We start from the raw sequence: 144179 nt of genomic DNA on the forward strand, positions 1-144179 counted from the left end.
AGATTAGGAATACATTCTAGAAAGTGCTAGTTGGCATCTACCGACCAAATATAAGGCTCTAGAAGCTACATTAGAAGTCAACACAAATCTAGAAGAATCCAGAAATGGTAACCGAACTTTCGGGAGGCATAACTTTTGAACCGTAGCTCTGATTGACGAATCATTTACACTTTTGAAAAGCTCTCAAAGCACTCTATAGCCTTGTGAACTAGCTTCACTCATCCTCCATTTTTTGGCCCTTTTTGAGGTCATTTAATGCCCCTATCCTAACTTCAAAGCATTCTTAGGATGTCTCCTGAAATTGAAAAACTCTAATAACTTTCAAACCGTGGGGCCTTTTGACCTAATTCTTTTTATGCAATGCTCTAAATTACAAAGATAATCATCTGGCCAATTTACACCTTCTAGTTCACCAAAATGATGTCTCAATTACATACTCCTATTTTTTTGGCATTTACACGTATCCCAAAGTGTTTGAATACTCTATCCTAGAACACTAATAGTGGAGCTGTGAGAGTTGAAACCTTTATTTGACCCAAATGAGTATCCAAAAATGAAAACACATGAAACAAGAACTAAGTCTAAGTACTTTTTTTTTTTGGTTGACATAGGATTGCCCTTATACCTCTGGATGCTCCTACATCACATACATGCATTTATTTATGCATGCTTGCATACATACATACATTGCATACATATCTATGCATTTATGCATTCATGCATGCATTTATGTATGATGTATGCATACATACATACATCACATCCATGCATAGATATATCTATGCATGCATGCATGCATACATACATACATTGCATACATATCTATGCATCCATGCATGTATGCACAGATACATGTATGTATGGATGTATGCATGCATGCATACATCCATCCATGCATGTATCTATGTATGTATGCATGTATACATAAATGCATGCATGTAAATATGTATTTATATGTATGTATGCATGCATCCATCCATACATACATGTATCCATCCATCCATATATGTATCTATGTATATGCATGCATCCATTCATACATACATGTATCCATGTATATGCATCCATCCATACATACATGTATTCATGTATATGCATGCATGCATACATGCATGGATCTATCTATGTATGTATGCATGTACATGCATCCATCCATACATATATGTATCCATGTATATGCATGCATGCATATATACATGTATCTACCTATGTATGTATTCATGTGTATGCATGCATGCATACATACATGTATCCATATATGCATGTATCTATGTATGTACGCATGTATACATAGATGCATGCATGTATGTATGCATGTATATGTATGTATGCATGCATCCATGCATGCATACATACATGGATCTATCTATGTATGTATGCATGTACATGCATCCATCCATACATACATGTATCTATGTATAAGCATGTATGTATGCATGCATCCATCCATACATACATGTATCTATGTATATGCATGCATGTATGCATACATACATATAACCATATGCATGCATCCATTCATACATACATGTATCTATGGATGTATGCATACATGTATCTATGTATGTATGCATGTACATGCATCCATGTATATGCATGCATGCATACATGCAGATGCATACATACAAGATACATGCATATACATAGATACATTAATGTATGGATGAATGCATGCATATACATAGATACATGTATGTATGGATGGATGGATGCATGTATATGCATCCATCCATACATACATGTATCTATGGATATGCATGCATGCATATATACATGTATCTATCTATGTATGTATGCATTTACATGCATCCATGCATACATACATGTATCTATGTATATGCATGCATGCATGCATACATGCATGCATGCATACATGCATGTATCTATCTATGTATGTATGCATGTACATGCATCCATCCATACATACATACATGTATCTATGTATATGCATGCATCCATCCATACATACATCTATCTATGTATATGCATGTATCTTGTATGTATGCATGCATGCATACATACATATATATGCATGCATGCATACATACATATATATGCATGTATGCATGTATATATATATATACATGCATACATGCATAGAGATATCTATGTATGTATGCAATGTATGTATGTATGCATGTATATGTAGATGCATGCATGTATACATACATCCATGTATCTATGTATGTATGTATGTATATATAATGCATGCATGCATACATAGATATATATGTATGTATATGTATGCATGCATACATATATATGTATGTATGCATGCATGGAAACATAAATATAAATATCTATGTATGCATGCATGCATAGATATATCTATGTATGTATGCAATGTATACATAGATATATGTATGTATGCATGCATTCCTATGTATGTATAAATGCATGCATACATAGATATATGTATTTATATATCTATGGATGCATGCATGCATGCATCCATCCATACATACATATATCTTGCATGTATGTATGCATGTATGGATGAATTGATACATACATACGTGTAAACATGTATGTATGCATGCATGCATGCATTCATCGATGCATACATGTATCTATGTATACATACATATATCTATGTCTATGTATGTATACATGTAAGCATGCATCCATGCATACATACATCTATCTTACATGTATGTATGCACATATGCATGCATCCATCCATACATACATGTATGTATGTATACATACATATATCCATCTATGTATGGATGCAATGCATGTATGTATGCATGCATGCATACATCCATACATAGATGCATGTATGTATGTATCGATCCATGCATACATAGATGCATGCATGTATGTGTACACGTATGGATGCATACATACATACATACATACATACATGTATACATGTATGTATGCATATATATGCATGCATACATATATATGTATGTATCCATGCATGCATATGTATGTATGTACATATATATATATATCTATGTATACATGATTGCATGCATAGATATATCTATGTACATGCATGCATATATATGTATATGCATGCATCCATCCATACATACATATATCTATGCATGTATGGATAGATACATGAATGTATGGATGGATGCATGCATACATACAAGATATATACATGTATACATGTATGTATGCATGCATGCATGCATGCATCCATGCATGCATGCATCCATCAATGCATGTATGCATAGATGCATGCATGGATGCAATGCATACATACATGCATGCATCCATGCATGGATGGATGTATGCATCTATGCATGCATACATGCATAGATGCATGCATGGATGTATGCATCCATACATGCATCTATGCATGAATGCATCCATGTATGTATGCATGCATACATACATCCATGCATCGATGCATGTATGCATAGATGCATTCATGCATACATGCATATGCATATATAAAAGATATATACATGTATACATGTATGTATGTATGTATACATCCATGGATACATGCATGAATCTATGCATGCATGGATAGATACATGTATGTGTGGATGGATGCATGCATATGCATCCATCCATACATACATGTATGTATGTATGCATGTATGGATGTATGCAATGTATGAATGTATGTATGCATGCATGCATACATCCATACATACATGTATCTATGTATGCATGCATGCATACATCCATACATACATGTATCTATGTATGCATGCATGGATAAATAAATGCATCCATGCATGTATGTATGCATACATAGATGCATTTATATATGTATGCATACATGCATACATACATATATACATATATATATATTGCATGCATGCATACATATATCTATGTATGCATGCATGCATGCATCCATCCATACATACATGTATCTATGTATGCATGCATGGATGGATGCAATGCATGCATAAATAAATGCATGCATGCATGTCTGTATGCATACATAGATGCATGTATATATTTATGCATACATTAATATATACATCTATACATATATATATTTTGTATGTATGCATATGCATGTATGAATGCATCCATACATGCATCCATGTATGGATGCATACATACATGCATGCATCTATGCATTTATGCATCAATAGATGCATGCATGTATGTATGCATACATCCACACATACATACATGTATGTATGTATGCATGCATGCATGCATCCATACATACCTCCACACATACATACATGTATGTATGTATGCATGCATGCATGCATCCATACATACATGTATCTATGTATACATGTATGGATGTATGCAGTGTATGTATGTATGTATCCATCCAACCATACATACATAGATATATCTATGTCATACATAGATGCATGTATGTATGTATAGATGGATGCATGTATGTATGCATCCATGCATGCATAGATGCAAGCATGTATATACATAGATGCATGCATGTATTTATGCATGTATACATACATGTATCTATGTCATACATAGATGCATGCATGTATGTATGCATGGATACATATATGGATGTATGTATGCATACATACATACATACATCTATACATGTATATATCTGGTATGTATGCATGCATTTGTGGATGCATACATGGATGCATGCATCTATGCTTTTATGCATCAATAGATGCATGCATGTATACATAGATCCATGTATGTATGCATCTATGTATGTATGTATGCATACATACATACATCTATACATGTATATATCTTGTATGTATGCATGCATGCATGTATGGATTGCATACATGCATGGATGCATCCATGGATGCATAGATGCATCCATGCATGCATAGATGCATACAAGTATCTATGTATGTATGCATAAATGTATCCATGTATGTATGCATGCATGTATCCATGCATGCATCCATGTATACATGCATAGATACATGTATGCATGCATGTAGTGCCTCTCCCGTTTGACTTCTATAAGTCATCCTGATGGATGCAACTTTGCTAATTTTTTGTTGTGATGGGATCATGATTGTGACCTTGAGTGGTCTACACTGTTGAGGTGTTTTGATTTATGTTTCTTTATCAGTTGCTTTGATTATGCTTTTGACTAATCATTGAGATTATGATGTGATTTATGGTTCACTGAGGTTTGTGCCAGTGGTTACTAGGATCGATGTGGTATCATGAGGTTGTTTCGAGATTACCTTGAGATGTGTGCAAAGATTGTACTATGTTCTATTACCATGCTACACTGGACTAGGTTCCTGTAGCAGTGGTTAGTCATGTTTATGACTGTGTTTGCTTATGTGTTTTAAGTACCTTTTTAATGTAGAGTAATCAATCATTATTAAATGCATAAGTAACTGAATAGATTGTTCATGTGGGATTATTTCGTTATGTGCTGGAGACATTTACCTTGTTATATTTCTGATTAGAGAGATATTTGTTACTCATGTATGTTGCATTTGAGATGACCCGAGGGTCAGATAGTATACCTGGTTTTTCAGTATCATAGGTGTTATACTACTATGCTATTTAGTTAATCATATTTCATGATGATGCCATTTTGAGATGACAGTGTGTTTTATGATGATATCTGGTATTTGGACATATCTCTGATTATGTTATGTGATGGATTTAATGCTATGGTTATTTACTTCATTCCTGCGTTGTTATGCTTTATGCGAACGTGAGTGATGTAAATAGATTGTTTTAATATAATTAAATAAATGGTTAAAATTAGGTGATTTAATGCATTTATTGCTTTGGTTATGTTATTATATGCAATTGCACTTGATCATGTTCTTTAGTGTGCAGGATTTATATCCCTGGTAGTGGCACATGGAGTTAGTGATTTAGCCTTTCATATTTTACCAATGTCATCCTTATATGGTCGACGTATCCTTTATTAAAATATTTAAATTAAACCTTTTAGTGATTATTAAATCTGAACTCATTTGCATTATGTAATTAGACCAGTAAGTGTGTCTGTGTATTTAGAGGTTTGCATTGTTGCAAAAGTTATTAAGAAGATTTTTGTTTTTTTGGATTTTTGGGCTTTTTAATTGATTTGTTTTAATTTCTAGCAGCTTTGCCATAGATGAATTCCTATTTATAGGAATAGCCTATTTTCATTTGGGTCGATTCGAGGTTTAACTAGGTTGGCTGGTTATTTTACCTAATCGATTATTCACTCAATAAGTGAATAAGTATCTAAAGAGGAATTTAATTCTTCACTTCTCACTTTCAAATTGGAATGTTGGAGAGTAAAACCCAAAATCCTCTTCATGAGGATTTACTATTTTGTTCGTTGTGGGAGCTACGGGCATGGGATCATCGCGAGGTTGGGCTCGTTGGATCCAACTCAGAAAAACCTTGGATTGTCGCGATTTTTAGCTACTTCTGTGAGATATTTATTTTATGGTTCAGATTTCCATTTTGCCCTTTTGGTTGTGAGGTAGGGCTTTCCTGTTTTATTGTTTCTGCTCTGTTGCTGCTTCTATTTTTGATAGCTGTTTTTATGGAGGCTGAGAACTAGTGTTCCCCTCTATTTTTGTAAGCTAGCTCTACTGGGTTGGGCAAGTATGAACATTTTCCTATTTTTTGGGATGAGGGTTTGGGATTTTACACCATTATGCTAGCCATTTTTGCATATGGTGTCAGATTCTATTTATTTTTGGATTTTTAGGGTTTTTGAACCCAAAGGTCAAATGGATTTTAATTTTTAAATTTTTCTAAAATTTGGAGTTTTTACCTCGTTTCACGTGCTACCCTATTTTCTTAGGTTTTCTTGGCATAATGTGGGTCATGGACTTCGATGATCCATTTGGATATTAGTCGGACCACTTTTGCACCTTTTGTTGCATTGGGATGTGTGTCACACCTGTACTCTCAACTTTTTGTTTGGTTGAGTGATTTGTTACCTATTATGTTTTCTTTTGGACCTTTGCTTTTGTTTCGTGAACACTACGATTCGTGTAGAATCCATACTCTCGGATTGAGGCCGGTTGAGTGAGTTCATGATGTTTGGTCTTGTTGCATCATTGGGATTCATGTAGAATCCATACTCTCGAATTGAGGCCGATTGAGTGATTTAATGATGTATGGTTTTATTGGCTTTGGGATTCGTGTAGAATCCATCCTTCCTATGTTGCTTTCGGTTGGGTGTTTTCTTAGCATTGTGTTCTCATTCTTGTCCTTGGGTTATGATCTTTGTGATGGTGGTACGCCACACACCAGGTGCACGTACATTTGTTGGATGACTTGCAAGGCTAGATCTTCTGTGGATTTGTCGAAAGTTATGATCATTGGGGTTGGGATGGGAGTATGCATGCCCATGGGCACTTGTCATAGGATGAGGATGGGTAGGGTAGGGTAGCATAAAGAGGGGGCTTCTATCTTGCAACCTGACGATCATGACGCCATGGGTATGGCTAAGAGGAGCTTGAATAAGTGATAATTAAAGAAAATGTGTGACTAGTCATAAAACTTAAGATAATAAAAATTCCTGTGATGGTTCTAAGGGAGTACCTCGAGAGGGAAGTACCTTGCAAGTGTTTCCACATGTGATCCAAGCTTGGGCTTGTCCATGCCAAGCGACTCTCCATGATGTTAGCCCCTACTTAGTATCCTTTTGAGTGTTTGACCAGGACCTTTACTCCTTGCATTGTCTTAGGTTCTTGGTTGCAGCCATCATACTGTTAGGCATTAGTGTTAGCCTTGGATGTTGTGCTTTATGTGTGTTTGTTTTTGGATCATTATCTCCATCAGCACGGCGAGTGTGGACCTACGGGTGCTACGTGGTTGGGAGGCATAGCTACCTTCACCACTGCTAGGGACCAGTGTACAGAGATGGTCTTTTGTCCTAGTGTGACTGTTGCTGGATGTTTTCACTTGGTACTTCAAGTTTTGGAGTATGCTTTCTTGTGATTTATGCTTTCATTTGGATGCTTGTATATCATGTTTAGATGATGTTATTTTATTTGACACATTCCTTTATTATGATGTTTAGCATATGATCAGATGCTGTGAATTGTTGTATTAGCACATCTGTTGCTTATTGCTGTTTAGCATGTGATAGGTGATGTTATCTACTATAGGATTATCTTATGATTTACTACTAGCATGTTAAATTTTCTTATGCTTATATTGTTTCATGTTTTTAGTCAGTGGCTTGGGATGTTACGTGCGGGGGATGGCTAGGACCCATGATGGTAATATGATGCTATTGATGGTTGGGAGGAACCACACACTTAGTTTGGTTGTTCAGTTCATTGCGATATTTATTTCAGTGTGTTCTTTTCTACTGTAGTTTAGATGGATAGGTGTTCTTCCTTCTGTGTTGTTCTTGCACTCGACTATTCATTCCTCGAGCTTTTGTGGATCTGGTACTCCCTGTTGTGGAGGTTCTTTGCTCTTTTTTTGGTCTTTTTTGCTTTTGGGAGTGTTTTCGTGTTTCTATGGGTGACATTTTGTCAGCATTGTGTGACAAAAATTTATCGCATGCCCATGCAAACTATTTCGTACGACACTGTAAAGTATCGCACGCCTTGAGAAATGTTGTATGACACTAGAAGAGTTTCGCATGCCTTCTTGAGAAATGTCATACGATGCTGAAAAGTGTCGCATGCCTTCTTTAGAAATGTCGTATGACACTAGAAGAGTGTCGCATGCCTTATAGAGAAGTGTCGCCCTCCCTTAGTAAAAAGTGTCACAAGGTTTTTGTAAAAAACCTGCGCGTGCAATCAGTGGGCACTTTTCTTCATGATCCAAACTTTCTGAGAGTTGTTTTGGATGCCCTTTTGGGCATTCTTTGACCCTATGTTGTTGCATTTTGAATTCTGTTGGTTTCTCTTGAATCCATTTTTCATGTTTCTATTTTAGTCTCTTGGGGGTTTAAAACATATCGTTTAAGTATAAGAAAATTTCTTATACTTAAGATATATTTTAATATATGCGACGAATCTTTTGAGATAGGTTTCAGACCTCTCGAAGATAAGTTATGGATTCTAAGAAATTTCAAGGCTTTAGAAATTCAGACTCAACCAATTTTTCAGGGCTTCAAGATTTCAAGCTTAGTCAAATTTCAAGATTCTTCATTTACCCTAACTTGGTGTTTTGTTGATGAGTGGTCATTTCTTGAGCCCTCATCATGTGCATTGTCATTATTGGCTTTGTTTGTGTGTGTCAGTGATGTAGGAGCATCCAGAGGTATAAGGGAAATCTTGTGTCACCCAAAAAAATGTACTTAGACTTAGTTTCTATTTAATGTGTTTTCATTTTTGGATACCTATTTGGGTCAAATAAAGGTTCCAACTCTCACAGTTCCACTATCAGTGTTCTAGGATAGAGTATTTGAACACCTTGGGATACATGTAAATGCAAAAAAAATAGGTGTATGTAATTGGGCCATCATTTTGGTAAACTAGAAGGTGTAAATTGTAATTTAGAGCATTCCAAAAAAAGAATCAGGTCAAAAGGCCCCACGGTTTGAAAGTGATTGCAGTTTTTCGAGTTTTGGAGGCCTCCTAAGAATGCTTTAAAGTCAGGTTAGGGGCATTAAATGACCTCAAAAAGGGCCAAAAAATGGGATATGATTGAAGTTCATCCATAGGGCTATAGAGTGCTTCAAGATCTTTCTAAAAATGTAAACGGTTCGTCAATCGAAGCTACGGTTCAAAAGTTATGCCTCCCAAAAGTTTGGTTACCATTTTTGGATTCTTCTAGATTTGCATTGACTTCTAACACAACTTCTGGAGCCTTCTATTTGGTTGGTGGATGCCTACTACAACTTTCTAGAATGTATTCCTAGTCCTAGTCCATTCTGTGCGTGGGTCATGTCCCCATCAAGTGGTATCAGAGCGAATTTTCCTTAGTGTGTAGACAGAGCATTGACTGTGAGGTATTTGCACTAGGACTGTGTGGTTGTGGGTTCAAGTTAGAAGATGCCTCCATGAAGAGAGCATGGCGGAAGGGCTAGAGCTATTAATCCTTAGGAGGTTAGAGCCCTCCAAAGGCAGGTACAGGCATTGCAAGAGGAGCTCCATAGAGGAGCAAATGTTGCCGCAGGTGACGATAGTGAGGATGACAATGAAGAAGAAGAAATGGGACTACAAAGGGAATTTGATGGAAAAGTTCTGAATCAGGTAGAGGAAAGGATTTTTGGGGTCATTACTAAGTTTGGGAAAAGACCTACAATTGAAGTGGGTGTGTTTTTAGGAAATCTGAAACCAGATGAGTTGATCGATTGGATCAATGAACTGGAAGAATACTTTGTGTATAAGGATATTAGGGACCCAGATAGGGTTAATTTTAGAAAGGCCAAACTGAAAGGCCATGCCAAAATTTGGTGGCAAGAGGTCCAATTGGAAAGAAATAGAAGAGGAAAGGAGAATATCACAAGGTGGGATCACATGGTGGACAAATTGAAGAAGCAAGTGTGAGGATAAATGTTGTGATGTGATCATTGATGTTGGTAGCACTGATAACTTGGTATCAGAAGAGATGGTCTCTAAGCTGAAGCTTAAGAGAGAGAGAGAGATATCCCTAGCCTTATTAGATTGCCTAGGTAAAAGATGATCATAAGGTCTTGGTAAGTGAACAATGTTTAGTGAAATTCAAAATTGGGAGTTACCATGATGAAGTTCTTTGTGATATTATTTCGATGGATGTTTGCCATTTATTGTTGGGTAGACCATGGCAGTTTGATAGACATGCAGTTAATGATAGTCATGCAAACACATACTCTCTAACAAAGGATGGAGTTCACCACAAACTGAAGCCCATGAAAAAGGAAGGTGAAAAGGTATGTAGCAGTGCGAGAATTTGTCTTGTTGATGGAAGAAAGTTTTTAGATGGCATGAAACATCAGCGTATGTGCTATGCTTTGAGAGAGAGCCTAAGTCCATGTGTAGTACCTGCAATACTAGCACCAAAGAAGGATGGAGAGTGGAGGATGTGTACATACTCTCAAGCTATAAATAGGATAACCATCAAGTACCAGTTTCCTTTTCCAAGGATGGATGATCTCATGGACTACTTGAGTGGAGCTCAGTACTTCACAAAGATAGATATCAAGAGTGGCTATCATTAGATATGGATACCAGAAGGAGATGAGTGGAAAATAGCCTTCAAGACCAAGGCGAGTCTTTATGAGTGGTTAGTCATGCCCTTTGGATTAATGAACACCCCAAGCACCTTCATGCGGCTCATGAATGAGGTACTTAAGAAGTTCTTGGGAAAATTTGTTATTGTTTATTTGGATGATATTTTAATTTTCAGCAAGACTTTGAAAGAACATTTATTGCATATTCATAGTGTTTTTGAGAGGTTGATAGAAGAGAAACTGTTAATTAATTTGAAGAAGTGTATCTTTTCTAAAAGAGAGTTAGTCTACTTGGGGTTTGTTATATCACCTGAAGGTCTTAAAATGGATCCACAAAAGGTAAAAGACATCTTGGAAAGGCCTACTCCAAGGTCTGCATTGAGGTAAGATCATTTCATGGTTTGGTTAGTTTCTACAGGAAGTTCATAAAGAATTTCAGTGGCATATGTGCACCCCTAACTATCACAATAAGAGGGGATAGAAAAGAGTTCAAATGGACTGCAGCAGTTGCAAGAAGTTTTGAATTGCTGAAGAAGAAGGTAGTAGAACAACCTATGTTGGCACTTCCAGATTTTAGAAAGGTGTTCTAGGTGGATTGTGATGCTAGTGGTAGTGCTATTGGGGCTGTATTAAGCCAAGAAGGTAAGCCCAAGTGGGTAGATTTCTTGCAGAGCTATACATTTGTGTTGAAGTATAGAATATGAAAATCTAATAGGGTTGCAGATGCACTAAGTAGGAGATAGTTGTTTCTTATAGTAATGCAGGTTGAAGTAGTTGGGTTTGATGAACTCAAGAATTTGTAACTCGAGGATCCTGATTTTGCTGAAGAATGGAAAGCTTGTAAAGAGCTTGTTGTTGTAGATAGAACCAAGTGGTTAGACTATTTGATTCAGGATGGCATGTTGTTCAAGGGTAGTCAATTGTGCATTCCAAGGAGCTCCATGAGGGAAAATCTAATTAAGGAGAAACACAGTGGAGGGATGGCAGGACATTTTGGTCGATATAAGACCATTTCCATTCTTAGAGAACATTATTTTTGGCCTCAAATTTCACAGGATGTGAAGAAGTTTGTATAGAGTTGCCAGGTTTGTCAAGTTGCCAGGGGATTTAGCCACAATACTGGACTATATCAACCATTTCCTGTTCCATCAAAGCCATTAGAGGACATAAGTATGGATTTTGTTCTTGGATTGCCAAGGACACAAAGGGGTAATGACTCAGTATTTGTGGTGGTTGATAGGTTCTCCAAAATGGCACATTTCATTCCATGCCACAAAACTCATGATGCTATCCATATTGTAGACTTGTTTTTCAGAGAGGTGGTGAGACTACATGGTCTCCCAAGGAGTATAGTTTCTAACAAAGATACTAAATTTGTGGGGTATTTCTGGAGAACATTGTGGAAGAAGTTGAGAATAGACTTGAAATTCAGTTCCACACATCACCCACAGACTGACAGCTAAACAGAAGTGGTAAACAGAAGTCTGGGCAATTTGTTGAGATGTTTAGTTGGGGATAAGCCCAAGGGATGGGATTTGATTCTACCAAAAGCAGAGTTTTCTTACAATAACTCTATAAATAGGAGTACTAGAAAATCACCATTCCAAATTGTATATGGAAGTAGCCCAAGGACTGCACCAGAACTGAGGAAGATAGAACAAGGGGAGAGGACAAGTGTTGAAGCTAAAGAATTTGTTGAACATATCAAGCGTCTACATGAGGAGGTTCAGGCACACATTACCAAGATGAATCAAGAGTATAAAGCTAGGGCTGATCAAAGGAGAAGGCATAAGGAATTAAAAGTAGGGGATCTAGTCATGGTGCACTTACGAAAAGAAAGATTTCTAGCTGATACTTACAACAGGCTGAAAATGATAAAATTTGGCCCTTGCAAAATTTTGAAGAAGCATGACTCAGGAAATGCATATGAAGTGGAGCTGCTAGATGGTGTTCACATTTTCCTATTTTCAACATTGGAGACTTAATAGAGTATCATGATGATGGTGTAGATGAGGAGTTGGTGTTAGAGCAATGTCCAATTTCTGCTTCTAAGAAGGAGGAGATAGAAGACATTCTAGATCATTGTGTGGGTAGAAGTACCAGAAATAGGCAGTATGAAGAATATTTGGTCAAGTGGAAAGGATGGCCAATCGAGGACTCAACTTGGATTTCAGCAGCTGAGGTTTCCCATTTAGGATTTCCTCTACCATTCATAAAGTGACAGGGTCACTTTTCAATCTACCCTGGGTGTCTGATGCAGGAGCATCCAGAAGTATAAGGGCAATCTTGTGTCACCCAAAAAAAAGTACTTAGACTTAGTTTCTGTTTCTTGCATTTTTATTTCTTGATATCCATTTGGGTCAAATAAAGGTTCCAACTCTCATAGTTTCACTATCAGTGTTCTAGGATAGAATAGTTGAACACCTTGGGATACGTGTAAATGCTAAAAAATAGGAGTATGTAATTGGGCCATCATTTTGGTAAAATAGAAGGTGTAAATTGGCCAGATGAATGTAATTGTAATTTAGAGCATTCCAAAAAAAAATTAGGTCAAAAGGCCCTACGGTTTGAAAGTTATTGCAATTTTTTGGGTTTTTGAGACCTCCTAAGAATTCTTCAAAGTCAGGTTAGGGGAATTAAATGACATCAAAAAGGGCCAAAAAATGGAGGAAAAGTGAAGCTGGTCCATAGGGCTATAGAGCACTTCGAGAGATTTTTGAAAATGTCAACGGTTCGTCAATCAGAGCTATGGTTCAAAAGTTATGCCTCCCAAAAGTTTGATTACCATTTTTGGATTCTTCTAGATTTGCATCGACTTCTAACACAGCTTCTTGAGCCTTCTATTTGGTTGGTGGATGCCTACCAGCACTTTCTAGAATGTATTCCTAGTCCTTAACCCTCTAGGGTCTATTTAAGGACATTTCTGGCATTGTAAAAGGCAGTTTGGAGTGGAGCTTGAGAGTAGGTATTGAAAGGAGAAATTATCTGCAAATTTATGTTATTGTAAGCCCATAGGGCATGTTATGCAGTCTATTTTCTCTGTACTGGATGTATTAGCTTATTTACAAAGTTAATAAAATTTCCCTTTCTTGTTGTGTCCATTCTGTTCGTGGGTCATGTCCCCATCAGTTAGTTTGGTAGTGGTATTTGGAGATTTGTTAGTTGCTGATATTGTGATGAAGTCTTCTGTTTTGATCATTGTGATCCCTGTATGATGTTGTCATGTGCATTCATACTTGTAAAAAATAAAAATCTTGGCTTGTATTTCATCCTTATTTCCAAAGATCTCTAGGAAGGGCATTACATCTAGTATCAGAGCCCATGTTCAAACATTGGGATCTCTGTGTGTATGTTGCCCTTTTAGTTATTGCTGCGTTGGTTGAGTGCAAGTGTCTTGGTGAGAACTTGTGATCTATATTGCTTTGGTATCTACTTGTGATGGATTTGCTTGTCTAGTAGATGTGACTAGAGTAGTATGTGGAGAAGGAAGTGAGTCTTCCTGATTTTGTGAGCGAAATTGTTGTGCCTTGTTAGATTGGTTGCTTGTGTGACTCTTTTTAGATGAAACCACTAATTGGTGTCCATGTGTTGGCTTTGAGTGCTTCTTTTTGTTTCTCCTTGTAGAGTAAGGTGCATTGTTTCCCTATTGTTCTCCTTATTGCAAGTATATAGATGAATCTTATTTGTGATTCTATCTTTTATCTTTAGGGTGATAAAATGATTCCTTTCATTGAAAATGAGTGTTTATTGTGAATCATTGCAAAGAGTAGGTTTGCATTATATCCTTGGGTTAATGACTTAAGTCCCCAATTTGATTGCTTCTTAAGCTTATGTAAAACTGTATTAATTTGATGGATATTTAAATGTTGCATTGCATGGAAATTATTGTTTTCTGCATATGCATGAGGTTACTAATGTTATACTGCCTGATGTGTGTGAGTGTGTTCTCTAACATTGCTAGGATGATGTATTCCTTAGCATTGTGCGGTGACTTATCCCTCTTGTGTGACTGTACTCAGTCATCACCTGTAATGTGATTTTTTTGGTGCCTTATTTTATTTGGCTGGAGGTATTTTCCTCATGTTGTTGGGCTAGCAGTGGTTTTCAGTATTTTCCTCTCTTGGAGCAGTCATCAAATTTTATCTATCGCTCTTTTTGTGACAGTTGTCACATTTGACTTATTTTTGAAATGAGATCTTTTTGGTACTTACTTTTGGAATTGATAATTTCCCCCATTTGGGCTTTTGATTTTGTTCATGATGACTATTCTAGATGTGTTTTATTTTTTCCCAGTTGTGTGTTGTGACTCTATCATGTTCATCTCAAACCTCTGGTAGTACGTTCAAGGGATAATATCATGGAGAACATGCTAGTGTGTCTTTGTTAGATTTAAAGTTGTTATTGTTATTGAATGGTTTAAAAGATGAGTAAATGTAGTGTATTCTTAAAGAAATTAAAAGGTATGTGCTTGTTTTATGGTGACTCTTGGACCCTTGCTTGAAAATCTTTCAGTTTCATCATGGATTAGTGCTTATATTATGTTTAATTAATGAAATTATGAAAGAAGAGTAATGATGGTTTCAATGTTTGAACTACCTTTCATTCCATGTCTTATGTTGTTTTGGGCATGTGTGCTCTTGTGTTGATTTGGATGTTTTTTCTGTCACTTGTCTTGGTTGCCAAGACTGTAGTTTTGGCTTTGTGGTTTTGTTTTGAGTGGTGACTCAGATCTTGGGTCTTAGGACTCTCGAAGCTCCATCTTGTTGTAGTTTTTGTCGTTGTCTTTCTGGCACTTTTTTGATGGAGCCAATCTAAGTCCAGACATGAAGCTATGGCTTCTGGAGTTGTTGGTCATTGTTTCGAGTACCTTCTCGAGTAGAGGCCAATTCAATCATGATATATCATATTTATGGCCATTGGAGAAGTTTAACTCTTCATGTTATTCATAATGGAAGAGTTATCTTGTCTTCATAATCTACTAGGTATTTGTTGGGGTTCGTGCTTGGGTTTTTGTGTTTCTTATTGCACTGAACTGCCCTTGTGAGGTGTAGTGTGGTTTGTGAGTGTTCCTTGCTTAGGGTTGATGTTGCCTTGTCTTTTGGGAGTGACTCAATTCTTTGATGAGTTTAGATTCTCCTTCTTGGATGTTGTCTTGGGAACACCTTTGTATCCTTTTCTCTCTTGTGAGAGTAGGCTAGTGTGGCTATGCCACTAGCTCAGTTAGTGTTTTCAGGTGAGTATGTTGATGGCTGGTGAAATTGTGAGTTTCCTAATGCATCATGGACTGGTTAGTGTAGAGGTTGAGAGAGAGACTCCCTCTTAGTCCTAATACTCTGTAGTATCCTTCTCCCTAAGCTTATATCTTCAGGTGGATTGTCTTAGTCAAGTTTTCTCATTAACTATTGACTTGAGGCTAGAGATTGAGTTTAGTGGTAGATTGGGTATAGTTTTCCTAGCATGGTGCTAGAGGGACATGGTATTGTTTGACACATGTTACCATCTTGTGAGTTGGTATGCAGACATTTGATGATTGTGTCCACTGAAAAAATTTTGTGCAACCTTGTGGAAAGGTGATATCTTGTCTAGTTGGGTTATGTTACCCTAGTTTCTAGTGGTAGTTGAGCTTTTGTGCCTTGGTGAGGTGTTGTGCTCCTACGCTTGGTGGTGAGCAGTCTTTTGGAGTGTTTCCTTTTGTTGGTAAAATTGCATCCTCTTTGTTCTAAGGGTGAGTTTATGTGGATTCCAGAATGATCATGTGTGACATGATAGTATTCTTGGGAATTTTGGGATGGATTTTCCCCGAGATTCCAACTCTTGTTGGAAGTGTGTCTTGTTTTGACCTTGTTTGTGGTTTGGTAGTTGGTGCATGTTGTAGTTGGGCACCTGTTGATGAGGTAGAGAGGCTTTTTCCTTACCTTGTATTGTTGACTCTATGGCTAGATGGGTTCTTCGTAGCGCATAGAAGGGTCCTTGTTGGAGGACCTTGTATCTGTGTGACACCCATTCTCTCATGGTTAACCTATTTGGGGGTTAACGTGATGGTTTGAGAATGTTGGAGTGATTTGGGTTTCACTTGTAGAGAGTTGTTGAGTCATTCCTATTGCTCACTTTGGATTTTTTTTCTTGGTGTGTTTGGTTTCTATTCATGGATTGCAAGCTTCTAGGAGTAAGCCTAGTCTTTGTGGGAGATGATGTAGTGCCTCTCCCGTTTGACTTCTATAAGTCATCCTAATGGATGCAACCTTGCTGATCATTTGTTGTGATGGGATCATGATTGTGACCCTGAGTGGTCTACACTGTTGAGCTGTTTGGATTTATGTTTCTTTATTAGTTGCTTTGATTATGCTTTTGACTGATCTTTGAGATTATGATGTGATTTATGGTTCACTAAGGCTTGTGCCAGTGGTTACCAGGATTGATGTGGTATCATGAGGTTGTTCCATGATTACCCTAAGATGTGTGCGGAGATTACACTATGTTCTATTACCATGCTACACTGGACTAGGTTCCTATAGTAGTGGTTAGTCATGTTTATGATTGTGTTTGCTTATGTGTTTTAAGTGCCATTTTAATGTAGAGTAATCAATCATTATTAAATGCGTAAGTAACTGAATAGATTGTTCATGTGGGATTATTTTAATATAATTAAATAAATAGTTAAAATTAGGTGATTTAATGCATTTATTGCTTGGGTTATGTTATTATATGCAATTGCACTTGATCGTGTTGTTTAGTGTGCAAGATTTATATCCCTGGCAGTGGCACATGGAGTTAGTGATTCAGCCTTTCATATTTTACCAATGTCGTCCTTATATGGTTGACATATCCTTTATTAAAATGTTTAAATTAAACCTTTCAGTGATTATTAAATCTAGACTCATTTGCATTATGTGATTAGACCAATAAGCGTGTCTGTGCATTTAGAGGTTCGCATTGTCGCGAAAGTTATTAAGGAGATTTTTGTGTTTTTGGATTTTCGGGCTTTTTAATTGATTTGTTTTAATTTCTAGTAGCTTTTCCATAGATGAATTTCTATTTATAGGAATAGCCTATTTTCGTTTGGGTAGATTCGGGGTTTAACTAGGTTGGCTAGTTATTTTCCCTAATCAATTATTCACTCAAAAAGTGAATAAGTATCCAAAGAGGAATTTAATTCCTCACTTGTCACTTTCAAATTGGAATGTTGGAGAGTAAAACCCAAAATCCTCTTCATGAGGATTTACCATTTTGTTCATTGTGGGAGCTATGAGTGTGGGATCGTCATGAGGTTGGGCTCATTGGATCTAGCTCGGGAAAATCTTGGATTGCCTCAATTTTCAGCTACTTCTGCAAGATATTTATTTTATGATTTAGATTCCCATTTTTCCCTTTTGGCTGTGAGGTAGGGCTTTCCTATTTTATTGTTTCTGCTCTGTTTTTGCTTCTATTTTTGGTAGCTGTTTGTTTGGAGGCTAAGAACTAGTGTTCCCCTCCGTTTCTATATGCTAGTTCTACCCGGTTGGGTGGGTATGAATATTTCCCTATTTTTTGGGATGAGGGTTTGGGATTTTACACTGTTATGCTAGCCATTTTTGCATACGATATTCGACTCAATTTATTTTTGGATTTTTAGGGTTTTTGAACCCAAAGGTCAAATGGGTTTTAAATTTGAAATTTTTCTAAAATTTGGAGTTTTTACCTCGTTTCGCATGCCGCCTTGTTTTCTCGAGTTTTCTTGGCACAATGTGGGTCATGGACTTGGATGATCCATTTGGATATCAGTCAGACCACTTTTGCACCTTTTGTTGTATTGGGATGCATGTTGCACCCGTACTCTCGACTTTGTGTTCAGTTGAGTGATTTGTTACCTATTATGTTTTCATTTGGACCTTTGCTTTTGTTTCATGAATGCTAGGATTCATGTAGAATCCATACTCTCAGATTGAGGCTGGTTGAGTGAGTTCATTATGTTTGGTCTTGTTTCATCATTGGGATTCATGTAGAATCCATACTCTCAGATTGAGGCCGATTGAGTGATTTAATGATGTATGGTTTTATTGGCCTTGGGTAGGGTAGGGTAGCATATGGAGGAGGCTTCTATCTCGCAGTCCGGTGATCATGATGCCATGGGTATGGGTAAGAGGAGCTTGAATATGAGATAATTAAAAAAAATGTGTGATTGGTAATAAAACTTAAGATAATAAAACTTCGTGTGATGGTTCCAAGGGAGTACCTCAAGATGGAAGTACCTTGTGAGTGTTTCCACACATGATTTGAGCTTGGGCTTGTGGATGCCAAATGACTCTCCATGATGTCAGCCCCTACTTTCTAGCCTTTTGAGTGTCTGACCATGACCTTTACTCCTTGCATTGTCTTAGGTTCTTGGTTGCATCCATCATACTGTTTGGCATGAGTGTTAGCCTCGGATGTTGTGCTTTATGTGTGTTTGTGGTTGGATCATTATCTCCATTAGCACGATGGGTGTGGACCTATGGGTGCCACATGGTTGGGAGGCGTAGCTACCTTTACCACTGCTAGGGACCGGTGTACAGAGATAGTCTTTTGTCCTAGTGCGACCGTTGCTGGATGTTTTCACTTGGTACTTCAAGTTCTGGAGTATGCTTTCTTGTGATTTATGCTTTCATTGGGATGCTTGTATATCACATTTAGATAATGTTATTTTATTTGACGCATTCCCTTATTATGATGTTTAGCATATGATTAGATGCTATGAATTGTTGTATTAGCATATCTATTGCTTATTGCTATTTAGCATGTGATAGGTGATGCTATCTACTATAGGATTATCTTATGCTTTACTACTAGCATGTTAGATTTCCTTATGCTTATGTTGTTGCATGTTTTTAGTAGTGATATCCCTATTATGATAGTACCGATGATCTATTCGATGTCTTGGGATGTTATGTGCGGGCGATGGCTAGGACCCACGATGGTCTTATGATGCTATTGACAGTTGGGAGGAACTGCGCACTTAGTTTGGTTGTTCAGTTCACTGTGATGTTTATTTCAGTGTGTTCTTTGCTATTGTAGTTTAGATGGATAAGTGTTCTTCTTTCTGTGTTGTTCTTGCACTTGAGTGTTCATTCTTCGAGCCTTTGTGGATCTGGTACTCCCTAATGTGGAGGTTCTTTGCTCTTTTTTTGGTCCTTTTTGCTTCTGGGAGTGTTTTCGTGTTTCTATGGGTTACATTTTGTAAGCATTGTGTGACATAAAAATGTATCGCACGCCCATGCAAACTATGTCATACAACACTATAAAGTATCACACGCCTTCTTGAGAAATGTCGTACGACACAGGAAGAGTTTTGTACACCTTCTTGAGAAATGTTGTACAATGCTGAAAAGTCTCGCATGCCTTCTTGAGAAATATCGTATGACACTGGAAGAGTGTCGCACGCCTTAAGGAGAAGTGTCACTCTCCCTTAGTAAAAAGTGTCACACAATTTTTGTACAAAACCTACGCATTTCGTCAACGGGCACTTTTCTTCATGATCCAAACTTTCTAAGAGTTGTTTTGGATACCCTTTTGGGTGTTCTTCGACCCTATGTTGTTGCATTTTGAATTCTATTGATTTCTCTTGAATCCATTTTTCATGTTTCTATTTTAATTTCTTGTACTTAAGATATATTTTAATATATGCGACGAATCTTTTGAGATGGGTTTCAAACCTATTGGAGATAAGTTATGGATTCTAGGAAATTTCAGGGCTTCAGAAATCCAGACTTAGCCAATTTTTCAGGGCTTCAAAATTTCAGGCTTAGTCAAATTTCAGGATTCTACATTTACCCTAACTTGGTGTTTTGTTGATGAGTGGTCATTTCTTGAGCCCTCATCATGTGCATTGTTGTTGTTGGCTTTGTTTGTGTGTGTCAATTTTCTAGTGGCGTTTGGAGATTCATTGGTTGCCGGGATTGTGGTGAAGTCTTCTATTGCGATCATTCTGATCCCTGTATGATGTTGTCATGTGCATTCATACTTGTAAAATAAAATAAAATCTTGACTTGTATTTCATCCTTGTCTCCAATGATCTCCAGGTGGGGCATTACAATGCATGAATACATACATACATACATGTATCTATTTCATACATAGATGCATAAATAGATGTATGCATGCTTACATGCATGGATGCATGGATGCATCTATCATCTATGCATGCATGTATGTATGTATATAGATGCATACATATATATGTATGTATACATGCATGCATCCATACATAAATATATCTATGTATACATTGCATACATACAAAGATATGGATGCATGCATACATACATATATACATACATACATAAATACATGTATATGCATGCATCTATGGATGCATACATACATGCATGGATGCATCGATACATACATACATGGGTAAGTGCACCAAGTTGTGGTGCCAAAAGGGGGGTATAAGTGGACACCTTTTTCTTGAAATCAGCAATTTTTGGACTCCAACAAGAATTTGAAGATAGTTACGCTCAAAATTTTAAGATATGACAAAAATAAAAGTCATAGTCCTCTGAATCTAATTTCTAAACTACTAATTTCTTTTCAAAATGGTTTAGTTTTAGGTCCTCAAAAAAGGGGGCCACAAAAAGTGGTACAGTTTATTCCAGAAAAATATAACATAGTACAAAGTGTGGCCCCCCTAAAATTTTAACTTTTTTTTTGAAAATCTTTAATCACTCTAGTCAAAAGTTACCTAACACTATGTAGTTTATCCCAAATTTTTTGGGTAATTTTATAATGTGTATTTTTTTTTAAAATGAATTTTTTAATCAGACACATCCCAAAAATGTGAAATATCTGTGTGCTCTCCCTAGAAATAATTGAAAACTAATCTAAAATCAAAACTTCTTTTTTACAAAGTGTGTAGAATGGAGTCTAGTTTATAAAAAATTAAGTTGTTGCAAAATTCGATGAACGAGCTAAAATCTACAGCCTAATTAGTACATGTTGGTTTTTGACAAAAAATGGACATACATTCAAAAGAAATTATAGATGAAAGGCTTGAAATAGTTCAAATAAAAAATAAATTATATGGTTGTGTAGCTAACACAGAGACCTACAATGTCATGTAACCCAATTTTATCGATGCTCAAACACGAGGAAACTATAAGGAGAGCACACAAGAAAAATTAATCATTTTTTATATGTTTGCAGCAAAACACTTCTTAGACCAGTTTATAGACTCCAAAGCTTTGGGTTGGATCCCCAAAGCAAAGCCAAACATTAGGCTTGGTAGAATGTAAAGCTTTAAATAATGCGTGCGCCCTGTAGTGTGTGCATGCTATAGTGCACACACACTATTTAAAACCTTTTAAATTTACTTTTAAATAGCACATACGTGCTTTGTAATTTTTTTTAAAAAAAAAAGTGTGAACGTGCTTTAATGCATACACACTATAGCACATATGCACTATGACTTGGCACACCCAAGCCATAGTGCATGTGCACTATAGTGCGTACGCACTATAGCGTGTGCGCGCTTTGCAAAACTGGAATGAGAAAAAGAGGTGTCATCTTTTCGGCACCACAACTTGGTGCACTTACTCACATGTATACATGTATATATCTTGTATGTATGCATGCATACATACATGCATGCATATATGGATGCATACATCCATGCATGCATCTATATATACATGCATACATACATGCATGCATCTATGCATGGATGCATACATCAATGCATGCATCTATGTATACATGTATACATACATGTATGTATGTATATACATTTTGCATACATAGATATATGTATGTATGCATGCATGCATGCATGCATACATAGATATAAGTATGTATGGATACATAGATATATGTATGGATGCATGCATCCATACATCCATCCATACATGTAGCTATGTATACATACATGTATCTATGTATGTATACATGTATGCATACATATATATGTATGTATGCATACATATATATGTATGTATGCATGCATACATCCATAGATATAAGTATGTATGGATAAATAGATATATCTATGTATGGATGCATGCATCCATACATCCATCCATTAATGTATCTATGTATACATACATGTATCTATGTATGTATACATATATTTGTCATTTAATGTTCTATGTATATGTATGTTGATGAAATCAATAAATGTAGGATTTATACTTTGATTTAAGAAATTTTAATGGTTAAGAAATGAGAGAAAATTTTGACTAATTTATTGATGTATGTTTTAATCTATGTGAATTTATGATACGTAAATACATATGTACATGTGATTTTATGAGACTACTAATGTGTGCAATTAGTGTGGAAGATATTTTAGATGAGAAACCTGATGGAGGAACAGAACTGATCCCTATATGCTAACTGTCGAAACCTTGTTGTTCGTAATCAAATTTATTGTGAGATGTATGTATGTATCTTTCTATGATCATTAAATGTTAATGTTCATAACTATGTTCTTTTAGTGTCGCTTGACACTCGTGAATTTTTTGTGATCTTTAGCATGCCTATTAGGGTTAGTTGTGTAACCTTTGGACCTAAGTCGGATTAAGTTAGTGTCTTTTTGCTAATTTGGTTCTTAATTGAGTTTAGTCATCCCTAATCCTGATTAGTGCTTAATCTGCATTGTTAGAGTTGTTAGATGGTCCTAAATTATTTCCTAACTTTTTTTTGGTTCCAAACCTATTCCTAAGGCTTTAAACCATGAAATATTTATACCCAAGGGGTATGGGTATGGGTTGGGGGTCTTTTCCAACCCCTAAGCCCCTTTTATTGACTTCTGAGATCACTCAAAAAGTCTCTTTTTACCTTTGTGCGAAAATTGACTATGGCTACCAGAAGTTGCATCACCTCACCTCCACCTAGTGATTAACCATAGTGTGGGTTGAGTTAGGAACTTCTAGATTTGTAGGTGGGTGTGAGAAGTTATTGCTCCTTTTGGTGGGTGAGTTTGAGGCTTATTTAGAAGCCCTTCTTGTAGTAGTTTAGGTTGTTACCCAATCTCTACTTTTATAGAGGAGTTTTGAAAGGTTGTTACCCAAACTTGGAACTAGGCCTTACAAGTGGGTCCAAATGTACAATCACTATTCCTAACCTATCCTAAAGGTTTTAGGACCTTGAAGAATTCCTTGAAGTGTATTAAGAAACTTCATTTTTTGAGGGTGCTCCTATACCAGCCAAGTTACTTGATAAAGAAGTGCATAATGACTCTAAAGTTGACATATCCATTGTAGAAAGAAGAGCATGACCAAGATTGTAAAAGTATGTCAGAAGACATCACCCTACTGGACAAATTATTAGACACAAAGAAGCCAGATCAATGACAAGGAATAGGCTAAGAAGTGATACATTTTTTTAAAGCATGGATAAGCCTAAGTGAGTGAAGGATGCATTAGAGAAAGAAGACTTGAGTAAAGCCATGAAAGAAGAGATTGATTAGATTGAGAAGAAAAAAAAATGGAATCTAGTACCTAGACTAGAGAATAAGAATGTTATTGGAATCAAGTGGGTGTACGTAAAATAATTGGATGAGAATGGTGAAGTCACAAGGAATAAAGTGAGATTAGTTTGCGAGGGGTATGCATAAGAATATTAAATTGACTATGGAGAGACATTTACCTCAGTTGTAAGATTGGAAGGAGTAAGAAATTTTCTTGCTTACTTTGCATAAAAAGGATTTAAAGTTTATCAAATGGATGTGAAATCATAATTTCTAAATGATATACTAGAAGATGAGGTTTACATTGAAAAACCAAAAGGATTTTTTGATCCAAACAACAAGAACATGGTATGTAGATTGTACAAAGATTTATATGGTTTGAAGCAAGCTCTAAGAGCATGGTATGAGAGGCTTCACAACTATCTTGTAAAGATTGGGTTTGAGAAAACCTATGATAACAACAATCTATACTTGAAGATAGAAGAAGGTGAAGGGATTTTACTAGCTGAAATATTTGTTGATGATATCATATTTGGAGGACAAAATGCATTGTGTAAGACATTTGAAAATGAAATAAAGAAAGAGTTTGAAATGTCTATGTTTGGAGTGATAAAGTTCTTTGTTGGATTGCAAGTATATTAGATGAAACATGGTATTTACACCACTCAGTCCAAGTATGTGAAGGAAATATTGAAATTCTTTAGTATGGAGGACTCAAAACTAGTTAGTACTCCTATGGTGATAGGACACAAAATATTGAAAATAGATGATTCTATTGAAGTAAATAAAACATTGTATAGGTCTATGATTGGTAAATTACAATATGTAGTTCATAGAAGACCTGACATTGCATTAGCTATTGAAATTGTTTCAAGATTCTCTGCAAATCTTGAGGAGAACAATTTGATGGCTATAAAAAGGATAATGAGATACCTAAAAGGAACAAAAGACTATGGTCTATACTACAAAAAGAATGATAAGTTTGAATTAAGAGCCTATACAGATACTAATTGGGCTAGAAATATTGATGACAAAAGAAGTATAAGTGGTGAAGCATTTTTCTTAGGAAAAATATTAGTCTCATGTACCAATAAGAAACAAAGTTGTATATCACAATCTACTACTAAAGCTGAATATGTGGTTATCGCAATGAATTGTACAAATGTGGTATGGATCAAACTATTACTCAAAGAAATGAAGGAGGAAATTACTGAACCTATGATACTCTATTGTAACAATACAAGTGCTATAAACATATCTAAGAAACTTGTGATGCATACAAAGTTAAAGAACATTGTAATTAAGTATAATTACTTGAGAGAGTTGGTTCAAGACAAAGACATGAGAGTGGAATATGTGAGTATAAAGGAAAAAATAGCTAATATATTCACAAAAGCTTCACCTAAGGATGCACATGAATATCTTAGAGGTAAATTAGGGTGATACCCCTATCCAAAGCACTGAAGAAGAAAGAATAGTACCCTACATCAACTAAGTTGAATGTCAGATTTAAAAATTTGATCTAGTGGATCTAACTTTAGGAGCTAACTATAGTAATGGAGGAGTTGAAATAGAAGATTTACACTCACAAACAAGGTGATAGAGGGAGAACCTGAATTGATTATATTTGCACATTGAGATGACAAGTCTTTTTCATTGTTGTCAAAGAGGGAGATACAACATAGAAGTCAAAGGGACAAGATACATTGAAGGAGATTGACAAATATTACATTTCCCTATATAGAGGAAGGACAAATATTGATAGAGGGAGAGTTTCAAATGTATTAAGTCTCTTTTTGGTGTTGTTTTTGGGATTGGCTTGCCATCAACACCAAATAGGGAGATTGTTGATAAGAGATGATTTGAGGGATGGAACCTATCATGAAAAAATCATTATTTTGTCAATGATATCAAACTTGCTACTTCATGGTAAGATAATTACATTTAGTTTTAATGCTATCATTTGTTTGATTGATGAAGAGGATTTGAAAAGATAAGATTAACAAGAGTACCTAGAGAAAGGTTGAGTTATTTGGTGTATAAAAGGAGCACTAAGACCAAATAAGACATGGATGATATGATGTATTATTGATCAACTTAAGGCTAAAGTAAATGGTTACTTTTGCTAAGCCAAGAAGAAGAGTTTTCGTAAAAAGTGTCTACCAATCCTGACTAGAAAATAGTGTAAGCTAAGAAAACTTAGTTCAGGCCAAGCATAATTTAGTAAGTGTTGAGTGTCAAAAAATACAACAGGTGTTGAGCATTAGTTAAATTTAGTATGTGTCGAGTGTTATGGAAATAAAATTGATGACCAAGTGACGAAGACTTAGTAGATCTTGAGAAACCTAGTGTTGGTTGAGCATCAGAAGACTGTTATTGCTGAGTGAACAATGTGGATGCAGAGTGATAACGAAACAAGTTAAATCAAAGATTTGAAAAATTTGAGTTGACTAATTTGATTTCTTGAATTGTGTGAAGTGTGTGGAAGATAAGTATGATGAGTTGGTGGTACAAAATTCAAGATAAATAATTTTGAGGTGAATTCAAAGAGGATTGTAGAAATTTTTTTAGAAGGGACTAAAATGGAAAGGTGGGTAGATTCATTAAATCTTATCTAACCCTAAAATGGACAATTGTGGTTAAGAAACAAAAGACCTAAATTCTCTTTATAAGAGGATACAGGGCCAGAAGCAACTATTTTCATGTGTGAGAAACTAAGCAAGACAAGGAGTCTAGGGTTTTGCTTCATATGGTGGCCAAGTAGAAGAGTCTACAATTGGCATACAATGAAAGAAGGCTTAAGAGGATGAATGTTGAAGGGTAAACAAGCTTTCAGAGATGAAGAGTATGTATGCTAAGTAGAATGGAGGATTGAACCAAAAATCTATAATTTGCAAGTGAGTTATGTTTTATTATTAGATCAATTCCTACTATTACTTTCTAATAACTATATCAGTCTAGATAAATCCTTTGGATTAATGTTGACCTAGTAGTCATTTGTAAATCCTTGAACAAGGTGACATTATAATAGAATGTTCTAAAATACTCTAACAAGGATCACTCCTAATAGGATGATTGAAATCATTTAACTAGGTCACATTTAATAATGTGCTTTGTAATCTTTAATATGGTTAGCCTTCAATAGGGCATCACTTTAGAAGAGTGAAAATTGGTAGCATATTACTAGTGGTTTTTCCCAAATTAGGTTTCCATGTAAAATCCTTGTGTCAAATTGTGTGAATGAGTTTGTGGTATTTTGTGCTTACATTACTGCAAAGTTATTTTGACCTAGGATAGTGACCTACTAAGTTAAGGTACTGGATGTTCTAATGGATGTATACATGATATGGTTTTATGGAAATGAATATTTGATGTACTAAAAAGTTTTATTTGTATATTTGGACCTTGGATAACTGATTAATACCCACTAGTTATTCTAAAGAATTCCAAAAATTGTGTGTATATTCCTTCTCTAGATCTAGAGTTTTCCTTTATTGGATATAGTGGACTCATCCATCAAGGAGAGATGTATTCATGTTAGATAACTAAGAGGGGGGGTTAATCACTTATGTTCAATTATCCTATAGTCCCTTCAAACATTTTCAATACCATAAAATATCATAAACATTATTAGCAATCACCTGCTATTGTTAGCATGAATATTGATGATATTCCTTTGGGGAAGTATCCTAAGCATTTATGGAACATTTGGAATATTGACATGTTGCATTTATGGCTATATTTTTCATTGATGTCAACATCATATTATATCTATTAAGACCCTGATAGTAACAAACAAGGAATGAGGTCGTACAAATAGAGTATTGGTGATCAGGTCAATCAGAGTTGATGATATGTTCTATAGTGTATATGGATGATGTGGATTAGTGCACATTTAGGAATTCAAAAGTATGTGAAATTTATTTGTGCTTTACATAAGGTAGTGTGTAGATAGAGTACCCGAGAAGTGTTTTCCAATGTTTGGATTATATTTCTTAATAGAGATAGAATCATGATGGGAAATGTTAGACAATGACAATAGATAACCTAATGATGATGTCAGCAAGTGTGTGAGGTCCAAGGTCACACATGTAAATAGTTGTGAAGATAGTGAGCCAACGATACTTTGTAATTGTGAAAAGATGCAATGAGTTATGTTATCTTAATAAGGTCCTATTATAATTAATTAGGAAAGCCTCAAGGCCAACTCAATTAATTAATTTGAGGATATGGTTTAAATTAAAGCTATTTTCCTTGTGATGAAGTATATATTGAAGTCAATTTATGAATATAATTCTAGCAAGTGATCAAAGGGATTATTGAGATGTAAAGTTAAAGATCTAGTATTGAGATTTGAAAGGTATTTGGTATGGTATTGGCATAGTAAGAGGAAATAGAAAGAGTTTGAGTTGCTAGGGATAAATTGCATTTCTATTATTCTAAAATGAATAATAAGAAGACTAGTTGGATGGTGAGTTTGGTAGTCTTTCCCTTGAAACTGTTTTGATAATGGGTTCATCTATCTTCTACAACTCCTAACAAGGTTGGCACAACTCCTAACAGGGTTGGAATCTACTAACATTGATTCAAAGTCTTCTAATAGGGATTGATATGTACCGAATGTATCTCATTGGCTCCTAATAGAGTCCATCCTCTTACAAGGAACTTTTATATTAGTACAATATTTTTTGGGTACCATCCCCACTAGGATTTTCCCTCTGATTAAGGGTTCTCTAGTCAACATATTTGGTGTTATTGTGGATGTGTATGTGTATCTTCTTATAGTTTCTAATTTTATTGATCACATGTTTAAGGTTTAATAAGGTTGATAAAATTTGTATTGATGAGATAACTAATTCACCTCTCTCACCCTCCCCTGCCGCTCTTAGTTATCTTGATGGACTTTACTCTATAACAATTGGTATTAGATCTTCAAGTCCTTGAAGAAAAATCTTGACAACTTAAGGAGATCAATGTTATGTCATTTCAACAAAAGAAATTCCTAAGTTTGATGAAGTTAACTATGACAGATGAAAAGAGAATATGAAGACACATTTTCTGTGCATGGGTCCAAGATATTGGTTGATGACAAAGAATAGAAAGAAAATTGTGGAAGAAAGAAAACTTGAAGAATATAGTGAAGCTAAAAGATATCAATTCATGTGTAACATTCTTGCTAGATAAACACTTTGATCAGCTCTACCTAAAAATGAATACAATCAAGTAAAATCCTTAGAAACATCTCATGGAATTTGGAAAGAATTGGAATCTACTTTTGAAGGTGGTAAGCTTGCAAAGAGAATCAGATCGCAAAATTGGATTTTTTTCAATAGGCTAAAATGACGGAAGATGAATATGTAAGAAGTTATATTGCTAGAATATTATTAAATTTTGCAGGAATCAAGTCCTATAATGGAACTAAAGATGAAGATGAGATTATATGGAAGATCTTGAAAACCTTCACACCACCATTCAAGGAGAAAATATAGATGATTGAGCAAGTGATACCTTGTACTAATAAATTTAACAAAGAAACTCTTTTGGAAGTAGTAGAAATAAGGTTGAAATAGTCTGGAGATTTTCCTAGAGTAGAAACTACTTTTAGTGCATTAAGTGTATGCCCTTCCTTTTCATGATGTGCAAAGCACCAGTGGAGATTATGCTAGTAGTAGTAGATCCAAATCTGAGGAAGATAGAAGGATTAAAGAATGAGTTACCTTGCTTGTGAGGAAAGAACCAGATAGAAGGAAAATATTTAAATGTTGGACTTGTGATGAATTTGGTCATTATTCTTCTAAATGTCCTAAAAGAGTGAAAGAGTACAAAAATAATTTCAAGTATAGAATTCCTAGAGAATGTTTGTATTCAAATGAAGATGATGGCTCTAATCAAAGAGTTTGGAGTGAAAGTGATGATGAGTTAGGATTTGTTTCTATAAAATAAGAAAATCTTAAAAAGAGTTTCGAAAAGAGAAATCCCTAGTATTACAAGTTGAGAAGAAAAATGATTAGATCATAAATTTGTTAGTTCAAGAGCCATGATGGAGGAATTGCTAGAGTTGGTAATAATGTGGCTTGTCATATCAAGGGAATGTGATCTATTACTCTTGATGGGAAAACTAACATTGATGATGTATTAAAACTTAATCTATTGAGTGTTGGATAGTTTACTGATAAGGGATGTCAGTTATAGTTCATAGGAAAGACATTCATTATTAATGACAAAGATGAACAAGAGTTCCTTTCCTAGAAAGACATTCACTACAATAGCAATATTGGAGATTGTTCATACAAATTTGAATGGTCCCACTAAGACAAGAATATTATATGGTGAAAGATACTTCATGATTAATGTTGGTGAATTAGTAGGATGGTGTGGGTAGCTTTCCTTAGAGAAAATTTTGAAGAATTTCAAAAGTTTAAGTTCTTTAAGAGTAGAGTTAAGAATGAGTTTGGATTGAAGATTAAATGTTTAAGAATTGATATAGGTGGAGAATTTAGCTTAAAAGCAGTTTAACACTTTTTGTGAAGTAAATGGTATCAAGAGTAAACTATCAGATCCTAAGACTCCTGAGTAAAATGGAATTACTAAGAGAAGAAATAGGTCTATGGCAGAAAAAAAAAGAGCTATGATGTTTGAGAAATATGTATCAAAGATATTTTGGAGAGAAGAAATTAATATAGTAGTATATACATGTTACAAGCTAGAGTTGATGTTCCACTAAAAGATCAATGTGTTAATGCTCAATACAACCACCAGACTTATAAAACACAGTGAGTGGTTAAGCTATGTCATCAATGTCAAAGGGGAACATTGGCGATTAGTCCAAAAATCTCCCTTTAGCATTACTTGAGGAGATTCAAACCTATGATCAAGCTCTAATACCACTTGTTATAAGCTAGAATTTATGTTGCACCAAAATATTGACCTATTAATGCTCAAAAAAACCACTAGACTTATAGAACATAAGAGGTAGTTAATCCATGCCACAAATATTGAAGGGGAACATTGGTAGTTAGTTTGACAATACAATGAACATAGTGCCAATCATAGAACATACAAATAAGACACCTTATGAAATTTAGTTTTGACAAACACTATTAGTGAAATATTTTCAAAATTTTGTGAAGAAAATCTTATATCAAGAGAGATGATGGCATTGGTAAGTTTGATATAAGAAGTGACTAACGTATTTTGTTAGGATCTACCATGGATAGAAAGAACAATTACATCCAAATATAACCAATCTCAAAAAATAATAAATCGTATAGAAGAGAACATAAGACACAAACATTTAATGTGGTTCACTCAATCCCTAGGCTACATCCACCAACAACAAGTCTAATATTATTATTATCCATTGATTACAATCCATAATCACTTACAACTCAATACCACTGCAAGAATCTAGAATCTCATCATACATTATGGAATTCCTAACCCTTGTTAGAAACTTACAATTGGAGCAATTGTTTTTTTTTCATGGATGTCAAACCTATTGATAAGCGATATTGCCACCTAATCTAAATATTGTATCTATTTGATTGATGAAGAGGACTCAAGAAATTGCTCATAACAATAACATCTAAAGAAAAGGTTGAGTTATTAAAAGGAAGTTACAATGGACATTCGATTAGATGGACTTTGATAAAGCAAAGTAATTGTTTATTTCAAGAAAGTTAAGCCAAGCCGAGCAATAGAGTAAAAGAATAAGGAATGCCAAGTGATGCTAGTCTTAATTGAGCTACAATTAGTGTTGAGAAAATCTGGTGTTGACTAAGTATTAGTATCGAATGAGCAAGATGGTTGATATCAAGCAAGATAGTTGATACCAATCCAAAAGCTTTACAATTACCAAGTAAACTAGTGATGACTGAGTGCAAAAATTTAGAGATTGCTGAGTAACAATATGAGAGTGAATTTGAGGAAATCATGAGATTTAGCTGAATTAGTTGATTTCTTGGTAGATGTAAATCATGTTGAAGATAAGATTGATGAGTCAGATCATTAAATTCAAGAAGTGGAATAGATAAAGACCTGATATACTAATTTTAGAGAAGTTTCTAAGGATAATCAAGAAGATAGAAAGATACAAAAAACCACATCAAACTTGATTGTAACCCCTAAGATCTATAGTGATGATTAAAAATGATAAAGCAATAATTGCCTATCTAAAGAGGGAGAAAGCTGAAAAAATGAAAGAGTGTGAGTACAAGTAGATGTAAGGGAGGCATATAGACAACGGTGGATCAAAAACACACAAGTGAGTGAATGCAAAGCTAAAGGAGATTGCTTACTTAGATGATGTTGATGTTGATAAGTGAATCTAAGTAGAAGGTTTAAGTGTTGTTGAGAAGAGTGGATAGATTTCTTGAAGGGTTTCCAAGTGAATTGAGAACAAAGATGATGATGAAGAGTTTATCAGTGAGTCAACACTTGAACTAAATAGAGATCTAAATTTGCAAAGTGAGTTGTAATCATACATATAATAACCTTCTATTTTCTTTCTAATCATTGTAAACAATTTGTACTAAAATCCTTTTAACATAGGTTGACCTAATAGTCATTTAAAGATTTAACAATCTATGTAAATCCTTTAATAGGGTGACATTCTAAATGGAATGACCAAAGTCCTCTGATAAGGCCACTCCTAATAGGGTGAATAAATCCTTAACAAAGTCACATGTAATAGTGTGTTTTATAAACCTTTAATAGTGTTGGCTCCTAATAGGGCTCACTTTGAGAGAGTGAAAAAATGGTGACATCGTGCTGGTGGTTTTTCCCAAATTGGGTTTCCACGTAAAATCTTAGTATCAAATTTTTGTTGCATGCTTTACATTTTTACATTTGATGATTTTTTCACTAAGGAAAGCATGTTATGTTTAAGACAATATTTTTGCAATAGAGACTGAGAAACAATAGGATAAGCATAATAATGAGTGTTTGTGTTTAATTGTTCAAGTGGTACTTAAGGACCTTGAGTAACTAATTCACCCCCCCAACCCTGCCCCCACCTCATCTATTCTAAACATTTCTAATAGGTTGTATTAGAGTGTAGTGATTATGAAGAAAATTTTGAAAGTACTTAAAGCTAAAGATCATGACTCATAAGAGAGATGTATCCATGTTGAAAAAGGAGAAATTTCCACATGGAAATCCTTAATGAGGTTGCACATATCGAGTATTAGTGATTCTGCTATCAACTTTGTAGACAATAAGTATGTAAAGGTAACCACTACTCATCTGAAAATTGATCAATTGAAGTAGAAGCATGAATAGAATCAAGAAATTTTGGAGATTTCCTTAGCCCTAAGCTATGTTGACGTTGATGACTTAAAGGATTTTGATAGTGCAAATAAAATGTGGGAAAAATTGAAAACCATATATGGAGATGATGACAATGTCTTAAGACCCAAGTCTGAAATCTTGGGATGAAAATTTGATGATAGGAGAATGATGGAAGGTGAGAACATAGTGCAATATTACACAAGAGTCAAACACATTGTTAAGGCTATTTATTGTGCAAATGGAGAAATAAAAGATGAAACATTAATAAGAAAGGTATTGAGGACTCTACTACTTATTTATGTGATTAGAGTTTCTACAATCTAAGAACTGAGATACACACTAGGTAACCGTTTGGCCTTAGAAGGTGTAATTGGTAGACATACTACTTTTGAGATGTCTAACTTTGATAACTACACACCTACTACTATTGAATCTGCATTCAAGTCACAATTAGTCCTTAGCAAAAGAAAAGGTAAACATGTGAAAAGTGATAGTGACAATTCTAATGATGAGATTGATGAACTTGAAGCCATAATTGCAAAAATATGTGGAAGAGGAAAAGGTAAATTATAAGTAAAATTTCCTTCCTCTTTTTTCATGCAACAAGGTTGGCTAGATTGCTACTAGGTGTCCTAACAGAAAGGATACATAAGAAAGGAGGGAAATAAAGTACAAAGGAAGAAGAGATGACAAAGACTACAAGAGAAGCAAGGCCGACAAAGGTAAGAAATCTTGTTCTATTGTTGAAGAAGAAACTAATAATTAATCTATGTGTAATAAAAATGAAGTTGTCTATGTTTCTATGAAAGAAGATTCTGATGAAGATGAGAAAACTTCATTAATCTTATATATAAAAAAGAGTGATAGATGAATAATTGATAGTAGATGCTCCAATCATATGACTAGTGATATAGATAAATTTGAGGTTATTGGTCCATATAAAGGTGGGTTTGTTAAATTTGGTAATGATATCCCATGTGTTGTAAAAGATAAAGGCATTATTCAACTGACTGAGAAGATAAAATGTGACAATATTTATTGAGTTAAAGGACTTAGCTATAATTTGTTTCGTGTTTCATAGCTGAAAAAATTAGGTTACAAAGTTGAATTTCACAATAGGAAGGCAAAGATACATGATGTTGATGGTAATTTCATTGGAGCTAGTGATCAGGCAAGAGATAACTCATTATATTTAGATTTATCAAATGAGATATTTTTTTTTGCACAAAAAGATGTTTAGTTATGGCACAAGAGATTATGGCATGTGAACTTTGACAATCTAGTGAATATAAGTAAAATAAGAAAGTAAGAGGGTTGCCTAAACTAAAGAAGCTTGACAATGCCATGCGTAAACAATATCAATTGGGAAAAACAATCAAGTCTTTTTTAAGAGAAAAATATACATTACTAGTGATATTTTGGAATTGGTTCATACTAACGTATGTTTCTTAAAGCTTAATCTAGAACAAATGTATGTTTCTTAAAGCTTAATCTAACCATGCTGAACAAATGTTGCCCACAAAAAAAAAGACACTTCTAGAACTCAAAAAGGTGAAGAATAGACCAAAGAACCTCCACACCAGGGAGTACCGGATCCAAAAAGGCTTGAGAAATGAACACTCAAGTGCAAGAACAACATAGAAGGAAGAACATCTATCCATCTAAACTACGGCAACAAGAACACACTGAAATAAACATCACAGTGAACTAAACAACCAAACTAAGTGCGTGGTTCCTCCCAACCATCAATAGCATCATAAGACCATCATGGGTCCTAGCCATCCCCTGCGCGTAACATCCCAAGCCACCGACCTGATCATCGATACTATCATAATAGGGACGTGAATACTAAAAACATGCAATAATAAAAGCATAAGGAAATCTAACATGCTAGTAGAAAAGAATAAGATACTCCTATAGTAGATAACATCACCTATCACATGTTAAACAACAATAAGCAACAGATATGCTAATACAACTATTCACCACATCTAATCATATGCTAAAAATCATAATAAGGGAATGCGTCAAATAAAATAACATCATCTAAACATGATATACAAGCATCCCAATGAAAGCATAAATCACAAGGAAGCATACTCCAGAACTCGAAGTACCAAGTGAAAACATCCAGCAACGGTCGCACTAGGATAAGGCCGTCTCTATACACCAGTCCCTAGCAGTGGTGAAGATAGCTACACCTCCCAACCATGTGGCACTCATAGGTCCATACCCGCCATGCTGATGGAGATAATGATCCAACCACAAACACACATCAAGCACAACATCCAAGGCTAACACTCACGCTAGACAGTATGATGGTTGCAACCAAGAACCTAAGATAATGCAAGGATTAAAGGTCCTAGTCAGACACTCAAAAGGCTACTAAGTAGGGACTAACATCATGGAGAGTCACTTGGAATCAAAAAGCCCAAGCTAGGAATTGTGCAGATTCAACATCCCTAAATGGAAAGGCTCTAGCACCCCAAACCTTTTTATTATCTTAAGTTTTATTACCAGTCACACATTCTCATTAATTATCACTTATTCAAGGTCCTCTCAGCCATACCCATGGCGTCATGATCACCAGGCTATGAGAGAGAAGCCCCCTCCATATGCTACCCTACCCTACCCATGCTCATCCTACGACAAGTGCTCATGGGCATGCATACTCCCATCCCAACCCCAATGATCATAACTTCTGGAAAAACCACGAAAGATCGGGCCTTGCAAGTCACCTGACAAATGTATACACACGTACTCATGTGTGGCGCACCACCATCATGAAGATCACAACACAAGGATAGGAATGAGAACACAATGCAAAGAAAACACCCAATTGAAAGCAACACAGGAAGGATGGATTCTACACGAATTCCAAAGCTAATAAAATCATACATCATAAAATCACTCAACTGGCCTCAATCCAAGAGTATGGATTCTACATGAATCCAGATGATGTAACAAGACCAAACATCATGAACTTACTCAACTGGCCTCAATCCGAGAGTATGGATTCTATAGGAATCCTAGCATTCACGAAACAAAAGCAAAGGTCCAAAAGAAACCATAACAGGCAACTAATCACTCAACCGAACACAAAGTCTGGAGTACAGTGCAACACACATCCCAATGCAAAAAAAGGTGCAATAGTGGTTTGAATCATATCCAAATAGATCATCCAGGTCCATGACCCACATTGTGCCAAGAAAATCTGAAAAAATAGGGCAACACGTAAAACGAAGTAAAAACTCCAAAAATTGGAAAAAATTCAAAATTAAAACCCATTTGGCCTTTGGGTTCAAAAACTCCAAAAAATGAAAAATAAATGAAAACGGACACTATATGCAAAAATGGCCAGCATAACAGTGCAAAATTCCAAACTCTCATCCCAAAAAAATAGGGAAATGTTCATACCTGCCTAATTGGGTAGAACTAGCATACAAAAATGGAGGGGAACACTAGTTCTTAGCCTCCAAAAAAATGGCAACCAAAAATAGAAGCTGAAACGGAGCAGAAACAACAAAACAGGAAAGCCCTACCTCATAGCCAAAAGGGCAAAAATGGGAATCTGAACCAGAAAATAAAATTCCTGCAGAAGTGGCTGAAAATTGTGGAAATCCAAGGTTTCCCCGAGCTAGATCCAATGAGCTCAACCTCGCAACGATCCCACACCTATAGCTCCCACAATGAACAAAACAGTAAATCCTCATGAAGAGGATTTTGGGTTTTACTCTCCAACTTTCTAATTTGAAAGTGAGAAGTGAGGAATTAAATTCCTCTTTGGATACTTATTCACTTCTTGAGTGAATAATTGATTAGCGCAAATAACCAGCCAACCTAGTTAAACCCCAAGTTGACCCAAATGAAAACATGCTATTCCTATAAATACAAATTCATCTATGGAAAAGCTGCCAAAAATTAAAATAAATCAATTAAAAAGCCCAAAAACCGAAAAACACACAAATCTCCATAATAACTTTTGCGACAATGTGAACCTCTAAATGCACAGACATGCTTACTGGTCTAATCACATAATGTAATGAGTTTGGATTTAATAATCACCAAAAAGTTTAAATTAAACATTTAATAAAAGATATGTCGACCATATAAGGAAGACATTGGTAAAATATGAATGGTTGAATCACTAACTCCACGTGCCACTGCCAGGGATATAAATCTTGCACACTAAACAACATGATCAAGTGCAATTGCATATAATAATATAGCCAAAGCAATAAATGCATTAAATCACCTAGTTTAACCATTTAATTAATTATATTAAAATAATCTATTTACATCACTCACATTTGCATAAAGCATAACAATGCAGGAATGAAGTAAATAACCAAAGCATTAAATCCATCACATAACATAATCAAAGGTATGTCCAAATACTAGATAACTAGATATCATCATAAAAACACACTGTCATCTCAAAATGGCATCATCATGCAATATGATTAATTGAACAACATAGTAGTCTAATATCTATGATACTAAAATCAAAGTGTAACATCTGACCCTCGAGTCATCTCAAATGTGAACATAACATGAGTAACAAATATATCTCTAATCATAAATATAACAAGGTAAATGTCCGCAACACATAACCAAATAATCCCACATGAACAATCCATTCTAATTACTTAAAAATTTAATAATGATTGTTTAAACAATATTAACAAGGTGCTTAAAATGCATAAACAAACATAGTCATAAACATGACTAACCATTGCTAAAGGAACCTAGTCCAGTGTAGCATGGTAATAGTACACAGTGCAATCTCTGCACACACCTCAAGGTAATCATGGAACAACCTCATTTTAACACATCGATCTTGGTAACCACTGGCACAAACCTCAGTGAACCAAAAATCACATCACAATCTGAAAGATCAGTCAAAAGCATAATCAAAGCAACTGATATAGAAACATAAATCTGAACACCTCGATGGTGTAGACCACTCAGGGTCAAAATCATGATCCCATTACAAAAAAAGATCAGCAAGGGTTCATCCATCAGGATGACTTACAGAAGTCAAATGGGAGAGGCACTACATCATCCCCCCCAAAGACTAGGCTTACTCCTGGAAGCCTGCAATCCAAGAATAGAAACAAAAACACACAAGAACCAAAATGCAAAACTGAGCAAAATGATGAGTCGTCAAACTCTCCACAAGTCAAACCATATCACTCAAACATTCTCAAACCATCACGTTAACCCCCAAATAGGTTAACCATGAGAGAATGGGTGTCACACAGACACAAGGTCCTCCAACAAGGAACCTTCTATGCGCTAGGAAGAACCCATCTAGCCATAGAGTCAACAATACAAGGTAAGGAAAAAACCCTCTCTACCTCATCAACAAGTGCCCAACTACAACATGCACCACCTACAAGACAACAAACAAGGTCAAAACAAGACACTCTTCCAAAAAGAGTTGGGATATCGGGGAAAAACCATCCCAAAATTCCTAAGAATACTATCATGTCACACATGATCATTCTAGAATCCATGTAAACTCACCCTTAGAAAAAAGAGGATGAAATTTTACAAACAAAAGGACACACTCCAAAGGACTACTCACCACTAATCGTAGGAGCACAACAGCTCTCTAATGCACAAAAGCTCAACTACCACTAGAAACTAGGGTAACATAACCCAACTAGACAAGATATCACCTTTCCACAAGGTTCCATAGACTTTCATCAGTGGACATAATCATGAAATGTCTACATACCAACTCACGAGATGGTAACATGTGTCCAACGATATCATGTTCCTCTAGCACCATGCTAGGAAAACTACACCCAATCTATCACTAAATTCAATCTCTAGCCTCAAGCTAACAGTTAATGAGAAAACTTGACTGAGACAATCCACTTGAAGATATAAGCTTAGGGAGAAGGATACTACAGGGTATTAGGACTGAGAGGGAGTCTCTCTCTCAACCTCTATAGTAACCAGTCCATGATGCATTAGAAAACTCACAATTTCACCAACCATCAACATACTCACCAGAGAGCACTAACTGAGCTAGTGGCATAACCGCACTAACCTACTTTCACAAGAGAGAAAAGGATACAGAGGTGTTCCCAAGACAATGTCCAAGAAGGAGAATCTAGACTCATCAAAGAACTGAGTCACTCCCAAAAGACAAGGCAACATCAACCCTGAGCAAGGAACGCTCACAAACCACACTACACCTCACAAGGGTGGTTCAGTGCAATAGGAAACACAAAACGCAAGCACGAACCACAATAGGTACCTAGTAGATTATAAAGACAACATAACTCTTCCATTATGAATAACATGAAGAGTTAAAGTCCTCCAATGGCCATAAATATGATATGTCATGATTGAATTGGCCTCTACTCGAGAAGGTACTCAGAACATCAATCAACAACTCCAAAAGCCATAGCTTTCATGTATGGACTCAGATTGAATCCATTTGAAAAGTGTCAAAAAGATATCAACAAGGGCTACAACATGAAGAAGCTAAGAGAGACCTAAGACCTACGATCGAGTCACCACTCAAACAAAACCACCAAGGAAAAAAAATAAAAACAACAGTCTTGGCCACTAAGACAAGTCATGGACAAGATGTCCAAAACCACTCCAGAGCACACATGCCCAAAACAACATAAGACATGGAGTGAAAGGAAGTACACACATTGAAACCATCATTACTCTTCTTTCATAATTTCATTAATTAAGAATAACATAAGCACCAATGCATAATGAACTGAAAGATTTTCAAGCAAGGGTCCAAGAGTCACTTACCATAAAACAAGTACATATCTTTCAATTTCTTTCAAAAATAACATTAAGTTTAATCACCATTTAAACTAGTGTCGTATGACATTTCTCAAGAAGGCCTACGACACTTTACAGTGTTGTACGACATAGTTTTCATAGGCATGCGGTACTTTTTAAAGTGTCGCACAATGCTGAATAAATGTCACCCATAGAAAATAAAGACACTTTCGAAACTCAGAAAGGCAAAGAATAGACCAAAGAACCTCCACACCAGGGAGTACTGGATCCACAAAGGCTCGAGGAATGAACACTCGACTGCAAGAACAACACAAAAGGAAGAACATCTCTCCATCTAAACTACAGCAGCAAGAACACACTCAAATAAACATCGCAGTGAACTGAACAACCAAACTAAGTGCGCAGTTCCTCCCAACCATCAATAGCATCATAAGACCATCATGGGTCCTAGCCATCCCCCATGCGTAACATCCCAAGCCATCGACTAGATCATCAATACTATCATAATACATGCTAAATAGCAATAAGCAACAGATGTGCTAATACAACAATTCATAGCATCTAATCATATGCTAAACATCATAATAAGGGAATGCATCAAATAAAATAACGTCATCTAAACATGATATACAAGCATCCCAATGAAAGCATAAATCACAAGGAAGCATACTTCAGAACCTGAAGTACCAAGTGAAAACATCTAGCAATGATCGCACTAGGACAAGGTCGTCTCTGTACACTGGTCCCTAGTAGTGGTGAAGGTAGCTATGCCTCCCAACCACATGGCACCTATAGGTCCACACCCGTCATGCTGATGGAGATAATGATCCAACCAAAAACACACATAAAGCACAACATCTAAGGCTAACACTCATGCTAGACAGTATGATGGCTACAACCAAGAACCTAAGACAATGCAAGGAGTAAAGGTCCTAGTCAGACACTCAAAAGGCTACTAAGTAGGGACTAACATCACGGAGAGTCACTTGGCATCAAAAAGCCCAAGCTAGGACTTGTGCAGATTCAACATCCCTCAACGAAAAGGCTCTAGCACCCCAAACCTTTTTATTATCTTAAGTTTTATTACTAGTCACACATTTTCTTTAATTATCACTTATTCAAGCTCCTCTCATCCATACCCGTGGCATCATGATTGCCGGGCTACAAGATAGAAGCCCCCTCCATATGCTACCCTACCCTACCCATGCTCATCCTATGACAAGTTCCCATGGGCATGCATACTCTCATCCCAACCCCAATGATCATAACTTCTGGAAAAACCATGGAAGATCGAGCCTCGCAAGTCAACCGACAAATGTACGCGCACGTACTCATGTGTGGCACACCACCATCATGAAGATCACAACACAAGGACAGGAATGAGAACATAATGCAAAGAAAACACCCAACTGAAAGCATCACAAGAAGGATGGATTCTACACGAATCCCAAAGCCAATTAAACCATACATCATAAAATCACTCAACTGGCCTCAATCCAAGAGTATGGATTCTACACTAATCCCAATGATGTAACAAGACCAAACATAATGAACTTACTCAACCGGCCTCAATCTGAGAGTATGGATTCTACACAAATCCTAGCATTCACGAAACAAAAGTAAAGGTCCAAAAGAAACCATAACAGGTAACAAATCACTCAACCAAACGCAAAGTCTAGAGTACGGGTGTGACACACATCTCAATGCAACAAAAGGTGTAATAGTGGTTTGACTGATATCCAAACAGATCATCCAGGTCCACGACCCACATTGTGCCAAGAAAACCCGAGAAAATAGAGCGGCATGCAAAACGAGGCAAAAACTTCAAAATTAAAACCCATTTGGCCTTTGGGTTCAAAAACTCCAAAAATCCAAAAATAAATGAAAATGAACACTGTATGCAAAAACGGCCAACATAACGGTGCAAAATTCCAAACCCTCATCCCAAAAAAATAGGGAAATGTTCATACCCGCCCAACCAGGTAGAACGAGCATACAAAAATAGAGGGGAACACTGGTACTCAGCCTCCAAACAAATGGCTACCAAAAATAGAAGCTGAAACAGAGCAGAAACAACAAAATAAGAAAGCCCTACCTCACAGCCAAAAGGGCAAAACAAGAATCTGAACTAGAAAATAAAATGCTCGTAGAAGTGGCTGAAAATTGCAGCAATCCAAGGTTTCCTTGAGCTAGATCTAACGAGCTCAACCTCATGATGATCCCATGCTTGTAGCTCCCACAACGAAAAAAATAGTAAATCCTCATGAAGAGGATTTTGGGTTTTACTCTCCAACTTTCCAATTTGAAAGTGAGAAGTGAGGAATTAAATTCCTCTTTGGATACTTATTTACTTTTCAAGTGAATAATCGATTAGGGCAAATAACTAGCCAACCTTGTTAAACCCTGAATCAACCCAAACGAAAATAGGCTATTCTTATAAATAGGAATTCGTCTATGGAAAAGCTGCCAGAAATTAAAATAAATCAATTAAAAAGCCTAAAAACCCAAAAATACATAAATCCCCAAAATAAATTTCACAACAATGCGAACCTCTAAATGCACAGACACGCTTACTGGTCTAATCACATAATGCAATGAGTTCAGATTTAATAATCACCGAAAGGTTTAAATTAAAAATTTAATAAAGGATACGTCAACCATATAAGGATGACATTGGTAAAATATGAATGGCTAAATCACTAACTCCATGTGGAACTGCCAGGGATATAAATCCTGCACACTAAACAACCTGATCAAGTGCAATTGCATATAATAACATAGCCGAAGCAATAAATGTATTAAATCACCTAATTTAACCATTTAATTAATTATATTAAAATAATCTATTTACATCACTCATGTTTGCATAAAGCATAACAATGCAGGAATGAAGTAAATAACCAAAGCATTAAATCCATCACATAACATAATCAGAGGTATGTCCAAATACCAGATAACCAAATATCATCATAAAAACACACTGTCATCTCAAAATGGCATCATCATGCAATATGTTTAATTGAATAGCATAGTATTCTAATATCTATGATACTGAAATCAAAGTGTAACATCTGACCCTCGGGTCGTCTCAAATGTGAACATAACATGAGTAAAAAATATCTCTCTAATAAAAAATATAACAAGGTAAATGTTCGCAACAAATAACCAAATAATCCCACATGAACAATCCATTCTAATTACTTAAGCATTTAATAAAGATTGTTTAAATAACATTAACAAGGTGCTTAAAATGCATAAGCAAACACAACCATAAACATGATTAACAACTGCTACAGGAACCTAGTCCAATGTAACATGGTAATAGTACATAGTGCAATCTCTGCACACACCTCAAGGTAATTACAGAACAAGCTCATGATACCACATCAATCTTGGTAACCACTGGCACAAAACTTAGTGAACCAAAAATCACATCACAATCTCAAAGATCAATCAAAACCATAATCAAAGAAACTAATACAGAAACATAAATCTGAACACCTTGATGGTGTAGATCACTCAGGGTCAAAATCATGATCCCATCACAACAAAAGATCAGCAAGGTTGCATCCATCAGGATGGCTTACAAAAGTCAACTGGGAGAGGCACTACATTGGCACATACTATAATTCTATTTTTCACTTGACACTTGAACTACTCTGCATCTACTATTTACTTGGCACTTGAATCACTCAACATGGTCTATCTGCTCAACACTTGAGTGACTCTGCACACGAGTGAATCGACACTCATTTCAACTCAACATGTATTATAGTGCCTCTCTCATTTGACTTTTGTAATTCATCTTGATGGATGCAACCTTGTTGATCTCTCCTTGAGATGGGAGCATGATTGGGACCATGAATGGTCTACACCATTGAGATGATTGGAGTTATGTTTATGTATCAGTTGCTTTGTTTATGATTAGACTAATTTTTGATATTACGATCTGATTTATGGTTCACTGAGGTTTGTGCTAGTGGTTACCAAGATTGATGTGGTATCATGAGGTTGTTCCATGATTACACTGAGATGTGTCCAGAGATTGTACTATGTACTTTTACCATGCTACACTGGACTAGGTTCTTGTATTAATGGTCAGTCATGTTTATGACTTTGGTTTCTTATGTATTTTATGTGTCTTTTTATGTTGTGTTAGCAACCATTATTAAATGCTTAAATAATTAGAAATGGATTTTCCATGTTGGATTCTTTGGTTTTGTGTTGAGGATATTTACCTTGTTATGTTTTTTATCTGAGAGATATTTGTTACTTATGTTATTATTTACTTTTGAGATGACTTGAGGGTTGGATGTTATACCTTGATTTTAGTATCATAGATATTAGACTACTATGTCATTCAATTGATCATATTGAGATGACAGTGTGTTTTATGCTGATATATGGTTATCTAGTATTTGGACATATCCATGGTTATGTTATGTGATGGATTTAATGCTATGGTTATTTAATTCATTCCTGCATCGTTATGCTTTATCCGAATGTGAGTGATATAAATAGAGTACTTTGATATAATTAAATAAATAGTTAAATTAGGTGATTTAATGCATTTATTTCTTTAGCTATGTTATTATATGCAATTGTACTTGATTATGTTGTTTAGTGTGCAGGATTTATATCCTTGGTAGTGGCACAAGGAGTTAGTGATTCAGCTATTCATATTTTACCAATGTCATCCCTGTATGGTCGACTTATACTTATTTTAATTGTTAAATTAATCCTTTCAATGATTATTAAATCTGAACTCATTTGCATTATCTGATTAGACCAATGAGCATGTCTGTGCATTTAGAGGTTCGCTATGTTGCGAAAGTGTTATGTGATTTTTTGTGTTTTTTGGTTTTTGGGCTTTAAATCTTCTCGAATTTAATTTTTGGAAGCTTTACCTTAGGTCAATTCTTGTTATGAGGAATAAACTATTTTTGTTTGGGTCAATTTGGGATTTAAATAAATTGGCTAGTTAATTGCCCTAATCAATTATTCACTCAAAAAGTGAACAAGTATTGAAAAAGGAATTTAATTCCTCACTTCTCACTTTCAAATTAAAAAGTTGGAGAGTAAAACCCAAAATTCTCTCCATGAAAATTTACTTTTTTTTCATTGTGGGAGCTATGGGCATGGGATTCTCACAACGTTGAGCTTGTTCGATCTAGCTCAGGGAGACCTTGGATTGCCACAATTTTTAGCCACTTCTGCGAGCTTTTTATTTTCTGGTTGAGATTCTTGTTTTGCCCCTTTTGTCTGTGAGGTAGGGCTCTCCCATTTTATTATTTTAGCTCTGTTTAAGCTTTTGTTTTTGGTAGCCATTTGTTAGGATACTGAGAACTAGTGTTCCCCTCTTTTTTTTGTATGCTAGTTCTACCTGGTTGGGTGGGTACAAACATTTCTCTATTTTTTGAGATGAGGGTTTGGGGTTTTGCGCTATTATGCTGGCCATTTTTGCATACGGTGTCTTAATTATTTTTGAATTTTTGGAGTTTTTGTACCCGAAGGCCAAATGGGTTTTAATTTCAAAATTTTTCCAAAATTTGTGATTTTAACCTCATTTTGTCTACCACCCTATTTTCTTGGGTTTTCTTGGCATGTTTTGGGTCGTGGACCTAGATTATCCATTTGGATATTAGTCATACCATCGTTGCAATTTTTTGTTTGCATTGGGATATGTGTCATATCTATACTTTTGAATTTGTGTTTGGTTAAGTGATTTTGTACTTGGTGTTATGGTTTCTTTTGGACCCTTGTTATTGTTTTGTGGACACTAGGATTTGTGTAGAATCCATACTCTCAGATTGAGGATAGTTGAGTGAGTTCATGATTTTTGTTCTTGTTGCATCATTGAGATTCATGTAGAATCCATACTCCCAAATTGAGGCCGATTGAGTGATTTCATGATGGATGGTTTTATTGTCTTTTAGATTCATGTAGAATCCATCCTCTCGAGTTGTTTTTAGTTGAGTGATATTTTTTATTGTGTTCTCATCCAATCCTTGTGTTATGATTTTCATGATGGTGGTGTGCCACACACGAGTAGTGCACATAAATTTGTCGGGTGACTTGTGAGGCCTAATCTTTTGTGGTGTACTTCTAGAAGTTATGATCATTAGGGTTGGGTTGGGAATATGCATGCCCACAAGCACTTGTCATAGGAAGAGCATGGGTAGGGTAGGGTAGCATATGGAGGGGGCTTTTGTTGAGCATTCTAGTGTCCATTTCCCATTTGACTGAATAAGTTTTTAATTAAGTGATAACTAAATAAAATATTGGGTGGTAATAAAACTAAAGATAATAAAATGCTTGTGTCGAGCCATTCCATTGAGGGATACTGAATCTATACAATCTGAGCTTGAACTTTTTGATGCCAAGCAACTCTCCATGATGTCTACCCCTACTTAGTAGCATTTTGAGTTTCTAACTAGGACCTATACTCCTTGCATTATTTAAATTTCTTGTTTATAGCCATCATACTATCTAGTGTAAGTATTAGCCATGGATGTTGTTCTTGTGTGTTTGTGGTTGGATCATTATCTCCTTTAGCATAGTGGGAGAAGACCTATGGGTACCATGTGGTTGGGAGGCATAGCTACCCATACCACTACTAGGGACTGATGTATAGAGACAGCCTTTTGTCCTAGTGTAACCATTGCTGGATGTTTCCACTTGGTACTTTGGGTTCCAGAGTATGCTTTCTTTTGATTTGTGCTTTCATTGGCATGCTTATATATCATGTTTAGATGATGTTAGTTTATTTAATGCATTGCCATATTATGATGTTTAGCATATGACTAGAAAATGTGAATTACTTTATTGCATTATCTATTGCTTATTGGTTTAGCATGTTATATTTCCTATTCGTATGATGTTAGCATGTGATAGGTGATGTTATCTACTTTGTAGGATTATCTTATGCTTTATTACTAGCATGTTAGATTTCCCTATGCTTTTATTGTAGCATTTTTTAGTAGTGATGTCCCTATTATGATAGTACCAATGATCTAGTTAGTGGCTTGAGATGTTATGCATGAGGGATGGCTAGGATCCATGATGATCTTATGATGCTATTGATAGTTAGGAGCAATTGCATACTTAGTTTTTTTGTATTGCTCATTGTGATGTTAATTCTATTTAATTCTGATATTGTTTTTAGTTCACTGTGATGTTCCTTCTGTTCTTTTCCTTCATTGTATGATTAGATGGTTAGATTCTAGTTGTTTGTCTTTCAGTGCTTATTGAGTGTTTTCTCCTTGAAATATGGATCCAGTACTCCCCAGTGTGGAGGAATGTTGTTACCTTGTTTCCTTAGCTTTTTGTTATGTTTCATGTTTGTGTTTTGATTTAAGATCTGAAGCAAGATTTCACTTTCTTGCGCAAGGACACAAGTGTTTGCGCAACTTAGTACTTTCTCATGTGAAACCCTACGCTAGTCCTGAGGTGTTTGGGTGGTACAACCAACACTTCCTCACATGAAAATGCACTTTCTCACATGGAAATGGATTTCTTCACACGCCACAATTCACTTCTTCATGCAAAATCTTGGTAGAGGTAAGTTCTCGTATGAGAAAGAGGAGGTGTCTCCTTCAATTTTTAGAGTTTCTAATACCCATGGGGTTGACCTAATTTACCTTGGTTGTGAAGTTTTGAGAATCCTTGTTTTGTTGTCAATTTCTAGTGTTTTGGTTCTTGTAGTGTTGTGCTTGTTTGGTACTGGCATCAGGAGGTCCGTTGGTTGCTAGGATGGTGGTTAAGTCTTCCATTCTAATCTTAGTGATCCCTATATGATGTTGAAATGTAGATTCATACTTGTTAAAAAAAAAATATTGGCTTGTATTTCATCCTTGTGCCAAGGATCTCTGGGCAGGGCATCACTTCTCATATCAAAGCCCATGTTCAAACATTGGGATCTCAGCATATATGTTGCCCATATAGTTGATGTTGCATTGTGTAAGTGCAAGTGTCTTGGTAAAGAGATCATGATCTTTGTTTCTTTAGTATCTACTTGTGATGGACTTGCTTGTCCAAGAGATGTGACTAGGTCAATGTGAAGAGAAGGAAGTGAGTCTTCCTAGTTTTGTAGATGGAATTGATGTACCTTGTTTGCTTGGTTTCTTGTGTGATCGTATTCGATGGAACCACTGATTGGTGTCCATGTGATGGCTTAGAGTGCCTCTTCTATTTCTCCTTTTTGAGTAAGGTGCATTGTTTCTCTATTTTCTCCTACTTGTAAGTAAATAAAGGATTCTTGTTTTTGACTCTGTATTATGTCGTTATACTAATGAAATGGTTCTTTTCTTTGAGAAATAAGTGTTTATTATGAATCATTGCAAAGAAGTAGGTTTTGTATTATATACTTGGGTTAATGATTTAAGTCCCCAATTTAATTACTTCTTGAGCATTGTGGAAATTTTTACTAAAAGTGATGGATATCTAAATTTTGCATTTCATGGAAAGTATTGTTGTATGCGTATGCATGAGGTTACTGATGGTATACTACTTGGTGTGTCTGAGTGTGTTCTCTAACATTGCTAAGATGATGTATTTCTTAGAATTGTGTGGTGATTTATCCCTCTTGTGTGACTGTTCTCAGTTGTCACATGTGATGTGATTTATTTGATGCCTTATTCTATTTGGCTAGAGGTATTTTCCTCATGTTGTTTGGCTAGCATTGGTTTTCAGTATTTTTCTCTCTTGGAGTAGTCATCAAATTTTATCTATTGCTCTCTTTGTGATAGTTGTCACATTCAACTTATTGTTGAACTAATATCCTTTTTGATTTACTATTGGAATTGACAATTCCCCATTTGGACTTTTTTTTGGGTTCATGATGACTATTCTGAACGTGTTTCTAACTAATGCCCAGTTGTGTATTGTGACTCTACCATGTTCATCTCGAACCTTTGGTAGTATGTACAAGGGATAATATCATAGAGAATATACTAGTGTGGTTGTCATAGATGTAAAATTTCTTATGTAATTGGATGGTTTAAATTATGAGTAAACGTAATGTTATTATTGAAAGAAATTTAAAAGATATGTACTTGTCTTAGGGTAAGTGACTCTTGAACCCTTTCTTTGAAAACCTTTAAGTTCTTTATGTATTAGTGCTCATGTTATGTTTAACTAATGAAATTATAAAAGATAAGTAATGATGGTTTTAGTGTGTGAACTACCTTTCATTCCATGCCTTATGTTGTGTTGGGAATGTGTGTTCTTCAGTGGTTTTGGATGTTTTGTTTGTCATTTGTTTTGGTAATTGAGATTGTTAATTTTGCCTATGATGTTTTGTCTAGAGTGGTGATTAAACCTTATAGGTCTTAGAACTCTCTAAGCTTCATCATGTTGTAGGCCCTGTTGATAGCTTTCTAACACTTTTCAAATGGAGCCAATCAGAGCCTAAATGTGAAAGTTATGGCCTCCAAAGTGTAGGTAGTTTTGTGTTGTTTTGAAATTTCATGCGAGAATCTAGTGGTCATGCACTTTCTCACCTAGTTCATTGCACTTTCTCACTTGGTTTGATGAGAAACTTGACATGAGATTGTACTAATGCAAAATTTTGCATGGGGAACATAAAGCAATTGTTTTGCACTTCTGAAGGTGCAGATCATTGTTTCGAGTACTCTTTATTGAGTAGAAGCCAATTCAATCGTGAAATGTCACATTTATGGCTATTGGAGAAGTTTGACCCTTCATGATTATTCTTAGGGAGGTGTTAGAAAATCTTGATAATTTACTAGGTACTTGTTTGAATTTGTGCTTGGGGTTGTGTGTTTCCTATAGCACCATCCCACCCTTGTGAGGTGAAGTGTGGTTTGTGAGAATTCCTTGCTCAAGGTTGATGTTGCCTTGTTATTTGGGAGTGACTTAGTTCTTTGATGAGTCTAGATTTTGCTTTTTGGAATTTGAGTTTGGTACATCTCCAGATTATTTTCTCTCTTGAGAAAGTAGGCTAGTGTGGTTATGCCACTAGCTCAGTTAGTGTTTTCAAATGAGTATGTTGATGGTTGGTGGGATTGTGAGTTCCCTAATGCACCTTGGGTTGATTTAGTGCAAAGGTTGAGAGAGACTCCTTCTCAGTCCTAATACTCTACAATTTCTTCCTCCCTAAGCTTGTTTCTTCAAGAGGATTGTCTCAGTCAAGTTTTCTCTTAGACCATTGACTTGATGCTAGAGATTGAGTTTAGTAGTAGGTTGGGTGTGGTATTCCCAACGTGGTGCTAGAGGGACATGGTATCGTTGGACACATGTTACCATCTTATGAATTGGTATGCAAATATTACATGATTGTGTCCACTGATGAAAGTCTTTGCAACCTTGTGGAAAGGTGATATCTTGTCTAGTTGGGTTGTGTAACCCTAGTTCTCGGTGATAGTTGAGCTTTTTCACTTTGGAGAGGCATTGTGCTCCTACACTTGGTGGTTAGTGGTAGTGAGTAGTCTTTTGGGGTGTGCAATTTGGTTATTAAATTTTCATCCACTTTGTTCAAAGGATGAGTTTACGTGGTTTCAAGAATGCTCATGTGTGACTTGATTGTGTTCTTGAGAATTTCAGGATGGTTATTTTCTCATGATTCCAACTCTTGTTGGAAGTGTGCAGTGTTTTTGACCTTGTTTTGTTGTTATGTGGTAGGCACATGTTTAGTTGGGCACCTGTGGATGAGGTAGAGTGACTTTTTCCTTCCCTTATATTGTTAACTTTATGGCTAGATGGATTTTTTCCTAGCATTTAGGAAGTTCCTTGTTGGAGGATCTTATGTCAGTGTGACACCCATTCTCTTGTGGTTGACATGTTTGGGGTTGATGTGATGCTTTGAGAATGTTGGAGTGATTTGGGTTTGACTTGTGGAGAGCTTCTTGAGTCACTCCTATTGCTTAGTTTTGATTTTTCTCTTGGTGTGTTTTGGTTTCTATTCTTGGATTGCAAGCTTCGAGGAGTAAGCCTAGTCTTTGGGGGGGATGATGATGTGTCTTTCCCATTTGACTTTTTTTGATCTCTCCTTGATATGGGATTGTGATTGATACCATGAGTGGTCTACACCATTGAGGTGATTGGAATAATGTTTCTATGTCAATTGCTTTTTTTATGCTTTGACTAATTTTTGAGATTATGATGATTTATGGTTCACTGAGGTTTGTGCTAGTGGTTACTAGGATCAATGTGGTATCATGAGGTTGTTCTGTGATTACCTTGAGATGTGTGCAAAGATTGCACTGTTTACTTTTACCATGCTAAACTGGACTGGGTTCCTATAGCAGTGGTTAGTCATGTTTATGACTATGGTTGCTAATGTATTTTATGTGCCTTTTTATGTTGTGTTAGCAACCATTATTTAATGGTTAAATAATGATAAATGGATTGTACATGTCATATTATTTGGTTTTGTGTTGAGGATATTTACCTTGTTATGTTTTGGATCCAAGAGATATTTGCTACTTATGTTATGTTTTAGTTTTGAGATGACCTAAGGGTCAGATGTTATACCTTGATTTTAGTATCATAGATATTAGACTACTATGTTGTTCAGTTGATCATATTGCATGATGATGCCATTTTGAGATGATAGTGTGTTTTATAATGATATATGGTTATCTGATATTTGGACATATCCCTGATTATGCTATGTGATGGATTTAATGCTATGGTTATTTACTTCATTCCTACATTGTTATCCTTTATGCAAATGTGAGTGATGTAAATAGAGTATTTTGATATAATTAAATAAATAGTTAAATTAGGTGATTTAATGCATTTATTTCTTTGGCTATATTATTATATGCAATTGCACTTGATCGTGTTGTTTAGCATGCAAGATTTATATCCCTGGTAGTGGCACATGTAGTTAGTGATTTAGCTATTCATATTTTACCTATGTCATCCCTGTATGGTTGACATATCCTTTATTTAATTGTTTAGTTAATCCTTTTGGTGATTATTAAATCTGAGCTCATTTGAATTATGTGATTAGACCTGTGAGCATGTATGTGTATTTAGAGGTCACTTTGTCGTGAAAGTGTTAAGTGATTTTCTGTGTTTTTGAGTTTTCAGTCTTTAAATCTTCTCAAAATTAATTTATAATAGATTTTATTTAAATGAATTCTCATTACGAGGAATAACCTATTTTTGTTTGGGTCAATTCAAGGTTTAACTAAATTGGTTGGTTAATTGCCCTCATCAATTATTCACTCAAAAAGTGAATAAGTATTGAAAAAGAAATTTAATTCCTCACTTCTCACCTTCAAATTAAAAAGTTGGAGAGTAAAACCCAAAATCATCTTCATGAGGATTTACTATTTTGTTCATTGCGGGAGCTGCGAGCATGGGATCATCGCGAGGTTGAGGTTGTTGGATCTAGTTTGGGGAGGCCTTGGATTACCACAATTTTTAGCCACTTCTACGAGCTTTTTATTTTTTAGTTTAGATTACCATTTTGCCTCTTTTGGCTGTGAGGTAGGGCTTTGCCATATTTTTTTTTTTGCTCCCTTTCAACATTTGTTTTTGGTAGTTATTTGTTAGGAGGTTGAGAACTAGTGTTTCCCTCCATTTTTGTACACTAGTTCTACCTAGTTGGGCAGGTACAAACATTACTTTATTTTTCAAGATGAGGGTTTGGGGCTTTGCACCATTATGCTGGCCATTTTTGCATACGATGTCTGAACTTAATTATTTTTGGATTTTTGGGTTTTTTTTACCCAAAAGCCAAATGGGTTTTAATTTCAATTTTTTTTCAAAATTTGGGGTTTTTACCTCGTTTTGCATGCCACCATATTTTCTTGTTATTTTGTGGACACTAGGATTCATGTAGAATCCATACTCTTGGATTGAGGCTAGTTTATTGAGTTCATGATGTTTGGTCTTGTTGCATCATTGGAATTCGTGTAGAATCAATACTCTCAAATTGATGCTAGTGGAATGATTTCATGATGTATGGTTTTATGTCTTTGAGATTCATGTAGAATTCATCCTCCCAAGTTGTTTTTAGTTGAGTGATCTTTTGTATCATGTTCTCATCTAGTCCTTGTGTTATGATCTTCATAACGATGGTGCACCATACATGAGTACGTGCATGTACATGTGTCAGGTGACTTGTGAGGCCTAATCTTCCATGGTACTTTCAAAAGTTATGACCATTGGGGTTGGGTTGGGAATATGCATGCCCACAAGCACTTTTCATAGGTTGAGCATGGGTAGGGTATGGTAGCATATGGAGGGGAATTCTATCATGCATTTTGGTGTCCATTTCCCATTTGATTGAAGAAGTTTTTAATTAAGTTATAACTAAAGAAAATATTTGGTGGTAATAAAACTAAAGATAATAAAATGCTTGTGCCAAGCCATTCCATTGAGGAATGTTGAATCTGCATGATCTGAGCTTGGGGTTTTTGATGCCAAGTGACTCTCCATGATGTCAGTCCCTACTTAGTAGCCTTTTGAGTGTCTGATTAGGACCTATACTCCTTGCATTGTCTTAGGTTCTTGGTTACAACTATCATACTATCTGGTGTGAGTGTTAGCCATGGATGTTGTTCTTGTGTGTTTGTAGTTGGATCATTATCTCCATCAACATGGTGGGAGTGAACCTATGGGTTCCATGTGGTTGGAAGGCATAGCTACCCATACCACTGCTAGGGACTAGTGTATAGAGATAGTCTTTTTTCGAAGTGCGATATTGCTTTAGTTAGTTGTGATGTTCCTTTTGTTCTTTTCCTTCATTGTATGATTAGATGGTTAGATTCTAATTGTTTTTCTTTTAGTTCTTGTCAAGTGTTTTCTCCTTGAAATATGGATCTAGTACTCCCTTGTGTGGAGGATTGACATTACCTTATTTCCTTAGCTTTTTGTTGTGTTTTGTGTTTGTGTGTTGATTTAAGATCTCATGGGAGATTGCACTTTCTCATGCGAGGATGGAAGTCTTCATGTGGAGTGTTGGATTTCTTGGCACAGCTTGGTACTTTCTTTCACCAAACCCTATGTGAATCCTAAGGTGTTTTTTTGGTACAGCCAACACTTCCTCATACAAAAATGCACTTTCTTGCATGAAAATGTGTTTCTTCATGTGTCACGATGCATTTCTTTGCATGAAACCCTGGTAGAGGGTAAGAAACAAGACATGTCTCCTTTAGTTTTTTGAGTTTCTAATACCCATGGGGTTGACCCAATTTACCTATGTTGGGTAGTTTGGAGATTTCATTTTCTATTGTTAGTTTCTAGTGTTTTTGTTCTTGTAGTGTTGTGTCACTTTGGTAGTGGTGTCAGGAGGTCCGCTAGTTGCTAGGATGGAGGTTAAGTCTTTTATTGCAATCATAGTGATCCCTATATGATGTTGACATGTGCATTCATACTTGTAAAAAATGATAATCTTGGCTTGTATTTCATCCTTGCTCCAAGGATTTCCAGGCAAGGCATCACATGTATTACTAGTTCGGCATGAACTAAGTAAATGACTTAAGTGTGTTGACACTCAATTGTCAAAACCAATCTGAGATCAACAATCTCCCCCTTCGACACGAGTGTCAAAAATACTTGACAGTACATAACTATCTAATATTCCTGAGTATAATATATTCATGAGTATAAAAAACACTTGACTGTACATAACTATCTAATATTCTTGAGTATAATATATTCACAACTCTTCTTATATACAAAACTTGAAAATTAAAAATTTTTGTAATAGACTATATACCTCAAAATTTTGTAACTCCCTCTGAGTTAATGTGCCTAATCTACATCAAAAATCTGTTCTCCATTATGAGTAAATCTGTCCCTTGCTGATACTCTTTCTCTTCAATGTATTTTCATCTGATATATGCTTTGCTCTGTATTTGTCTCTGTATCTGTTTTCTTCAAAATATATATCATTGGGGTCAAAAACTAATTTAGCTTCCCCTTTCATTTCTCTCTTCTTGCTTCTTCTTATTTTCTCCCCTTTTGGTTTAGTTTCCCCCCTTTTTCATCGCCCCCTTTTCATTCACTTGTATCTCCCCCCTTCTCTTTTCTTTTATCTCCCCCTTTGCTTTTTTATCTCACCCTTTTTGACACTTATGTCAAAGGGTCTATACACTTATGGTGTATTTGTCAAAAAAGGATTTGTGGACCTCCATGTTTATTTTTAGAACAATATCCCAATTGTCACATGCAAAATGTATTGACTTTATTTTGATTGCTACCTCTGTTGCAAGGTGAACTAGTCCATCTAACATAGAAAGATTAAGATGTTTCTTCAACAAATTTTTTGCATATCCTAGTTCTTTATGGAGTATCTCCATATGGGGGGTAAGGAAGACTTTGATATTAATCAACTTGGCTCTTATATTAGCCTCTTTTGCTATTAACATAGCTAATTGACTTTGTGATTGAAGCAATGAGTTAAAATACTTCTTAGTCTGAGTTGGGTTCTAAGGTAGTTGCACACCTAAGACTTTCTAAATTATCCCCAGACTCAAAATTTTATGGCTTGTTTCTTGAGTGAAGAGTGTAGGATCACACAGTTTGGTGTACAATGAGAAAATGTTCTCAAGTACCTTATTTACTTTCTCAATTTTTGTAGCCAATTACACTTGCATCAATGCTATGTAACTAGATATCTTTTCATTCACTTTTTCTTGAAATTTCCTTTTAGACCATTCCAAAAGTTTTGCATTAGAGTCTTGATCTTCATTCTTCACCAGTTCCACAAAGCAAGTGTCTTCAAGATGAATGCATCTAAGAAGATGTCTTTGATTTCTTTGAATACTTGCCTCTGTCTATTCTCCTTTCTCAACATTTCTTGATTTTTCTTCTTTACTAAGGCTTGTTGCATTATGCCTGTCTATTCTAATGTTATGGTTGCATAATCATAATTAGGTATCACTATTTCTTCATCTAGAGTTACATCTCCATAGTGAACTACCTTAGCAACTTTGAAGGAACTTGAGCCCAGTACTGAGATCTACAATGGTACAGCTTTAGTATTTGGCTCTTGAAGGACTTTTTAAGGAGTGCCGGATGTTGGTAATCTTACCAATGCTTGGGCGGCCTTTTATTCCTTCTCCTTTGGTATGTCCTTACTTTCTTCAAATATTTTATGATCAATTATTGTTGGTGTAAATAATTATTCACTATTTACACTTACTTAAGTTTACTTGGGTTAATGTATTACTTTAATATTTATTTATTAGTCAGCTAGGAGTATGTGCACTCTTGTGAATTGTCATCTTGACAACAGAAGAGTTCACACCTCTTTTATGCACATGGTGTCTACAACATCTCCACTTGAGATACACCTTGTCATTCTTATCCTCTCATCTAAATGATGGATAAGATGTGTTCTTAGTTGTCATGTTTATCTTGTCTCCTAGCTCTTTCTGGAGACATTCTAGGTGCTTCTTGAGAGGCCTTTATATATAGGTACTCCTAGTGTGTTTGTACATACAATACAGAGCAGTAAATGAGGACATACTCTGATATATTGACCATACTCCTTTTTGGTTTACAGTTGTGCTTGTGTTCAAGTTCTTTGATCTTGGGTGAATTTTACCTAAGACAAATTCTTACATAGTATTAGTGCTATGCCAAATTCTTACATGGTATCAGAGCTTGGAGAATCTCTCTTCACATAGTCATTTGAGACTATTGTTGCTTCAACACCTCAACCTGAATTTGGAATACTACAGAAATTAGGAGTATCTAGAGCCAGAATGAACATTGCCATTGTATCCAAAATGTTAATTTGGTGAAGATTGGCTATAAATTTGGCTACCTTAGGCCAAAGACAATTGTGAGAAAAATTTATTTTGCAAATTAGGACCTAGAGGCTCTGATTTACAATTTAGGTATGGTCATTTTGCAGATATAATTAATTGTTTTTCAGATTTGTAATTTATTTTTCTCTGCATTTTTTTTTGAATTTTTTTTGAATTTTTTTAAGGTTAGGCAGCCTTGTAGACAAATTTTTTGTGCAGAACCAGCTAGTCATGTCCCAGCCCTACACACGTGTGGAATATTCCTCCTATTTCATAGAATATTCCCTTCAAACAACAAACTAAACCAAATCTAGATTGGACTACAAATTTTGGTCATTCCACCTTCCATAATCAAACTAGCCAAATCCACACACAGCTCTAGTGAGTTGACCAAGCTCCAAAGTTTGGGATAAAAATTTTACCCTGTTGGTTTTTATTAAGTAAGGCCTACTTACTCCTTTTCCAACAACAAATAAAAACTCTTCGCAACATTTTTTCCATTCTAACAGCAACTATTTCAACTTTCAGCCCCCATGAATGGATTTCCCTCCTAGCAACATTTTGCTTTTGTGGCACATCTATTGTAATCTAGTGTCATGAACACTGCATTTTTTAGTCATTTGTTTCATGTTTCTAGTGTAGTTGTTAAGGCTCTAGCCCCTACCAAGTTGAAGACTACCATCAAATTTTCCCAACCATTCTCCTTTCTCAACCCTCGAAAATACACTTTCGACATTGGTTTTCAGAAACCTAGCAACCACATAAGGATTTTGGGCACTATTGAATATTTGACATATGGCATTTCCTAGCCTCACCATGCAGTAATCTAGATTGCCACCTATGACCTACAAAATGTAGCTCACTTGCCATATAAATAGACCCACCCACATTAGGTTTGACACTTGTTTGCCATGGTGGACTGACAACTCAGCCAACTGTACCATTGGCTAGATAGACTTGTAGACAACCACAAGGACTACCAATAAGGAGCCATGTCACACTTTTCTATACTGTTCCATATAGGTGATGTCATCTATCCATATGATCATACACCACGTCATCCTAGGGGACTTTTTTTGCTAATGTCAGCCAGACATGAAGTTAAATTTGATGACCATTTGACCATCAAAATTAGGCATTTTATAACCACTATGAAGGCCATTTGACCATCAAATTTAAGCACACAATTTTCCTTCCAGATCCCTCTCCAAATTGTTTTTTGATTTGGCAGTCTGACTTTGAGAGCCCATAACTCATACATTCAGATTCCAAATTAGTTGCAATTTTTTTTTTGAATTTGGGTAGAATTTCCTAAGAATTTCAGTGGTGGTGTTCTTTTCTTGTTTTGCTAAAAGGATTTGTTAGAAATTACATTTTTTGGTGACTGTACCTATTCAATCCTACATATTGCAACTTCAAATGCTCCATACAGGCTCATCTGGACACAAAAATAGGTTCCATTTTTTTGAAAGTGCATTATTTTTCATCTACTTTCTAGATTTGCAGTTAGATTCTAGGGTTGTTTGGACAAAAATCTCACTTTTAGAACTAGGTCTTTTTCTACATTGTATTACTTTGATTACTTTTCAGAATTGTTGTACATCTGAGCTACACTGCTTAGTGATAGATTTGGGGCTCAAAAGGTAGTTGTAGAAAAAGAAAAATTACAAATCCACTTTGTTCATTTTGACAACTAGCCTATTGTACATGCACTACATACAAAGGGCCAAAAGAATCTTCTTCTTTTTTGGTGGGGGGGGGGAGGGGGTGTCTTTTGATTGAGTGAAAAGGGGGTGTGTGTATTGTGTATTGTATCTCTCTCTCTTGTGCTCTTTTACTTTTCTGCATCATGGGTTCACCTAAATGTCCTCTTCTAACTTTACACAATTATTCTATATGGAAAGATATTGTATGGAGTAGATTAATGGAAAAAGGTCTAAATCTTTATGTTGATGGTACAAATATAAAACCAACTGATGCTAAAGAACTCATTGATTGGAAAATTATAGACAATTGAGCATTATGAATTATCAGGAGTTGTGTAGATAGAGATCTCTTCTTCCACATTTCTAGTTTCAAAAAATCCAAACCTACATGGGACAAAATTGAATCATTGTATGGTAAGGTGGATAATAAAAAAGGGATTTTAGATTGAGGATGATCTACTTCTCTTGGATCCAAAGAACTTTGACACAATTCATGATTAAAAAAACAAAGCCAATGAGTATAGGACACTACTTAAAGATTGTGGAAATCCCATGAAGGATGACAAGTTGATTCATCACATCCTAAAGAGGCTACCTTCAAAGTATGCTTCCTTTGTTTTGAGTTATAATACTTACAGGTTGAACATGGGAAGTGCTTTCTAGAAGTCTACATTTGATGCATTTGCAAAGATGTTTATTGTTGAACAATCTCACTTGATAGATTTGGGACTTCTCATAACATCAAAGACCAAAGCATTGGTCACTAGTGATGAGCACCAATCAAGTCAAGGAGGGAAAAGTTCTAACTATAGCAAGAAGAAGAAGTGGAAGTAGAAATCACAATATGAGACATAGCAATCCTCCTCATAGCAAGACAATTATTCTTCCAATAAGAAGAGAAGTAATGAAAAGAAGGAAAAACCTTTTTGTACATATTGCAAAAAGCCAAACCATGATGAGCATCATTGCAAGACTAAAAGAATCAATGAGTTGGAAAACCTACTCAAGAAGAACAAAATTCAAGTGCCAAGTACTTCCAAAGATTCAACTCCAACCACTTCAAAGGGAAAAGGGAAAGCACTTATGGCAAACACAAGTTCTTCTTTAGAATGGATACTTGACTTAGGTGCCTCCTATCATATGGGTTCTTCAAAGGGAGGCTTTTCTTCATTGAAGCAGTCACAAGTACCACACATCTTCATGGGAAATGATACAAAAATGGAAGTTGAAGGGAAAGGACATGTTGAAATGGAAAATGGGGAATTTAGGGATGTTCTCTATGTTCCAAACTTTAGATCCAATCTCCTCTTAGTTTACCAAATCACTCACCTTGGAGATGGTCATAAAGCTGAGTTCCTTCCAGATTTAGTGATCGTACAAATTCTTACAGATGATTCATTGGTTGTAGTGGAGAAAGTCAATCATGGAAAAAGGGTTTATTCCTTCTCCCACTTTGTGCCTAAGTCTCCTTCACATGCCTTGTTAACTCAATCTAATTCACAAATCAAAATATGGCATGAGCAGTTCGGTCATCTTGCCTTCTGCTATCTTTAGCAACTTTTCTCAAAACACATGGTCAAAGGTCTACCTAACATCAACTTTTCTAAGGGTGAGTGTTCTTCATGTTTAGTGTATATGCATCTTGAGGAGAAGTATGATAAAAGGAAGTCTTCTAGAGCACTAGTTGTTCTCCAGTTGGTTCACATGGTATTAGTGGGACCTTTTTTAGCGACTTCAGTTAGCCAAGGCTACTACATCCTTACTTTTTTTGACAATTTTTCATGGTTCACATGGGTCTATTTCATTCATCAAAAGAATGAAGTGGTTGATAAGGTTCAAGCCTTTAAGATTCATGTTTAACAAAAATCTAGGAAAGTCATCAAGGTTCTACAGATGGACAATGGAAGCAGATATGTGGACAGAAGACTTAAGGACTTTTCCAAACTTGAGGGAATTGATCTTCAAAATCCACCAGCATTCAGTCCACACAAGACAAATATTGTAGCCATGAGGATTAGAATTGTTAAGTCCATGGAAAGTTGCATGATTAAAGCCAAGTCTCTTGATTCAACACTTGAAGTTGAAGCCATTAGCAGTGCCACTCACATACTTAGTAGGTCCCCTCATAATGCCCTAAATGGGAAGATCCCTTTTGAGGCATGGTGCGGTAGAAAAGTAGTTGTGAGTCACTTCAGATTCTTTAGTTGTCCAGCATGGGCAAACCTATCTTCCAGGGGATGCAAGGGACTAGCACCTAGGCTAGATGGTGTTAAGGCTTACAGATTTATGGATCTTGAGACTATGAGATTTTTGTGGAGAAGGATGTTCACTTTGAGGAAAATTCACCCAACTTATCATCTAATCCTCTCCACACTGCATACATTGTGGAAACTAATTGTGATACCAATGATAGTGCTTCAACACATTCAAATATGTTGGGTTCTATCAATAGTTGTAGCAAAAGGTCATGGCATCAATATAGTCCTCATGCTTATATTGCCACAGTGAAAGGTCCAGTATAGTAGGGTACATGTTGTCTTCCAACTCTAGCTTTAGTTGATGACTTCTTGGTAGACATTGTAGGTATCTTTGTGGAGTCACACACCACAGATTTGGGAGACAACCTTGATGACTTGCATCTTCTCTTTGATGATGATGATCCTTCTACAATTTTTGTGAGGGCTCACTTTGAGCCTCATGCCCATTCTCTACATGATCCATATTTATAGGCTAATGTGATTGTGGATAATTATGTACAACAATTGTCGATGGTCTCTTTGTTAGTTGAGGAGATAGATGGTTACTTGAAATAGGTTCTGCATCACTCCTTGCTAGATCTGCACTTCTTCTCAATAGTTTTGGAAGGAGCCATCACTAATATCGACATAGGGAAACTTGAATAGGTTTTAGAGACACCTTACATCATTGAGATTCTTTCTATACAAAGGGGAAGTGTCTCACCAGTACCTCTACTATTATTTCTTCCAAAGGGGAGGAACATCATTCAATGGTCATGGATTAGCTTCTACATTGGAGCATTTCTCACTAATCAACAAACTACCTTTAGGGGCAAGACTACATTTTCTCCTTCTTCTTCTCCTTTACCGGGGGGGGGGGGGGGGGGGGGGAGTTTTTCCTCTTAAGGGGTTTTTTCCTTCTCCCATTTTTCTCTTGTATATACTAGATGTATGTTGTAGGGGGGTTGGGCACGGGCGGGGGGGGGGGGGGGGGGGGGGGGGGTGTGGGTCTTGATTACTCCATCCATCCATGCATCTTCTCTCTTCATCTCTCTTTTTGGTGGACGATTTTTCCCATGAGATTTTCCCTCTTTCTTCACTTTATGAGGGACTTTATTTTTATTATGTACATGGGTACCTAACATGTCCTAGTAGCCAAGACCCATTTTGAATTTCATCCTAGTTTTCATGAGCTTAAGTTAATTCCCCTAAGTTTCACTTAAAGGTGGGTGTTGGTGTAAATAATTATTCACTATTTACACTTACTTAAGTTTACTTAGGTTAATGCATTACTTTAATATTTATTTACTAGTCACCTAGGAGTATGTTTACTCTTGTGAGTTGTCATCTTGACAACACAAGAGTTAGCACACTAATTAAGCACATCATGTCTACAACATCTCCACTTGAGATACACCTTGTCATTCTTATCCTCTCATCTAGAATGATGGATAAGATGTGTGCTTAGTTGTCATGTTTATCTTATCTCCTAGCTCTTTCTGGAGACATTCTAGGTGCTTCTTGAGAGGCCTTTATATACAGGCACTCCTAGTGTGTTTGTACATACAATACAAAGCAATGAATGAGGACATACTTTGATATATTGATCATACTCTTTTTTGGTCTATAGTTGTGCTTGTGTTCAAGTTCTTTGATCTTGGGTGAATTTTTCCTAAGACAAATTCTTACAATTATAATGATTTGAGTTTCACCTTGGGTTTCTGTAATGTCCCCTTTTGGGACATTAGGGTTTATAACCTTATTGTGTATATATTTTCTCCTTTTGCTCCCAGATTGTGAATGATTCCTTTTTATTTCCCTTTATATTTCTCCTTATCATATCCCCCTCAATATTATATTTCTCAATGTATATATAGTTTTCATTTCTAGGAATCAAGTCTTTTTGTAATATTAATTATATTATATTAGTAATATTAATATAATTATATTTTTATATTAATAAGCTTGATTAATTAATATCATAAGATATATTATATTAATAATAATTATATTGTAACATATATTATTTTAATAATATATCAACTAAATAAATTATATTACTATATTATAATACTTTATATTAATAGTGTTTCTATATTAAATCATATCTTAATAATTAAAATATAATTATTTATTTATAATTATATTAGCTTATTATTTAATTAATTTCATAATTCCATATTGTTATTATAATGTGAGGATATTATTATATAATATTACATATAAAATATTTTTATTAATATAACTTTATATATAATACTTATTTATTATTTAATTTATATATTAGAGTGGGGACATCACAGTTTTTGTTGTAGGTATAGATGTGTCTTTCTGTCCTATTTTCTCTATTGTGGTTTCCTTTTCCTCTTCTCTTATAGCCTGTTGCTATTTAACCAAATCAAATTTCACATTTGTGTCAACCTTTGTCAATATGTCTACTGATGTTTGTATTAATGGTTGAGCACTAGTAGCTAAAGGAATGGTAGAAGGTGGTTCTTTTATATTCACCTTAGCCCTTGTAATGTCAGCTACTACCTTTTGAAGTTCATCAACACTAACCAATACTGTATTTTCACACAATCTGGCTTGTAGTGTGGATTGGTCAAGAATCTTCTTGAGATCTTTTGGAATTAAAGGATTGATGTTTTGAGCTGAATTATTAGGAAAATCCTTAACATTTATAGTTTCTATAGGTATGCTTGTGTCATGTGGAGGTCTCATGCTAGGCATTTGTGTGTCTTGCACACTCTATTCTTCTTGCTACTCTTCGGCTGTAGCCATGTTATCTTTTTCCTTTTATGTCTCCTCTATAGTAGTATCCTTTTCTATATCTTCTTCTTCCTTATCATTATTTTTTCCCTCAAAGGAATCTTCTTCTCCTTCTTTGACAGTTGTCAACCCATAGATCAATTTCCACATTTGAGTGGATTTCTTGACAACATCTTCAAAATTGTTCTTAAGGATGCTAAATGCCCTATATTTTGGTGCAAAAAATCCACCATATTGCTTATGTTCTTTGACAATTTGTCCTTTTGTCAAATCTGGCATCACTTGGGGTAGTGTGGATTCTCTGATTTATTTCTCTAGGTTTAAACAATAATGCCACTTATTTTCAATAGTTTTATATAGATCCTTAGGAATTTTATTATCCAATTCAAGTGGAGTATTCTTGAATTTTGACATCATTGCATATATTAATTCCTCAATCAAATTTTTTTCTTCTCTACCAACTTTCCCAAAATCATTATTTTGCAAATCTATCAAATTTGCATTGTTTCTAACATTTTCATAGAGATTCTCAAGATTATATTTTTGTGGATGACTTACCACTCTAAACTAGCTTGTATCTTCAAATTTCTTTCTTTCATCATCAGTCTCTTGCTATGCAATGCATTTTCTCCTTTGCATCTTCTGCTCTAGCCCTTCTTGTTTTGTAGCCTCGGCCTTTTCTTTGGGTTGCTCTTTGGAATTTTGTGTAGTGGCCCTTGTGTTTTTCCTAGTTGTTGGTGTTGTAAGATTTTCTTGGCTTGGCTTAACAATTCTTTTAGCCTTTGTCTTTACTATAGGTTGTGCTTTGGCATTTCTCTTCTTTGGTTCTACTTGTTCTGGTGCTTCCTCTACTTCCTCAACACCTTCTTCTTCAATATCCTCACCAATGCCTTGGGTCAAAGAAAGAGGTTCTTGGGCTTGTTCTTTCTCTTCCTCTTCTTCTTCTTCATCATCTTCTTCTTCATCTTCTACACTCTCAACAAATTTTTCCTTGAGCTTCTTTATCAACTTATCTTTCTTCTTTAGTGTAGAAGTAGTCTTCAATTCAATTTCAAATTTGGATTTCATAACATCATAATAACCAAATATCTTGTCACCTTTATCAATCTCCTTTGCTAGGAGTGTAGTGATGGTAGCTAAGGCTTCATCAACATTTATCTCATATCCTAGAGGTCTTAACCATCTTACCCTAGGTACTACTACTTTTATGTATGTGTAATCTATATCTACAAGAAAACATATGTCATTGTAGTATTTTTCAACTAAGGAGATAGGCATCCTCAACCTCTACTTCATAGACTTCTCAAAGTCTTGAAAATAGCTTTTCATAACTATTTCAAAGTTCTCACTCATCTGCTCAATATATTCATTGATCTATAGAACTACTAATCTATTGGTCTTCTAGCCTATTTTTCTAAAGGATGGGAATTCATTCTGTACATAGAAAAATATGCATACAAGTATTGATCCAAATTTACATTGTGCACTTTTTATCTTTCTAATGGCACCTAGGTTCTCATATATCTATTGCAATTAAAGTTTTGCAAGATCATAAGTATGATCTTTCTTGACAATTTTATAGCCAACATCAACTGCAATGCATTGTACATTATTTAACTTTCTTGACTAATAAAATTTGTGAAAAATAACCTTAACAAAAAACTCAAGTAGATGATCAATAATGGTATCAATTGACATTCCTCTCTTGTTCCATTTAGCTCATGTGTTCTTCTTAATTACTTCTTTTGAGTCACTTCATAGGGTCTTTGGTCGATCTTGAGTTGGAAAACTAGTCACCCTGTGAATAATTCTTTTTGAAATATTGATTGGCACTCCTTCCAACCATATACATCCATGATGTATCCTACTTAACACTATATTGATCCATTCCATCTTGAACACCATGGAAAAATCTAGGGCATGGGTCAAACCCTTTCTCTCTACTATCTTAAATTCATCCTTTAAAATGTCATTTTCACACAACTTATCATAATCTTTCCTTATTTCCATATCACCTATGCCTCCTACTTTTTAGTTACAACATTTTCTTACATCTTGGACCATTATAACCTTAGGTGGAATCATGGATAATGTACCTGATGAGCCATTTTGTTAGGCTATGTCTAGGATGGATTTCAAATTCAGTTGTTTGACCTCATTGCTCACTAATTGAACATCAAAAAATTCTTTCTCCTTCACATTCTTTGAACTAGAAGCCATTCTATCAAACTAGGGTTTTACCAATTTTAAACTGCGTAACTCAGCTTATGGAGAATACCTCAAAAATTTGATGAACTAGTGCTTGATTATTGCTAGGATCTTTGAAATACACTTCAAACTAGATTTTGAATCACCTCTTTTCTCTACTTGCTCTTGCTTGAATTTTTAATAACAAAAAATAGGTGAAAATTAACCTTATACCCTTCAAAACATTGCATTTAATGCTTGGTGCTTGTACAACTATAAACTCGACATCAACACAATTTTTGTTCCACTCATTATCTATAGAGACTTTTCTCACTTGACAATTACTATAGGCTTAGCTCTAACTATCTTTGACTAGTAGCTTGGTACTCAATAGTATTTCACTTAGTATATACAGAAGACTTTTAATGCTTGACAAAAACATGAGAACTTGAAGATTTAACATTGAATTTTCCACAACTTCTTGCATCTTAATTCATGCTAATGTAATCTTTTTAGTGATAATTTCTTTTGGAACTAATGTATAATGCAAGACTTTAAGTATCAGTCCCACATACCTCTTGTTTTCTTAGTTTGATGAAGTGTGACCACTTGACCGATTGGGTGAAATGGTCTCTTCATTTGATGTACTGCCACCATCTTTCTTCTTCCATGTCTTGTTCATCTCATTTTTTATATGTTCAACTTTTGCCTTGACTTTACCTTTATCAAATTCACAACTTGGTGCCTTGGACCTAGGTAAAAAATACTTACTTATGTGATCAGTCTTGTGATAGCTGAAACATATAGTTTGACTCAACCATCTTTTGTAGTTACCATTGAAGTGAGTCCTAATGTAGTTTTTAGGCACATGTCCATGTTTCTGGCAATAGTGATAGCTATATCTTGTATTCTAATCCCAATCATAAGAGTTTTCATGGCTTCTTACCTTTGTTGGCTTGCTTGATGATTAGGTGGACTTGGATGTGCATCCAAAGGCTCTACACCCATTCTTCTAACAATTGTAGCAGTGTCCTTCAAATTTTGGTGCATGCATGGTTCTAGTTCTATATTCATGTCCCTGATGACCTTGTTTGTTGCACTTATGACAATGAGTCATGTTCTTAGGCTTAGCATTCTAATTTGTATTCTTGCTCATGCACACATTAGTAGTATGTCCTTTCTTACCACAATGATGACAAGTAGGTTTGGAGTTCTTACCTTTGTTGTTCCTTTTCTCAATAGCTTTGAATGATTCTCCTTCTTTAGTGCTTGTGTAGCCCAATCTTGATGTATCTATACTAGATCTAGGGGATTTAATTAGTTTCTCAAAGTACTTGATGGCTTCATTTGGCTTGTTGAACCTTTCAATAAATTCTTTTTCTCTTTTTAGGTCATTCTACAGTTGTTCATTCTGCAACTTCAATGTAGTTATCTTAATGTCCTTGACATTCAACTCATGATGAGCATTCATCATTTGGATTAAGGTATCCAATTGCATGTTTGAGATCCTAGATAGTTCTATTGACTTTTCTTCCAATCTATTTACCAAAATTATTTTGTCTTCTTCAATCATGGCCTTATCCTCTATAGCTTTCTTCTTTTGTTCAATCACTTCACATAGCAGTATAGCTTGTGATTCTTACTCCAACTTGAGATTTATGATTTCTTTAGCTTGTGCTCTATTCTTTTGCATTAGATCTATAATTGGTACATCAAATTAACTAGAGTTACCATCTGTAAATAGCTTTGTGGTGTTGATCTCTTTGTATTGTGTGTCATTTTCTACTATAGCCATCTCTTTCCTTCTCTTTAAGGAACTCTACAAAGAATCTTTGGCTTTATTTAGTTGATGTAGTATGAGATGTATCTCAATCTCTTGGTTCTCAATGGTCTTTCTAAACTTGTAGACTTCCATTTCAAGATCTTTTCTTTAAGCTGCAAAGCTTCTTCTTTTGAGAACTTAGCTCTAGTACCAATTGTTGGAATTACAAGTAGGAAAGATAAATTTCTTAGAGGGGGGGGTGTTGGGGGGTGGGGGGTGGTTGCGGTGGTTGAATCAGAAGTCAAAACATGAACCCATAAAACTTTTCACCACTTATCCATCTCATGCATTCAATAGATAAACTGAAATAACATGTAAACCACATACATCTAAATCATGTAAACATATAATCAATCACACATTTGACAACTAATATGATTACCAAGACAACCTCCAAAAAAAGGTAAAATTGGGGTGGGGATGATACCCACAATTCTCATTATTGTAGCAATAAAGTGTAGACAATTAAGGTTACATTAGATTGACCATGAATCATGATCTACCCTATGAAAGACATGCCCTATTAAAGGCTTTCAAGGACTGTTAAGTCCCACCTTATTAGACGATTTCAACACCTTGTTAGAAGTATTCTTGGCTAAAGGACTTCAGAATATCCACTTGGAATATTATCCTATTAAAGGATTTACAATAGTCTGTAATGACTACTCTGTTTAGGAGATTTAACTAAAATCACCCGTTAGGATGTTTCAACATGGATCTTGTGATTAGCTTTGGTAGCTTGATTAAAGATAAAATCCATATAGTGTCCTTCTTGATCCTTCCTAATCTGATGTAACAATTGTTGTATTCTTTTGTTCTTTGTTCTCCTCCAATTGATTTTGCAATTCACTCTCTATAACTTCTAAGTCTCCATGAAATGCTCTATTTTTCACATACAAACTTCTTTATATTTCTCCTTCAATTCCTTACATGCTCATATAAAGTTTAGGGTTTCATCCTCCTTAAGAAGACTAGAAGACTTAGGGTTAAGTATGAATCTATGACTGAGATTCATCCTTTTTGCTACTTAATCCTTCCTATTTTCTGATTGGCTGTATGTAATTGCATAGGGAATCTATATACAAATTCATCCTTATCTTCAAAGGATCATATTCTATCCTTTGGTTAGATGAAAAATAGTTTACATAGTTATTTGTGCAATAACAAAGAAATATGTTCAATTTTTGTTTCTTGACACTTGAAATTACTGATGCTCGACACATCCTATAATTCTATTTCTGACTCAACACTTAAACTACTTGGCATCTGCTATTTACTTAGCACTTGAATCACTTGGCATGGTCTATCTACTCAGCACTTGAGTGACTTGATAGATGAGTGAGTTGACACTCATTTCAACTTGACATAATCTTGTATTTACATCTTATACTCAGCATATATTACTAGTTTGGCATGAACTAAGTAAATGGCATAAGTGTGTTGACACTCAATTGTCAAAACCAATCCGAGATCAGCACTAGCACTCAAAATAAACAAAAAAATCAAGATACAATTTCCCAACAAATAAGAAATGATGAAGTGCAAATACTAATTGTTGAGCAATACAGAGTGGGTGTTGAGTAATAAACTAAAAATGCTGAGTCATAGATAGGGAATGCTAACCATCTAATAGAAAATGCTTAGGATGCAAAACATGAATTGGAACCTAAACAAGAAAGATCAAATGAGCTTGAGATTATTTTTCTAGATGAAATTGTAGAAGAACTGAGAAGGGAACTACTTGTGCTAGAAAAATATGTGAGAAGACATCACAAACCTAGACAAATCATTGGTGATGTTAAATCAAGTGTTATGATAAGGAAAAGACTCAAAGATGACACATTCTTACTTTGTGAATTTGAGTTGGCAAGATAGTAAAAGATGCTTTAAACAATTAGTAAGGAAATTGACTATATTGAGAAGAACAATACTTGGAATTTAGTGCCACGATCAAGACCTAAAGACAAAAATGTTATTGGGAAACACTAGGGTTTTAGGGAAAAAAGAAAAGAAAATGGAGAGGTAACAAGAAACAAGGCAAGACTGGTATGCCAGGGTTATGCTCAAGAAGAAAGAGTTGATTATGGAGAAACTTTTTGATGCAAGAGCATCCTGAGGTATAAGGGCAATCCTGTGTCACCCAAAAAAATGTACTTAGACTTAGTTTTTGTTTCATGTGTTTTCATTTTTGGATACCCATTTAGGTCAAATAAAGGTTCCAACTCTCACAGTTCCTTTATCGGTGTTCTAGGATAGAGTATTTGAACACCTTGGGATACGTGTAAATGCCAAAAAAACAGGAGTATGTAATTGGGCCATCATTTTGGTAAAATAGAAGGTGTAAATTGGCAAAATGAAAGTAATTGTAATTTAGAGCATTCTAGAAAAAGAATCAAGTCAAAAGGCCCCACGGTTTGAAAGTTATTGCAGATTTTTGAGTTTTGGAGACCTCCTAAGAATGCTTCAAAGTTAGGGCAGGGGCATTAAATGACCTCATAAAGGGACAAAAAATGGGAGACAAGAAAAGCTTTTATAGAGGGCTATAGAGTGCTTTGAGAGCTTTCCGAAAATGTAAACGGTTCATCAATCGAAGCTACAGTTCAAAAGTTATGCCTCCAAAAGTTTGATTACCATTTTTGGATTCTTCTAGATTTGCGGCGATTTCTAACATAGCTTCTAGAGACTTCTATTTGGTCAGTGGATGCCTACTAGCACTTGCTAGAATGTATTCCTAGAATTTAACCCTATGGGGTCTATTTAATGACATTTCTAGCATTGTAAAAGGCAGTTCAGAGTGGAGTTTGAGGAGGTACTGAAAGGAGAAATTATCTCCAAATTTATGCTATTGTAAGCCCTTAGGGCATGTTTTGAAGTCTATTTTTCTCTGTACTGAATGTACTAGTTTATTTTTATAGTTAATAAAATTTCCCTTTCCTATTGTGTCCATTCTATACTTGTGGGTTGTGTCCCCATCAAGTGGTATTAGAGCATACCTTTGTTAGTGGTAGTAGAGCGTACCTCCATCAAGTGGTATCAGAGCTAGTTTTCTTGAGTGTGTAGATAGAGTGCCAACTATGAGGTAGTTTGCACCAGGACTGTGTGATTATGAGTTTGAGTTAGAAGATGCCTCCATGAAGAGAGCATGGTGGAAGGGCTAGAGCCATTAATCCTGAGGAGGTTAGAGTCCTCCAAAGGTAGGTACAAGCATTGCAAGAGGAGCTCCATAGAGGAACAAATGTTGTTGCAGGTGACGACAGTGAGGATGACAATGAAGAAGAAGAAATTGTACTAGAAGGGGAATTTTATGGGGAAGTTCTGAATTAGGCAAAGGAAAGGCTTTTTAGGGCCATTACTAAGTTTGGAAAAAGACCTACAATTGAAGTGGGTGTATTTTCTAGAATTCTAAAACCAGATGAGTTGATCGATTGGATCAATGAACTGGAAGAATACTTTGAGTATGAGGATATTAGGGACCCAGATAGGGTTAAGTTTGCAAAGGCCAAACTGAAAGGCCATGTCAAAATCTGGTGGCAAGAGGTTCAATTGGAAAGAAATAGAAGAGGAAAGGAGAAGATCACAAGATCAGTCCAAGAATATACAGAGGAGTTTTACCAACTCTTGATTAGAGTAGGGCATGTAGAAGCAAGGTTTCTCATTATATCAATGGGTTATTACCCAACATCCAGGAGGAATTAAGTTTGGTAAGAATGACTAGTGTTGAAGAGGCATACCAGTTTTCCCTATGAGTTGAAGAGAAGTTGAATAAAAGGTTTGAAGGAAGGCAAAGAGGGTGCGATCAAGGAGGAAGGGGTAGTGGTAGGTCATCTGGAGGTTGAAATGAAACCCAAAAGAAAAATGAAGATGTGGGTACTAGCAGGAACCAGAGGAATGAGGGTTTCAACTGCTCTCATGATTAGGACTTTGGAAATCAGAGAGGAAGAGGTAGAGGAAATGGACAAGGAAGAGGAGGTTTTTGTGGTACCTATTTCCATTGTAATGAAGAAGGTCATCATGCCTTTGAATGCCCTCAATGAAAAGGAAGGACAAATAGGAGAGCTGAGGGCCAAGCTAGGGTTGCTCATGTGGATGAGGATGCACAATCATCACATTCAGAGGATGCAGAAAGAGGAGAGACCTTGGTAAATGAAAGGGTCCTACTAAGTGGTGAGATTGAACTAGGACAAAGGAGGAGTTTTTTTCGTACTAGATGCAAGTGTGAGGATAAATGTTGTGACGTGATCATTGATGGTGGTAGCACTGATAACTGGGTATCAGAAGAGATGGTCTCTAAGTTGAAGCTCAAGAGTGAGAGACATCCCTAGTCCTATTGGATTCCTTGGGTGAAAGATGATCATAAGATCCTGGTAAGTGAACAATGTTTAGTGAAATTCAAAATTGAGAATTACCATGATGAAGTTCTCTGTGATGTTATTCCAATGGATGTTTTCCATCTATTGTTGGGTAGACCATGGCAGTTTAATAGGCATGTAGTACATGATGGTCATACAAACACATACTCTCTAACAAAGGATGGAGTTCACCAAAAATTGAAGCCCATGAAAAAGGAAGGCAAAAAGGTATGCAACAGTGCTAGGATTTGTCTTGTTGATGGAAGGAATTTTTTAGATGGCATGAAACATTAGCATATGTGCTATGCTTTGATTCCTAGGAAAGATAAAGAAGGTAGTAGTGAAATGCCACTTGAAGTTTCAGATTTACTAGGTGAGTTTGGAGATATTATCTCTGATAATGTTCCAGAAGGACTACCACTAATAAGGCAAGTCAGTCATCAGATAGATTTAATCCTAGGAGCTAGTTTGCCTAACAAGGCTGCTCAGAGGATGACTCTTACTGAAACTAAGGAGCTAAATAGATAGGTTCAAGAGCTATTGATGAAGGGCTTGATTCGGGAGAGCTTGAGTCTATGTGCAGTACCTGTAGTACTAGCACCAAAGAAGGATGGAGAGTGGAGAATGTGTACAGACTCTTGAGCTATAAATAGGATAAACATCAATTATCGATTTCCTTTGCCAAGAATGGATGATCTTATGGACTACTTGAGTGGAGCTTAGTACTTCACAAATATAGATCCCAAGAGTGGCTATCATCAGATATGGATACGAGAAGGAGATGAGTGGAAGATAGCCTTCAAGACCAAGGAGGGTCTTTATGAGTGGTTAGTCATGCCCTTTGGATTGACGAATGCCCCAAGCACCTTCATGTAGCTTATGAATGAGGTACTTTAGAAGTCCTTGGGAAAATTTGTTATTGTCTATTTGAATGATATTTTAATTTTCAGCAAGACTTTGGAAGAACATTTATTGCATATTCGTAGTGTTCTTGAGAGGTTGAGGGAAGAGAAACTATTAATTAATCTGAAGAAGTGTATCTTTGCAAAAAGGGAATTAGTCTACTTGGGGTTTGTTATATCACTTGAAGGTCTTAAAATGGATATAGAGAAGGTAAAAGCCATCTTGGAATGGCCTACTCCAAGGTCTTCTACTGCATACATACATAGATATATCTATGCATGCATATATATATATATATATATATATATATATATATATATATATATATATATATATATATATATATATATATATATATATATATATATATATATATATATATATATATATATATATGTATGTATGTATTCATGCATGTATATCTATGCATATGCAATGTATAATTAGATATATGTATGCATGGATGGATGCATGCATGCATGCATCCATAAATACATATATCTATGTATACATTGCATACATACATAGATATATCTATGCATGCATGCATGTATACATAGATATATATATGTATGTATACATTGAAGTGCCTCTCCCATTTGACTTCTATAAGTAATCTTGATGAATGCAACCTTGTTGATCTTTTTTTGTGACGGATCATGATTGTGACACTGAGTGGTCTACACTGTCGAGGTGTTTGGGTTTATGTTTCTATTTCAGTTGCTTTGTTTATTCTTCTACTAATCTATGATATTATGATGTGATTTAAGGTTCACTAAGGTTTGTGCCAGTTGTTACTAGGATCGATGTGATATCATGATGTTCTTCTATGATTATCTTGAGATGTGTGCAGAGATTGGACTATGTTCTTTTTACCACACTACACTGGATTAGGTTCCTGTAGTAGTGGTTAGTCATGTTTATGACTATGTTTGCTTTTGCGTTTTAAGTGTCTTTTTGTTGATTCTATAAAAAATCATTATTAAATGCTTAAGTAATTGAAATGGGTTTCTCTTGTTGGATTATTTGGTTATGTGTTGCGAAAATTTACCTTCTTATATTTCTTATTAGAGAGATATTTGTTACTCATGTGATGCTTTACATTTGAGATGACTTGAGGATTAGATGTTATACCTTGATTTCAGTATCATAAATATTAGACTACTATGTTGTTCAGTTAATCATATTGCATGATGATGCCATTTTGAGATGACAGTGTGTTTTATGATGATAACTGGTTAACTGGTATTTGGACATACCTCTGATTATATTATGTGATGGATTTAATGCTATGGTTATTTACTTCATTCCTGTGTTGTTATGCTTTATGCAAATGTAAGTGATGTAAATAGATTATTTTAATATAATTAAATAAATTGTTAAATTAGGTGATTTAATGCATTTATTGCTTTGACTATGTTATTATATGCAATTGCACTTGATCATGTTGTTTAGTGTGCAAGATTTATATCCCTGGCAGTGGCACATGGAGGTAGTGATTCAACCTTTCATATTTTACCAATATCACTCTTATATGGTCGATGTATCCTTTATTAAATGTTTAAATTAGACCTTTCGATGATTATTAATCCAAATTCATTTGCATTATGTGATTAGACTAGTGAGCGTGTCTGTGTATTTAGAGTTTTGCATTGTCATGAAAGTATTTAAGGTGATTTCTGTGTTTTTGGGTTTCGGGCTTTTTAATTGATTTATTTTAATTTTTGGCAGGTTTGCCATAGATGAATTCCTATTTATAGGAATAGCTTGTTTTTTTTTTGGGTCGATTCGAAGTTTAACAAGGTTGGCTAGTTATTTTCCCTAATCGATTATTCACTCGAGCTATGGCCGTGGGATTGTCGCAAGGTTGGACTCATTGGATCCAACTCAGAAAAACCTTTGATTGCTATGATTTTCAGCTACTTCTACGGGCTATTAATTTTATGGTTCAGATTCTCATTTTGCCCTTTTGGCTGTGAGGTAGGGCTTTCCCGTTTTATTGTTTCTGTTTCTATTTTTGGTAGCTATTTGTGTCGAGGCTGAGAACTAGTGTTCCCCTCCATTTCTTTATGTTAGTTCTACCTGGTTGGGCAGGTATCAACATTTCCCTATTTTTCAAGATGAGGGTTTGAGATTTTATGCCATTATGCTAGCTGTTTTTGCATATGGTGTCTGATTCCATTTATTTTTGGACTTTTGAAATTTTTGTGCCCAAAGGCCAAATGGCTTTTAATTTTGCAATTTTTTCAAAATTTGAAGTTTTTACCTCGTTTTGCATGCCGCCCTATTTTCTCGAGTTTTCTTGGCACAATGTGGGTCGTGGACATTGATGATCCGTTTGGATATCAGTCAGACCACTTTTGCACTTTTATGTTGCCTTGGGATGCATGTTGCATCCATACTCTTGACATTGTGTTTGATTGAGTGATTTTATACTTGTTATGGTTTCTTTTGGACCTTTTCTTTGTTTCATGGACATTGGGATTCGTGTAGAATCCATACTTTCGGATTGAGACCGATGGAGTGAGTTCATGACCCTTGGTTGATGGGGACACCATCCAAGCATAGAATGGACACAATAGGAAAGGGAAATTTTATTAACTTTGTAAATAAGCTAATACATCTAGTACAGAGAAAATAGACTTCAAAACATGCCCTATGGGCTTACAATAGTATAAATCTAGAGATAATTTCTCTTTTCAATACCTCCTCTCAAAGTCCACTCTGAATTGTCTTTTACAATGCCAAAAATGTCCTTAAATAGACCTCGAAGGGTTAAGGACTAGGAATACATTCTAGAAAGTGCTAGCAGGCATCCACGGACCAAGTAGAAGGCTCCAAAAGCTGCGTTAGAAGTTAGTCCAAATCTAGAAGAATCCAAAAATGGTAACCAAATTTTTGGGAGGCATAACTTTTCAACCGTAGCTCTGATTGACGAACCATTTACATTTTTGGAAAGCTCTAGAAGCACTCTATAGCCCTATGGACCAGCTTTGCTCATCCTCCAAATTTTGGCCCTTTTTGAGGTCATTTAATGCCCCTAACCTAACTTTGAAGCATTCTTAAGAGGTCTCCAAAAACTAAAAAATCACGATAACTTTCAAACCGCGGGGCCTTTTGACCTGATTCTTTTTCTGGAATGCTCTAAATGGCAATTACATTCATTTGGCCAATTTACACCTCCAAGTTCACCAAAATGATGGCTCAATTATATAATCCTATTTTTTTGAAATTTACATGTATCCCAAGGTGTTCAAATACTCTATCCTAGAACACTGATAGTGGAACTGTGAGAGTTGGAACCTTTATTTGACCCAAATAGGTATCTAGAAATGAAAACACATGAAACAAAAACTAAGTCTAAGTACATTTTTTTTTTGGGTGACACAGGATTGCCCTTATACCTTTGGATGCTCCTGTATTAGACACCTAGGGTAGATTGAAAAGTGACCCTGTCACTTTATGAATGGTAGTGGAAATCTCAAATGGGAAACTTTAGCTGCTGAAATCCATGTTGAGTCCTCTATCGGCTATCCTTTCCACTTGACCAAATAATCTTCATACTACATATTTCTAGTACTCCTACCCACACGATGATCTAGAATGTCTTCTATCTCCTACTTCTTAGAATCAAGAATTGGACATGGCTCTAACATTAGTTTGATGGGGACACGACCCAAGAACAGAATGGAACCAACAAAAAGGGAAAATTATATTAACTGAGAAAATAAGCTATTACAAAAAGTAGAGAAAATAAACTTCAAAACATGCCCTAAGGGCTTACAATAGCATAAATCTAAAGAATATTTCTCCTTTTAGCACCTCCTCCCAAACTCCACTCTGAACTGCCTTTTACAATGCCAAAAATCTCCTTAAATAGATCCCGGAGGGTTAAGGACTAGGAGTACATTCTAGAAAGTGCTAGTAGGCATCCACCGACGATATAGAAGGTTCTGGAAGCTACGTTAGAAGTCGATGCAAATCTAGAAGAATCCAGAAATGGTAACCGAACTTTCGGGAGCCATAACTTTTGAACCGTAGCTCCGATTGACGAACCGTTTACATTTTCAGATAGCTCTCGAAGAGCTCTATAGCCCTATGGACAAGTTATGCTTTTTTCCCATTTTTTGGCCTTTTTTTAGGTCATTTAATTCCTCTAACCAGACTTTGAAGCATTCTTAGGAGGTCTCCAAAACTCGAAAAACTACAATAACTCTCAAATCATGGGGCATTTTGACTTGATTCCTTTTCTGGAATGCTCTAAATTAAAATTTCATGTGTTTTCATTTTTGAATACCCATTTGGGTCAAATAAAGGTTCCAACTCTCATAGTTCCACTATCAGTATTCTAGGATAGAGTATTTGAACACCTTGGGATACGTGTAAATGACAAAAAAATAAGAGTATGTAATTGAGCCATCATTTTGGTAAACTAGAAGGTGTAAATTGGGTAGATGAATGTAATTGTAATTTAGAGCATTCCAGAAAAAGAATCAGGTCAAAAGGCCCCACGGTTTGAAAGTTATCACAATTTTTTGAGTTTTGTAGACCTCCTAACAATGCTTCAAAGTCAAGATAGGGGCATGAAATAACCTTAAAAATGGCCAAAAAATGTGGGATGAGAAAATCTGGTACATAAGGCTATAGAACACTTCAAGAGCTTTCTAAAAATGTAAACAGTTCATGAATCGAAGCTACGGTTCAAAATTTATGCCTCCCTGCAAAATTCTAAAAAAACATGACTCAGGAAATGCATATGAGGTGGAGTTGCCAGATGGTATTCACATTTCTCCTATTTTCAATATTGCAGACTTAATAGAGTATCATGATGATGGTGCAGATGAGGAGCTAGTGTTAGAGCCATGTCCAATTCCTGCTTTCAAGAAGGAGAAGATAGAAGACATTCTAGATCATCATGTGGGTAGGAGTACCAGAAACAAGGAGTATGAAGAGTATTTGGTCAAGTGGAAAGGACGGCTGATAGAGGACATAACTTGGATTTCAGCAGCTAAGGTTTCCCATTTGGGATTTCCTCTACCATTCTTAAAGTGACAGGGTCACTTTTCAATCTACCCTGGGTGTCTAATGCAGGAGCATCCAGAGGTATAAGGGCAATCCTGTGTCACCCAAAAAAATATATACTTAGAATTAGTTTTTGTTTCATATTTTTTCATCTCTAGATACCCATTTGGGTCAAATAAAGGTTCCAACTCTCACAGTTCCACTATTAGTTTTCTAGGATAGAGTATTTGAACACCTTGGGATACGTGTAAATGTGAAAAAAATAGGAGTATGTAATTGAGCCATCATTTTGGTGAACTAGGAGGTGTAAATTGGCTAGATGAATTTAATTGTAATTTAGAGCATTCTAGAAAAAGAATCAAGTCAAAAGGCCCCACAGTTTGAAAGTTATCACAGTTTTTCAAGTTTTGGAGACCTCCTAAGAATGCTTCAAAGATAGGATAGGGGCATTAAATTATCTTGAAAAGGGCCAAAAAATGGGGGACGAGTGAAGCCAATGCACAAGGCTATAGAGCACTTTGAGAGCTTTTTGAAAATGTAAACGGTTCGTCAATCGGAGCTACGGTTCAAAAGTTATGCCTCCTGAAAGATCGGTTACCATTTCTGGATTCTTCTAGATTTGTGTCAACTTCTAACGCAGCTTCTAGAGCCTTTTATTTGGTCGGTGGATGACAACTAGCACTCTCTAGAATGTATTCCTAGTCCTTAACCCTCTGGGGTCTATTTATGGACATTTCTGGCATTGTAAAAGACAGTTCGGAGTGGAGTTTGAGAGGAGGTGCTACAAGGAGAAATTATCTCCAAATTTATGCTATTGTAAGCCCATAGGACATCTTTTGAAGTCTATTTTCTCTGTACTGAATGTACTAGCTTATTTTCATAGTTAATACAATTTTCCTTTTCTTGTTGTGTCCATTTTGTGCTTGGCTTGTGTCCCCATCATATATCTATATATGCAATATGTATATATGGATGCATCCATACATAGATACATGTATGTACACATAGATACATGCATGCATGCATGCATCTATGGATGCACGCATGCATAGATACATACATATATCTATGTATGCAATATGTATGTATACATAGATACATGTATGTATGGATGCATACATGCATGTATCTATGTGTATGGATGCATGCATTCATGTAATATATATATGGATGCATAAATACATAGATACATGTATGTATACATAGATCCATGCATGCATGCATGCATACATCTATGGATGCATCCATTCATAGATACATACATATATCTATGTATGCAATATGTATGTATACATAGATACATGCATGCATACATACATAGCTACATATATGTATGGATGCATCCATCCATACATAGATATATATATGTATGGATGGATTTATACATGTATGTATGGATGGATGCATGCATACATGTATACATACATAGATACATGCATGCATACATACACAGATACATGTATGTATGGATGCATGCATATATATATATATATATATATATATATGCATGCATGCATATACATACATCCATAGATATATCTATGCATGCATGCATATATCCATACATATATCTATATATGCATGCATGCATACATACATACATATATCTATATATGAAATATGTATGTATACATAGATACATGTATGTATGCATATATATATATATATATATATATATATATATATATATATATATATATATATGTGCATGCATGCATCCATTCATACACACATGTATCCATGTATATGCATGCATCCATACATACATACATGTATCTATGTATGATGTATGCATGCATACATACATTGCATCCATGCATAGATATATCTATACATGCATGCATGCATACATGCATTTATGTATGATGTATGCATACATACATACATTGCATCCATGCATAGATATATGCATGCATATGTATGTATGCATGCATCCATCCATACATGCATGCAATCCATATGCATGCATCCATCCATGGATACTGATGGGGACACAACTTAAGCATAGAATGGACACAACAAGAAAAGAAAAATTATATTAACTATGTAAATATGCTATTACATTCAGTACAGAGAAAATAGACTTCAAAACATGCTCTAAGGGCTTACAACAATAATAATCTGGACATAATTTCTCCTTTTAGTACCTCCTCTCAAACTTCACTGCGAACTACCTTTTACAATGCCAAAAATGTTCTTAAATAGACCCTGGAGGGTTAAGGATTAGGAGTACATTCTAGAAAGTGCTATTTGGCATCCACCGACTAAATTGAAGGCTCCAAAAGCTGCGTTAGAAGTGGACGCAAATCTAGAAGAATCCAAAAATGGTAACTGAACTTTTGGGAGGCATAACTTTTGAACTGTAGCTCTGATTGATGAACCATTTACATTTTTGGAAAGCTCTTGAAGTGCTATATAGCCCTATGGACCAGCTTTGCTCGTTCTCCATTTTCAGCCCTTTTTGAGGTCATGTAATGCCCCTAACCTGACTTCAAAGCATTCTTAGGATGTCTCCAAAAATTGAAAAACTCTGATAACTTTCAAATCGTGCGGCCTTTTGACCTGATTCTTTTTTTGGAATGCTCTAAATTACAATGAAAATCATCTGGCCAATTTACACCTTCTAATTCACCAAAATGATGGCTTAATTACATACTCCTATTTTTTTGGTATTTACACGTATCCCAAAGTGTTCGAATACTCTATCCTAGAACACTGATAGTAGAATTATGAGAGTTGGAACATTTATTTGACCCAAATGGGTATCCAAAAATGAAAACACATGAAATAGAAACTAAGTCTAAGTAATTTTTTTTTTTTGGTTGACACAGGATTGCGTTTATACCTCTGGATGCTCCTGCATCAGACACCCAAGGTAGATTGAAAAGTGACCCTGTCACTTTATGAATGGTAGAGGAAATACCAAATGGGAAACCTCAGCTGCTGAAATCCAAGTTGAGTCCTCTACTGGCCATACTTTCCACTTGACCAAATACTCTTCATACTACCTATTTCTAGTACTCCTACCCACATGATGATCTAGAATGTCTTCTATCTCCTCCTTCTTAGAAGCAGGAATTGGACATGGCTCTAACATCAGCTCCTTATCTGCACCATCATCATTATACTCTATTAAGTCTGCAATGTTGAAAATAGGAGAAATGTTAATACCATCTAGCAACTCCACCTCATATGCATTTCCTAAGTCATGTTTCTTCAGAATTTTGCAGGGACCAAATTTCTTCATTTTCAGCTTGTTGTAAGTACCAGTTGGAAATATTTCTTTTCTAAAGTGTACCATGACTAGATCCCCAACTTGGAATTCCTTATGTCTTCTCTCTTGATCAGCCCTAGCTTTATATTCTTGATTCATCTTGACAATGTGTGCTTGGACCTCCTCATGTAGACGCTAGATATTTTCAGCAAATTCTTCAACTTTAGCACTTGTCCTCTCCCCTTGTTCTATCTTCCTCAATTCTAGTGCAGTCCTTGGGCTACTTCCATATACAATTTGGAATGGTGATTTTCCAGTACTCCTATTTATAGAGTTATTGTAAGAAACTCGACTTGTGGTAGAATCAAATCCCATCCCTTGGGCTTCTCCCCAACTAAACATCTCAGAAAATTTCCCAGACTTCTGTTTACCACTTTTGTTTGGCCGTCAGTCTGTGGGTGATGTCTGGAACTGAATTTCAAGTCTGTTCTCAACTTTTTCCACAATGTTCTCCAGAAATACCCTAAAAATTTAGTATCTCTATTAGAAACTATACTCCTTGGAAGACCATGTAGTCTTACCACCTCTCTGAAAAACAAGTCTGCAATATGGACAACATCATGAGTTTTGTGGCATGGAATGAAATGTGCCATTTTGGAGAACATATCAACCACCATAAAAATTGATTCATTACCCCTTTGTGTCCTTGGAAATCCAAGAACAAAATTCATAATTATGTTCTCCCATGGCTTTGATGGAACAAGCAATGGATGATATATTCTAGTATTGTGACTAAATCCCTTGGCAACTTGAAAAATCTGACAAGTCTGTACAAACTTCTTCACATCCTATGACATTTGAGGTTAAAAATAATGTTCTTTGAGAATGGCAATGGTCTTATCTTGACCAAAATGTCCTGCCATCCCTCCATTGTGTTTCTCCTTAATCAAATTTTCCCTCATGGAACTCCTTGGAATGTATAATTGATTGCCCTTGAATAACATACCATCCTAAATCAGATAGTCTAACCACTTAGTTCTGTCTACAGCAATAGGCTCTTTACAAGCTTTCCACACTTTAGCAAAATCAAGATCCTCAAGGTATAGATTCTTGAGTTCATCAAACCCAACTACTTCAACTTGCATTACTATAAGAATCATCTATCTCCTACTTAGTGCATCTACAACCCTATTAGATTTTCCATTTCTATGCTTCAAAACAAATGTATAGCTCTACAAGAACTCTACCCACTTCATATGCCTCTAATTCAATTTACCTTGGCTATTTAGGTACTGTAATGCGTAATGATCAATATACAAAACAAATTCCTTTGGCAATAAATAATGCCTCCATTTCTTTAAGGCCTGAACTATTGCATAGAACTCTTGATCATAAACATAATACTTCTTTTTCGCATCATTCAATTTTTCACTAAAATATGTAATAGGCTTACCTTCTTGGTTTAATACAGCCCCAATAGCACTACCACTAGCATCAAAATTCACTTGGAACACCTTTCTCAAATTTGGAAGTGCCAACACAAGTTGTTCTATTACCTTCTTCTTCAGCAATTCAAAACTTCCCGCAGTTGTTGCAGTCCATTTGAACTCTTTTCTATCCCCTCTTATTGTATCAGTCAGGGGTGCACATATGCCACTGAAATTCTTATTGAACTTTTTGTAAAAACTAACCAGACCATGGAATGATCTTACCTTAGTAGTAGACCTTGGAGTAGGCCATTCCAAGATGGCTTTTACCTTCTCTAGATTCATTTTGAGACCTTCAAGTGATATAACAAACCCCAAGTAGACTAACTCCCTTTTTTTGAAGATACACTTCTTCAGATTAATCAATAGTTTCTCTTCCCTTAACCTTTCAAGGACACTACGAATATGTAATAAATGTTCTTCCAAAGTCTTGCTAAAAATTAAAATATCTGATATTTGGACATATCTCTGAATATGTTATGTGATGGATTTAATGCTATGATTATTTACTTCATTCTTGTGTTGTTGTGCTTTATGTGAACGTGAGTGATGTAAATAGATTATTTTTATACAATTAAATAAATGGTTAAAATTAGGTGATCTAATGCATTTATTGCTTCGGCTATGTTATTATATGCAATTGCACTTGATCATGTTGTTTAGTGTGCAAGATTTATATCCTTGGCAGTGGCACATGGAGTTAGTAATTCAGCCTTTCATATTTTACCAATGTCATCCTTATATGGTCGATGTATCCTTTATTAAAATGTTTAAATTAAACATTTTGATGATTATTAAATCTGAACTCATTTGCATTATGTGATTAGACCAGTAAGCATGTCTGTGCATTTAGACGTTCGCATTGTCACAAAAGTTATTGAGGAGATTTTTGTGTTTTTGGATTTTTGGGCTTTTTAATTGATTTGTTTTAATTTCTGGCAGCTTTGCCATAGATGAATTCCTATATATAGGAATAACCTATATTCATTTGGGTCAATTCGAGGTTTAACTAGGTTGGCTAGTTATTTGCCCTAATCAATTATTCACTCAAAAAGTGAATAAGTATCGAAAGAGGAATTTACTGTTTTGTTTGTTGTGGGAGCTACGGGCATGGGATCATTGCGAGGTTAGGCTCATTGGATCCAGCTTGGGAAAACCTTGGATTGCCATGATTTTCAACTACTTTTGCAAGATATTTATTTTATGGTTCAGATTCCTATTTTGCCCTTTTGGCTGTGAGGTAGGGCTTTCCTGATTTATTGTTTCTGCTCCATTTCTGCTTCTATTTTTGGTAGCCATTTGTTTGGAGGTTGAGAAATAGTGTTCCCCTCCGTTTCTGTATGCTAGTTCTACCCGGTTGGGCGGGTATGAATATTTCCCTATTTTTTTGGATGAGAGTTTGGAATTTTATGCCGTTATACTGGCACTTTTTTCATACAGTGTTTGCATCCATTTATTTTTGGATTTTTAGAGTTTTTGAACCCAAAGGTCAAATGGATTTTAATTTTGAAATTTTTCTAAAATTTGGGGTTTTTACCTCATTTCATGTGCCACCCTATTTTCTCGAGTTTTCTTGGCACAATGTGGGTCGTGGACTTGGATGATCCATTTGGATATTAGTCAAACCATTTTTGTATTTTTTGTTGCATTGGGATGCATGTTGCACCCATACTCCTGACTTTGTGTTCGGTTGAGTGATTTGTTACCTATCATATTTTTTTTTGGACCTTTTCTTTTGTTTTGTGAATGCTAGGATTCATGTAGAATCCATACTCTCGGATTGAGGCCGGTTGAGTGAGTTCATGATGTTTGGTCTTGTTGCATCATTTGGATTTGTGTAGAATCCATACTCTTAGATTGAGGCCGATTAGGTGATTTAACGATGTATGGTTTTATTGGCTTTGGGATTCATGTAGAATCCATCCTTCCTATGTTGCTTTTGGTTGGGTGTTTTCTTGGTATTGTGTTCTCATTCCTGTCCTTGGGTTATGATATTCATGATGGTGGTACGCCACACACCAGTATGTGCACATACATTTGTTGGGTGACTTGCGAGGCCTGATCTTCCATCAATTTGCTGAAAGTTATGATCTTTGGGGTTGGAATGGGAGTATGCATGCCCATGGGCACTTTTCGTAGGATGAGCATGGGTAGGGTAGGGAAGCATATGGAGGGGGCTTCTATCTCGTAGCTCGACGATCATGACACCACGGGTATGGTTGAGAGGAGTTGGAATAAGTGATAATTAAAGAAAATGTGTGACTGGTAATAAAACTTAAGATAATTAAACTTCGTGTGATGGTTCCATGGGAGTACCTTAAGAGGGAAGTACCTTGCGAGTGTTTCCACATGTGATCCAAGCTTGGGCTTGTCGATGCCAAGCGACTCTCCATGATGTCACCACTACTAGGGACCAATGTACAGAGATGGTCTTTTGTCCTAGTGTGATCGTTACTGGATGTTTTCACTTGGTACTTCAGGTTTCGAAGTATGCTTTCTTGTGATTTTTTCTTTCATTGGGATTCTTGTATATCATGTTTAGATGATGTTATTTCATTTGATGCATTCCCTTATTATGATGTTTAGCATATGATTAGATGTTGTGAATTATGGTATTAGCATATCTGTTGCTTATTGTTGTTTAGCATGTGATAGGTGATGTTATCTACTATAGGATTATCTTATGCTTTACTACTAGCATGTTATATTTCCTTATGCTTATATTGTTGCATGTTTTTAGTAGTGACGTTGATATTATGATAGTACCAATGATCTGGTTGGTGGCTTGGGATGTTACATGCGGGGGATGGCTAGGACCCACGATGGTCTTATGATGCTATTGATGGTTGGGAGGAACCGTGCACTTAGTTTGGTTGTTCAGTTCACTGTGATGTTTATTTTAGTGTGTTCTTTGCTGTTGTAGTTTAGATGAATAGGTGTTCTTCTTTTTGTGTTGTTCTTGCACTCAAGTGTTCATTCCTCGAGCCTTTGTGGATTTGATACTCCCTGGTGTGGAGGTTCTTTGCTCTTTTTTTGGTCCTTTTCTCTTCTAGGAGTGTTTTTGTGTTTCTATGGGCGACATTTTGTCAACATTGCATGACATAAAAATGTATCGCACGCCCATGCAAACTATGTCGTATGACACTGTAAAGTATCATACGCCTTCTTGAGAAATGTCGTACAACACTATAAGAGTGTCGTACGTCTTCTTGAGAAATGTCATACGATGCTGAAAAGTGTTGCATGCCTTCTTGAGAAATGTCGCACGACACTAGAAGAGTGTCGCATGCCTTAAGGAGAAGTGTTGCCCTCCCTTAGTAAAAAGTGTCACACAATTTTTGTAAAAAAATTTTGTGTGCCGTTAGCAGGCACTTTTCTTCATGATCCAAAATTTCTGAGAGTTGTTTTGGATGCCCTTTTGGGCGTTCTTCAACCTTATGTTGTTGAATTTTGAATTTTGTTGGTTTCTCTTGAATCAATTTTTCATGTTTCTGTTTTAGTCTCTTGGGGGTTTATAATATATCATTTAAGTATAAGAAAATTTCTTATACCTAAGATATATTTTAATATATGTGACAAATTTTTTGAGATAGGTTTTAGACCTCTCGGAGATAGGTTTTTTACCCTAACTTGGCATTTTGTTGATGAGTGGTCATTTCTTGAGCCCTCATCACGTGCGTTGTCATTGTTGGCTTTGTTTGTGTGTCTCAGTTTGGTAGTGGCGTTTGGAGATTTGTTGGCTGCCAGGATTGTGGTGAAGTCTTTCGTTGTGATTGTTGTGATCCCTATATGATGTTGTCATGTGCATTCATACTTGTAAAAAAAAAAATCTTGGCTTGTATTTCATCCTTGTTTCCAAGGATCTCTAGGTGGGGCATTACATCTGGTATCAGAGCCCATGTTCAAACATTAGGATCTGTGTGTGTATGTTGTCCTTGTAGTGATTGCTGCATTGGTTGAGTGTGAGTGTCTTGGTGAGAACTCATGATCTTTTTTGCTTTGGTATCTACTTGTGATGGATTTGCTTGTCAAGTAGATGTGACTAGAGCAGTATGTGGAGAAGGAAGTGAGTCTTCCTAATTTTGTGAGTGGAATTGTGGTGCCTTGTTTGGTTGGTTGCTTGTGTGACCCTTTTTGGATGGAACCACTGATTGGTGTCCATGTGTTGGCTTTGAGTGCTGCTTTTTGTTTCTCCTTGTAGAGTAAGGTGCATTGTTTCCCTATTTTTCTCCTTATTGCAAGTATATATATAAATCTTATTTGTGGTTCTATGTTTGATCTTTAGGGTGATAAAATGGTTCCTTTCATTGAAAATGATTGTTTATTGTGAATCATTGCAAAGAGTAGGTTTGCATTATATCCTTGGGTTAATGATTTAAGTCCCCAATTTGATTGCTTCTTAAGCTTATGTAAAACTATATTAATTTGATGGATATCTAAATGTTGCATTGCATGGAAATTATTGTTTTCTACATATGCATGAGGTTACTAATGGTATACTGCTTGATGCGTGCGAGTGTGTTCTCTAACATTGCTAGGATAATGTATTCCTTAGCATTGTGCGGTGACTTATCCCTCTTGTGTGACTATAATTAGTCATCACATGTAATGTGATTTGTTTGATGCCTTATTTTATTTGGCTAGAGGTATTTTCCACATGTTGTTGGGCTATCAATGCTTTTCAGTATTTTCCTCTCTTGGAGCAATCATAAAATTTTATCTATCACTCTCTTTGTGACAATTGTCACATTTGAATTATTTTTGAAATGAGCTCTTTTTGGTACTTACTGTTGGAATTGATAATTTCCCCCATTTGGGCTTTTGATTTTGTTCATGATGACTATTTTGGATGTGTTTTACTGCTACCTAGTTGTGTGTTGTGACTCTATCATGTTCATCTCGAACCTCTGGTAGTATGTTTAAGGGATAATATCATGGAGAACATGCTAGTGTGTCTTTGTTAGATTTAAAGTTGTTATTGTTATTGAATGGTTTCGAAGATGAGTAAACATAGTGTATTCTTAAAGAAATTGAAAGGTATGTGCTTTTTTTATGGTGACTCTTGGACCCTTGCTTGAAAATCTTTCAGTTTCATCGTGCATTAGTGCTTATATTATATTTAATTAATGAAATTATGAAAGAAGAGTAATGATGGTTTCAATGTGTGAACTACCTTCCATTCCATGTCTTATGTTGTTTTGGGCATGTTTGCTCTTCTGTGGATTTGGACATTTTTTCCGTCACTTGTCTTGATGGCCAAGACTGTTGTTTTGGCTTTGTGGTTTTGTTTTGAGTGGTGACTCAGATCATGGGTCTTAGGACTCTTGAAGCTCCATCTTGTTGTAGTTTTTGTCATTGTCTTTCTGGCACTTTTCTGATGGAGCCAATCTGAGTCCAGATGTGAAGCTATGGCTTTTGGAGTTGCTGATCATTGTCCTGAGTACCTTCTCAACTAGAGGCCAATTCAATCATGATATATCATATTTATGGCCATTGGAGAATTTTAACTCTTCATGTTATTCATAATGGAAGAGTTATCTTGTCTTCATAATCTACTAGGTACTTGTTGGGGTTCATGCTTGGGTTTTTGTGTTTCCTTTTACACTGAACTGCCCTTGTGAGGTGTAGTGTGGTTTGTGAGCATTCCTTGCTCAGGGTTGATTTTGCCTTGTCTTTTGGGAGTGACTTAGTTCTTTGATGAGTTTAGATTCTCCTTCTTGGACATTTTCTTGGGTGCACCTCTATATCCTTTTCTCTCTTGTGAGAGTAGGCTATTGTGGCTATGCCACTAGCTTAGTTAGTGTTTTCAGGTGACTATGTTGATGGTTGGTGAAATTGTGAGTTTCCTAACGCATCATGGACTAGTTAGTGTAGAGGTTGAGAGAAAGACTCCCTCTTAGTCCTAATACTCTGCAGTATCCTTCTCCCTAATCTTATATCTTTAGGTCGATTGTCTTAGTCAAGTTTTCTCATTAATTGTTGACTTGAGGCTAGAGATTAAGTTTAGCGATAGATTGGGTGTAGTTTTCCTAGCATGAGGCTAGAGGGACATGGTATCATTGGACACATGTTACCATCTCATGAGTTGGTATGCAGACATTTGATGATTGTGTCCACTGACAAAAGTCTGTGCAACCTTATGGAAAGGTGATATCTTGTCTAGTTGGGTTATGTTACCCTAGTTTCTAGTGGTAGTTGAGCTTTTGTGCCTTGGTGAGGTGTTGTGCTCCTATGCTTGGTGGTGAGAAGTCTTTTGGAGTGTGTCCTTTTGTTTGTAAAATTTCATTCTCTTTGTTCTAAGGGTTAGTTTACATGGATTCCAGAATGATCATGTGTGACATGATAGTATTCTTGAAAATTTTCAGATGGCTTTTCTCCAAGATTCCAACTCTTGTTGGAAGTGTGTCTTGTTTTGACCTTGTTTGTGTTCTGGTAGTTGGTGCATGTTGTAGTTGGGCACCTGTTGACGAGGTAGAGAGGGTTTTTCCTTACCTTGTATTGTTGACTCTATGGCTAGATGGGTTCTTTGTAGCGCATAGAAGGCTCCTTGTTGGAGGACCTTGTGTCTGTGTGACACCCATTCTCTCATGGTTAACCTATTTGGGGGTTAACATGATGGTTTGAGAATGTTGGAGTGATTTGGGTTTGACTTGTAGAGAGTTGTTGAGTCATTCCTATTGCTGACTTTGGATTTCTGTTCTTGGTGTGTTTGGTTTCTATTCATGGATTGCAGGCTTCCACGAGTAAGCCTAGTCTTTGGGGGAGATGAGGCAGTGCCTCTCCTATTTGACCTCTGTAAGTCATCCTTATGGATGCAACCTTGCTGATCTTTTGTTGTGATGGGATCATGATTGTGACCCTGAGTGGTCTACACCATTGAGGTGTTTGGATTTATGTTTCTTTATCAGTTGCTTTGATTATGCTTTTGACTGATCTTTGAGATTATGATGTGATTTATGGTTCACTAAGGTTTGTGCCAGTGGTTACTAGGATCAATGTGGTATCATAAGGTTGTTCCGTGATTACCCTAAGATGTGTGTAGAGATTGCACTATGTTCTATTACCATGCTACACTGGACTAGGTTCCTATAGCAGTGGTTAGTCATGCTTATGACTGTGTTTTCTTATGTGTTTTAAGTGCCTTTTTAATGCAGAGTAATCAATCATTATTAAATGCATAAGTAACTAAATGGATTGTTCATGTGGGATTATTTGGTTATGTGCTAGAGACATTTACCTTGTTATATTTTTGATTAGAGAGATATTTGTTACCCATTTATGTTACATTTGAGATGACCTGAGGGTTAGATAGTATACCTAGCTTTTTAGTATCATAGATGTTATACTACTATGCTATTCAGTTAATCATATTCAATGATGATGCCATTTTGAGATGATAGTGTGTTTTATGATGATATCTAGTATTTGGACATACCTTTGATTATGTTATGTGATGGATTTAATGCTATGGTTATTTACTTCATTCCTGCATTGTTATGCTTTATGCGAATGTGAGTGATGTAAATAGATTATTTTAATATAATTAAATAAATGGTTAAAATTAGGTGATTTAATGCATTTATTTCTTTGGCTATGTTATTATATGTAATTGCACTTGATCGTGTTGTTTAGTGTGCAAGATTTATATCCCTGGCAGTGGCACATGGAGTTAGTGATTCAACCTTTCATATTTTACCAATGTCGTCCTTATATGGTCAATGTATCCTTTATTAAAATGTTTAAATTAAACCTTTTAGTGATTATTAAATTCAAACTCATTGGCATTATGTGATTAGATCAGTAAGTGTGTCTGTGCATTTAGAGGTTTGCATTATCGCGAAAGTAATTAAGTTCGAGCTTTTTAATTGATTTGTTTTAATTTTTGGCAGCTTTTCCATAGATGAATTCCTATTTATAGGAATAGCCTATTTTTCTTTGGGTCAATTCGGGGTTTAACTAGGTTGGCTGGTTATTTGCCCTAATCGATTATTCACTCAGAAAGTGAATAAGTATCCAAAGAGGAATTTAATTCCTCACTTCTCACTTTCAATTTGGAAAGTTGGAGAGTAAAACCCAAAATCCTCTTCATGAGGATTTACTATTTTGTTCGTTATGGGAGCTATGTGCGTGGGATCGTCACAAGGTTGAGCTCATTGGATCCAGCTCAGGAAAACCTTGGATTACCATGATTTTCAGCTACTTCTGCGAGATATTTATTTTATGGTTCAGATTCCCATTTTGCCCTTTTGGCTGTGAGGTAGGGCTTTCCTATTTTATTGTTTCTGCTCTGTTTTTGCTTCTTTTTTTGGTAGCCATTTATTTGGAGGCTGAGAACTAGTGTTCCCCTCCGTTTTTGTATGCTAGTTCTACCCAGTTGGCGGGTATGAACATTTCCCTATTTTTTGGGATAAGGGTTTGGGATTTTATGCCGTTATGCTGGCTATTTTTGCATACGGTGTTTGATTACATTTATTTTTGCATTTTTAGGGTTTTTGAACTCAAAGGTCAAATGGGTTTTAATTTAGAAATTTTTCTAAAATTTGAAGTTTTTACCTTGTTTCGCATGCCACCCTGTTTTCTCAAGTTTTCTTGGCACAATGTGGGTAGTGGACTTGGATGATCCATTTGGATATCAGTTAGACCACTTTTGTACCTTTTATTGCATTGGGTTGCATGTCACACCCATACTCCCAACTTTGTATTCGGTTGAGTGATTTGTTACCTGTTATGTTTTCTTTTGGACCTTTGCTTTTGTTTCGTGAATGCTAGGATTCATGTAGAATCCATACTCTCGGATTGAAGCCTGTTGAGTGAGTTCATGATGTTTGGTCTTGTTGCATCATTGGGATTCATGTAGAATCCATACTCTCAGATTGAGGCCGATTGAGTGATTTAATGATGTATGGTTTTATTAGCTTTGGGATTCGTGTAGAATCCATCCTTCCTGTGTTGCTTTTGGTTGGGTGTTTTCTTGGCATTGTGTTCTCATTCCTGTCCTTGGGTTATGATCTTCATGATGGTGGTATGCCACACACCAATACATGCATGTATATTTGTTGGGTGACTTGTGAGGCCTGATCTTTCATGGATTTATCGAAAGTTATGATCATTGGGGTTAAGATGGGAGTATGAATGCCCACGAGAACTTGTCGTAGGATGAGCATGGGTAGGGTAGGGTAGCATATGGAGGGGGCTTCTATCTCACAGTCTGGTGATCATGACACCATGGTTATGGCTAAGAGGAGCTTGAATAAGTGATAATTAAAAAAAATGTGTGACTGGTAATAAAACGTAAGATAATAAAACTTCGTGTGATGGTTCCAAGGGAGTACCTTGCGAGTGTTTTCACATGTGATCTGAGCTTGGGCTTGTCGATGTCAACTGACTCTTCATGATGTCAGCTCCCACTTAGTAGCCTTTTGAGTGTCTGACCAAGACCTTTACTCCTTGCATTGTCTTAGGTTCTTGGTTGCAGCCATCATACTGTCTGGCGTGAGTGTTAGCCTTGGATGTTGTGCTTTATGTGTGTTTGTGGTTGGATCATTATTTCCACTAGCACGATGGGTGTGGACTTATGGGTACGACGTGGTTGGGAGGCATAGCTACCTTCACCACTACTAGGGATCGGTGTATAGAGATGGTCTTTTGTCCTAGTGTGACCATTGCTGGATGTTTTCACTTGGTACTTTGGGTTTCAGAGTATGCTTTCTTGTGATTTATGCTTTCATTGGGATGCTTGTATATCATGTTTAGATAATGTTATTTTATTTGATGCATTCCTTTATTATGATGTTTAGCATATGATTACATGCTGTGAATTGTTGTATTAGCATATATGTTGCTTATTGCTATTTAGCATGTGATAGGTGATGTTATCTACTATAGGATTTTCTTATGCTTTACTACTAACATGTTAGATTTCCTTATGCTTATATTGTTGCATGTTTTTAGTAGCAATGTCCCTATTATGATAGTACTGACGATTTGGTCAGTGGCTTAGGATGTTACGTGCAGGGGATTGCTAGGACCCACGATATTCTTATGATGCTATTGATGGTTGGGAGGAACCACACACTTAGTTTGGTTGTTCAGTTCACTGTGATTTTTATTTCAATGCGTTCTTTGCTGTTGTAGTTTAGATGGATAGGTTTTCTTCTTTCTGTGTTGTTCTTGCACTTGAGTGTTCATTCCTCGAGCCTTTCTGGATTTAGTACTCCCTCGTGTGGAGGTTCTTTGCTCTTTTTTTGGTCCTTTTTGCTTCTGGGAGTGTTTTTGTGTTTCTATCGGTGACATTTTGTTAGCATTGTACGACATAAAAATATATTGCACGCCCATGCAAACTATGTCGTACGACACTGTAAAGTATCGCATGCCTTCTTGACAAATTTCGTATGACACTGGGAGAGTGTTGAACATTTTCTTGAGAAATGTCGTACGATGCTGAAAAGTGTCGCATGCCTTCTTGAGAAATGTCGTATGACACTGGAGGAGTGTCGCACGTCTTAAGGAGAAGTGTTGCCCTCCCTTAGTAAAAAGTGTCGCACAATTTTTGTTAAAAACCTATGCATGTCATTAACGGGCACTTTTCTTCATGATCCAAACTTTTTGAGAGTTGTTTTGGATACCCTTTTGGGCATTCTTTGACCCTATGTTGTTGCATTTTGAATTTTGTTGGTTTCTCTTGAATCAATTTTTCGTGTTTCTGTTTTAGTCTCTTGGGGGTTTAAAATATATCGTTTAAGTATAAGAAAATTTCTTATACTTAAGATATATTTTAATATATGTGATGAATCTTTTGAGATAGGTTTCAGACCTCTCAGAGATAAGTTATGGATTCTACAAAATTTTAGGGCTTGAAAAATCCAGACTTAGCCAAATTTTTAGGGCTTCAAGATTTTAGGCTTAGTCGAATTTTAGGATTCTACATTTACCCTAACTTGGTGTTTTGTTAATGAGTGGTCATTTCTTGATCCCTCATCATGTGTGTTGTTGTTGTTGGCTTTGTTTGTGTGTGTCAATTTGGTAGTGGCGTTTGGAGATATGTTGGTTGCTGGGATTGTGGTGAAGTCTTCTGTTGTGATCATTGTGATCCATGTATGATGTTGTCATGTGCATTCATACTTGTAAAAAAAAAAAAAATCTTGGCTTGTATTTCATCCTTGTTTCCAAGGATCTCTAGGTGGGGCATTACATCTGGTATCAGAGCCTATGTTCAAACATTAGGATCTCTGTGTGTATGTTGCCCTTGTAGTTATTGTTGCATTGGTTTAGTGCGAGTGTCTTGGTGATAACTCATGATCTTTGTTGCTTTGGTATCTACTTGTGATAGATTTTCTTGTCTAGTAGATGTGACTAGAGCATTATGTGGAGAACGAAGTGAGTCTTCCTGATTTTGTGAGTAGAATTGTTGTACCTTGTTTGGTTAGTTGCTTGTGTGACCCTTTTTGGATGGAACCACTGATTGGTGTCCATGTGTTGGCTTTGAGTGCTGCTCTCTGTTTCTCCTTGTAGAGTAAGGTGCATTGCTTCCCTATTTTTCTCCTTATTGCAAGTATATAGATGAATCTTATTTGTGATTCTATGTTTGATCTTTAGGGTGATAAAAAGGTTCCTTTCATTGAAAATGAGTGTTTATTGTGAATCATTGCAAAGAGTAGGTTTGCATTATATCCTTGGGTTAATGACTTAAGTCCCAAATTTGATTGCTTCTTAAGCTTATGTAAAACTATATTAATTTGATGGATATCTAAATGTTGCATTGCATGGAAATTATTTTTTTTTGCATATGCATGAGGTTACTGATGGTATACTGCTTGACGTGTGAGTGTGTTCTCTAACATTGCTAGGATGATGTATTCCTTAGCATTGTGCGGTGACTTATCCCTCTTGTGTGACTATACTCAGTCATCACCTGTAATGTGATTTGTTTGATGCCTTATTTTATTTGGCTAGAGGTATTTTCCTTATGTTGTTGGGCTAGCAGTGGTTTTGAGTAATTTCCTCTCTTGGAGCAGTCATCAAATTTTATCTATCGCTCTCTTTGTGACAGTTGTCACATTTGTCTTATTGTTGAAATGAGCTCTTTCTGGTACTTACTGTTGGAATTGATAATTTACCTCATTTGGGCTTTTGATTTTGTTCATGATGACTATTCTGGATGTGTTTTACTGCTGCCCAGTTGTGTGTCGTGACTCTATCATGTTCATCACGAACCTCTGGCAGTACATTCAAGGGATAATATCATGGAGAACATGCTAGTGTGTCTTTGTTAGATTTAAAGTTTTTATTTTTATTGAATGGTTTAAAATATGAGTAAACGTAGTGTATTCTTAAAGAAATTGAAAGGTATGCGCTTATTTTATGGTGACTCTTGGACCCTTGCTTGAAAATCTTTCAGTTTCATCGTGCATTAGTGCTTATATTATGTTTAATTAATGAAATTATGAAAGAAGAGTAATGATGGTTTCAATGTGTGAACTACCTTTCATTCCATGTCTTATGTTGTTTTGGGCATGTGTGCTCTTGTGTGGATTTGGACATTTTGTCCGTCACTTGTCTTGGTGGCCAAGACTATTGTTTTTCCTTTGTGGTTTTATTTTGAGAGGTGACTCAGATCTTGGGTCTTAGGACTCTCGAAGCTCCATCTTGTTGTAGTTTTTGTCGTTGTCTTTCTAGCACTTTTTTGATGGAGCCAATTTGAGTCCAAACATGAATCTATGGCTTTTGGAGTTACAAATCGTTGTTCTGAGTACCTTCTTGAGTAGAGGCCAATTCAATCATGATATATCATATTTATGGTCATTGGAGAAGTTTAACTCTTCATGTTATTCATAATGGAAGAGTTATCTTGTCTTCATAATCTACTAGGTACTTGTTGGGGTTCGTGTTTGGGTTCTTGTGTTTCCTATTACACTGAACTGCCCTTGTGAGATGTAGTGTGGTTTGTGAGCGTTCCTTGCTCAGGGTTGATGTTGCCTTGTCTTTTGGGAGTGACTCAATTTTTTGATGAGTTTAGATTCTCCTTCTTGGACATTGTCTTGGGCACACCTTTGTATCCTTTTCTCTCTTGTGAGAGTAGGCTAGTGTGGCTATGCCACTAGCTCAGTTAGTGTTTTTAGGTGAGTATGTTGATGGTTGGTGAATTGTGAGTTTTCTAATGCGTCATGGACTAGTTAGTGTAGAGGTTGAGAGAGAGACTCCCTCTTAGTCCTAATACTCTATAGTATCCTTCTCCCTAAGTTTATATCTTCAGGTGGATTGTCTCAGCCAAGTTTTCTCATTAACTGTTGACTTGAGGCTAGAGATTGAGTTTAGCGGTAGATAGGGTGTAGTTTTCCTAGCATGGTGCTAGAGGGACATGGTATCATTGGACACATGTTACCATCTCGTGAGTTGGTATGCAGACATTTGATGATTGTGTCCACTGACAAAAGTTTGTACAACCTTGTGGAAAGGTGATATCTTGTCTAGTTGGGTTATGTTACCCTAGCTTCTAGTGGTAGTTGAGCTTTTGTGCCTTGGTGAGGTGTTGTGCTCCTACGCTTGGTGGTGAGTAATCTTTTGGAGTGTGTCCTTTTGTTTGTAAAATTTCATCCTCTTTGTTCTAAGGGTGAGTTTACATGGATTCTAGAATGATCATGTGTGACATGATAGTATTCTTGAAATTTTTGGGATGGCTTTTCCCCGAGATTCCAACTCTTGTTGGAAGTGTGTCTTGTTTTGACCTTGTTTTTGTTTTGGTAGTTGGTGCATGTTGTAGTTGGGCACCTGTTGACGAGGTAGAGAGGGATTATCCTTACCTTGTATTGTTGACTCTATGGGTAGATGGGTTCTTCGTAGCACATAGAAGGCTCCTTGTTGGAGGAACTTGTGTTTGTGTGACACCCATTCTCTCGTGGTTAACCTATTTGGGGGTTAACGTGATGGTTTGAGAATGTTGGAGTGATTTGGGTTTGACTTGTAGAGAGTTGTTGAGTCATTCCTATTGCTGACTTTGGATTTTTGTTCTTGGTGTGTTTGGTTTCTATTCATGGATTGCAGGCTTCTAGGAGTAAGCCTAGTCTTTGGGGGAGATGATGTAGTGCCTCTCCTATTTGAGTTCTGTAAGTTATCCTAATGGATGCAGCCTTGTTGATATTTTGTTGTGATGGGATCATGCTTGTGACTTTGAGTGGTCTACACCATTGAGGTGTTTGGATTTATGTTTCTTTATCAGTTGCTTTGATTATGCTTTTGAATGATCTCTGAGATTATGATGTGATTTTTTGTTCACTGAGGTTTTTTCCAGTGGTTACCAGGATCGATGTGGTATCATGAGATTGTCCCATGATTACTATGTTCTATTACCATGCTACACTAGACTAGGTTCCTGTAGCAGTGGTTAGTCATGCTTATGACTGTGTTTGCTTATGTGTTTTAAGTGCTTTTTTAATGTAGAGTAATCAATCATTATTAAATGTGTAAGTAACTGAATGGATTGCTCATGTGGGATTATTTGGTTATGTGCTACAGACATTTACCTTGTTATATTTCTGATTAGAGAGATATTTGTTAGTCATGTATGTTACATTTGAGATGACCTCAGGGTTAGACAGTATACCTAGTTTTTTAGTAGCATAGATGTTATACTACTATGCTATTCAGTTAATCATATTGCATGATGATGCCATTTTGAGATGACAGTGTGTTTTATGATGATATCTGGTATTTGGACATACCTCTGATTATGTTATGTGATGGATTTAATGCTATGGTTATTTACTTCATTCCTGCGTTGTTATGCTTTATGCGAACGTGAGTGATGTAAATAGATTATTTTAATATAATTAAATAAATGGTTAAAATTAGGTGATTTAATTCATTTATTTCTTTGGCTATGTTATTATATGCAATTGCACTTGATTGTGTTGTTTTGTGTGCAAGATTTATATCCCTGGCAGTGGCACATGGAGTTAGTGATTTAGCCTTTTATATTTTACCAATGTCGTCCTTATATGGTCGACGTATCCTTTATTAAAATGTTTAAATTAAACCTTTAGGTGATTATTAAGTTTGAACTCATTTGCATTATGTGATTAGACTAGTAAACATGTCTGTGCATTTAGAGGTTCACATTGTCGCGAAAGTTATTAAGAAGATTGTTGTGTTTTTGGATTTTCAGACTTTTTAATTGATTTGTTTTAATTTCTGGCAGCTTTTCCATAGATTAATTCTTATTTATAAGAATAGTCTATTTTCGTTTGAGTCGATTCAGGGTTTAACTAGGTTGGCTGGTTATTTTCCCTAATCGATTATTCATTCAAAAAGTGAATAAGTATCCAAAGAGGAATTTAATTCCTCACTTCTCACTTTCAAATTGGAAAGTTGGAGAGTAAAACCCAAAATCCTCTTCATGAGGACTTATTGTTTTATTCATTGTGGGAGTTACGAGCATGGGATCGTCTTGAGGTTGGGCTCGTTGGATCCAGCTGGGGAAAACCTTGGATTGCCACAATTTTGAGCTACTTCTATGAGATATTTATTTTATGGATCAGATTCCTATTTTACCCTTTTGGCTATGAGGTAGGGCTTTCGTGTTTTATTGTTTTTTCTCTGTTTTTGCTTCTATTTTTGTTAACCATTTTTTTGGAGGCTGAGAACTAGTGTTCCCCTCCATTTTTGTATTCTAGTTCTACCCAGTTGGGCGTGTAATGCCCCACTAGGAGATCCTTTGAAAGAAGGATGAAATACAAGCCAATAAATTTTTTTTTACAAGTATGAATGCAAATGACAACATCATACAGGGATCACAACGATCGCAATGGAAGACTTCACCATAATCTCGGCAACCAACGAATCTCCAAACACCACTACCAAATAGCCAGATACAAACAAAGCCAACAATGACAATGCACATGATGAGGGCACAAGAAACAACCACTCATCAACAAAACACCAAGATGGAATAAAATGTAGAAACTTGAAAATTTGGCTAGGCATGAAATCCTGAAGCCCTAAAAATTGGCTATTCCTAGATTTTTGAAGCCCTAGAAATTTCCTAGAATCCATAACATAGGTTGCATGGGCGTGTGATACTTTTTAAAGTGTCGCACCGTACTGAACAAATGTCACCCATAGAAACATGAAAACACTCCCAGAAGCAAAAAGGGACCAAAAAAAGAGCAAAGAACCTCCACACCAGGGAGTATCGGATCCACAAAGGCTCGAGGAATGAACACTCGAGTGCAAGAACAACACAAAAAGGAGAACATCTATCCATCTAAACTATAACAACAAAGAACATACTGAAATAAACATCGAAGAGAACAAAAGCAACATCAGAATGTACATAAATAAATCTTAGGAACAAAACAACCAAACTAATATGCGGATCCTCCCATCCATCAATAACATCATTAGACCATCGTGGATCCTAGCCATCCCCCACGCGTAACATCCCAAGCCACCGACCAGATCATCGATACTATTGTAATAGGAATGTCACTACTAAAACATGCACAATAACAACATAAGAAAATCTAACATGCTAGTGATAACGCATAAGATAATCCTATAGTAGATAACATCACCTATCACATGCTAAACAACAGTAAGCAATAGATATAATACTAAAGCAAATCACATCATCTAATCATATGCTAAACATCATAATAAGGGAATGTACCAAATAAAATAACATCATCTAAACATGATATACAAGCATCCCAATGAAAGCATATATCACAAGAAAGCATACTCTGAAACTCGAAGTACCAAGTGAAGACATCCAACAATGGTCACACTAGGACAAAAGATCATCTCTGTAGACTAATCCCTAGTAGTAGTGAAGGTAGCTATGCCTCCCAACCATGTGGCACCCATAGGTCCACACCCACTGTGTTGATGGAGATAATGATCCAACCAAAAACACACAAAATAACATCTAAGACTAACACTCATGCCAGATAGTATGATGGCTGCAACCAAGGACCTAAGACAATGCAAGGAGTACAGGTCCTAGTCAGACACTCAAAAAGCTACTAAGTAGGGACTAACATCATGGAGAGTTGCTTGGCATTAAAAAGCCCAAGCTAGGACTTCTGTAGATTCAACATCCCTCAACAGAAAGGCTCTAGCACCCCAAACCTTTTTATTATCTTAAGTTTTATTATCATTCACACATTTTATTTAATTATCACTTATATAAAGCTTCCTCTGCAAACCCATGATGCCATGATCATCAGGCTGCGAGATAGAAGCCCCCTCCATATGCTACCCTACCCTACCCATGCTCATCCTACAACAAGTGCCCGTGGGCATGCATACTCCTTTCCCAACCCCAATGATCATAACTTTCAGCAAATCCACGGAAGATCGGGCCTCGCAACTCACCCAACAAATGTACGCACACGTACTCGTGTGTGTCGCACCACCATCACGAAGATCATAACACAAGGACAGGAATGAGAACACAATGGAAAGAAAACACCCAACTAAAAGAAACATGGGAAGAATGGATTCTACACAAATCCCAAAGCCAATAAAATCAAACATCATGAAATTACTCAACCGTCCTCAATTCGAGAGTATAGGGCGGCACACAAAATGAGGTAAAACTCTAAAAATTTGGAAAACTTTAAAATTGAAACCCATGTGGCCCTTAGGTTCAAAAACTCCAAAAATCTAAAAATAAATGGAATCGGACATCGTATGCAAAAGTGGCCAGCATAACGGTGCAAAATTCCAAACCCTCATCTTGAAAAATAGGAAAATGTTCATACCAGCCCAACCGAGTAGAACTAACATACAAAAATGGAGGGGAACACTAGTTCTTAGCCTCCAAACAAATGGCTACCAAAAAAAAAAGCAAAAACAGAGCAGAAACAATAAAATAGGAAAGCCCTACCTCACAGCCAAAAGGGCAAAACAAAAAATTGAACCAAAAAATAAAACGCCTGTAGAAGTGGTTGAAAATCACGGCAATCCAAGATTTCCCCAAGCTGGATCTAATGAGCTCAACCTCGCAATGATCCCACACCTGTAGTTCCCACAATGAATAAAATAGTAAATCCTCATGAAGAGGATTTTGGATTTTACTCTCCAACTTTCCAATTTGAAAGTGAGAAGTGAGGAATTAAATTCCTCTTTGGATACTTATTCAATTTTCGAGTGAATAATCGATTAGGGCATTTAACCAACCAATCTAGTTAAACTCTGAATCCACCCAAACGAAAATAGGCTATTCCTATAAATAGGAATTCATCTATGGAAAAGCTACCAAAAATTAAAATAAATCAATTAAAAATTCCAAAAACCCAAAAACACATAAATCTCCTTAATAACTTTCGTGACAATGCAAACCTCTAAATGCACAGACGCGCTTACTGGTCTAATCACATAATGCAAATGAGTTTGGATTTAATAATCACCGAAAGGTTTAATTTAAACATTTTAATAAAAGATACGTTGACCATATAATGACGACATTGGTAAAATATGAATGGTTGAATTACTAACTCCATGTGCCATTGCCAAGGATATAAATCCTGCACACTAAAAAACACGATCAAGTGCAATTGCATATAATAACATAGTTGAAGCAATAAATGCATTAAATCACCTAATTTAACCATTTAATTAATTATATTAAAATAATCTATTTACATCACTCACATTCGCATAAAGCATAACAACACAGGAATGAAGTAAATAACCATAGGATTAAATCCATCACATAACATAATCAGAGGTATGTCCAAATACCAGATAACCAGATATCATCATAAAACACACTGTTATCCCAAAATGGCATAATCATATAATATGATTAACTGAACATCATAGTAGTCTAATATCTATGATACTGGAATCAAAGAGTAACATTTGACCCTCAGGTCATCTCAAATGTAAAACATCACATAGAAACAGATACCTCTTAGATCAAAATAAAACAAGGTAAATGTCCACAGCACATAACCAAATAATCCAACAAGAACAATCCATTCTAATTACTTAAGCATTTAATAATGATTGATTACTCTACATTAAAAAGGCATTTAAAACACATAAGCAAACATAGTCACAAACATGACTAACCACTGCTACTGGAACATAGTCCAGTGTAGCATAGTAAAAGAACATAGTGCAATCTCCACACACATCTCAGGGTAATCACGAAACAACCTCATGATACCACATCGATCCTGGTAACCACTAGCACAAACCTCAGTGAACCAAAAATTACATCATAATCTTAGAGATCAGTCAAAAGCATAATCAAAGCAACTGATAAAGAAACAAAAATCCAAACACCTCAACGGTGTAGACCACTCAGGGTCACAATCATGATCCCATCACAACCAAAAAATTAGCAAGGTTTCATCCATCAGGACGACTTACAAAAGTCAAATGGGAGAGGCACTACAGGGCGAGTATGAACATTTCTTTTTTCTTGCGATGAGGGTTTGGGATTTTACGTCGTTATGCTGGCCGTTTTTGCATACGGTATCTGATTCTATTTGTTTTTGGATTTTTAGGATTTTTGAACCCAAAGGTCAAATGGGTTTTAATTTTGAATTTTTTTTAAAATTTGAAATTTTTATCTCGTTTCATGTGCCACCCTATTTTCTCAAGTTTTTTTGGCACAATGTGGGTCGTAGAGATGGATGATCCATTTGGATATTAGTCAGACCACTTTTGCACCTTTTGTTGCATTGGGATGCGTGTCGCACCCATACTCCCAACTTTGTGTTCAATTGAGTGATTTGTTACCTGTTATGTTTTTTTTTGGACCTTTGCTTTTATTTCATGAATGCTAGGATTTGTGTAGAATCCATACTCTTAGATTGAGGCCAGTTGAGTGAGTTCATGATGTTTGGTATTGTTGCATCATTGGGTTTCATGTAGAATCCATACTCTCAGATTGAGGTCGATTGAGTGATTTAATAATGTATGGTTTTATTGGCTTTGGGATTCATGTAGAATCCATCCTTCCTGTGTTGCTTTCGGTTGGGTGTTTTGTTTTCATTGTGTTCTCATTCCTATCCTTGGGTTATAATCTTTTTGATGGTGGTATGCCACACACTAGTACATGCACGTACATTTTTTGGGTGACTTGCAAGGTCTCATCTTTCATGGATTTGTCGGAAGTTATTATCATTGGGGTTGGGATGGGAGTATGCATGCCCATGGGCACTTGTCGTAGGATGAGCATGGGTAGGGTAGGGTAGCATATGGAGGGGGCTTCTATCTCGCAACCCAATGATCATGACACCACAGGTATGGCTAAGAGGAGCTTGAATAAGTGATAATTAAAGAAAATGTGTGACTGGTAATAAACTTAAGATAATAAAACTTCGTGTGATGGTTCCAAGGGAGTACCTCAAGAGGGAAGTACCTTGTGAGTGTTTCCACACGTGATTCAACATTGGGCTTTTTGATGCTAAAGAACTCTCCATGATGTCAGCCCCTACTTAGTAGCGTTTTGAGTGTCTAACCAGGACCTTTACTCCTTGCATTGTCTTAGGTTCTTGGTTGCAGCCATCATACTGTTTGGCGTGAGTGTTAGCCTCGGATGTTGTGCTTTATGTGTGTTTGTGGTTGGATCATTATCTCCATTAGCACGATGGGTGTGGACCTATGGGTGCCACATGGTTGGGAGGCATAGCTACCTTTACCACTGCTAGGGACCGGTGTACAGAGACAGTCTTTTGTCCTAGTGCGACTGTTGCTGAATGTTTTCACTTGGTACTTCAAGTTCTGGAGTATGCTTTCTTGTGATTTATGCTTTCATTGGGATGCTTGTATATCATGTTTAGATAATGTTATTTTATTTGACGCATTCCCTTATTATGATGTTTAGCATATGATTAGATGCTATGAATTGTTGTATTAGCATATCTATTGCTTATTGTTGTTTAGCATGTGATAGGTGATGTTATCTACTATAGGATTATCTTATGCTTTACTACTAGCATGTTAGATTTCCTTATGCTTATATTATTGCATGTTTTTAGTAGTGATGTCCCTATTATGAAAGTACTGACAATCTGGTCAGTGGCTTGGGACGTTACGCATGGGAGATGGCTAGGACCCACGATGGTCTTATGATGCTATTGACAGTTGGGAGGAACTGCACACTTAGTTTGGTTTTTTAGTTCACTACGATGTTTATTTCAGTGTGTTTTTTGCTGCTCTAGTTTAGATGGATAGGTGTTCTTCTTTCTGTGTTGTTCTTGCACTCGAGTGTTCATTGCTTGAGCCTTTGTGGATCCAGTACTCCCTAGTGTGGAGGTTCTTTGCTCTTTTTTTGGTCCTTTTTGCTTCTGGGAGTGTTTTTGTGTTTCTATGGGTGACATTTTGTCAGCATTGTGCGACCTAAAAATGTATCGCACGCCCATGCAAACTATGTCGTACGACACTATAAAGTATCACATGCCTTTTTGAGAAATGTCATACAACACTCGAAGAGTATCGCATGCCTTCTTGAGAAATTGCGTACGATGCTAAAAAGTGTTGCATGCCTTCTTGAGAAATGGTGTACGACACTGGAAGAGTGTCACACACCTTAAGGAGAAGTGTTGCCCTCCCTTAGTAAAAAGTGTCGCACAGTTTTTGTAAAAAACCTGCGCGTGCTGTCAGCGGGCACTTTTTTTCATGATCTGAACTTTCTGAGCATTGTTTTGGATACCCTTTTGGGCATTCTTCGACCCTATGTTTTTGCATTTTGAATTCTGTTGGTTTCTCTTGAATCTATTTTTCGTGTTTCTGTTTTAGTCTCTTGGGGGTTTAAAATATATCGTTTAATTATAAGTTTAAGTATATTTTAATATATGTGGTGAATCTTTTGAGATAGGTTTTAGACCTCTTGGAGATAAGATATGGATTCTACAAAATTTCAGGGCTTCAAAAATCCAGACTTAGCAAAATTTTCAAGGCTTCAAGATTTTAGGCTTAGTCAAAGTTTAGAATTCTGCATTTACCCTAACTTGGTGTTTTGTTGATGAGTGGTCATTTCTTGAGCCCTCATCATGTGCATTGTCGTTGTTGGCTTTGTTTGTGTGTGTCAGTTTGGTAGTGGTGTTTGGAGATTCGTTGGTTGCCGAGAAGGTGGTGAAGTCTTCCATTGCAATCGTTGTGATCCCTGTATGATGTTGTCATGTGCATTCATACTTGTAAAAAAAAAAACTTGGCTTGTATTTCATCCTTGTTTTCAAGGATCTCCAGACGAGACATTAAAATGCATGCATACATACATACATACATGTATCTATTTAATACATAGATGCATGAATGGATGTATGCATGCTTACATGCATGGATGCATGGATGCATACATACAAGATATATACATGTATACATGGATGTATGTATGAATGTATGTATGCATCCATGCATACATGCATGCATGCATGGATGCATAGATGCATGTATAGATGCATACATGTGCATAGATGCATACATGTATGCATGGATGCATACATTCATACATCCATGTATACATTTATATATCTTATATGTATGCATGGATAGATACATACATCCATGTATACATGTATATATCTTGTACGTATGCATATGCATACATACAAGATATATACATGTATACATGGATGTATGTATGTATTCATCCGTCCATACATACATGCATGCATTTACATGGATGCATACATACAAGATATATACATTTATACATGGATGTATGTATGTATGCATCCATGCATACATACATGCATGCATCCATGCATACATATATGCATGCATCTATACATGCATACATAGATGGATGCATTATCTATGTCATACATAGATGCATGCATGTATGTATGGATGGATGCATACATACATACATGCATGCATCCATGTATATATCTTGTATGCATACATCCATATATATCATATATGTATGCATGCATCCATGTATATAACTTGTATGTATGTATATGCATACATACAAGATATATACATGTATACATGGATGTATGTATGTATGCATCCATCCATACATACATGCATGCATCTATGCCTACATGGATGCCTACATGCATGCATCTCTGTATGACATAGATACATGTATGCCTGGATGCATACATCCATGCATGCATCTATGCATACATACATGTATACAAGTATATATGTATGTATATATATATATATGCATGCATACATACATGCATGCATCTATGCATGCATGGATGCATGCATACATATCTATGCATGCATGGATGCATGCATACATATCTATGCATGCATGGATGCATACATCCATTCATGCATCTATGCATGCATAGATGCATACATCCATACATTTATGTATGTATGGATGCATGCATATGCATGCATGCATTCATGCATCCATGCATAGATATATCTATACATGCATGCATGCATGTATACATAGATATATGTATGTATGGATGCATGACTACATGTATGTATGGATCCATGCATGCATGCATCCATCCATACATGTATTTATGTATGTATACATGTATGCATGCATGAATCCATACATACATGTATCTATACATGCATGCATGTATGCATACATACATACATACATGTATATATCTTGTATGTATGCATATGCATGTATGCATGCATCTGTTCATGCATCATGCATGCATACATAGATGCATGAATGTATGTATGCATCCATGCATATGCATGCATCCATACATACATGTATCTATGTATGTATACATGTATGCATGCATCCATCCATACATATATGTATCTATCCATGCATGCATGTATGTATGCATGGATGCATACATACATATATATATGTATATATCTTATATGTATGCATATGCATGTATGCATGCGTTAATCTATGCAGGCATGAATGCATTCATCTATGCATACATGCATACATAGATGCATATGCATGCATGTATGCATGGATGCATGAATGCATGTATGTGCATTCATGCATGCATATATACATACATGTATACATATATATATCTTGTATGTATGCATGCATACATACATCCATGCATCTATGAATCTATGTATGTATGCATGTATACATAGATGCATGCATGTATGTATGCATGTATGGATGGATGCATGTATGCATGCATGTGATACATGTATGTATTGATGTATGCATCAATCATGCATGCATGTATCCATACATATATCTATACATATATCTATGTATACATGCATGCATGCATTCATACATATATTCATACATATATCCATGCATGCATGCATGATGGATACATACATATATCTATGCATCCATGTATGCATGCATAGATATATCTATGCATGCATGAATGTATACATTAATATAGATATATTTATGCATGAATGCATGTATACATAGATATATGCATGCATGCATGCATGCATAGATATATGGATTGATAAATTTATGGATGCATACATGCATGCATAGATATATGGATGGATGCATGCATGCATGATGGATGCATACATTCATACATAAATGTATCGCATGCATGCATATATATATATATAGATACATGCATGCATGCATGCATGCATAGATATATCTATGCATGCATGCTTGTATACATAAATATATATATGTACATACATACATATGCATGCATGTAGATAGATACATGTATACATGTATGTATGTATGTATGCATCCATACGTGCATACATTCATGTAAGATATATGTATGTATGGATGGATGCATGCATATATATCCTTACATATATCTATGCATGCATGTATACATATATCTATGCATGCATGCATGGATACATACATACATATATCTATGTATACATTGCATGCATGCATGCATAGATATATCTATGCATGGATGCATGCTACACACATATATCTATGTATACATGCATGCATGCATAGATATAACATAGATATATCTATGCATGTATGCATCCATACATGCATGCATGCATGGATGGATAAATACGTGCATGCATCTATGCACGTATCTGTGGATGCATGCATACATACATACATGTATACATGAATAGATCTTCTATGTATGCATAAACATGTATGCATGCATCTATCCATGAATGCATGGATGCATTCATCTATGCATATATGCATACATACATAGATGCATGCATGTATGTATGCATCCATGAATATGTTCCATGCATGCATCTATGCATACATGCATACATACATAGATGCATGCATGTATGGATGCATCCACTCATACATACATAAATGCATGCATCCATGCACATGTTTCATGCATGCATCTATGCATACATGCATACATACATAGATGCATGCCTGTATGGATGCATCCATGCATATGCATGCATGCATGTATGTGCATACATCCATGCATGCATACATACATACATGTATATATGCATATGCATGTATGCATGCATACATGCATTCATGCATCTATCCATGCATGGATGGATGCATGCATGCATCTACATCCATGCATACATACATACATAGATGTATGTAGGTATTTATGCATCTAGGCACATGCATGCATCTATGAATGCATGGATGCATACATCCATGCATGCATGGATACATACATCCATGCATGTATCTATGTCGTACATAGATGCATGCATTTATTCATGCATCCATGCACATGCATGAAGCTATGCATGCTTGTATGCATACATTCATGTATGCATACATCCATGCATGTATCTATGTCATACATAGATGCATACATACATACATACATGTACATATCTTTTATGTATGCATGCATACATACATGCATTCATCTATGCATGGATGCATCAATCGATGCATGCATCTATCATCTATGCATGCATGCATGTATGTATATAGATGCATACATACATATATACATACATACATACATGTATACATGTATATGCATGCATCTATGGATGCATATATGTATGTATGTATGTATGTATGTATATGCATGCATACATGTATGTATGGATGCATACATACATGCATGCATCTATGCATGGATGCATACATCAATGCATGCATCTATGTATACATGTATGTATGTATATACATATTGCATACATAGATATATGTATATATGCATGCATGTATGCCTGCATGCATAGATAGATATAAGTATGTATGGATACATAGATATAAGTATGTATGGATGGATGCATCCATACATCCATCCATACATGTGTCTATGTATACATACATGTATGTATGTATGTATACATGTATGCATACATATATATGTATGTATGCATGCATACATCCATACATACATGTATCTATGTATGTATGCATGCGTGTATCTATGTATGTATACATGTATGCATCCATCCATCCATACATACATGTATTTATGCATGCATGCATACATGTATGTATACATACATGTATTTATGTATGTATACATGTATATATATATATATATATATATGCATACATGTATACATGCATGTATGCATGTATGCATGCATACATACATGTATATATCTAGGTATACTTGCATGCATAGATATATCTATGTATGTATGCAATGTATAGATATATATATATATGTATGAATGTATGTATGCATGTATATATGTATGCATGCATATATATGTATGGATGCATGCTTGCATACATACATGTATATATCTATGTGTACATGCATGGATAGATATATCTATGTATGTATGCAATGTGTACATAGATATATGTATGTATGAATGCATACATGCATGTATGTATGTATGCATGTATGCATGCATGCATCCATATATGTATGCATACATATATATGTATGCATGCATACATGCATACATGTATATATCTATGTATACATGCATGCAAAGATAGATCTATGTATGTATGCAATGTATACATAGATATATGTATGTATGGATGCATACATAGATATATGTATGGATGAATATGTATGCATGCATGCATCCATGCATGCATGGATGCATGAATAGATTTTATGATGTGATGCTAACATCATCAAAATCCACTCTTTTATCTAAAATTTAAACTATTATAACTTTCACATTTGATCTTCTTTTTTGATGAAATGAATGTCATTGAAAAGCTCTCATCAGGCTCTTCATTTTGAAATCCATTGTTGACCACTTTTGAGATAGCCTAATTTTACCTGTTATCTAACCCTCTACTCTACGTGTTGACATAAACTTTGATCGAATGTAACTTTTTCATACGAGCTCATTTTTCACCTGTTCAAGTTGCGTCGAGTTCTATTCTCTGAGCTCTTTGTAGTGATACTAAATTTGAGAGATTATCAGACTATTGAATTTTTTGCCTTTTGGATCCACGTGGATCATTCCTCCCCACTGAGAAGCTTTTGGACCTCCAAAAGTCTATTTTTATGTACATTTTGAACAAGGGCAATGTTGCCCCACTTGTCGAGTATCATTTGTATGTCCTATTGGAATTTTAAACATATGATCCACCACAAACATAAAGACATATGAGATAGCATTGTTGACATAATTAACCATAAATCCACCAGTTTCCACTATTACATCCATCACCCACATAGCATCAACTAGTAGAAGTAGAAGTAACACAATTGAAATAACTGATGAAATGGAAAGAGTATCAACATTTTGAACCTCTCATATAGAAACATTGTTAGAAAATGATCCTTTCAAATCCTCTTTTACCATTACTAGTTGAAGACTTGATTCTGCTTGCACCTGATCCTCACTAGCTGCTACAAACATGAGAGTCAGTTTACTGCTTGCATTTACAATCATTTTCAAATGTCCTATATTTACAATTGATCCTCCATTCTTCAAGTGATGAGCTCTTATAATGTATTCAATCCCATTTTTAAACAAATGATACTTGTTATGTTCCCTATAGAAGATAGCTTTCCTATCATATAAGTATGGGCTACCCAACACAATCCCACATATATGAACTGGAACCACATCAAATTCAACCTCATCTATGAACTTGGATGTTATTGTAAATCTTAACTTACATTTCTTAGTAACTCACAATCTATTATCATTGCACATCCAACCTAATGGATAAGGTCTTCTATGTGACTTAAAAAAAATATTGTGGAGGAGAGAGAAAGTGACGAAAATAGAAGGAAAAATAATAAAAAATAAAATAAGAGAAAAAGGAGAAAAGAGGAATTTCTATTTTCGAGGTGCATGGGTGGCATAAATAGAAAAATAATAAAAATAGTTGTTATTCCATTAATCAAGGTGTGTAGGTGGCAATTTAGAAGTTTGTAAAAAATTCCTTAAATCATGCATTTAATATTTGTTGGGTGCTTAGTTGTATTTGGGTGAGAATTTAATATTTATTTAAAGGTAGTTGTATTTACCTTTTATCCCATATTGCTTGTGTTTGTAATGTCTTGGGTTAGAAGTTCCTATTTAAGCAAGGCTTATTATCATTTGTAATCAAGTTCCAGAAATAGAAGTTCTTGAATTGTAAGCTCTTTGAATGTAATCTCTTCTAATGGATTTCAAGTATTAATGGATGCTTTATGAAGAATTTTTGTCATCTCTCTATCTCCATCTTGTTGCATTTTTTGGTTGTGAGTTGGTATAGGTGGTGTGGCCCGTCATCAGTGGTATCAGAGTGGGAGTTCCTGTAGTGCCTCTCCCATTTGACTTTTGTAAGTCGTCTTGATGGATGCAACCTTGCTGATCTTTTTTTGTGATGGATCATGATTGTGACCTTGAGTGGTCTACACCGTCGAGGTGTTTGGATTTATATTTTTGTATTAGTTGCTTTATCTATGCTTTTGACTGATCTTTGAGATTATGATGTGATTTTTGGTTCTTGTTTGTTTTGGTTTCTATTCTTGGATTGCAGGCTTCCAAGAGTAAGCTTAGTCTTTGGGGGGGATGATGTAGTGCCTCTCTCATTTGACTTTTGTAAGTCATCCTGATGGATGCGACCTTGCTGATCTTTTGTTGTGATGGATCATGATTGTGACCCTGAGTGGTCTACACCATCGAGGTGTTTGGATTTGTATTTTTGTATCAGTTGCTTTATTTATGCTTTTGACTGATCTTTTAGATTATGATGTGATTTTTGGTTCACTGAGGTTTGTGCCAGTGGTTACCAGGATCAATGTGGTATCATGAGGTTGTTTTTTGATTACCCTAAGATGTGTGCATAGATTGCACTATGTTCTTTTACCATGCTACACTGGACTAGGTTCCTGTAGCGGTGGTTAGTCATGTTTATGACTATGTTTGTTTATGTGTTTTAAATGCCTTTTTAATGCAGAGTAATCAATCTTTATTAAATGCATTAATGATTAGAAATGGATTGTCCATGTTGATTTATTTGGTTATGTGCTGCAGGCATTTACCTTGTTATATTTTTTATTAGAGAGATATTTATTACTCATGTTATGTTTACATTTGAGAGGACCCGAGGGTCAGATGTTACTCTTTGATTCTAGTATCATAGATATTAGACTACTATGCTATTCAGTTAATCATATTGCATGATGATGCCATTTTGAGATGACAGTGTGTTTTATGATGTTATCTAGTTATTTGGTATTTGGACATACCTCTGATTTTGTTATGTGATGGATTTAATGCTATGATTATTTACTTCATTCCTACATTGCTATGCCTTTTGCAAATGTGAGTGATGTAAATAGATTATTTTAATAGAATTAAATAAATGGTTAAATTAGGTGAAACAAGGATCTCCGGGCGGGGCATTACATCTGGTATCAGAGCCCATGTTCAAAGATTGGGATCTCTATGTTATGTTGCCCATAGAAAGAATGTCATACGATACTATAAAGTGTCGCACACATTACTGGAGACGTGTCGTATGACACTGTAAGAGTGTCACACGACTTTATGAGAAATGTTGCGCGATACTTTTCCAGTATCGCACGCCCTCTTGAGAAGTGTCGCATGGTTTTTGTGAAGAACCTGTGCATGCCATCATCGGGGACTTTTCTTTGTGATCCGATCTTTTTGAGAGTGGTTTTGGATACCCTTTTGGGCATTCTTCGAGCCTATGTTGTTGCATTTTGAATTTGGGAGGTTTCTTTTGAAATTCAATTTTTGGGTTTCTGTTGTAGTCTTTCGGGGTTCAAAATATATCATTTAAGTATAAATTCCTTATACTTAAGATATATTTTAATATATGCGACAAATCATTTGAGATAGGTTTCAGACCTCTTAGACATAAGTTATGGATTCTAAGAAATTTCAGGGCTTCAGAAATACAGACTTAGCCAATTTTTAGGGCTTCAGGATTTCAGGCTTAGCCAAATTTTGAGATTCTACATTTTACCCCAGCTTGGTGTTTTTTTGATGAGTGGTCATTTCTTGTGCCCTCATCTTGTTGTGGTGGTTTTTGGCTTTTGTTTGGGTGTGTCAGTTAGGTAGTGGCGTTCAGAGATTCGTTGGTTGTTGGGATTGTGTTGAAGTCTTCCGTTGCGATCTTTGTGATCCCTGTATGATGTTGTCTTGTGCATTCATACTTGTAAAATTTTTTTTATCTTGGCTTGATTTGAATCCTTATTTCCAAGGATCTTCAGGTAGGGCATTACATCTGGTATCAGAGCCCATGTTCAAACATTGGGATCTCTGTGTTATGTTGCCCATAGAAAGAATGTCGTATGATACTATAAAGTGTCGCACGCATTACTAGAGAAGTGTCATATGACACTGGAAGAGTGTTGCACGGCTTTATGAGAAATGTTGCGCGATACTTTTCCAGTATCACATGCCTTCTTGAGAAGTGTCGCACTGAATAAGGGAGAAGTGTCGCCCTCTCTTAGTAAAAAGTGTTACACGATTTTTGTGAAGAACCTATGTGTGCCATCAGCAGGCACTTTTCTTCGTGATCCAATCTTTTTGAGAGTGGTTTCAGATACCCTTTTGTGCGTTCTTCAAGCCTATGTTGTTGCATTTTGAATTTGGGAGGTTTCTTTTGAAATTCAATTTTTGGGTTTCTGTTGTAGTCCTTCGGAGTTTAAAATATATCGTTTAAGTATAAATTTCTTATACTTAAGATATATTTTAATATATGCTACAAATCATTTGAGATAGGTAATTTAATACATTTATTACTTTGGCTATGTTATTATATGCAATTGCACTTGATCGTGTTGTTTAGTGTGTAGGATTTATATCCCTAGTAGTGGCACATGGAGTTAGTGATTCAACCATTCATATTTTACCAATGTCGTCCTTGTATGGTCGATGTATCCTTTATTAAAATATCTTGTCTTGATTTGTATCCTTTTTTCCAAGGATCATCAGGCGAGGCATTACAGTTCCTAAGCGTGTGGATAGATTGCTGAAAGTGAGGCAGTTTGCACCAGGACCTTGAGTTGGGTGAAGTTTGTGAAGAAGTTCTTGATTGTGTAGACAAAGCGCCAACTGTGAGGTAGTTTGCATGATGTTCTTGTTTTGGACGAGATTTTTCTTTTGAAGACTTGATTATGGAGAAGAGAAAGAAGAAGAAGATTTTTGTGATTGGATGGATTTTGAGGATTCCTTGACTTGAGAAATTTAGAGCAAGAAATCAACAATCATTGCTAGTTGATTTGTAGAAGCAAGTGAATGAATTAGAAGCTGAGTTGTAGAAACGAAGAGCATGTCACCAAAAAAGAGATGTTGATAATTCCTTGGATGTGGAAAAGAAAGATGATCCAGTGGAAGAGCAAGAGGATGTAGAGGAAATCATTTGCAAACCTAAAGAAGATGAAAGGGAAGAGGAAGAGCATGAAGATGACAAGATTTATGAACCTGAAATAGATCAAGATGATTTGAAGATTGCAGCAATGGAGGAAAATTATAGTGACTTCGTTGGAGATCAAGCAAGTGAAGTAGTTACATGCATTGTTGATGACATAAAAGAGGCAAGCAAAGATGACTATGTCAAAGAGCTAAATTTCTATGAATTATATGATGCTAAATTTAAGATGAGTTTGAAAGATATTGGTTTGCATAAGAATCTTATTAGTTATGCATGGTATGCAAAGGAATATTGGTATGGTGTTGTTGGGTTTATTATAGGTGTGATTAATTCAACAAGATTGGATGAGGAAGAGAGATTTCAGCATCAGATACTTGTTCCAGCTATGTGTTGGAGGAAGAGGAAAAAAAAATTGTCAACAATGGCTACTTCATTTTGTGAATCCATATTCATAAAAATTTTCCTACCATGGGAGTCGGATGCAGGAGCATCATGCATCAGCAAAAAAAAAATGTGAAAGATTTGTATGTTGGTTTTCTTATCCCTATTGAGGTGGAAGCTTGTGGTGAAGATGAAGATGTCTCTATATCTTTGTTTTGACGTCAAAGTGTGGGACACACTTTCCTATCTACCAAGGGAGTCTGATGCAGAAGCATCTTGGATGGGAAAATTAAATTATTAGAAAAAAAAAAAAAAGAGAGAAAAAAAAAGGGAAAAATAAATAAATAAATAAATAATTGTGGAGGAGAGAGAAAGTGACAAAAATAGAAGGAAAAATAATAAAAAATAAAATAAGGGAAAAAGGAGAAAAGAGGAATTTCTATTTTCGAGGTGCATGGGTGGCATAAATAGAAAATAATAAAAATAGTTGTTATTCCATTAATCGAGGTGTGTAGGTGGCAATTTAGAAGTTTGTGAAAAATTCCTTAAATCATGCATTTAATATTTGTTGGGTGCTTAGTTGTATTTGGGTGGGAATTTAATATTTCTTTAAAGGTAGTTGTATTTACCTTTTATCCCACATTGCTTGTGTTTGTAATGTCTTGGGTTAGAAGTGCCTATTTAAGCAAGGCTTATTATCATTTGTAATCAAGTTTGAGAAATAGAAGTTCTTGAATTGTAATCTCTTCGAATGTAATCTCTTCTAATGGATTTCAAGTATTAATGGATGCTTTATGAATCATTTTTGTCATCTCTCTATCTCCATCTTGTTGCATTTTTTTGGTTGTGAGTTGGTATGGGTGGTGTGGCCCATCATCAGTTTCCAATCCCAATTGTTTAACATTTTTTTCTAAAATTAGATTAACTTGGGACCCACTATCTATCAATGTGTCAATTTTAGTGTTATTTGAAATCACCCTTATATGAAGAAGTTCACACCTTTTACTATCTTCAAGAACAACATGACTTTTTGAAGTGGAACTATATGAAACATCAGTGGTAGAATCAACACAAATTTTACCTTTCAAACCCATAGCTGATATTGTTGCTTCATCACTAGAATTTGATCCAAGATCCTGAACAACAACTGTAGACTTTTGCTTACCCTTATGATCCTTAAACCACTTTAGCTTCAATTCCAGATGCAATTTCCAACACTTCTCTTCTACATGTCCTAAATCTGATAATGCGAACATGTAGGTTTGTCACCTTCCTCTTTCTTCACTATGGCTACCTTCTTTCCTTTCTTGATGCTGTTCGGGGGAGACAATTCCTTCTTTGAACTAAAACTTACATTTCCTCCACTTGCTTCAATATGAGTCGCTTGAACACATAATTCATCAAAGTTAGAAGGACTAAACATCAATATTGTATGCTTCAAATATGAATGCATTCCAGCTATATACTTTAATAAAGTATCTTGGGTATAAAGAGGAATTCCAAGAGTTAATGCCTTCTTCCTAAACACCTGTGTATACTCTTGCACAAACTGCCCTTTACCTTGCTTAAGATTTTGCCAATTCATAATGGCTTGTTGCATATAACCCAATGGATAAAACTATTTCTTCAAAGCAGAAGTAAATTCATACCAAGATGAAGTGATTATACCATGTGTAGCAAGATCATCTTGGATTTTACTCTCCCACTAGACTAATGCAGTACCTCCTATTCTAAGAGTAGCTAGTTGGATTTTAGAAGAATCATCCAAAATATTTTAAACCTTGCAATACACTTCGATCTGCTTAAGCCAATTATCCAATTTTTCAGCATCCAATTCACCATTATATATAGGCAAATCAAACTTTACATCAAGATTTAACAAGGATTTCTTCACAAAATGTTTCTTTTTAGAAGAATTAGATAGAGAAGAAGAAGATGATGAAGAAGATGAAGAGGATGGAGATGAAGAATCAGGAGGGTCACTACCATTTCCTACTCCTTTGTCTTTTCCAACTTTTGCTGAGGATTTAACTTCTTCTTTTTTCTTAGCCTTATCTGCCTTTCTTAATTTTCGTTCATGTCTCTCTTGGAGAAGAATGTTGACCAAAGCCTTTAATTCCATGAAAGATCTTTGGAATGCTTCTGCATCAAACTCAAGAACATGTTGTTCAGATTCCATCTCTGATTAAGGAAAAATCTTTCTTTTTCCAATTTTTGGATTGAACTCTTCAAGTTCACCTTCTCCTTGCTTCAACTTCAACCTGGTTAACATTCACCACCTGCAATTTCTTGGCAAGAATAGGCTCTGATATAAAACTTGATCTATAAACTAGGATTTACAATTTTTTAACTTAATCCAAATTACATATTTAATTCCCGATCTAGGCAGTAATTGCGTGGTTCTGTATCTTAAACCGTTGAAATTACAAGAAGATTTATGCTTTAAACACTCAAAATTAACAATGTGTTTAATAACATAAAATCAAGAACATAACTTAAAAAAATGAGAGAAATAAGAAAGAGATAGAAGAGATGCAAACAATTTGATAACAGAGTTGATCGGGTTAGGACTACGTCTCTAGGTCCACTTCTCAATTTGGAGACCGCTTTATTAATGTTGCCAGGCAAAACATGCCTTCTTACAACATCCAAGCTTCAACCTTTATAGTTTCTCTCTCTTTTGCACTTGAAAATAATAACTTCATGCTTACAATAATCTTTCACCTACAAACTCTCTCAAGAATTACAAAACTTTCCCCCAAGAGCAAATTTTTCTTCCAAGCTAATTGTTCATCTCTTCTAAATCCCCTCCTTTTATACATGAAATTTAGCCAAAAATGGGCTAAAACAATTAACCAACATAATCCCCTATTTTGGTTACATAAATTCGAATCTCCCCCTTTACCAATTTATGGTTGTGAGTTTACTCCATGAATAGGGGTTTGTTTTAACAAATAACCTTATTTAAATAAGGTTGGGCAGATTTTTTTATGGATACATAACAACTCTTCCTCTAAAATTATATATGCCATAAATAACCTATTGGTTGACCTTAATTTTAGGAGGGTAATGGTTGGGAGTTCAAATCCCATTATCCCTTTTGTTAAATTCGAATTAAATAACTATTTAAATTTGAATTTGAACTTTTTCCCTCTTTTTAATATTTTATGATGTCATGCTAACATCATCAAAATCCACACTTTTATCTAAACTTCAAACTATTATAACTTTCACATTTGATCTTCATTTTTGATGAAATGAATGTTATTGGAAAGCTCTCATCAAGCTCTTCATTTTGAAATCTATTGTTAACCACTTTTGAGATAGCCTAATTTCACCCTTTATCTAGCCCTCTAGTCTGCTTGTTGACCTAAACTTTGACCAAGTGTAAATTTTGCATATGAGCTCTTTTTTTGCCTGTTCAAGTTGTATCGGATTCTATTCTCTAAACTCTTTGTAGTAATACTAAATTTGAAAAATTATGAGACTATGCATCTATGTACACATACATGTATCTATGTATGTATACATGTATGCATACATATATATGTATGTATGCATGCATACATCCTTACATACATGTATCTATGTATGTATGCATGTATGCATATGGATAGATGGATGCATGCATAGATATATCTATTCATGCATGCATGCTTGTATGCATGTCTGTATACATCCATACATTTATGCATACATAGACATGTATGCATGCATAGACATATCTATGCATGCTATGCATTCATCCATCCATACATACATGCATCTATGTATACATAATTATTGCATACATAGATATATGTATGTATGGATGCATGCATGCATGTATACATACATGTATGTATGTATGTATACATGTAAGCATACATATATATGTATGCATGCATGCATGCATACATAGATACATACATGTATCTATGTATACATACATATTGCATACATAGATATATGTATGTATGGATGCATGCATGCATGTATGTATACATACATTTATCTATGTATGTATACATATATATATATATATATATATATATATATATATATATGTATGTATGTATGTATGTATCTATGCATACATGCATACATATATCTATGTATGCAATATGCATGTATACATAGATACATGTATGTATGGATGGATGATATGTATGCATACATACATACATATATCTATGTATGCAATATGTATGTATACATAGATACATGTATGTATGGAAGAATGCATGCATACATGTATGCAATATGTATGGATACATAGATACATGTATGTATACATAGATACATGTATGTATGGATGGATGCATGCATGCATACAACCATACATATATCTATGCATGCATGCATGCATGCATCCATAGATATATCTATGCATGTATGTATACACACATTTATGTATGGATGCATGCATGCATACATATATCTATGTATGTATTTATGGATACATAAATACATGCATAGATATATGTATGCATGCATGCATGCATATTTATATATATATATATATGCATGCATGCATAGATATATCTACATGTATATATCTACTATGTATGCATATGCATGTATGCATGCATACATACATTCATGCATCTATGGATGCATACATACATGCATACATACATGTATCTATGTAATACATGTATGTATGCATGCATGCATGCATGCATCCATCCATACATACATGTATCTATGTATCTATGTATGTACACAATGCATGCATCCATCCATATGCATGTATGGATAAATAAATACATACATACATGTATACATGTATATATATGCATACATTTATACATGCATATGCATGTATCTATATATGGATGCATCGATATATCTATGTATGTATGCAATGCATGCATCCATCCATATGCATGTATGGATGCATACATACATACATACATGTATACATGTATGTATATATATGCATGCATACATATATATCTATGTATGCATGCATGCATCCATACATATACATACATATATATATCTATGTATACATGTATTTATGCATAGATTCTCTATGCATGTATGCAATGCATGCATCCTTCCATATGCATGTATGTATGCATGTATGGATACATAGATATATCCATACATATATCTATGTATACATTGCATCCATAATATATGTATGTATGTATGCATGCATGCATGCATATACATACATACATACATACAGACATGTATACATAGATGCATGCATATGCATACATACAAGATATATACATGTATACATGTATAGATACATACATGCATGCATTTATGTATATATGCATGCATACATATATATATCTATGTATGCATGCATGCATCCATACATATACATACATATATATATCAATGTATAAATTTATGCATGCATAGATTCTCTATGTATGTATGCAATGCATGCATCCATCCATATGCATGTATGTATGCATCTATGGATACATAGATATATCCATACATAGATATATCCGTACATATATCTATTTATGCATGCATCCATCCATTCATATATCTATGTATAAATTGCATCCATAATATATGTATGCATGCATGCATGCATACATGTATACATATGTAAGCGTGCATACATGCATACATATGTATGCATGCAAATATATACATACATACATATATGCATGTATACATGTACGTATGCATGTATACATAGATGCATGCATGGATGGATGCATCCATGCATGCATGTATGTATGCATCCATACATGCATATGCATACATACAAGATATATACATGTTTACATGTATAGATACATACATGCATGCATCTGTGTATACATACATACATACATAGATATATGTATGTATGGATGCATATGCATGCATACATAGATACATGTATGTATGGATGTATGCATGCATGCATGCATACATAGATACATGTATGTATGGATGTATGCATGCATGCATGCATACATACATACATTGTATACATCCATAGATCTATCTATGCTAAATGCATGCATATATGCATGCATCTATGTATCCATGCATACATACATAGATCCATGTATGTATGGATACATATGCATACATACATAGATATATCTATGAATGCATGCATCTATACACGCACATGCACACGCACACACACACACACACACACACATATACATGCATATGCATACATACAAGATATATGCATATATCTATGTATACATAGCATACATACGTAGATATATCTATGCATGCATACATACATAGATATGCATACATATACTGTATGTATGTTTGCATCCATACATGCATACATACATAAATATATCTAAGCTAAATGCATACATACATGCATGCATCTATGTATACATGCATACATACATAGATACATGTATGTATGAATGTATGTATGCATGCATACATACATAGATATGTCTATGCATGCATGCATGTATACATAGATATATATATATGTACATACATACATATGCATGCATCCATACATATATCTATGTATGCATGCATGCATACATCCATACATATATCTATGTATACATAGCATACATTAATAGATATATCTATGCATGCATGCATGTATACATAGATATATATATGTACATACATACATATGCATGCATGCATGCATGCATATATATGTATGCATGCATATATATAGATACATACATACATGTATACATGTATGCATGTATGTATGCATCGATACGTGCATCCATACATGCAAGATATATGTATGCATGGATGGATGCATGTATACATACATAGATACATGTATGTATCGATGGATGCATGCATATGTGTGTATGTATGGATAGATGCATGCATGCATGCATCTATACATATATCCATACATAAATATATTTATACATTGCATACATACATAGATATATATATGCATGCATGAATACATAGATATATGTATGTATATGTATGTATGCATCCATAAGTGCATACATACATGCAGGATATATGTATATATGGATGGATGCATGCATATGTATGTATGAATGGATGTATACATATATCTATGTACATGCATACATACATGCAAGATATATATATATGTATAGATGGATGCATGCATACATGTATACATACATAGATATATGTATGTATATATAGATACATGTTTGTATGGATGCATGCATGCAGATGTATGCATGTATGGATGGATGCATGCAGATGTATGTATGTATGGATGGATGCATATATCTATGTATGCATGCATGCATGCATCTATACATATATCCATACATAGATATATCCATACGTTGCATACATATATAGATATACGCATGCATGCATACATATATATATATGTATGTATATGTATGTATGCATCCATACATGCATACATACATGCAAGATATATGTATGTATGGATGGATACATATATTTATGTATGCAGGCATGCATGCATACATACATATATTTATGTATACACTGCATACATTCATAGATATATCTATGTATGCATGCATGCATCCATAGATATATATGTATGCATGCATATATATACGTACATACATACATGTATACATGTATGTATGTATGCATCCATACATGCATACATATGTATGCATGCATATATACATGCATACATATATCGATACATAGATACATGTATGTATGGATGTATGAATGCATCCATACATGCATGCATACATACATATACATATACATATACATGCATACATACATATATGTATCTATGCATACATACATGAATACATGTATGCATTCATACATACATATATGTATACATGCATACATACATGGATACATGGATGTATACATAGATACATGCATGCATCCATTCATACATATATCCACACATATATCTATGTATGCAATATGTATGTACACATATTGTATACATAAATACGTGTATGTATAAATACATGCATCCATCCATACATATATCTATGTATACACGCATGCATGCATGCATCCATACATACATATATCTATGTATGCAATATATATGGATACCTAGATACATGTATGTATGGATGGAAGCATGCATTCATGTATATATACATAGATACATGTATCTATACATAGATACATGTATCTATACGTAGATACATGTATGTATGGATGCATGCATGCATGCATCCATACTTATATCCATACATATATCTATGCATGCATGCATCCATTGATACATACATGCATGCATCCATACATCTATGTATACATGGATACATGTATGTATCGATGGATGCATGCATGGATACATGTATGTATCGATGGATGCATTCATGAATTCATACATATATCTATACATATATCTATCCATGCATGCATGTATCTATGTATACATACATGTATCTATGTATGTATACATGTATGCATCCATATATATGAATGCATACATGTATACATACATAGATACATGTACGTATACATCCATACATGCATGCATCGATGTATCTATGTATACATACATGTATCTATGTATATATACATGTATGCATCCATATATATGTATGCATACATGTATACATACATAGACACACGTATGCATACATACATACATGCATGCATCCATACATATATCTATGCATGCATGCATTTATCTACGTATACATACATGTATCTATGTATGTATACATGTATGCATCCATATATATGGATGCATACATTTATACATACATAGATATGGATGCATACATGTATACATACATAGATACATGTATGTATACATGCATACATGCATGCATGCATGCATCCATACATATATGCATACATATATCTATGCATGCATGTATCTACGTATACATACATGTATCTATGTATGTATACATGTATGCATACATGTATCCATACATAGATACATGAATGTATAAATGCATGCATGCATGCATGCATCGATACATACATTTATCTATATATGCAATATGTATGTATACATAGATACATGTATGTATGGATGGATACATGCATGCATGCATGCATATGTATGTATGCATATGCATTCATAGATACATGTATGTATGGATGCATGCATGCGTATATATATATATATATATATATATATATATATATATATATATATATGCATGCATGGATGCATACATACATACATGTATCTGTGAATATATGTATGTATACATAGATACATGTATGTATGGATGGATGCATACATGCATAGATATATGTATGTATGGATGAATGCATGCATGCATCCATCCATAGATACATGTATCTATGTATGTATACATGCATGCATGCATGCATCCATCCATACATACATGTATCTATGTATACATACATGTATCTATGCATGCATGCATGCATATGTACGTATGCATATGCATTCATAGATACATGTATGTATGGATCCATGCATGCATAGATATATATGCATGCATGCATACATTCATGCATATATCTATACATGCATATGTATATACATAGGCATGCATGCATACATACATATATCTATGTATACATTGCATACATACATAGATATATCTATGCATACATGAATGTATACATAGATATATATATGTATGTATGCATGCATGCATACATATATATCTATGTATGGATATATGCATATGGATAGATATGGATATGTATGTATATATGGACAGATATGGATATATTCATGGATGTGTGTGTTTGTATATATATATATATGCATGCATACATGCATGCATAGATACATACATGTATCTATGTATGATGCATGCATGCATGCATGCATCCATACATACATATCCATATCCATAGATATATGCATGTATGTATGTATATGCATGCATGCATGCATGCATACATGTGTATTCATGCATATATATACATACATTAATACATACATGTATACATGCATGTATGTATGTATGCATCCATACGTGCATACATACATGCAAGATATATGTATATATGGATGGGTGTATGCATACATGTATGTATACATAGTTACATGTATGTATGGATGGATGGATACATATATCTAAGGCATGCATGCATATATACATAGATACATGTATGGATGAATGGATGGATGCATGCATGCATCTATACGTATAACCACACACATATCTATGTTTGTATGCAATGTATACATAGATATATATATGCATGCATGCATATATATATCTATTTATACATTGCATACAAACATAGATATATCTATGTATGCATGCATGAATACATAGATATATATGTACGTATGCATGCATGCATACATATATCTATGTATGCATGCATATATATACATACATACATACATGTATACATGCAATCATACATATATCGATACATAGATACATGTATTTATGGATGTATGAATGCATACATACATATACATATACATATATATGTATATACATATACGTATACATGCATACATACATATATGTATCTATGCATACATACATGGATACATTTATGCATCCATACATACATATATGTATACATGCATACATACAAGGATACATGGATGTATACATAGATGCATGCATCCATTCATACATATATCTATGTATGTATGTATACATACATGCATGCATTCATACATATATCTATGTATACATGCATCCATACATACATATATCTATGTATGCAATATATATGGATACATAGATACATGTATGTATGAATGCATGCATGCATATATCCATACATATATTTATGCACGCATGCAAGTATTGATACATACATGTATACATGCATGCATCCATACATACATACATGGATACATGTATGTATACATAGATGTATGGATACAGATATGAATGCATACATGTATACATACATAGATACATGTATGTATATGTAGATATATGCATGGATATATGTATGGATTCATGCATGCATCCATCCATACATACATGTATACATGTATATATATGTATATACATGTATGTATGGATGCATGCATGCATCCATACATATATCCAAACATATATCTATGCATGCATGCATGTATCTACGTATACATACATGTATCTATGTATGTATACATGTATGCATCCATATATATGTATGCATACATGTATACATACATAGATACATGTATGTATACATCCATACATGCATGCATCCATGTATCTATATATACATACATGTATCTATGTATGTACACATGTATGCATCCATATATACGTATGCATACATGTATACATACATAGATACATGTATGTATACATCCATACATGCATGCATCCATGTATCTATGTATACATACATGTATGCATCCATATATATGTATGCATTTATGTATACATACATGCATGCATGCATGCATCCATACATATATCCATACATATATCTATGCATGCATGCATTTATCTATGTATACATACAGGTATCTATGTATGTATACATGTATGCATCCATATATATGGATGCATACATTTAAACATACACAGGTACATGTATATATGTATACATGCATGCATGCATGCATTAATACATATATCTATACATATATCCATGCATGCATGCATGTATCTACGTATACATACATGTATCTATGTATGCATACATGTGCATACATATATCAATGCATGCATGCATGCATGTATCTACTTATACATACATGTATCTATGTATGTATACATGTATGCATCCATATAGATGTAAGCATACATGTATCCATACATAGATACATGTATGTATACATGCATGCATGCATGCATCCATACATATATCCATACATATATCTATGTATGCTATATGTATGTATACATAGATACATGTATGTATGGATGGATGCATGCATGCATGCAACATATATCCATACATATATCTATGCATGCATGCATCCATACATACATACATGTATCTATGTATATATGTATGTATGCATATGTATGTATGCATATCCATTCATAGATACATGTATCTGTTGATGCATGCATGTGTAAATATATATATATATATATATATATATATATATATATATATGCATGCATGCATACATGTATCTATGTATATGATGTAGGAGCATCCAGAGGTATAAGGGCAATTCTATGTCACCCAAAAAAATGTACTTAGACTTAGTTTTTGTTTCATGTGTTTTCATTTTTGGCTACCCATTTGGGTCAAATAAAGGTTCTAACTCTAATAGTTTCACTATTAGTGTTTTAGGATAGAGTATTTGAACACCTTGGGATACATGTAAATGCGAAAAAAATTAAGAGTATGTAATTGAGCCATCATTTTGGTAAACTAGAAGGTGTAAATTGGCTAGATGAATGTAATTGTAATTTAGAGCATTCCAAAAAAAGAATCAGGTCAAAAGGCCCCACGGTTTGAAAGTTATTGCAGTTTTTAAATTTTTGGAGACCTCCTAAGAATGCTTCAAAGTTAGGTTAGGGGCATTAAATGACTTTGAAATGGGCCAAAAAGTGGGGGACAAGCAAAGCCTATCCATAGGGCTATAGAACACTTCAAGAGCTTTCTGGAAATGTAAATGATTTGTCAATCGGAGCTATGGTTCAAAAGTTATGCCTCCCAGAAGTTTGATTACCATTTTTGGATTTTTCTAGATTTGCACCAACTTCTAAGGCAGCTTCTGGAGCCTTCTCCTTGGTCAGTGGATACCTACTAGCACTTTCTAGAATGTATTCCTAGTCCTTAACCCTCTGGGGTCTATTTAAGGACATTTCTGGCATTGTAAAAGGTAGTTTGGAGTAGAGTTTGAGAGGAGGTACTAAAAGGAGAAATTATCTCCAGATTTATGCTATTGTAAGCCCATAGGGCATGTTTTGAAGTCTATTATCTAGGTACTGGAAGTATTAGCTTATTTACAAAGTTAATAAAATTTTCCTTTCTTGTTATGTCCATTCTGTGCTTGGGTGGTGTCTCCATCAAGTGGTATCAGAGCTGCTTTTTCTGAGTGTGTAGAAAGAGCACCAACTGTGAGGCAGTTTGCACCAGGACTGTGTGATTGTGCGTTTGAGTTAAGAAGATGCCTCCATGAAGAGAGTGTGGTGGAAGGGTCAGAGTTATTAATCTTGAAGAGGTTAGACCCCTCCAAAGGCAGGCACAAGCATTGCAGGAGGAGCTCCGTAGAGGAACAAATGTTGCCGCAGGTGACAACAGTGAGGATGACAATGAAGAAGAAGAAATTAGACAAGAAGGGGAATTTGACAGGGAAGTTCTAAATTAGGCAAAGGAAAGGCTTTTTAGGTGATGTAGGAGCATCTAGAGGTATAAGGGCAATCCTGTGCCACCCAAAAAAATGTACTTAGACTTAGTTTTTGTTTCATATGTTTTCATTTCTGGAAACCCATTTGGGTCAAATAAAAGTTCCAACTCTCATAGTTCCATTATCAATATTCTAGGATAGAGTATTTCAACACCTTGGGATACGTATAAATCTCAAAAAATAGGAGTATGTAATTGGACCATCATTTTGGTAAACTAGAAGGTTTAAATTGGCTAGATGAATGTAATTATAATTTAGAGCATTCCAGAAAAAGAATCAGGTCAAAAGGCCCCACGGTTTGGAAGTTATTGCAATTTTTTGAGTTTTGGAGACCTCCTAAGAATGCTTCACAGTCAAGTTAGGGGCATTAAATGACCTCAAAAAGGGCCAAAAAATGGGGCATTAAATGACCTCGAAAAGGGCCGAAAAAGGTTTGTCAATCAGAGCTACGGTTCAAAAGTTATGCCTCCCAGAAGTTCAGTTACCATTTCTGGATTCTTCTAGATTTGCGTCGACTTCTAACGCAGCTTTTGGAGCCTTCTATTTGGATAGTGGATGCCTACTAGCACTTTCTAGAATGTATTCCTAGTCCTTAACCCTCCAGGGTCTATTTAAGGATATTTTTGGCATTGTAAAAGGCAATTTGGAGTGGAGTTTGAGAGGAGGTACTGAAGGAGAAATTATCTCCAGATTTATGCTATTGTAAGCCCATAGGGCATGTTTTGAAGTTTATTTTCTCTGTACTGAATGTACTAGCTTATTTTTTAGTTAATACAATTTCTTTTTTTTTTTTTGTGTCCATTTTGTTCTTGGTTTGTGTCCCCATCATTAGGGCCATTACTAAGTTTGGAAAAACAGCTACAATTGATGTGGGTGTATTTTTCAGGAAATCTGAAACCAGATGAGTTGATCAATTGGATCAATGAACTAGAAGAATAATTTGAGTATGAGGATATTAGGGACCTAGATAGGGTTAAGTTTGAAAAGGCCAAACTAAAAGGCCATGCCAAAATCTGGTGGCAAGAGGTTCAATTGGAAAGAAACAGAAGAGGAAAGGAGAAGATCACAAGGTGGGATTAAATGGTGGAAAAATTGAAGAAGTAGTTCATTCCTGTGGACTACGAGCTTGATTTGTTTAAGAAGATGCATGGGCTAAAGCAAGCAGGAAGATCAGTCCAAGAATACAAAAGATTTTTATCGACTTTTGATTAGAGCAAGGCATGCAAAAGCAAATAAGGAGAAGGTTGCTTGTTATATCAGTGGGTTACAACCTAGCATCCAGGAGGAATTAAATCTGGTAAGAATGACCAGTGTTGAAGAGGCATACCAATTTTTCCTACGAGTTGAAGAGAAGCTGAATAAAAGGTTTGAAGGGAGACAAAGAGGGCATGGTCAAGGAGGAAGGGGAAGTGGTAGGTCATTTGGATGCTGAAATGAAACCCAAATGAAAAATGAAGATGTGGGTACTAGCAGAAACTAGAGGAATGAGGGTTTCAACCACTCCTATGATCAAGACTTTGGAAATTAGAGAGGAAGAGGTAGAGGATGTGGATGAGGAAGAGGAGGCTTCCATGATACATCTTTCCATTGCAATGAAGAAGGTCATCGTGCCTTTGAATGCCCTCAATGACAAGGAAGAACATATAGTAGAGCTGAGGATGCAGAAAGAGGAGAGACTTTAGTGAATGAAAGGGTCCTACTAAGTGGTGAGATTGAACTAGGAAAAAGGAGGAGTTTATTTCATACTAGGTGCAAATTTGAGGAAAAATGTTGTGATGTGATCATTGATGGTGGTAGCATTGAAAACTTGGTGTCAGAAGAGATGGTCTCTAAGTTGAAGCTCAAGAGGGAGAAACACCCCCAGCCCTATCAGATTGCTTGGGTGAAAGATGATCATAAGGTCCTAGTAAGTGAACAATGTCTAGTGAAATTCAAAATTGGGTGTTACCATGATGAAGTTCTCTATGATGTTATTCCAATGGATGTTTGCCATCTATTGTTGGGTAGATCGTGGTAGTTTGATAGACATGTAGTACATGATGGTCATGCAAACACATACTCTCTAACAAAGGATGGAGTTCACCACAAACTAAAGCCCATGAAAAAGGAAGGTGAAAAGGTATGTAGTAGTGCTAGGATTTTTCTTGTTGACAGAAGAAAGTTTTTAGATGGAGCGAAACATCAGCATATGTGCTATGCTTTGATTCCTAGGAAAGATAAAGAAGGTACTAGTGAAATACCACTTGAAGTTTCAGATTTACTAGGAGAGTTTGGAGATATTATCTCTGATAATGTTTCAGAAGGATTACCACTAGTAAGGAAAATCAGTCATTAGATAGATCTAATTCCAGGAGCTAGTTTTCCTAACAAGACTGCTCACAGGATGACTCCTACTGAAACAAAGGAGCTAAATAGATAGGTTCAAGAGCTATTGAGGAACGGCTTGATTCAGGAGAGCTTGAGTCCATGTGCAGTACCTATAGTACTAGCACCAAAGAAGGATAGAGAGTGGAGGACATGTACAAACTCTTGAGCTATAAATAAGATAACCATCAAGTACCAATTTTCTTTGCCAAGATTAAATGACCTTATGGACTACTTGAGTGGAGCTCAGTACTTCACAGAAATAGATCTCAAGAGTGGCTATCATCAAATATGGATACAAGAAGGAGATGAGTGGAAAATGGCCTTCAAGACCAAGGAAGGTCTTTATGAGTGGTTAGTCATGCCCTTTGGATTGACGAATGCCCCAAGCACCTTCATGCGGCTTATGAATGAGGTACTTAAGAAGTTCTTGGGAAAATTTGTTATTGTCTATTTGGATGATATTTTAAGTTTCAGCAAGACTTTGGAAGAACATTTATTGCATATTTGTAGTGTCCTTGAAAGGTTAAGGGAAGAGAAACTATTAATTAATTTGAAGAAGTGTATCTTTGCAAAAAGGGAGTTTTTCTATTTGGGGTTTGTTATATCACCTAAAGGTCTCAAAATGGATCCAGAGAAGGTAAAATCCATCTTGGAATGGCCTACTCCAAGGTCTGCTACTAAGGTAAGATCATTTCATGGTCTGGTTAGTTTTTACAAGAAGTTTATTAAAAATTTTAGTGGCATATGTGCACCCTTAACTGACACAATAAGAGGGGATAGAAAGAGTTCAAATGGACTGCAACACCTACGAGAAGTTTTGAAAGGCTAAAGAAGAAGGTGATAGAACAACCTGTGTTGGCACTTCCAGATTTTAGAAAGGTGTTCCAGGTGGATTGTGATGCTAGTGGCAGTGCTATTGAAGCTGTATTAAGCCAAGAAAGTAAGCCTATTGCATATTTTAGTGAAAAATTGAATGATGCAAAGAAGAAGTATTCTGTTTATGATCAAGAATTCTATGCAATAGATATATGTATATATGCTTGCATGCCTATGTATGTACATATATATATGTACATACATACATATGCATGCATGCATACATACATATATATACATACATACATACATGTATACATGCATGCATGTATGTATGCATCCATACGTGCACACATACATGCAAGTTATTGTATGTATGGATGGATGCATGCATACATATATACATACATAGATACATGTATGTATGTATGGATGCATGCATGCATCTATACATATATCCATACATATGTATATATATGTGTGTGTGTGTATATATATATATATATATATGCATGCATCCATACATACATGTACCTATGTCTATGCATGCATGCATGCATACATAGGTAAATGTATGTATGTATGCATTCATGCATAGATATATCTATGTATGGATGCATGCATGCATACATAGATATATATATATATTTATGGATATATGCATATGGATAGATATGGATATGTATGTGTATATGGATAGATACAGATATATATATATATACAGCCATACATACATGTATCATGCATCCATATGCATGTATGCATGCATATATATGTATGTATGCATATGCATGCATGCAATACATGCATGCATGCATGCATGTATTGCATGCATGCATATGCATACATACATATATATGCATGCATACATGCATATGGATGCATAATACATGAATTTATGGATGTATGCATATGCATGCATTCAAGCATATATATATCTATGTATACATGCGTGCATGCATAGATATATGTATGCATGCATGCATGTATACATAGATATACATACATACATGTATCTATGTATGTATGCATGCATACATAGATATATCCATGTGTGCATGTATACATAGATATACATACGTATATCTATGTATACATGCATATACATATGCATGCATGCATGCATGCATACATAGATATGCGTATTGTAGTGCCTCTCATGTTTGCAGTCTATGTCCTGTCTATTTTGATTCGAGAGATACTTGATACTCTTATTATTTTGCACCTTATGATGACCCAAGGATCAGATGTTATACTTGGATTTAGTACCATAGATGCTTTACTACTATACTATTTAGTTTATCACATTTGCATGATTGATGTCATTTTGAGATGATAGTAGATCTATGATGGTATCTGGTTATATGATGTATTGGACCTATTTGTTGATTATGTTATGAGACAGATTCTATGTTATGGTTATTTACTTCATTCTTATATCTTTACACTTTCTATGAATGTGAGTGATGTAAATGGATTAAATAGGTATTTTAATACATGTTTCTTCGGCTATGATATTATTTTCCATTGCACTTGATCATGTGTTTTAGTGTGCAGGAATTGTATCCTTGGTAGTGGCACATGGAGTTAGTGATTCAGCTATTCATATTTACCCATGTCATTCCTATATGGTTGACATACCCTTATTGTTATTGTTTAGATAATTTTTTTTTGATGATTAGTAAATCTGAACTCATTTGCATTATGTGATTAGACCAGTGAGTGTGTCTGTGCATTTAGAAGTTTGCATTTGTCGTGAAAGTGTTAAGTGTTTTTCTATCTTTTTGCCCTTTTTGGGTTTTAATCTTTTCAAATTTAATTTTTGGCAGCTTTGCCTTAGGTGAAATTCCATTGTGGATAATAACTTTTTTTCGTTAGGGTCGATTTAGAGTTTAACTACTCCAGCTAGCTATTTTCCAGAATCAACTATTCACCCAAAAAGTGAATAAGTATCGGATTTCATAAATCACTTATCACAATTTGGAAATTGAAATTTGGAGAGCAATTTGGAAATCCTCTTATGTAGGATTCTTGTTTTGTTCGTTCTGGGAGCTGTGAGCATGGGATCTTTGCGAGATTGGTCTCATTGGATTCAGCTCAAGGAGTTCCTCCTTTGTTGTCAGTTTTAGCAGTTTTGGCGGATTGATTATTTTATTATGCGGGTTTCAATTTCTGCCCCTTTTTCCATCAGGTAGGGCCTTCCTATTTTATTGATTTTACTCTATTTCTGCTTCCATTTCTTGTAGCATTATGTTAGGAGGCTGTGAACTAGTGTTCCCCTCCATTTTTGGTTACTAGTTCTGCCCGATTGGTCGGGTATGAATGTTTTACCTATTTTTAAAATGGGAGTTTGGGTTTTTGGGCCGTTATGCTGGCCATTTTTGCATACGGTGTCCATTTTCAATTATTTTTGGATTTTTGGAGTTTTTGAACCCAAAGTCCAAATGGGTTTTAATTTTGGAATTTTTTCAAAATTTGGGGTTTTTACCTCATTTTGCATGCCACCTTGTTTTCTCAGGTTTTCTTGGCACATTGTGGTTCGTGGACCTGGATGATTTGTTTGGATACTAGTCGAAACACTTTTGCATCTTTCGTTGCTTTGGGATGCATGTCCCATCTATCATCCTGATTATGTTTTTCAATCGATTGACTTCTATTTGCATTCTCATCTTGTCCTTGTGTATGATCTCTGTGATGGTGGTGCACCACACACATGTACATTGTCGGGGGACTTGCGGGGCTCGATCTTCTGTGGTACTTCTTAAAGTTGTGATCATTGGGGTTGGGTTGGGGGTTTGCATGCCTACGGGCACTCATCGTTGGATGAGCATGGGTAGGGTAGGGTAGCATATGGAGGGGGCTTCTACCTCACAGCCTGGTGATCATTATGCCCAAAGGGTTGGCGAAAGAAGCTTTAATTAAGTGAAAATTAAATAAATATTGGGTGGTAATAATCTTAAGATAATAAAATATTTGGGGTGCAAGAGCCTTTTCGTTGAGGGATGTTGAATCTGCACAAGTCCTAGCTTGGGCTTTTTGATGCCAAGCGACTCTCCATGATGTTAGTCCCTACATAGTAAGCCCATTGAGGTGTCTGAACAGGACCTGTAGTTTATGCATTGTCTATGTCTTGGTTTCAGTCATTATACTGCTTGGCGTGAGTGTTAGCCATGGTTGTTGTGTTTTTATGTGTTTGTGGTTGGGTTTCTATCTCCATCAGCACAGCGGGTGTAGACCTACAAGTGCTATGTAGTTGGGAGGCGTAGCTACCTTTACCACTACTAGGGATCGATGTATAGAGACGGTCTATTTTCCTAGTATGATTGTAGCTGGATGTGTCACTTGGTACTTCGATATACAGAGTATGCTTCTTGTGATTTATGCTCTCATTATGATGTTATCATGTTTAGATGATGTTAGTTTTAACACATTCCTCATTATGATGATTAGCATGTAGTAGATGATGTTATCTGATTACAGTTTTATCTTATGCTTACTACTAGCATGTTAGATTTTATTTATTTACATTGTAGAATGTTTAGTAGTGACATCCCTATTATGACAGCACCAATAATTTGTTCGGTGGCTTGGGATGTTATGCATGAGGGATGGATAGAGCCCATGATGGTCCTATGATGCCATTGATGGTTGGGAGGAACCGTGTACTTAGTTGGTTATTTTTCTCATTGCAATGTTAACTATGTTATTGCGATGTTTCTTTTAGTTGAATGTGATGTTTCCTTTCTGTACTTTTACCTTCTCTATTTGGTAGAGGGTTAGATTCTAGTATTTTTTTTTTCAGCTACTTTGTTATTGTTTGAGTGCTCTCATCTCAGAATGTGGATCTGGTACTCCCCAGTTTGGAGCTTTTTCTGTGTGTTTGGCCTTTTTCGAGTTTCTTGAAGTGTTTTTATTTTCTATGGGCGACATTTGTTCAGCATTGTGCGACACTGATAAAGTATCGCACACCCATAGAAAGAATGTTGTATGATACTGTAAAGTATCGCACACATTACTAGAGAAGTATCGTACGACACTGAAAGAGTGTCGCATGACTTCATGAGAAATGTCGTGCGATACTTTACCAGTATGGCACACCTTCTTGAGAATTGTCGCATGCACTAAGGGAGAAGTGTCACCCTCCCTTAGTAAAAAGTGCCACATGCCCTTTGGTTAAAACCTATGCATGCCAACAGGGGGCACTTTTTGTAGTGTTTTGATCTTTTTGAGAGTTGATTTAGATACCCTTTTGGGCGTTCTTCAAGCCTATGTTGTTGCATTTTGAATTTAGGAGGTTTCTTTTGAAATTTAGTTTTTGGGTTTTTGTTGTAGTCCTTCGGGGTTTAAAATATATCGATTAAGTATAAGTTGGCATATATTTAATTCTTTATACTTAAGATATATTTAAATATATGCGACGATTCATTTGAGATGGGCTCTACGAGCTAAGGTGTAGATTCTATGAAATTTCAGGGCTTCAAGATTTTAGACTTAGCCAGTTTTCAAGAGTCAGCTTATGTCTTTCATCTTGGTAGGTCTTTGTGGTTTTTGTGGTTGTGTTTTGGTTGGTAGTGGAATTTGGAGATCTGTTGGTGCTTGGTTGTCTTTTAGTCTCCCGTTGCAATCTTTTAGTTTGTGTAGGTTGTATCTTGTGGACTTATACTTGTTAAAAAAAATTGTTCTATCTTGTTTTTCATCTTTGTTTCCAAGAATCTCCGAGTAGGGCATTACACGTATGTATGGATGCATGCATGCAATATGTATGCATGCATTCATACATGTATGTATGCATGCATGAAACATACATATATGTATGTATTTATATATATGTATGCACGTATACATATATCTATGTATACATGCATATACATATGTATGATGCATGCATACATACATATATGTATATATGTATGTATATATATATGTATGTATGTATATATATGTATGCATACATACACATACAGAAATACACATATATACATACATACATGTATGTATGTATATATATATGTATTCACACACACACATGCATGCATGCATACATATATGTATGTATGCATGTATGGATGCATATATATATGTATTCATACACACACATGCATGCATTCATACATATATGTATGTATGCATGTATGGATGCATATATCTATGTATGCATGCATGCATGTATACATGTATGTATGTATGTATGTATGTATGTATGTATGTAATGACACACACACATGCATGCAAGCATGCATGCATGCTTGCATATATCTATGTATGCAATATGTATGTATACATAGATAGATGTATGTATGTATGGATGCATGCATACATGTATACATACATAGATACATGCATGCATACATACATAGATACATGTATGGATAGATCCATCCATACATGGATACATGCATGCATGCATCTATATATCCATGCATACATACATAGATACATGTATGTATACATAGATGCATGCATGTATCTATGCATTCATGAATACATACATACATATATCTATGTATGCAATATGTATGTATACATAGATACATGTATGTATGGATGGATGCATGCATACATGTATACAATGCATGCATACATACATACATATATCTATGTATGCAATATGTATGTATACATAGATACATGTATATGTATCCATGCATACATACATAGATACATGTATGTATCTATGTATGTATGCATTCTTGTGTCTATGTATGCATGCATAAATACATACATATATCTAGGTATGTAATATGTATATATACATAGATACGTGTATGTATGGATGGATACATGCATACATCTATATATACATAGATACATGCATGCATGCATGCAAACATACATACATATATATATGTATGCATTATGTATACATACATATATCTATGCATGAATGGATGCATACATAGATACATGTATGTATATATGTATGCATGATACATGTATGTATGGATAGATGCATGCATACATGTATATGTATACATAGATACATGTATGTATGGATTTATCCATCCATACATGCACACATACATGCATGCATCTATGTATCCATGCATACATACATAGATACATGTATGTATACATAGACGCATGCATGTATCTATGTATGCATGCATGCATGCATGGGTACATATGTGCATGCATCTATGCATGCATGGATGCATACATAGATACATGTATGTATGTATGTATGCATAATAAATGTATGTATGGATGCATGCATGCATACATACATAGATGCATGCATGCAATCATACATGTATCTATGGATGCATGCATACATACATACATATATCTATGTATGCAATATGTATGTATACATAGATACATGTATGTATGGATGGATGCATGCATACATGTATACATGCATGCATCAATGCATGCATTGATGCATACATACATCCATGCATCTATTTATGACATAGATACATGTATGTATGTATGTATACATGGATGCATACATACATATATATGTATGCATACATGTATACATATATAGATATATGTATGTATGCATAGATTCATACATGTATGCATGCATACATGCATATGCATGTATGAAAGATATATACATGCATACAAGTATGTATGTATGTATGCATCCATGCATACATACATGTATGCATCTATGTATGACATAGATACATGTATGTATGTATATATGCATGCATGCATGCATACATAGATACATGTATGTATACATAGATGCATGTATGTATACATAGATGCATGTATGTATTTATGGATGGATGCATGCATGCATCCAGACATATATCTATGTATGCAATATGTATGTATACATAGATAGATATATGTATGGATGGATGCATGTAGATGCATGCATGGATGCTTACATACATGTATGCATCAATGTATGACATAGATACATATATGTATGCATGCATGCATGCATACATACATAGATACGTGTATGTATACATAGATGCATGTATGTATGGATGCATGCATGCATGCATGCATCCATACATACATATATCTATGTATGCAATATGTATGTATACATAGATATATCTATGTATACATACATATTGCATACATAGATATATGTATGTATGGATGGATGCATGCATGCAAGTATGTATACATACATGTATCTATGTATGTATACATGTATGATTACCTACATGTACATCTCTTGGACTATGCGCTATCCCAAGTGCAGCGCTTGGGAAGAATAGATTTGGATTGTGCATGGGTAAGGGGGGGTCGATTTGACATTGGTAGTAGGGGAGTAAGTGTAGGGGCGGAAAGTATATGTTAGGATAGGAAAGTTAGTTTTTGGGTGTGTGTTAGTAAGTAGGTTAGTATGATGTTAGGTTTAGTTAATATGTTAGTTTTGTTTATGTAATTTATTTTGTTAGTTTAATTTATTAAAAATTGTAAGTAGTTTATTTTAGCATGTTAGTTAATTTAAGTTAGTTTAATGTATTAAAGTTTCATGTTAGTCTTTCTTTATGTTGTTTAATAGTTATTTGTTTAAAAATGTTAATGCAAATTTAGATAGTTGTATTATCAATTTTAATTTATTTTTGAATATTATTTAGTTTTGAATTTAAAGGTTAAACTATGTTGGATGTAGTTAATTTAGTTTTAAAATTAATTTAGTGGTTTAATTAATTTGGAAAGTTTTAATACATGTTTTGTTATTTGTTTTAAGTTATTCATTTTAAATTTTAATATATTTAGTAGAAATTTTATACTTTTAAAGTTTTAGTAAACTTATTGTGAACTAGTATCTTGTTTTATCACGTGCGTATTTGTTATACAAATAGATGTTAAATTGATTTCCTTATCACCTAGTCAAATTTAAGTGTAATTTATATTGTTAATATCTTCATAAATGTTTAACTCTTAATAACATTATGGGTTTTTAATTAAAATTGAAATTTAAGAAAAGATAAATAAAGTATATATATATATATATATGTATGAGTAGATGTATTAATTCTTTTAACTTGTCCTTGATTAGATATTTCAATTAATTTTAAAACCAAACTCATTTAAAATTGTTATTTAAATAATCTTCCTATCTTGTTGAGAAGTTAGTGAAATAATGTGTTTAATGATCGCTATAAATCTAATAACAAGCGCATCAAATTTTAACGATGTATTCCTTCACAAGATATGTAACTTAAGATGAGATGTAGAGAACCTTACTTAAACTGTGATCACAAACTTATAAAACTTAGAGCATTTTGATTATTAATTTTTTTTAAAAAGGAAAAAAGATTTGTGTGTTTTTGCCTCGTAGTTTGGGCATGACATTTTGGTATCAAAGCCCATGTTTCAATACTAGGAACTTTAAACCATTGTGCTTCCTAAACTTAACTCAAACTTTTATTTGTGAAGATGACTCCTATTACTTGAAGCAACCGACGAGGCAGAGGTTGTAGGGCTAGGGGTAGTAGAGCGAGATAGGAGGATGGACCACCTCCACCACCACCACCTCCACCTCCACCACCACCAAACTCAAACTAGGACATTATAGATGCACTTCAAACTTTGATCGATGTAGTCTAGTAGAGAGTAGTGCCTATAGTTCAGCTAGTTCAAAAAATTCTAGTAGTGGAATTAGAGGGACCCAGAGGAGGCAAACCTAAAATTAGAGAGAGGACTAGGATTCCCCCACCAAGACAGATTGAGGGTTAGGGTGAGCATGAGGAAGAGTCAATACACTAGAGAGGACCCCCACTTGATAGACCTTCGAGACATATAGGAGATGACATCAAGGAATTGATCCGACTCGGGCCACCATTGTATATAGGTTCCACTAAGGGAATAGTAGTAGAGGCATGGTTCTAGAGCCTACATCAGTGCTTTGGATTATGACCCTATGCGATTAATCTAAAGGCACACCTAGTAGTTCATCAGTTGAGAGGGGATGCCTCTAATTGGTGGCATTAGGAGGAGATCATAGGTGGAGTGAGGATGGACACCCTCACATGGGAGTCTTTCCTAGAAATATTTTGAGAGAGGTACTTGTCAAAGCATTTTCAATAGAAATAGATAGAGGAGTTTCATTCTCTTTATCAGAGAGGTCTTACAGTGGCTCAATATGTGAGCAGGTTTCTCGAGCTCCTTTCTTATGTGGAATACATGAAGGATGAGAAACTATGGGTGCATTGCTTTATTATGGTTTTGAATTTCTCACTTTAGGGCCTAGTTCGGATGGCCTTTCCTACCACCTTCAGACAGGTAGTGGAGATAGCACTAGTGGCTGAGGATACTTGAGGTAGGCAGGAGTCACGGGATCGATCTCAAAATTGAAACTCTTCCCAGCAGAAACCCCCTTGGAAAGGGAATTAGAACTATATAGCAGGGTCCTCTAAGGGCCAATAGTCTTAGCAGTAGTAGAAGAAACCTTCTCAGGGTTATCAGGGCTCCAAGCCCAAGTAGTGGTAGTCACAGGGTCCCAAGCAAGATCTAAAAGTATAGGCCCCATAGTCACAATTAGTGAAGACTTAGTAGTCTTCTAGGGGTGGTTACAATGGATCTAGTAGGTTAGGAAGACCACAATAGTCTAGATCATAGGGTACACGATCTTATACTCAGGGACCATGCTACACTTGTGGTGGCATGGGTCATATAGCTAGGGAGTGTCTGCAGGGATAGGCATCTAGTGGTCAAAGTAGAGCTTTTTAAGAGCTGACAGTTGGTGACATGGGTAGATCCCACAAAATTTTTGTAGTGGTTGATAACTGTCAGGCTGAGCATCAAGCCATAGTTATCAAGGGTATAGGTATTATAAAAGGCCATATGGTTGTAATTTTATTTGATTCTAGAGCTACTAACTCTTTTATATCTCCATATGTGGTGGAGCATTGCAGGCTAGTGGTAGTTAGATAGGATGTTAGTTGGGAAGTAGAGTTAGCCTTAGGGGCTAGAGTGTCAGTTAGTTCCATGGTGCAGAGTTGTCAGATGCAAATTGGAGATATGTCCACTAGGATTGATCTAAACATTACCCCTCTAGATTCTTATAATGTTGTTCTTGGCATGGATTGGCTTTATGCCCACAATGCTAAGATGGATTGTCAACAGAAGAGGGTGGAATGTGTGGATGATGATGGTATCTATAGGGAGATCTTTGGAGTGAAGAGACCTATATCCCTTCATATGATTTCCACTATGCAGCTTAGGAAGTGCATGCGAAAGGGTTGTCAATTTTTCACTATCACCATTAGTGACAAAGAGGAAGATTCAGAGGGGGAGCCATCCCTATATGATTTTCAAATCCTACAAGAGTTTGTAGATGTGTTTCCTTCAGAGCTTCCTGGTATGCCTCCACATCGAGCAGTGGATTTTCACATAGACCTTGTGCCTAGAGCCAAGCCAATTTTGAGAGCACCATACAGGATGACTACTCATGAGCTTAGTGACCTAAAGGCTCAATTGGAGGAACTCTTAGAGAAGGGGCATATTTGACCTAGTGTGTCACCTTGGGGTGCACCAGTGATCTTCATCAAGAAAAAGGATGAATCACTTAGGTTGTGTATTGATTATTAGCAATTGAACAAAGTGACCATCAAGAACTGATATCCTCTTCCCAGAATTGATGATCTCTTTGATCAGTTGTATAGTGCCTAAGTATTTTCAAAGATTGATCTAAAGTTAGGTTATCATCAGTTGAGGATTGTGGATAGTGATATCCCCAAGACAACTTTTCATACTATGTATGGCCACTACGAGTTCACCATGGTACCCTTTGGCCTCACAAATGCTCCAGCTATATTCATGAGCCTCATGAATGGAGTATTCCGTACCTTTTTTGATAAGTTTGTGGTTGTTTTTCTTGATGACATTCTGATTTATTCTCATGATGAGAAAGAGTATGAAGAGCACTTGAGGCAGGTATTGTAGAAGTTGAGAGAGAATCAATTATTTGGTAGCTTGCCAAAGTGTGCATTCTTTAGACCTAAAATACATTATTTGGGTCATGTGATATCAGGTGATGGAGTCTTAGTAGACCCATCATGGATTGGCTAGCACCCACCAGTGTTACTGAAGTGAGGAGCTTTATAGGGCTAGCAGGATATTACCGACTTTTCATTTCAGGATTCTCTAGATTGGCACACCCCATCACATCTCTTCAAAAAAAGGGGAGAAAGTATGAGTGGATAGAGAAGTGTGGTAGAGCTTTTCAAGAGCTTAAGAGAACCCTCACGAGTGCACCGATTCTTGCAGTACCAGATCCTGTTGTAGATTTTGTGGTGTGCACCGATGCATCTTTAGATGGTATAGGTGCAGTCCTTATGTAGGATGGACAACTTATTTCCTTTAAGTCTAGGTAGTTGAAGAATCATGAACTCAATTATCCTACTAACAACCTAGAACTTGCGATAGTGGTTCATGCCTTGGTGAGATGGTGACACTTCCTTCTGGGTCATAGATTTGAGCTTCATTCCGATCACCAGAGTTTGCAGTACATATTTTCATAGCCGAACCTTAATGCTAGGCAAAGAAGGTGGATGGAGTTTCTATGTGAGTACAATTTTGATGTTCATTACATCAAGGGAAAGGAGAATGTGGTTGTAGATGCCTTAAGTAGAAGGTGCCATGAGCTTTCATCTATGACTACTTGCACTGACTTAACAGAGCGGATCTTACAGCAGTTACCAGTCAATGAGCTTTATGCAGAAGTGAGTCAATTGCTATATTCTCAAAGACCCTTGGAAGGGAAGTTTTTAGAGTATTCCTTGGAGTCTGAAAGACTTTTGCATCATAGGGGTTGTATGTATGTACCTTCCATTGGGAGTTTGTGCGAGTTCATTGTACTTGACGCTCACAGAGCACCTTATGCAGTGCAAAATGTGTTAAGAAGTTGCATGCAGATTTGAGGCAGTTGTATCATTGGCCAAGCATGAGAGTGCAGATTGCTAGCATAGTTGCGAGATGCCTTGAGTGCTAGAGGGTGAAGGTGGAGCACCATCATCTTGGTGGGCTTCTTTAGATGAATGAGATTATAGAGTGGAAATGGGATACTATATCTATGGATTTCATTTTTTTTCTTCCTATGTCATCTTGCCGCCATGATGCCATTTTGGTGATAGTTGACACGTTGACCAAAGTTGCCCATTTCTCACTTGTGCATACTACATTTATAGCATGAGACATACCTTAGGTGTTCCTATAGGACATTGTTATACTTCATGGTGTTCCTTGTAAGATCATCTCCAATAGAGACTCTTTGTTCACTTCTTCATTCTAGAGAGAGTTGCAGGCAGCTTTGGGTACTAGGCTCAATTTTAGTACAGCATACCATCCTCAAAAAATGGTTAGACTAAGCGAGTGAATTAGGTTTTGGAGGATATGCTACATATGTATGTGATAGACCATCAGGTCAAATGGGAGGAATACCTACATCTTGTCAAGTTTGCCTATAATAATGGGCACCATTCCTCCATTGGTATGCCACCTTATGAGGCCTTGTACGAAAGACTATGTAGGATGCCCTTGAGTTGGGATAGGATTGAGGATCAAGTATCTATTGGTCCCTAGTTAGTAAAGGAGATGGAGCAGTAGGTGACCCTAATTAGACAGCACCTAAGAGAGGCATAGGATAGGCAGAAGAAGTATGTCGATGTGAAGGGGACAGATCGAGAGTATCAGGTTGGTGATAGAGTGTTCTTGAGGGTGTGACCACACAAGAGTCTGATTTGATTTAGAAAGGGCTCTAAGTTGGCACCTCAGTTTGCTGGGCCATTCAAGATCCTAGAGAGGATAGGACCTGTTACATACCATTTAGCTTTTCCACCTAGCGTATCACGCATCCACGATGTGTTTCACATTTTAGTACTTAGAGGATACATTTATGATGAGTCTCATATTATAGATTGGGATGCTTTATAGGTGGAGTCAGACAGACAGCTAGCACTAGAGCTTATTCGTATTATTTCTCAACAGACCCTAGCACTTCGAGGCCAAGAGC

The sequence above is a fragment of the Cupressus sempervirens genome, chromosome 6, assembly GCF_028749045.1.
Source record: "Cupressus sempervirens isolate cs-2001-9-10 chromosome 6, ASM2874904v1, whole genome shotgun sequence".
Taxonomy (NCBI): domain Eukaryota; kingdom Viridiplantae; phylum Streptophyta; class Pinopsida; order Cupressales; family Cupressaceae; genus Cupressus; species Cupressus sempervirens.